Raw genomic sequence first — 119,725 nt, forward strand, 5'->3', positions numbered from 1 at the left:
ATAAGAAAAGGCTAAGATATACACTAAGATATACACCACAGGCCAAAGAAGCTGGTTCATAAAACGTCAGGAAAGAAATTCTATCTAGAAAAAGCGCTGCTGCTTCTAGCGTGTGGCTCACTGCCTCACGTGGGATTTCAGGTTCCAGCACCTGCTTGACTGACATTTTGTCCCAGCACCAAGTCTGTGTTTCTGGGAAAACCTGCTCCCATCTTTCTCACCCCCTCCTCCACCACCCACCACTGTGCACCTGGGCCAGAGTTGGGTGCTCTATGTGCCAAGCTCTGGACACTGGTTTCTTCCCTCCTCTCACGGGCTCCAGAGCATGGGGGCCTGTGTCTGAGCATCGCGCGTTATCTCCTGCTTCACATCCTAGAGCTCAGACGCTGGCCATGGGCAGCACGGGTGCTCCTCCCCAATGTGAAGGCTGCTACAGCCAAGAGCATGACCAGGAAGACCCCAGCAAGGATGGTGGTGCTGTGGTAGCTCCCCTGGGCGCTGGCCTCCTCTTCCAGGTCAACCTCTGTCCGGTCTGGGAAGGAGAGGGGAGAGAAGTAAGGATGGGGGTCCGAGGGCAGGGTGATGGCAATCAGAACTGTTTGGTGGGCGGGGAAAAGAAGGGAGAAAAGAGTGCCTTTCAGGAAACTGAGGTCAGACCCCAAGGAGCAGCTGAGTGTCAGCCCTGGCAGATTTCCCAGTGTCTTGTCAGCCAACAGGAGCAAAGGTTTGTGAACAGGAAGTCAGAGCTGGCCTTTGGCATAAGATCTGGCTGAAGGCTCCCGATGGACGGGAGGAGAGAGTTGGGGCATTTGAGTCCATTTGGGAGATGGGCACAAAGGTCCCAGCAGGAGGGACACTGGACTTAAGCTACTGCAGTGCCGGTGGGAAGAGAAGGGAAAGGAGAGACATGAGCAGAGTCCCCATCGGCCGCCTTTGCCCCTCCCCCTGCCCTGCCTTCCTTCTCTCTTGTAGCTCCAGCCCCCGTGGTGGGTACCATGCAGGTGACTTTTGGCCGCACTGTGTCCCCTCCCACTGGAATGGAAGCTCCTCCGGGCAAGGATTTTGATGTATTTAGTTCTCTGTCTCCTGGCACATAATAGGTCTTCCAAAGGTGCCTGGAATGTTGCAGATGGGAGGAAAGAGCCTGGAAGCAAGCCAGACTTCCAGGGGAGGGCCTAGATCTGGGCCCTGAGGGGAGAGAGCTGTCCAAGATCCTTGTAGGGTGAAGCCTGTGACTGCGGGAGGATTTGTGACTCTAGCGCCGCCCCACATCTGCCCCTGTCACCAAGGCCACCACATTTGTTGACCTGGCCCGGCCTGGACCAGAAATCATGGGACTCCCTCGGCAAACATTTCCTCACCCACATGCACAACGGAACAGCACAGTGGGAAATCTGCTCCCCGTTCTAGATGGGGAAAATGAAATGGCTTTTCCAGGATCAACCCCTGGGAGCCGTGAGAATGAACCAGTCCTGCCTGGACCTACACGGCCCTGCCCAGACCCTGATTGCATGCGCTACTCCAGGGCTACAGTTTGTCATCATCATTATAAGTAATAATGTGATGATTAACGTTAACATTGGTGACAATAACGATAGTAACAACATCACCGTTCTTTGCAGCCAGTGGCTTATACCAGGCAAGGGCCAGAGCAGTGCAACTAACAGTATTTTGTGTAACCCCCTCAACAGTCCTAAGAGGTAAGTATTAACGTTTTTGTTTTACAGATGAGTGTGAGGTTGGGTATTCAGAACCCAGAGGGTAAAACTGTCAGGTGTTCTGTGTCCCACATTAGAACTGTCTTGACCAAACCCTACACGCGCATCCCCCATAGACCAGAAGCTCTTGGAAGAAGGTGAGAACCAGGTCTAGCTCCACTTCATATCGCCCAGAGTAGCACAGGAGCCCTATTCGAGGGGAAACGGGACACCCACGGAAGCAACCCAAGTCCCCATGGTGCACGGGCCTGGGTTCCGGCAGATGGTGGGGTGGGGAGATGGCCACCTACCCAGGCTCCTCTTCTCAGCATGCGGGACCTGCAGCTGGATGGGTCCCAGGGCGACATCCACCTTCTCCCGGTAGGAGCCCACACCCCTCTTGGCCCTCATGATGCAGCCTCTGCTGCAGCGGGATGAGGCATCGTACGCCCTGCACACGACCATCTTGCACTTCAGGTACACGGAGGGGAAGCGGCTCAGGAAGTGGAAGGAATTGAACTTGAAGCGGAGGACGTTGGGTGAGGGCTGGTGGTAGGATCGGTAGGTTTCATCCTTCACACACCTGGAGGAGGAGAGGAGTCACCGTCAGCTCTCAACAAGGCACTGCACTCCTCATGCCACCCACCCCGTGGGCTGTGCACCCTCCTCAGAGGGTGGCGGTCAGGGGACCACCTGCTGCCTTCACAGCCTTCCTTGTGGACCACCTGCTTGGCATGCTCTTTGTGCGGCACCCCATCTCCTCCTTCTTGTTTAGTCCTTCCAACAGGCTGTGATATGGGCTCCACTACGCTCATTCGATGCCTGCAGAAACTGGCTCAGAGAGGTGCTATTGCCTGTCCAGAATGATGCAGCTGGGACGGGGCAGAGCAGGCATCCCAACCTCCATCTGCTTCAAAATCAACGTTTTCCCACTACAGGCATGTCTTCTTTCATATTAAGGCTTGCCTGGAATTTAGTCACTCAGTCTAATTTTACTTTATAGCTAACCTGCTCGATGGCCACTCAGTTCTCCAGGTGCCCAGAGGTGACAGCCTGGCTAGTTAAGCTGGAGCTACCGGGAGCCCAGTCTGCCTTCCTTGAGCTCTGGGCTGGCTGTGTGTGAGTTATCAGGTAGAGGCTGAAGTCCACCCCATGAAGACACTCCTTACCCACTCCGGATGAGATCATAAGTCAAAGATGTAAAGTCATCGCGAGATGGTGACGCCACACAGGTGTCCACAAATAAGGCCAGGGAGGCGTTAGAATGGAGGATTTCAGCCTGAAGGTACAAATCCTGGTTCAGGTCCACATAGTATGGGCTGCTGGTCACGGGATATAAGAACGAAGAGGATGTATAAAAGGAAATGTTCATGTCAAAATTGCTGTATTGTATGTTCTTGACCTCGAGGGTGTCATTAGCAATGTACATCGTGTTAACCCAGGTGTTCTGGAGCATTTTGCAGCTGACGTAAATGTTGAGGTCCTTCCTCCTCTTGATGATGCCACGCGAAACAGCTGCTTTGAGGGAGTTGGAGTAGGTGATGGTATCATTATCCACCTGGGAGAGACAGGCAGGCGAGCAGAGTCAGGCAAACGTCACCTACTAAGGGAATCTCGTTGCTGCTTTGGGTGAGAATGAGATTGAAATGATGCTGCAAGATTTCAAAACCTTCCCAGAACCACACAGAGACGGCACATGCCTATCACCATGGCTACCGTTCCCTGGGATGGATACACTTCACCAGCTAGACTCCCTCCTTTCACACATCCCCTTTCCTCTGCCACGTGATGGGGACCACAGTGTGCTGGTGCCTCCCAGGAGCTGCTGCTTATGGAAAGATGGGGGTGTCTGGATGACCCCCTACCCCTGCTGTATGACTAAGCTGAGTTCGGTCTCCATGGCTCAGGACCCTTCTGGCTTGTTCTATTTCATTCTCACTCTTGCTGGGAGAAATCAGGGGAGGCAGTCGTGGGAGGGGCTAGTAGGATTCGTTTTCACTGTGCTGTTTGGATGGGTCAGTAGTTACTGCAGTTTGGTGTCTGAAGCTGCTGGAGCCTGAAGCAACAGAGATCCAGAGTTATGGCTGCGGCAGGTCTCTGACCTCTGGGGCAGGAAATTCCCCAGAGGCTCATATGGACAACAAGGTGGTGGTGGTGTGTGTGGGGGTTGGAGTGGAGGCCATGGCAATGCTGGGGCACTTCCTGTCACGCTTTGCTTCTCCACTCCCCAAACCACAGGACCATTTCCTGCTGTGCCTTTCATGAAGCAGCAAATTCATAAGAACGTTGGTCTCTCACGCTGTTTGATGTGCCTACCGTCTCGTAAGAGTGACCTTTCCAGAGACAAGAGTCTCACACCTGGTGGTCTGTAAGCATTTCAAGGAAAGGGTGATGTCTAAGCATCTCTCTTTTCCCAGGGCTTGGTGTTAACTATAGCATCAGTAGCATCAATAAAGATCCGTGGAATGGAGGAAAGGTCCAGGGGACGGAAGTCCAGCAAAAGTACTTGTGATGAAAGAAGGATGGTGCCAGGAGCAACCAGCCCAAATGGCCAAGAGGACACAGGTGAGCAAGTGCCCCTGCAGGCCCCATGGTCATGATCATCTGGCCGCAGGGGAGGTGAGCACAAGAGCAGCATCCCCAGGTGGAGACTGGGGGTGGTGCACTCTTTCCCTCCCAAATGCTGTGATGGTCCTAAGCAAACTTGTCCTTGCCTGGTACGAGTTCCCACCAGCCGTGGGTGCCTCTGCGAGAACAGGAGCAGAAATAACACCATAGCGGCCTAAACAGAAGCCCTAAAATGTAAGACAACCTTACTCTTAAAAAAATATATAGGGGCTTCCCTGGTGGCGCAGTGGTTGAGAGTCCGCCTGCCGATGCAGGGGACACGGGTTCGTGCCCCGGTCCGGGAAGATCCCACATGCCGCGGAGCAGCTGGGCCCGTGAGCCATGGCTGCTGAGCCTGCACGTCCGGAGCCTGTGCTCCGCAACGGGAGGGGCCACAACAGTGAGAGGCCCGCGTACCGCAAAAAAAAAAAAAAAAAAAAAAAGCAAGTTTGTCACTGTCACTAAATGTCATATGACATTTAGTTATATACCCTGTCAGGAGCAAAAGTTCATTCCTGGCCATTTGGGAAATCAGACAAGTTCCCTTCTGAAGCCAGCACTTGTACAACTAAATATAATTATTCTTTAGAGCAGCATGTGTCGGAGAGGCTTTAACTTCATGTCTAAAGTTGCAAAATTCAGCTCTGAGTTTGTCCCTTCCAGAAAGACATGTGAAAAGAGACAAGTTTAACAACTATCTAAAGTGGTCTTGCCACCCTGGGACCCTTGCCTACTCTCTGACCGTGGGTTTCCCTTTTCTCCCGTCAGAGGGAGGCTCTGGCCTGCAGGGGGCGCCAGAGCCCGCACTTTGGACTCAGGTCTGGCAAAGGGCCTAGGATGGGCTCTATGCCTTCCATTCCTTCATGGGAAGTACACTGTATTTTCCGCCTTTATATTTTCTTTAAAAAAGCGGGGGGAGCTTTATATTGGAGTGCCAGTGGTTATCGCAATAAACCATATAAATGTTGCCACCTTGTTACTCCTTCAAAGACAAGCTGAGGTGCCTTCAGTTGAACTCTGTATATTCACATGACAGTGTTCTTGAATCCACATCTGCCTGTGGTTTCCGCGGTCAAGCTAGATTCTGAATGCACGCCAAATAATGAAAGTGGGGTGCCGGTGTATTTCTTGATCATCAGAAGCTGTTCTGATTTTAAATTAAAATTCATTATTAGACGTCTGCTCAGCGTACAAGGCACTTGGGATGGAGTGGGAGTCCGGCAGACACGTCAACGGCTATCCCATAGAGACCCGGCCTCTTCCGCCTGGCATCCCACTCCTGTGGTGGGGAGACCTTGCCTATTCAGACACACGAGCCAACGTTTGTCAGACACCCACTAAACGGGGCACCTGGAGGAGATGCAGAAAGTCCCAGCTACGGATCATACCGTCCTGCCTTTGAATGCCGGCTCCACAGTTCATGATCATGTGGCCTAGGGCAAGTGGCTTAACCTCTGCAAACTTCCGTTTCCTCACAATTAAATGGGAATAAAAGTTGTCTCGGGAATTTTGAAAGTCTCGTGGAACTCTTAGTTCAGTGCCTGGCACGCATACTAGTCCCTAATAATATGATTATAAAGGCTTAGGCTCCACACCAGGGGCACTCGCAGTTGCATAGATGAATGAAACATTGGCCTGCCCTGGAGGCACGGTTTACTAGGGGATACAGGTATTTAAGTAAGCAGAGGAATCAGAATGTAGCCTGTGCTGCCCATGACCAGCCAGGTTAGAAGACCAGGGCTGGCCCGTGGCTTGGGCAGCTCCTATTGGAGATGAAGGAACACAGATAGGAGGGCTCAGATGTCAGAGGCTCCAGGCTGCATATTTGGAACTGGGAGGGGTGGGTCACCTTTGGCAGACTGATTCCCACTGACTAAACTCAGGACAAACCAGAATCCAACACGATTGACTGACAGCGCGAAATGTAAAAGCCAGGTCGACTAGAACGTTTGCAGGGCGTGACCCATCTGTACCCTCCTCTGCATGTAAGCCTCCCTGACCCACTCGGCTCCTATCAGAAGGAGATCTGGTGTCTGTAGGGACTGTCCAATGGGAGCTGGGGGGCCACAGTGGCAACTGCAGACCCTCGGGCCCAGGCACCCACCTGTGGCTGACAGGCCCATCTGGTTAGCTAAACGAGTGTCCCCTCCCTCTCTCACGGTTCCTTGTGACCTTGCCAGGTAATGAACACACGCTCATAGCACCTAGCTAGGCACGCGGCAAATGTACGGTACGTCTTTGGTGACGGGCAAACCCTCTGATCGCGTGTGTCACACACATTGTACGTATTTGAGCCTTTTGTGCTGTATATTTATACTGCGGTCCTAAACCTAATAAAAGTATTTGCACTGTGTCTGTTCCCTGACAGACAAAATCTTGAAGTGATTACTTAGGTGTCAGCCAAAAATTCAGAACTTAGAGTGCAGAGTTTTAAATGAATTTACATACAATGAAATGCAACAACTCTAAGTTTACCATTCGGTGGGGTTTGACAGTAAAAGACTCAGCACTCCCATTAATTCAAACAGCTCCATCCTGCCCCTTTGCAGGCAGTCCCCTCCCACCAGGTCGGCTCACTATGTACACAGATTTCATAGAAATGACATCACAGGGTGGGTAGCGCCTGGCTTCTTTCACTCAGTGCCACATTTCTGAGATTCTCAGAGTCTGGCGTTGGCCCTACCGCTTCCTGGCTAAGTAGCTTTCAGCAACCTGCTTGACCCCTCAAAGCCCAGTCTCTCTGTTTTTCAAGCAGGATGACAATGAGGGGAGACTTGCCTCATCTTGGTGGGGATTTGGGGGAGTTTGACACAGACTAATCTCAGTGTCTGCCACTTGTAGGGGGACAGGATTAAGGAGTTTCCTGGGACATGAGATTTCTCCATGCTAAAATCTGCAAAGTCCCAGGTCAACCAAGACAACTGGTCACCCCAGGTGGTGACAGCTCAACAAACGATAGCTGCAGAGGCCGATTTACTGTGAAGCTAATGGAGGTTAAGCTTCAGGGCCCCCCGCACAGGCTTTTCCGGGGCTCAGCAATGCACTGGCTCAGCCATGTGCTTTTGTAAGATTTCTAAAACTAAGATATGCTTGCATTCTTTCCATGAACGAGGCACCTGCCTCTCTTGCCCACCCCAACACCAACCTGTATCAGCTCCAGGCCCTTCAGAACCTGGAGCTGGCCCTGGGAGCTGCTATCGCTCTTGCCGAAGTGAGAGCAGCCTGCCAGGCACCCTCTCTGGTGGACAGTGTGGGAAAACCTCCCCACTGACTTTCCTTCCTTCTATTTGGACACGGCTGCAGCTGCGTCACGGCACCAAGGGACGGATTTGTATCTTCAGCCCGATTACGTTCTGGTTATACCATAATCGTGTTTTCTGGGTCCCCAGAATTCAAAAAGCACAGCGCAGGGCACTGTAAGAAAGCTGGCTCAGCAGGAGGGAGAGGAAGAAGCTCCAGGCTTACCTGCTCGATGGTGCCACAGCCAGAGTAGGGAACTGTGAAGGTCACCTGGCTCGAAGTAATCTGGGGCCGACACCGGTAGTTCCTGTTCCAGCCGGGAATGACAAGGTCCCTGGCGGAGTAGCCCAGGGACTGGAGGTAGCCCACGCCCACACTGGCTCGCATGTGATTCTGCAGGCAAAGCAGCTCTGGGGGCCAAGGGCAGACAGTGCGGTCAGCGTCAGCGCCCCCCCAAGCCCACAGGAAGGTGCAGAGATTGAGATGGCTGGCAGATGGTCTGCCTGCGGACACAGCTCACCACCACGCCAGGTGCCCTGGGGCTCAAGTCAGTTTCACTCTCATGAGACCCCTTGAGGGCCCAGGGACTAGGATTTCTCTGATGGAGAAGTGAAGGCAGGGTGTGAAAAAAGCAAAATGTTTTGCTAAGTTGCCGCTTATCCATATAGTAAAGTAACGCTGGGGTTGAATTGAGGGGATGTCGGAAAATCAACATCCTTAGCTATGGACGTAAACATAGGTCCTTTAGCTAAGGGGCAGGTCGGTGCTTAAAGTCCTGACCTCAGGATTTTAAAGAGAGCCAGTACCTCACCTTGCCCGGCCCCTGGCCAATCTGTACATCAGTCCACTTAACAGCTCAAACCGTGGCCATCAGCCTCTGCTGGACGAGGCTGAGCGGCCAGCTCAGACCGTCTTCAGGCAGCAGCCGAATGTGCTAGGTCTCAGGACAAGGTCACAGTGTCCCACACTCTGGGAAGGCCACAAGGCCTCAAGCCAGGTGATCCCCTCTGCCCTTGACACTGACATCTCACTATCTGTTGAAAGCAACACCTTGCCCTTCTACTTCATCTCTGCTGACCACAGAAAGGCCAACGCGCCGCCCATCGGCCATGTCTGGGAGCCAGAGTCCCAAGACCCACTGCCCTTGGCCCCTTTCTGCACCGGATCGAGCCTTGGTGACCTGAAAAGGCGGCCATCACTTCTCATCTCACAGCCATGGGATGGCTGAGCAGCAGAAGTCACTCCGAGGGGCCCCACCCAGACAGACGGGGACTTACTTGTGCTCCCAGGGGAAAGGCTGGAGGAGTATTCAGCCTGGAACCCTCTCATCTTGACGCTGCCGTCGCTGATGAAGCGAATGGACATGAAGTTGGATGACGAGGTGAAGGAGCCCCTTGCCCCGTCACAAACCCGGGCGAGCAGAGGGGAGCTGTGGTAAGGGCCGTCAAACACTTCAATATAATCGTAGTTACAGCCGCCTTCAAGCCTGCGGAGACACAGCACACAGTTCTGGCTTCACTTTTTTTTTTTTTTTTTTTTTTTTTTGCGGTACGCGGGCCTCTCACTGCTGTGGCCTCTCCCGTTGCGGAGCACAGGCTCTGGACACGCAGGCTCAGCGGCCATGGCTCACGGGCCCAGCCGCTCCGTGGCATGTAGGATCTTCCCGGACCGGGGCACGAAGCCGTGTCCCCTGCATCGGCAGGTGGACTCTCAACCACTGCGCCACCAGGGATCTGGCTTCACTTTTAACCAGCATTTGATGCAGGGGGTCAGATCTCCGTGAGAGGCATCACACCTCTAAGCCAGAAACTGTGACAAAATTAATAATTGAAAGTAATGGATTTCCTTTTTTACTGAAGTATAGTTGATGTACAATATTATACAAGTTACGGGTGTACAATATAGTGATTCACAATGTTTAAAGGTTATACTCCATTTATAGTTATTATAAAATATTGGCTATATTCCCTGCACTGTATTGATACAATGTATCCTTGCAGCTTATTTTATACATAATAGTTTCTACCTCTTAATCCCCTACCCCTGTACAGTCCCTCCTCCAATCCCTCTCCTCACTGGTCACCACCAGTTTGTGAGACTTTCTTAAATCGGGCGGAGATTCATCTTCCCATGACCTCCATACATGGTTCTAGTCCTGCCTTTTGGGGTCACACGTATGAGATCTACAGCCCCTCTCCTGACAGCCTTTTGCATCACATGAGAAAGGATCACATCCTACCTTAGACTTTTTCTTTGATCCAAAAGACCCCAGTTTCCCATAGAATTTTTTAAAATCCGTGAATTCATAGTGATAGAAACAAATAATTGAACAAAAAAATACTGGGCAAGTCAAATAGCCTCTCTGCAGCTCAGGTTTCTTATTTACGAAGGTGAACTCTCCCTACCCATGTATACTGAAGAAAGCCGTCGTGAGGCTCCAACAGTGTAATATATGGAGAAGTGCTTCATAAAATGTCACAAATGGTGGTCATTGTTATTAAGACGCTGACTCAGAGCCAGTCACGGTCAACCTTCCTCCAAAGGATTTCATACAGTCCCCACAATCCAGTATGAATTGTAATGATGAAGAGATTAAAATAATATTGTACCTTTCTCAAAACCCCACACAAATTTCTAAGGCAGAGACTCCCAAGGCCACTGCAACCAAGAGAGAAAACTACTTTGTTCAGTGGTGGCTGTTAGAGGAGAAATTATGGACGCCCCTTCCCAGGACTCTAGAAACTACTGGTGACTCGCTGTGGTCACCCCTCCTTGAACCAATCATGTACCACTGTCATTCTGATGAAGCCTCCTCCACTTAAAACAAGGATTCCCACTCTTCATTGGATGAGGAACAGATAACCTAACCTCTGCTGCAGGGATTTCTCCTCCTCTGCCCGAAACTCACCCAAAAAAAGGAGGGAGTAGAGCGAAAAGGGTTCAGAAAAACTGGTGTGGTTGTTAATAGGATTCTTGTTACTATTACTCCTAACAATTATTATTATTACTATTATAATAAATATTGTAATAATAATTATTATTATTACTCCTAACAATAATCCCACTGGATAACATTGTCCAAGTATTTTCATATATTTCTCTCTTGTGACCCTCCCAGTAACCAGCAAGGGTAGGAAAGCAGTTATTTTATTCTCCTCTCTTGAGGCTAAGGTGAATTAAGTGATTTCCCGTGATCACACAGGAAATTAGTGACATAGGTGCAACTTGAAACCAGTTGCTCTGGTCCTGGTGCCACCTCTGTGCTCGGTCGAAAATGGAACCCATAAGAAAAAATGTCAACGGGGCAAACATCTCTCCTGAAGTGCTAGGTACCATTTATCCCCTTCTAAATGTCTGCAAGGTCCCTCGCACACACTTACTGGACGTCTCTGAAGACCAGAGTCACACGGTAGTCGTTCTGAACTTCGATGTCCCACACGCACTTGGCATTGTTCGGATACTTCCCAGGGTAGAATGGGCTGGAAAAGCTCCCTGAAGGTTGGGACAGGAAGCCTCCACAGGAATAATTTGCTGTTGGGATAAAATGGAAATACTGATGACCCACAATGCACACTGCACAGTCACCTGGGGGAGATTTTTTAAGCAATTCCCAAGACAGAAACCCACCAGGCAGTGCCTAGACCCCAGCTACACACTGATGGTCAGTGGGGCGCCCCTCCACAGAGACTGTCCTTAGGGAAAACATCTCCTCACCATTCTCCTCATCCCTCCCCGGTGTCCCTGTCACTGAGGAGAAGGGAAAGGGGACTTGTCAGGGAGCTCAGAACTTACTGGCTGGGCGGGTGGGGGTGGAAACAGGATCTGTTGACAAAGAGAAAACATAATGATCAGTTCCCTGGTACCCTTGACACAACTGTTGAGTCCTTGCTGGCTCTGTGCCTGGAAATGTGCCAACCCTGGGTTCACAGTGAATGCTGGATACAGGCCTTGCCCTCAGGGACCACACAGCCTGGAGGAGAGGATGGAAAAGAGCAAATCCCAGTGTCGTGGGCTGGGACTGCGATGGAGCAAAGCCCAGGAGGTGGTGGGAGCCTGGAGCTTTGGCTCCTGACCCAGACTGAGCAGGGAAAGGGGGTTGGATAATCAGGGAGGCAAGGCAGAAAGGGAGAAAGCGTGTTCCAGGCAGAGAGAACAGTGTGTGCCAAGGAACCTAGGTGTACGTGGCACATTTGGGGAACCTCAGTGTGCATGCAGCAGGGACAGGAGGGATGGCGGGAACTAGGAGAGAACTGTGCAGAGCCCTAGAGGTTGTCCTGAGCAGTGAGGATCTGTGACCAGAAGGCCCTGAGGAATCAGTCCCCGAGACTGGGACTGACCTTGGCATCTTGTGAAGATGCCCCTAGCTGCACTGCAGAGAATGGATCAGAGGGGAGGGGCAGCCTGAAGCTGCTGCGGCTTCAGGAAGCCAGGTGGGGAGGAGGGGAGGGTGGGACGGAGAGGAAAGGTCTCAGGGGTGGGGGGAGAGGGGGAGCTCAGCAGCAGCTCGAGAGCAGCCTGTCAGGAGCTCTTGCTGATCACACACCGAGCTCGGAGATGAAGCGGGCTCCAGCCAGCCAGCGCTGACCGGGGTCTAGTGTCCAAGGGGAGGGGTGGGATCTACACGGGGGAGGGGGGGCAGCCTCGCCTAGGGACTGACCAGAGATCCGAATCTTAGGCTGGCCAGGCTACTAAAGGGCAAAGAGGAGCCTAAAGAGAGGCCCAGCCCTCCTGGGGCTGGGACATCAGCTGCAGGCGTTGCCACGTGCCAGGAAAGGCAGGAGAGGCAAACGCTTTGGAGAGCGAGCACCGTGACTGCAGCTCGGGGACCAGCAGGCAAGGCTGGGGAGAAGGAACCCGTGCCCTCTCGGTCAGGTGGAGAAATATGATAGTTACTCTGAGTGGTTGCAGTTTCTAGAAAGAAAATGAAGTGATTTTAGGATATTGCTGCATCATTCTTTAATTCCATGGTCATCAGTTTGATGGAGAAAATAAATCCTTTTCCTTACTGCAGGACTTCTCAGAGCCTTGACCATTCCAATTTAACACTGTGACTGGCCAAAAAGGGTCGGAGTATATAGCACTTCCCAACATATTTAGCACCAGATCTTTTCTCTGTATCATAAAAATCATTTGAGGGATTGCTGTCAATGTGAAGAATTCTTTAACAGACAAACGTTTGTAGCAGTGTTCCTCGGCCATGTTTCCAGCATGGCCACAGTTCTCTATGGAATGACTACGAGTTATTTTCATTGGAAACAACCAGAAAACCAAACCTCTTCCCCCACAGCGTCTCTGAAGGAGCGCTGGCAGCAAGCGGTGGCAGGAGACCAGAGGGGCCCTCCAGCCAGAGATGAGTAACAGCCATAGTTTGGGGGACTCAGCTTATCACTAAAACAGATTCCAGAGTCCTCAGAGGGAAAGCACTCCATAGGAGGAGGCTGCTCTTCTCCTTCTATTTCTGGAAACCCGAGAGGGTAGAATTCCGGAGAGGAGTCTTGGGTTGCAATGCAGTGACTCACCTGTGGTAGTAGAGTAGATTTCTGGGCCTGCAAGAAAGAGGAAACACGATCAGCCTCAGCACCCAGTATGTGCTGAAACACGCCTAGCAGGTTCCTGAGAGAGAGACGCTGAGTGCCTGGCCCCTACCCTCCAGGGCGTGAGAAGAGCGGCCTGGGAGTTGTCCAGGAGAGCTGAATAGCAAACCTCAAACTCATATATCAGTCTCCACAATAAAAACGGTTTGGGGGGAATTTGTTGTTGCAACCTGTATTCACCCTTCTCTGCCCTGGTGGTCCACTAAGAAAGGTACTACACCAGACCCAAGAAATTCAGGGACCAAGGAATATGGGTGATGCATTCAGGGAAACTGCACATCTTTCAGGGAAGTTCAGGGTGAGAGGAGCCCAGCACAAAGAGCCCTTTTCTGGAGAAAACCACACTAAAATTGAAGCTCAATGACTTGGAAGCCAAGCTGAGCAGATGAAACTGGCGGCCACGTGGTGCCCACAGTTGTGGGAGTTCCAACTGCTGTGGGAACTGCTCCATAGGCACCCAGACAGAGGGGTCCAGGCAGCCCAACATCACTTATTTCCAACGTCAAAGTGATTAGCTCTGTGTCTAGATGGCCGAGTGGACCCAAACCAGTCCTCAGCCTCACAGCATTTATGGGCCCACTGAGGCAGCAAGACTGACGGGTCCAGTTCCAAGTCCAAATCCCATGTGTGACCTGTCAGGCCCGACCGTAGGTGATGACAAGGCTGTGCCCGGCAGGCCACACAGGGGTCACTGCCCTGTGCACGGCAGACCTGCTGCCCAGACAGTGCATCCCAGTTCCCTGCAGGGGCTACCGTGCAGGACTCAGGAACCAATCCCTGGGCCACCTGCATTCCTAGGCCATGACCTGCATTCAGAGACCTCGTGACAGAACTAGCCTCTCTTGCCTCTGCCTTGCACTGTGGCTGGAGAAAAAGGGCTTCAAGTCACTTTCAGTTTGGTTCTTTGTTCCAATTCACCAGCTACATGCCTGGCATCTTGTCAAAGAGCTCATACTAATTCTTAGCAGAGAGACAAGGTGATGTAAGGAAGCGAGAAGTGTAGAAAAAGCTTTGAGAGGGGATCAGAGTGAAAGAAGGAAACCACACCCCCAGAGAGGGACACCCAGCTTCTGTGAGACCAACCTGAGCAGACGACACCGGCGTCCTCGCCGTGTCCACAGTTGTGTGTGTTCCAGCCATTGTGAGGGCAGCTCCACAGGTAGCTCTCGTGCCCTGAGCAGCCCACGTCGTCCAGGACGATCGGCCCTGAGCCCTGACCGTACCGGGCACTTCCAGGGGCCGACGTGGCCCAGCCACAGCCCAGCTGCCTGCAGACCACGTTGGCGTCGTTGGTGTCCCAGCTGTCATCACACACGGTGCCCCAGGAGCCTCGGTACAGGACCTCGACCCGGCCTTCACACCTGTCACCTCCATTCACCAGCCTCAGAGCCAATCCTGATTCAGTTTCTGGAAGGACACGGGAAAATGCACTCTCCTGTGTCTTCCAGAAGAAGAGGTCCTGAGGACTGAACGCGATTCAGAATCCTTCCAGGGAAAGACTTCTGAGTTCAAGGTAATGTTTTCCTTCCGGAGGACCTGACTGAGCCCGGTCATCATCATTTATCCCCACGGGGCTGTTTGATAGAACCCTTGGCAGTGGACAGAGGAACGCATGTTCTCTGATGGGTTCCCCACAAGGCCCAGCAATTCAGTGGCTGATCCCAGGCTTGGGAAGGAGGTGGGAAGAGGGGAAGCCCACAGCCTGAATCCCCAGGGACCACTGGGATGAACTTGAGCCCCTGTGGCAGGAGCCCAGCAGAGACAGCTTCCCAGACCCCGCCAAGGAGCCACCTTCAGATGTTCACTCCCACATGGGAACCCGCTCCATCAGGCCCAAGGATATTCTGAAGACTACTTTTCTGCTGAGCACTCACTCATGTCATTTTTTAACCCCAAAATTGTGCTGACCCTTGACCAAGCCGTGCACCCACTGAAAATCATCAGAGCCCATGGACTTCATTACGGAGAAGGCATCTATAGGTAGCAGGCTGTTCAGAGTCTTTCCAGGGCTTGTCAGCTGAAGAGCTAGAAGAAAAAGACTATCTCCCCTCCTGGGATGTACACCTGAGGCTGACAACTGTCCCTTGGCAGGAAGAAAGCTGACAGTGAAGTCCGTAAACATGAGACAATAGGGGTAAGAAAAGTGCAGGGGAAAAGCTGTACTGGAACTTCTGGATCCAGCTCTACCTCAAGACCGTCCTACCACTGACCTATGGAAGCCATTGCGGCCCCCAGTCCCACCCCCAACTCAAGGCAGTGTGAGCTGGGATCCTGCCACTTGGCAACCAAAGCATTCTGAGTAATGTATGCCACAACTGGGAGGTGAAGGTTCTCCACAACTCTGGCACGCGAAAGGAACCCTCCACATTAGATGAGGTGCTGAGCTCAGAGGCTCAAACCAAGAGTCAGGAATAGCACCCAGGCCTGATGTGTGGAGTATCTACAGGATCCAAGTGATGCTTACCATTGGCAGGAGCTGTGGGCGTCCCCGAGCCTGAAGGGAAAGCACAGCAGGATTAGAGAGAAGGTGTCTACAGTCAGGGTTGCTCTAGTGACCTGTCACTCACATCAGGGAATGTGCGGTCTGAGACTCTCCACTGCCTGGGGGAGGAATAGGTCTTTTCTGAGAGCCGGCCGTGAGCCGGACCATGCCCTCCAATGTCCAAGGCATGGCGATGAGGCGCCCCGCTCCACAGGAGCAATTAGCACGCTCTCCTGACTGAGTGCTCTCTGGGGATAGTATCCCTTTTGGACTCCGCGGGGGGGCGGGGGTGGGACCCGAAACAGCCCCCGTTCTCCCTGCACACATAACTCTCGGTCTAGACAATGCTTTCAGGTAGAAATGACCCCAGAACAGGCCTCCCTGTCACCCAAAGCTCTGGGGAGACACTGTGTAGCCACAATGCCCTTAAATCGCTGAGTCAGACCCGAGGACCCTTGTGCTACGGCTCCTCTGGAAGCGTCTGCTCGCTCTAGAGTGACCAGGGCAGGTACTGAGAGGGGGCAAACGTCCACTTGCCCCGCCTGGGGCTCCTGGCTGGAGTCTGTGGAGGTGGGTGGGGACGGAGGGGACAGCCCGGAGTCAAGAGGCAAAGGACTCACCTGGCAGGAGCGTGGACTGGGGCCTGGCACCTGGGAGAGAGAGAAGGCAGATCAGACACCTTGCACAGAAGGGGCACCACAGGGGCAAAGGGGGACGGTGCTGAGCAGGTGACACGCTCAGTCCATGCCTGAGCCCTGCCACGCGGGGTGGGACCTCTGCCATCCTCACCCCCCAAAGAGGCTCCCCTGAGAGGTCCAGGCAGCCCAGCATCCCTTATTTTCTGTGTTAAGCTGATTAGCTCTGTGTCTAGATGACCGAGTGGACCCAAACCAGTCATCAGCCACACAGCATTTATGGGCCCACTGAGGCAGCAACACTGAGGAGTCTAGTTCAAAGTGCAAAACCCGTGTGAGATCTGTCAGCCTTGTCTGTAGGTGGTGACAAGGCTGTGGCTGGCAGGCCACACAGGGGCCACTGCCCTGCGCACGACAGATCTGCTGCCCAGACAGTGCATCCCAGTTCCCTGCAGGGGCTACTGTCCCGGACTCAGGAAGCAAACCCTGGGCCACCTGCATTCCTAGGCCATGACCTCCATTCAGAGACCTCGTGACAGAACTAGCCTCTCTTGCCTCTGCCTTGCACTGTGGCTGGAGAAAAAGGGCTTCAAGTCACTTTCAGTTTGGTTCTTTGTTCCAAATCACCAGCTACAAGCCTGGCATCTTGTCAAAGAGCTCATACTAATTCTTAGCAGAGAGACAAGGTGATGTAAGGAAGCAAGAAATGTAAAAATGCTGTAAAAGGGATTCAGAATGTCAGAAGGAATCGACTCCGCCAGAGAGGGACACCTAGGTTATTTGAGACCAACCTGCGCAGACGACACTGGCATCCTCACTGTGTCTACAGTTGTGTGTGTTCCAGGGGTTGTGAGGGCAGCTCCACAGGTAGTTCTCATGCCCCGAGCAGCCCACGTCATCCAGGACGATCGGCCCTGAGCCCTGACCATACTGGGCATTTCCTGGGGCCGACATGGCCCAGCCACAGCCCAGCTGCCTGCAGACCACGTTGGCGTCGTTGGTGTCCCAGCTGTCGTCACATATGGTGCCCCAGGAGCCTTGGTACAGGATCTCGACCCGGCCCTCACACCTGTCGCTTCCATTCACTAGCCTCAGGGCTAATCCTGATTCAGTTCCTGGAAGGAGACAGGAAAATGCACTCTCCTGTGTCTTCCGGACGAACAGGTCCTGAGGACCGAACGCGATTCAGAATCCTTCCAGGGAAAGACTTCTGAGTTCAAGGTAATGTTTTCCTTCCGGAGGACCTGACTGAGCCCGGTCATCATCATTTATCCCCACGGGGCTGTTTGATAGAACCCTTGGCTGTGGACAGAGGATCGCACATTTTATGATGGGTTCCCCACAAGGCCCAGCATTTCAGTGGCTGATCCCAGCCTTGGGAAGGAGGTGGGAAGAGGGGAAGCCCACAGCCTGAATTTTCAGGGACCACTGGGATGAACTTGAGCCCCTGCAGCAGGAGCACAGCAGAGACAGCTTCCCAGACCCCTTCAAGGAGCCACCTTCAGATGTTCACTCCCACATGGGAACCCGCTCCATCAGGCCCAAGGATATTCTGAAGACTACTTTTCTGCTGAGCACTCACTCATGTCATTTTTTAACCCCAAACTTATGCTGACTCTTGACCAAGCCGTGCACCCACTGAAAATCATCAGAGCCCATGGACTTCATTACGAAGAAGGAATCTATTGGTAGCAGGCTGTTCAGAGTCTTTCCAGGGCTTGTCAGCTGAAGAGCTAGAAAAAAAAGACTATCTCCCCTCCTGGGATGTACACCTGCGGCTGACAACTGTCCCTTGGCAGGAAGAAAGCTGACAGTGAAGTCCGTAAACATGAGACAATAGGGGTAAGAAAAGTGCAGGGGAAAAGCTGTACTGGAACTTCTGGATCCAGCTCTACCTAAAGACCGTCCTACCACTGACCTATGGAAGCCATTGCGGCCCCCAGTCCCACCCCCAACTAAAGAGAGTGTGAGTTGGGATCCGGTCACTTGGCAACCAAAGCATTCTGAGTAATGTATGCCACAACTGGGAGGTGAAGGTTCTCCACAACTCGGGCACACGAAAGGAACCCCCCACATTAGATGAGGCGGTGAGCTCAGAGGCTCAAACCAAGAGTCAGGAATTGCACCCAGGCCTGATGAGTGGAGTGTCTGCAGGATCCAAGTGATGCTTACCGACGGCAGGAGTTGTGGACGTCCACCAGCCTGAAGGGAAAGCACAGCAGGATTAGAGAGAAGGTGTCTACAGTCAGGGTTGCTCTAGTGACCTGTCACTCACATCAGGGAATGTGGAGTCTGAGACTCTCCACTGCCTGGGGGAGGAATAGGTGTTTTTTGAGAGCCGGCCGTGAGCCGGACCATGCCCTCCAATGTCCAAGGCATGGCGATGAGGCGCCCCGCTCCACAGGAGCAATTAGCAGGCTCTCCTGCCTGAGTGCTCTCTGGGGAAAGTATCCCTTTTGGACTCCGCGGCGGTGGGGTGGGACCCGAAACAGCCCCCGTTCTCCCTGCACACATAACTCTCGGTCTAGACAATGCTTTCAGGCAGAAATGACCCCAGAACAGGCCTCCCTGTCACCCAAAGCTCTGGGGAGACACTGTGTAGCCACAATGCCCTTAAATCGCTGAGTCAGACCCGAGGACCCTTGTGCTATGGCTCCTCTGGAAGCGTCTGCTCGCTCTAGAGTGACCAGGGCAGGTACTGAGAGGGGGCAAACGTCCACTCGCCCCGCCTGGGGCTCCTGGCTGGAGTCTGTGGAGGTGGGTGGGGAGGGAGGGGACAGCCCGGAGTCAAGAGGCAAAGGACTCACCTGGCAGGAGCGTGGACTGGGGCCTGGCACCTGGGAGAGAGAGAAGGCAGATCAGACACCTTGCACAGAAGGGGCACCACAGGGGCAAAGGGGGACGGCGCTGAGCAGGTGACACGCTCAGTCCATGCCTGAGCCCTGCCACGCGGGGTGGTACCGCTGCCATCCTCACCCCCCAAAGAGGCTCCTCCTGAGAGGTCCAGGCAGCCCAGCATCCCTTATTTCCAATGTCAAGGTGATTAGCTCTGTGTCTAGATGGCCGAGTGGACCCAAAGCAGACATCAGCCTCACAGCATTTATGGGCCCACTGAGGCAGCAACACTGAGGCGTCAAGTTCAAAGTCCAAAGTCCGAGTGAGATCTGTCAGGCTTGTCTGTAGGTGGTGACAAGGCTGTGGCTGGCAGGCCACACAGGGGCCACTGCCCTGCGCACGGCAGACCTGCTGCCCAGACAGTGCATCCCGGTTCCCTGCAGGGGCTACTGCCCCGGACTCAAGAACCAAACCCTGGGCCACCTGCATTCCTAGGCCATGACCTCCATTCAGAGACCTCGTGACAGAACTAGCCTCTCTTGCCTCTGGCTTGCACTGTGGCATATGGAGAAAAAGGGCTTCAAGTCACTTTCAGTTTGGTTCTTTGCTCCAATTCACCAGCTACATGCCTGACAGCTTGTCAAAAAGCTCATACTAATTCTTAGCAGAGAGACAAGGTGATTTAAGGAAGCAAGAAATGTAAAAATGCTGTAAAAGGGATTCAGAATGTCAGAAGGAAACGACTCCCCCAGAGATGGACACCTAGGTTATTTGAGACCAACCTGCGCAGACGACACTGGCGTCCTCACTGTGTCTACAGTTGTGTGTGTTCCAGGGGTTGTGAGGGCAGCTCCACAGGTAGCTCTCGTGCCCTGAGCAGCCCACGTCATCCAGGACGATCGGCCCTGAGCCCTGACCATACCGGGCATTTCCTGGGGCCGACATGGCCCAGCCACAGCCAAGCTGCCTGCAAACCACGTTGGCGTCGTTGGTGTCCCAGCTGTCATCACACACGGTGCCCCAGGAGCCTTGGTACAGGACCTCCAGCCGGCCCCGACACCTGTCGCTTCCATTCACTAGCCTCAGGGCCAATCCTGAACCAGTTCCTGGAAGGAGACGGGAAAATGCACTCTCCTGTGTCTTCCGGAGGAACAGGTCCGGAGGACCGAACGCGATTCAGAATCCTTCCAGGGAAAGACTTCTGAGTTCAAGGTAATGTTTTCCTTCCGGAGGACCTGACTGAGCCCGGTCATCATCATTTATCCCCACGGGGCTGTTTGATAGAACCCTTGGCAGTGGACAGAGGAACGCACATTTTCTGATGGGTTCCCCACAAGGCCCAGCATTTCAGTGGCTGATCCCAGCCTTGGGAAGGAGGTGGGAAGAGGGGAAGCCCACAGCCTGAATCCCCAGGGACCACTGGGATGAACTTGAGCCGCTGCAGCAGGAGCCCAGCAGAGACAGCTTCCCAGACCCCGCCAAGGAACCAACTTCGGATGTTCACTCCCACATGGGAACCCACTCCATCAGGCCCAAGGTTATTTTGAAGACTACTTTTCTGCTGAGCACTCACTCATGTCATTTTTTTTTTTCATGTCATTTTTTAACCCCATAATTGTGCTGACTCTTGACCAAGCCGTGCACCCACTGAAAATCATCAGAGCCCATGGACTTCATTACGAAGAAGGCATCTATAGGTAGCAGGCTGTTCAGAGTCTTTCCAGGGCTTGTCAGCTGAAGAGCTAGAAAAAAAAGACTATCTCCCCTCCCGGGATGTACACCTGAGGCTGACAACTGTCCCTTGGCAGGAAGAAAGCTGACAGTGAAGTCCGTAAACATGAGACAATAGGGGTAAGAAAAGTGCAGGGGAAAAGCTGTACTGGAACTTCTGGATCCAGCTCTACCTCAAGACCGTCCTACCTCTGACCTATGGAAGCCATTGCGGCCCCCCAGTCCCACCCCGAACTCAAGAGAGTGTGAGTTGGGATCCTGCCACTTGGCAACCAAAGCACTCTGAGTAATGTATGCCACAACTGGGAGGTGAAGGTTCTCCACAACTCTGGCACGCGAAAGGAACCCTCCACATTAGATGAGGTGCTGAGCTCAGAGGCTCAAACCAAGAGTCAGGAATAGCACCCAGGCCTGATGTGTGGAGTATCTACAGGATCCAAGTGATGCTTACCATTGGCAGGAGCTGTGGGCGTCCCCGAGCCTGAAGGGAAAGCACAGCAGGATTAGAGAGAAGGTGTCTACAGTCAGGGTTGCTCTAGTGACCTGTCACTCACATCAGGGAATGTGGGGTCTGAGACTCTCCACTGCCTGGGGGAGGAATAGGTCTTTTCTGAGAGCCGGCCGTGAGCCGGACCATGCCCTCCAATGTCCAAGGCATGGCGATGAGGCGCCCCGCTCCACAGGAGCAATTAGCACGCTCTCCTGACTGAGTGCTCTCTGGGGATAGTATCCCTTTTGGACTCCGCGGGGGGGCGGGGGTGGGACCCGAAACAGCCCCCGTTCTCCCTGCACACATAACTCTCGGTCTAGACAATGCTTTCAGGTAGAAATGACCCCAGAACAGGCCTCCCTGTCACCCAAAGCTCTGGGGAGACACTGTGTAGCCACAATGCCCTTAAATCGCTGAGTCAGACCCGAGGACCCTTGTGCTACGGCTCCTCTGGAAGCGTCTGCTCGCTCTAGAGTGACCAGGGCAGGTACTGAGAGGGGGCAAACGTCCACTCGCCCCGCCTGGGGCTCCTGGCTGGAGTCTGTGGAGGTGGGTGGGGACGGAGGGGACAGCCCGGAGTCAAGAGGCACAGGACTCACCTGGCAGGAGCGTGGACTGGGGCCTGGCACCTGGGAGAGAGAGAAGGCAGATCAGACACCTTGCACAGAAGGGGCACCACAGGGGCAAAGGGGGACGGCGCTGAGCAGGTGACACGCTCAGTCCATGCCTGAGCCCTGCCACGCAGGGTGGGACCTCTGCCATCCTCACCCCCCAAAGAGGCTCCTCCTGAGAGGTCCAGGCAGCCCAGCATCCCTTATTTCCTGTGTTAAGCTGATTAGCTCTGTGTCTAGATGACCGAGTGGACTCAAACCAGTCATCAGCCACACAGCATTTATGGGCCCACTGAGGCAGCAACACTGAGGCGTCAAGTTCAAAGTCCAAAACCCGTGTGAGATCTGTCAGGCTTGTCTGTAGGTGGTGACAAGGCTGTGGCCGGCAGGCCACAAAGGGGCCACTGCCCTGCGCACGGCAGACCTGCTGCCCAGACAGTGCATCCCAGTTCCCTGCAGGGGCTACCGTGCAGGACGCAGGAACCAATCCCTGGGCCACCTGCATTCCTAGGCCATGACCTCCATTCAGAGACCTCGTGACAGAACTAGCCTCTCTTGCCTCTGCCTTGCACTGTGGCTGGAGAAAAAGGGCTTCAAGTCACTTTCAGTTTGGTTCTTTGTTCCAAATCACCATCTACATGCCTGGTATCTGGTCAAAGAGCTCATACTAATTCTTAGCAGAGAGACAAGGTGATGTAAGGAAGCGAGAAGTATAGAAAATGCTTTGAGAGGGGATCAGAGTGAAAGAAGGAAACCACACCCCCAGAGAGGGACACCCAGCTTATGTGAGACCAACCTGAGCAGACGACACCGGCGTCCTCGCCGTGTCCACAGTTGTTTGTGTTCCAGCCATTGTGAGGGCAGCTCCACAGGTAGCTCTCATGCCCTGAGCAGCCCACGTCGTCCAGGACGATCGGCCCTGAGCCCTGACCGTACCGGGCACTTCCAGGGGCCGACGTGGCCCAGCCACAGCCCAGCTGCCTGCAGACCACGTTGGCGTCGTTGGTGTCCCAGCTGTCATCACACACTGTGCCCCAGGAGCCTCGGTACAGGACCTCGACCCGGCCTTCACACCTGTCACCTCCATTCACCAGCCTCAGGGCCAATCCTGATTCAGTTCCTGGAAGGACACGGGAAAATGCACTCTCCTGTGTCTTCCGGAGGAACAGGTCCTGAGGACCAAACGCGATTCAGAATCCTTCCAGGGAAAGACTTCTGAGTTCACGGTAATGTTTTCCTTCCGGAGGACCTCACTGAGCCCGGTCATCATCATTTATCCCCACGGGGCTGTTTGATAGAACCCTTGGCAGTGGACAGAGGAACGCATGTTCTCTGATGGGTTCCCCACAAGGCCCAGCAATTCAGTGGCTGATCCCAGCCTTGGGAAGGAGGTGGGAAGAGGGGAAGCCCACAGCCTGAATCCCCAGGGACCACTGGGATGAACTTGAGCCCCTGTAGCAGGAGCCCAGCAGAGACAGCTTCCCAGACCCCGCCAAGGAGCCACCTTCAGATGTTCACTCCCACATGGGAACCCACTCCATCAGGCCCAAGGTTATTCTAGACACTACTTTTCTGCTGAGCACTCACTCATGTCATTTTTTAACCCCAAAATTGTGCTGACCCTTGACCAAGCCGTGCACCCACTGAAAATCATCAGAGCCCATGGACTTCATTACGAAGAAGGCATCTATAGGTAGCAGGCTGTTCAGAGTCTTTCCAGGGCTTGTCAGCTGAAGAGCTAGAAAAAAAAGACTATCTCCCCTCCTGGGATGTACACCTGAGGCTGACAACTGTCCCTTGGCAGGAAGAAAGCTGACAGTGAAGTCCGTAAACATGAGACAACAGGGGTAAGAAAAGTGCAGGGGAAAAGCTGTACTGGAACTTCTGGATCCAGCTCTACCTGAAGACCATCCTACCACTGATCTATGGAAGCCATTGCGGCCCCCAGTCCCACCCCCAACTCAAGGCAGTGTGAGTTGGGATCCTGTCACTTGGCAACCAAAGCATTCTGAGTAATGTATGCCACAACTGGGAGGTGAAGGTTCTCCACAACTCGGGCACACGAAAGGAACCCCCCACATTAGATGAGGCGGTGAGCTCAGAGGCTCAAACCAAGAGTCAGGAATTGCACCCAGGCCTGATGAGTGGAGTGTCTGCAGGATCCAAGTGATGCTTACCGACGGCAGGAGTTGTGGACGTCCACCAGCCTGAAGGGAAAGCACAGCAGGATTAGAGAGAAGGTGTCTACAGTCAGGGTTGCTCTAGTGACCTGTCACTCACATCAGGGAATGTGGAGTCTGAGACTCTCCACTGCCTGGGGGAGGAATAGGTCTTTTTTGAGAGCCGGCCGTGAGCCGGACCATGCCCTCCAATGTCCAAGGCATGGCGATGAGGCGCCCCGCTCCACAGGAGCAATTAGCACGCTCTCCTGACTGAGTGCTCTCTGGGGATAGTATCCCTTTTGGACTCCGCGGGGGGGGGGGTGGGACCCGAAACAGCCCCCGTTCTCCCTGCACACATAACTCTCGGTCTAGACAATGCTTTCAGGCAGAAATGACCCCAGAACAGGCCTCCCTGTCACCCAAAGCTCTGGGGAGACACTGTGTAGCCACAATGCCCTTAAATCGCTGAGTCAGACCCGAGGACCCTTGTGCTATGGCTCCTCTGGAAGCGTCTGCTCGCTCTAGAGTGACCAGGGCAGGTACTGAGAGGGGGCAAACGTCCACTCGCCCCGCCTGGGGCTCCTGGCTGGAGTCTGTGGAGGTGGGTGGGGAGGGAGGGGACAGCCCGGAGTCAAGAGGCACGGGACTCACCTGGCAGGAGCGTGGACTGGGGCCTGGCACCTGGGAGAGAGAGAAGGCAGATCAGACACCTTGCACAGAAGGGGCACCACAGGGGCAAAGGGGGACGGCGCTGACCGGGTGACACGCTCAGTCCATGCCTGAGCCCTGCCACGCGGGGTGGTACCGCTGCCATCCTCACCCCCCAAAGAGGCTCCTCCTGAGAGGTCCAGGCAGCCCAGCATCCCTTATTTCCAATGTCAAGGTGATTAGCTCTGTGTCTAGATGGCCGAGTGGACCCAAACCAGTCATCAGCCACACAGCATTTATGGGCCCACTGAGGCAGCAACACTGAGGCGTCTAGTTCAAAGTCCAAAGTCCGAGTGAGATCTGTCAGGCTTGTCTGTAGGTGGTGACAAGGCTGTGGCTGGCAGGCCACACAGGGGCCACTGCCCTGCGCACGGCAGACCTGCTGCCCAGACAGTGCATCCCGGTTCCCTGCAGGGGCTACCGTGCAGGACGCAGGAACCAATCCCTGGGCCACCTGCATTCCTAGGCCATGACCTCCATTCAGAGACCTCGTGACAGAACTAGCCTCTCTTGCCTCTGGCTTGCACTGTGGCATATGGAGAAAAAGGGCTTCAAGTCACTTTCAGTTTGGTTCTTTGCTCCAATTCACCAGCTACATGCCTGACAGCTTGTCAAAAAGCTCATACTAATTCTTAGCAGAGAGACAAGGTGATGTAAGGAAGCAAGAAATGTAAAAATGCTGTAAAAGGGATTCAGAATGTCAGAAGGAAACGACTCCCCCAGAGATGGACACCTAGGTTATTTGAGACCAACCTGCGCAGACGACACTGGCGTCCTCACTGTGTCTACAGTTGTGTGTGTTCCAGGGGTTGTGAGGGCAGCTCCACAGGTAGCTCTCGTGTCCCGAGCAGCCGACGTCATCCAGGACGATCGGCCCTGAGCCCTGACCGTACCGGGCATTTCCTGGGGCCGACATGGCCCAGCCACAGCCCAGCTGCCTGCAGACTACGTCGGCGTCGTTGGTGTCCCAGCTGTCATCACACACGGTGCCCCAGGAGCCTCGGTACAGGACCTCGACCCGGCCTTCACACCTGTCACCTCCATTCACCAGCCTCAGGGCCAATCCTGATTCAGTTCCTGGAAGGAGACGGGAAAATGCACTCTCCTGTGTCTTCCGGAGGAACAGGTCCGGAGGACCGAACGCGATTCAGAATCCTTCCAGGGAAAGACTTCTGAGTTCACGGTAATGTTTTCCTTCCGGAGGACCTGACTGAGCCCGGTCATCATCACATATCCCCACGGGGCTCTTTGATAGAACCCTTGGCAGTGGACAGAGGAACGCATGTTCTCTGATGGGTTCCCCACAAGGCCCAGCAATTCAGTGGCTGATCCCAGCCTTGGGAAGGAGGTGGGAAGAGGGGAAGCCCACAGCCTGAATCCCCAGGGACCACTGGGATGAACTTGAGCCCCTGTAGCAGGAGCCCAGCAGAGACAGCTTCCCAGACCCCTTCAAGGAGCCACCTTCAGATCTTCACTCCCACATGGGAACCCACTCCATCAGACCCAAGGATATTCTGAAGACTACTTTTCTGCTGAGCACTCACTCATGTCATTTTTTAACCCCAAAATTGTGCTGACTCTTGACCAAGCCGTGCACCCACTGAAAATCATCAGAGCCCACGGACTTCATTACGGAGAAGGCATCTATAGGTAGCAGGCTGTTCAGAGTCTTTCCAGGGCTTGTCAGCTGAAGAGCTAGAAGAAAAAGACTATCTCCCCTCCTGGGATGTACACCTGAGGCTGACAACTGTCCCTTGGCAGGAAGAAAGCTGACAGTGAAGTCCGTAAACATGAGACAATAGGGGTAAGAAAAGTGCAGGGGAAAAGCTGTACTGGAACTTCTGGATCCAGCTCTACCTGAAGACCGTCCTACCACTGACCTATGGAAGCCATTGCGGCCCCCAGTCCCACCCCCAACTCAAGGCAGTGTGAGCTGGGATCCTGTCACTTGGCAACCAAAGCATTCTGAGTAATGTATGCCACAACTGGGAGGTGAAGGTTCTCCACAACTCTGGCACGCGAAAGGAACCCCCCACATTAGATGAGGCGGTGAGCTCACAGGCTCACACCAAGAGTCAGGAATTGCACCCAGGCCTGATGAGTGGAGTGTCTGCAGGATCCAAGTGATGCTTACCGACGGCAGGAGTTGTGGACGTCCACCAGCCTGAAGGGAAAGCACAGCAGGATTAGAGAGAAGGTGTCTACAGTCAGGGTTGCTCTAGTGACCTGTCACTCACATCAGGGAATGTGGAGTCTGAGACTCTCCACTGCCTGGGGGAGGAATAGGTCTTTTTTGAGAGCCGGCCGTGAGCCGGACCATGCCCTCCAATGTCCAAGGCATGGCGATGAGGCGCCCCGCTCCACAGGAGCAATTAGCAGGCTCTCCTGCCTGAGTGCTCTCTGGGGATAGTATCCCTTTTGGACTCCGCGGGGGTGGGTGGGACCCGAAACAGCCCCCGTTCTCCCTGCACACATAACTCTCGGTCTAGACAATGCTTTCAGGTAGAAATGACCCCAGAACAGGCCTCCCTGTCACCCAAAGCTCTGGGGAGACACTGTGTAGCCACAATGCCCTTAAATCGCTGAATCAGACCCGAGGACCCTTGTGCTATGGCTCCTCTGGAAGCGTCTGCTCGCTCTAGAGTGACCAGGGCAGGTACTGAGAGGGGGCAAACGTCCACTCGCCCCGCCTGGGGCTCCTGGCTGGAGTCTGTGGAGGTAAGTGGGGAGGGAGGGGACAGCCCGGAGTCAAGAGGCACGGGACTCACCTGGCAGGCGCGTGGACTGGGGCCTGGCAGCTGGGAGAGAGAGAAGGCAGATCAGACACCTTGCACAGAAGGGGCACCACAGGGGCAAAGGGGGACGGCGCTGAGCAGGTGACACGCTCAGTCCATGCCTGAGCCCTGCCACGCGGGGTGGGACCTCTGCCATCCTCACCCCCCAAAGAGGCTCCTCCTGAGAGGTCCAGGCAGCCCAGCATCCCTTATTTCCAATGTCAAGATGACTGATTAGCTCTGTGTCTAGATAACCGAGTGGACCCAAACCAGTCATCAGCCACACAGCATTTATGGGCCCACTGAGGCAGCAACACTGAGGCGTCTAGTTCAAAGTGCAAAATCCGTGTGAGATCTGTCAGGCTTGTCTGTAGGTGGTGACAAGGCTGTGGCCGGCAGGCCACACTGGGGCCACTGCCCTGTGCACGGCAGACCTGCTACCCAGACAGTGCATCCCAGTTCCGTGCAGGGGCTACCGTGCAGGACGCAGGAACCAATCCCTGGGCCACCTGCATTCCTAGGCCATGACCTCCATTCAGAGACCTCGTGACAGAACTAGCCTCTCTTGCCTCTGCCTTGCACTGTGGCTGGAGAAAAAGGGCTTCAAGTCACTTTCAGTTTGGTTCTTTGCTCCAATTCACCATCTACATGCCTGGCATCTTGTCAAAGAGCTCATACTAATTCTTAGCAGAGAGACAAGGTGATGTAAGGAAGCGAGAAGTATAGAAAATGCTTTGAGAGGGGATCAGAGTGTCAGAAGGAAACCACACCCCCAGAGAGGGACACCCAGCTTCTGTGAGACCAACCTGAGCAGACGACACCGGCGTCCTCGCCGTGTCCACAGTTGTGTGTGTTCCAGCCATTGTGAGGGCAGCTCCACAGGTAGCTCTCATGCCCTGAGCAGCCCACGTCGTCCAGGACGATCGGCCCTGAGCCCTGACCGTACCGGGCACTTCCAGGGGCCGACGTGGCCCAGCCACAGCCCAGCTGCCTGCAGACCACGTTGGCGTCGTTGGTGTCCCAGCTGTCATCACACACGGTGCCCCAGGAGCCTCGGTACAGGACCTCGACCCGGCCTTCACACCTGTCACCTCCATTCACCAGCCTCAGGGCCAATCCTGATTCAGTTCCTGGAAGGACACGGGAAAATGCACTCTCCTGTGTCTTCCGGAGGAACAGGTCCTGAGGACCGAACGCGATTCAGAATCCTTCCAGAGAAAGACTTCTGAGTTCACGGTAATGTTTTCCTTCCGGAGGACCTCACTGAGCCCGGTCATCATCATTTATCCCCACGGGGCTGTTTGATAGAACCCTTGGCTGTGGATAGAGGAACGCATGTTCTCTGATGGGTTCCCCACAAGGCCCAGCAATTCAGTGGCTAATTCCAGCCTTGGGAAGGAGGTGGGAAGAGGGGAAGCCCACAGCCTGAATCCCCAGGGACCACTGGGATGAACTTGAGCCCCTGTAGCAGGAGCCCAGCAGAGACAGCTTCCCAGACCCCGCCAAGGAGCCACCTTCAGATCTTCACTCCCACATGGGAACCCACTCCATCAGGCCCAAGGTTATTTTGAAGACTACTTTTCTGCTGAGCACTCACTCATGTCATTTTTTTTTTTCATGTCATTTTTTAACCCCATAATTGTGCTGACTCTTGACCAAGCCGTGCACCCACTGAAAATCATCAGAGCCCATGGACTTCATTACGAAGAAGGCATCTATAGGTAGCAGGCTGTTCAGAGTCTTTCCAGGGCTTGTCAGCTGAAGAGCTAGAAAAAAAAGACTATCTCCCCTCCCGGGATGTACACCTGAGGCTGACAACTGTCCCTTGGCAGGAAGAAAGCTGACAGTGAAGTCCGTAAACATGAGACAATAGGGGTAAGAAAAGTACAGGGGAAAAGCTGTACTGGAACTTCTGGATCCAGCTCTACCTGAAGACCGTCCTACCTCTGACCTATGGAAGCCATTGCGGCCCCCCAGTCCCACCCCGAACTCAAGAGAGTGTGAGTTGGGATCCTGCCACTTGGCAACCAAAGCACTCTGAGTAATGTATGCCACAACTGGGAGGTGAAGGTTCTCCACAACTCTGGCACGCGAAAGGAACCCTCCACATTAGATGAGGTGCTGAGCTCAGAGGCTCAAACCAAGAGTCAGGAATTGCACCCAGGCCTCATGAGTGGAGTGTTTTGCAGGATCCAAGTGAGGCTTACCTTCGGTAGGAGCTGTGGGCGTCCACCAGCCTGAAGGGAAAGCACAGCAGGATTAGAGAGAAGGTGTCTACAGTCAGGGTTGCTCTAGTGACCTGTCACTCACATCAGGGAATGTGGGGTCTGAGACTCTCCACTGCCTGGGGGAGGAATAGGTTTTTTCTGAGAGCCGGCCGTGAGCCGGACCATGCCCTCCAAAGTCCAAGGCATGGCGATGAGGCGCCCCGCTCCACAGGAGCAATTAGCACGCTCTCCTGACTGAGTGCTCTCGGGGGAAAGTATCCCTTTTGGACTCCGCGGGGGTGGGGGGTGGGACCCGAAGCAGCCCAGTTCTCCCTGCACACATAACTCTCGGTCTAGACAATGCTTTCAGGCAGAAATGACCCCAGAACAGGCCTCCCTGTCACCCAAAGCTCTGGGGAGACACTGTGTAGCCACAATGCCCTTAAATCGCTGAGTCAGACCCGAGGACCCTTGTGCTATGGCTCCTCTGGAAGCGTCTGCTCGCTCTAGAGTGACCAGGGCAGGTACTGAGAGGGGGCAAACGTCCACTCGCCCCGCCTGGGGCTCCTGGCTGGAGTCTGTGGAGGTGGGTGGGGACGGAGGGGACAGCCCGGAGTCAAGAGGCACAGGACTCACCTGGCAGGAGCGTGGACTGGGGCCTGGCACCTGGGAGAGAGAGAAGGCAGATCAGACACCTTGCGCAGAAGGGGCACCACAGGGGCAAAGGGGACGGCGCTGAGCAGGTGACACGCTCAGTCCATGCCTGAGCCCTGCCACGCGGGGTGGGACCTCTGCCATCCTCACCCCCCAAAGAGGCTCCTCCTGAGAGGTCCAGGCAGCCCAGCATCCCTTATTTCCTGTGTTAAGCTGATTAGGTCTGTGTCTAGATGACCGAGTGGACCCAAACCAGTCATCAGCCACACAGCATTTATGGGCCCACTGAGGCAGCAACACTGAGGCGTCAAGTTCAAAGTCCAAAACCCGTGTGAGATCTGTCAGGCTTGTCTGTAGGTGGTGACAAGGCTGTGGCCGGCAGGCCACACACGGGCCACTGCCCTGCGCACGGCAGACCTGCTGCCCAGACAGTGCATCCCAGTTCCCTGCAGGGGCTACCGTGCAGGACGCAGGAACCAATCCCTGGGCCACCTGCATTCCTAGGCCATGACCTCCATTCAGAGACCTCGTGACAGAACTAGTCTCTCTTGCCTCTGCCTTGCACTGTGGCTGGAGAAAAAGGGCTTCAAGTCACTTTCAGTTTGGTTCTTTGCTCCAATTCACCATCTACATGCCTGGCATCTTGTCAAAGAGCTCATACTAATTCTTAGCAGAGAGACAAGGTGATGTAAGGAAGCAAGAAATGTAGAAAAAGCTTTGAGAGGGGATCAGAGTGTCAGAAGGAAACCACACCCCCAGAGAGGGACACCCAGCTTCTGTGAGACCAACCTGAGCAGACGACACCGGCGTCCTCGCCGTGTCCACAGTTGTGTGTGTTCCAGCCATTGTGAGGGCAGCTCCACAGGTAGCTCTCATGCCCTGAGCAGCCCACGTTATCCAGGACGATCGGCCCTGAGCCCTGACCGTACCGGGCACTTCCAGGGGCCGACGTGGCCCAGCCACAGCCCAGCTGCCTGCAGACTACGTCGGCGTCGTTGGTGTCCCAGCTGTCATCACACACGGTGCCCCAGGAGCCTCGGTACAGGACCTCGACCCGGCCCTCACACCTGTCACCTCCATTCACCAGCCTCAGGGCCAATCCTGATTCAGTTCCTGGAAGGAGACGGGAAAATGCACTCTCCTGTGTCTTCCGGAGGAACAGGTCCTGAGGACCGAACGCGATTCAGAATCCTTCCAGGGAAAGACTTCTGAGTTCACGGTAATGTTTTCCTTCCGGAGGACCTGACTGAGCCCGGTCATCATCACATATCCCCACGGGGCTCTTTGATAGAACCCTTGGCTGTGGACAGAGGAACGCACATTTTCTGATGGGTTCCCCACAAGGCCCAGCAATTCAGTGGCTGATCCCAGCCTTGGGAAGGAGGTGGGAAGAGGGGAAGCCCACAGCCTGAATCCCCAGGGACCACTGGGATGAACTTGAGCCCCTGTAGAAGGAGCCCAGCAGAGACAGCTTCCCTACCCCGCCAAGGAACCAACTTCGGATGTTCACTCCCACATGGGAACCCACTCCATCAGTCCCAAGGTTATTCTGAAGACTACTTTTCTGCTGAGCACTCACTCATGTCATTTTTTAACCCCAAAATTGTGCTGACTCTTGACCAAGCCGTGCACCCACTGAAAATCATCAGAGCCCATGGACTTCATTACGAAGAAGGCATCTATAGGTAGCAGGCTGTTCAGAGTCTTTCCAGGGCTTGTCAGCTGAAGAGCTAGAAAAAAAAGACTATCTCCCCTCCCGGGATGTACACCTGAGGCTGACAACTGTCCCTTGGCAGGAAGAAAGCTGACAGTGAAGTCCGTAAACATGAGACAATAGGGGTAAGAAAAGTACAGGGGAAAAGCTGTACTGGAACTTCTGGATCCAGCTCTACCTGAAGACCGTCCTACCTCTGACCTATGGAAGCCATTGCGGCCCCCCAGTCCCACCCCGAACTCAAGAGAGTGTGAGTTGGGATCCTGCCACTTGGCAACCAAAGCACTCTGAGTAATGTATGCCACAACTGGGAGGTGAAGGTTCTCCACAACTCTGGCACGCGAAAGGAACCCTCCACATTAGATGAGGTGCTGAGCTCAGAGGCTCAAACCAAGAGTCAGGAATTGCACCCAGGCCTCATGAGTGGAGTGTTTTGCAGGATCCAAGTGAGGCTTACCTTCGGTAGGAGCTGTGGGCGTCCACCAGCCTGAAGGGAAAGCACAGCAGGATTAGAGAGAAGGTGTCTACAGTCAGGGTTGCTCTAGTGACCTGTCACTCACATCAGGGAATGTGGGGTCTGAGACTCTCCACTGCCTGGGGGAGGAATAGGTTTTTTCTGAGAGCCGGCCGTGAGCCGGACCATGCCCTCCAAAGTCCAAGGCATGGCGATGAGGCGCCCCGCTCCACAGGAGCAATTAGCACGCTCTCCTGACTGAGTGCTCTCGGGGGAAAGTATCCCTTTTGGACTCCGCGGGGGTGGGGGGTGGGACCCGAAGCAGCCCAGTTCTCCCTGCACACATAACTCTCGGTCTAGACAATGCTTTCAGGTAGAAATGACCCCAGAACAGGCCTCCCTGTCACCCAAAGCTCTGGGGAGACACTGTGTAGCCACAATGCCCTTAAATCGCTGAGTCAGACCCGAGGACCCTTGTGCTATGGCTCCTCTGGAAGCGTCTGCTCGCTCTAGAGTGACCAGGGCAGGTACTGAGAGGGGGCAAACGTCCACTCGCCCCGCCTGGGGCTCCTGGCTGGAGTCTGTGGAGGTGGGTGGGGACGGAGGGGACAGCCCGGAGTCAAGAGGCACAGGACTCACCTGGCAGGAGCGTGGACTGGGGCCTGGCACCTGGGAGAGAGAGAAGGCAGATCAGACACCTTGCGCAGAAGGGGCACCACAGGGGCAAAGGGGACGGCGCTGAGCAGGTGACACGCTCAGTCCATGCCTGAGCCCTGCCACGCGGGGTGGGACCTCTGCCATCCTCACCCCCCAAAGAGGCTCCTCCTGAGAGGTCCAGGCAGCCCAGCATCCCTTATTTCCTGTGTTAAGCTGATTAGGTCTGTGTCTAGATGACCGAGTGGACCCAAACCAGTCATCAGCCACACAGCATTTATGGGCCCACTGAGGCAGCAACACTGAGGCGTCAAGTTCAAAGTCCAAAACCCGTGTGAGATCTGTCAGGCTTGTCTGTAGGTGGTGACAAGGCTGTGGCCGGCAGGCCACACACGGGCCACTGCCCTGCGCACGGCAGACCTGCTGCCCAGACAGTGCATCCCAGTTCCCTGCAGGGGCTACCGTGCAGGACGCAGGAACCAATCCCTGGGCCACCTGCATTCCTAGGCCATGACCTCCATTCAGAGACCTCGTGACAGAACTAGTCTCTCTTGCCTCTGCCTTGCACTGTGGCTGGAGAAAAAGGGCTTCAAGTCACTTTCAGTTTGGTTCTTTGCTCCAATTCACCATCTACATGCCTGGCATCTTGTCAAAGAGCTCATACTAATTCTTAGCAGAGAGACAAGGTGATGTAAGGAAGCAAGAAATGTAGAAAAAGCTTTGAGAGGGGATCAGAGTGTCAGAAGGAAACCACACCCCCAGAGAGGGACACCCAGCTTCTGTGAGACCAACCTGAGCAGACGACACCGGCGTCCTCGCCGTGTCCACAGTTGTGTGTGTTCCAGCCATTGTGAGGGCAGCTCCACAGGTAGCTCTCATGCCCTGAGCAGCCCACGTTATCCAGGACGATCGGCCCTGAGCCCTGACCGTACCGGGCACTTCCAGGGGCCGACGTGGCCCAGCCACAGCCCAGCTGCCTGCAGACTACGTCGGCGTCGTTGGTGTCCCAGCTGTCATCACACACGGTGCCCCAGGAGCCTCGGTACAGGACCTCGACCCGGCCCTCACACCTGTCACCTCCATTCACCAGCCTCAGGGCCAATCCTGATTCAGTTCCTGGAAGGAGACGGGAAAATGCACTCTCCTGTGTCTTCCGGAGGAACAGGTCCTGAGGACCGAACGCGATTCAGAATCCTTCCAGGGAAAGACTTCTGAGTTCACGGTAATGTTTTCCTTCCGGAGGACCTGACTGAGCCCGGTCATCATCACATATCCCCACGGGGCTCTTTGATAGAACCCTTGGCTGTGGACAGAGGAACGCACATTTTCTGATGGGTTCCCCACAAGGCCCAGCAATTCAGTGGCTGATCCCAGCCTTGGGAAGGAGGTGGGAAGAGGGGAAGCCCACAGCCTGAATCCCCAGGGACCACTGGGATGAACTTGAGCCCCTGTAGAAGGAGCCCAGCAGAGACAGCTTCCCTACCCCGCCAAGGAACCAACTTCGGATGTTCACTCCCACATGGGAACCCACTCCATCAGTCCCAAGGTTATTCTGAAGACTACTTTTCTGCTGAGCACTCACTCATGTCATTTTTTAACCCCAAAATTGTGCTGACTCTTGACCAAGCCGTGCACCCACTGAAAATCATCAGAGCCCATGGACTTCATTACGAAGAAGGCATCTATAGGTAGCAGGCTGTTCAGAGTCTTTCCAGGGCTTGTCAGCTGAAGAGCTAGAAAAAAAAGACTATCTCCCCTCCCGGGATGTACACCTGAGGCTGACAACTGTCCCTTGGCAGGAAGAAAGCTGACAGTGAAGTCCGTAAACATGAGACAATAGGGGTAAGAAAAGTACAGGGGAAAAGCTGTACTGGAACTTCTGGATCCAGCTCTACCTGAAGACCGTCCTACCTCTGACCTATGGAAGCCATTGCGGCCCCCCAGTCCCACCCCGAACTCAAGAGAGTGTGAGTTGGGATCCTGCCACTTGGCAACCAAAGCACTCTGAGTAATGTATGCCACAACTGGGAGGTGAAGGTTCTCCACAACTCTGGCACGCGAAAGGAACCCTCCACATTAGATGAGGTGCTGAGCTCAGAGGCTCAAACCAAGAGTCAGGAATTGCACCCAGGCCTCATGAGTGGAGTGTTTTGCAGGATCCAAGTGAGGCTTACCTTCGGTAGGAGCTGTGGGCGTCCACCAGCCTGAAGGGAAAGCACAGCAGGATTAGAGAGAAGGTGTCTACAGTCAGGGTTGCTCTAGTGACCTGTCACTCACATCAGGGAATGTGGGGTCTGAGACTCTCCACTGCCTGGGGGAGGAATAGGTTTTTTCTGAGAGCCGGCCGTGAGCCGGACCATGCCCTCCAAAGTCCAAGGCATGGCGATGAGGCGCCCCGCTCCACAGGAGCAATTAGCACGCTCTCCTGACTGAGTGCTCTCGGGGGATAGTATCCCTTTTGGACTCCGCGGTGGGGGTGGGACCCGAAACAGCCCAGTTCTCCCTGCACACATAACTCTCGGTCTAGACAATGCTTTCAGGCAGAAATGACCCCAGAACAGGCCTCCCTGTCACCCAAAGCTCTGGGGAGACACTGTGTAGCCACAATGCCCTTAAATCGCTGAGTCAGACCCGAGGACCCTTGTGCTATGGCTCCTCTGGAAGCGTCTGCTCGCTCTAGAGTGACCAGGGCAGGTACTGAGAGGGGGCAAACGTCCACTCGCCCCGCCTGGGGCTCCTGGCTGGAGTCTGTGGAGGTGGGTGGGGACGGAGGGGACAGCCCGGAGTCAAGAGGCACAGGACTCACCTGGCAGGAGCGTGGACTGGGGCCTGGCACCTGGGAGAGAGAGAAGGCAGATCAGACACCTTGCGCAGAAGGGGCACCACAGGGGCAAAGGGGACGGCGCTGAGCAGGTGACACGCTCAGTCCATGCCTGAGCCCTGCCACGCGGGGTGGGACCTCTGCCATCCTCACCCCCCAAAGAGGCTCCTCCTGAGAGGTCCAGGCAGCCCAGCATCCCTTATTTCCTGTGTTAAGCTGATTAGGTCTGTGTCTAGATGACCGAGTGGACCCAAACCAGTCATCAGCCACACAGCATTTATGGGCCCACTGAGGCAGCAACACTGAGGCGTCAAGTTCAAAGTCCAAAACCCGTGTGAGATCTGTCAGGCTTGTCTGTAGGTGGTGACAAGGCTGTGGCCGGCAGGCCACACACGGGCCACTGCCCTGCGCACGGCAGACCTGCTGCCCAGACAGTGCATCCCAGTTCCCTGCAGGGGCTACCGTGCAGGACGCAGGAACCAATCCCTGGGCCACCTGCATTCCTAGGCCATGACCTCCATTCAGAGACCTCGTGACAGAACTAGTCTCTCTTGCCTCTGCCTTGCACTGTGGCTGGAGAAAAAGGGCTTCAAGTCACTTTCAGTTTGGTTCTTTGCTCCAATTCACCATCTACATGCCTGGCATCTTGTCAAAGAGCTCATACTAATTCTTAGCAGAGAGACAAGGTGATGTAAGGAAGCAAGAAATGTAGAAAAAGCTTTGAGAGGGGATCAGAGTGTCAGAAGGAAACCACACCCCCAGAGAGGGACACCCAGCTTCTGTGAGACCAACCTGAGCAGACGACACCGGCGTCCTCGCCGTGTCCACAGTTGTGTGTGTTCCAGCCATTGTGAGGGCAGCTCCACAGGTAGCTCTCATGCCCTGAGCAGCCCACGTTATCCAGGACGATCGGCCCTGAGCCCTGACCGTACCGGGCACTTCCAGGGGCCGACGTGGCCCAGCCACAGCCCAGCTGCCTGCAGACTACGTCGGCGTCGTTGGTGTCCCAGCTGTCATCACACACGGTGCCCCAGGAGCCTCGGTACAGGACCTCGACCCGGCCCTCACACCTGTCACCTCCATTCACCAGCCTCAGGGCCAATCCTGATTCAGTTCCTGGAAGGAGACGGGAAAATGCACTCTCCTGTGTCTTCCGGAGGAACAGGTCCTGAGGACCGAACGCGATTCAGAATCCTTCCAGGGAAAGACTTCTGAGTTCACGGTAATGTTTTCCTTCCGGAGGACCTGACTGAGCCCGGTCATCATCACATATCCCCACGGGGCTCTTTGATAGAACCCTTGGCTGTGGACAGAGGAACGCACATTTTCTGATGGGTTCCCCACAAGGCCCAGCAATTCAGTGGCTGATCCCAGCCTTGGGAAGGAGGTGGGAAGAGGGGAAGCCCACAGCCTGAATCCCCAGGGACCACTGGGATGAACTTGAGCCCCTGTAGAAGGAGCCCAGCAGAGACAGCTTCCCTACCCCGCCAAGGAACCAACTTCGGATGTTCACTCCCACATGGGAACCCACTCCATCAGTCCCAAGGTTATTCTGAAGACTACTTTTCTGCTGAGCACTCACTCATGTCATTTTTTAACCCCAAAATTGTGCTGACTCTTGACCAAGCCGTGCACCCACTGAAAATCATCAGAGCCCATGGACTTCATTACGAAGAAGGCATCTATAGGTAGCAGGCTGTTCAGAGTCTTTCCAGGGCTTGTCAGCTGAAGAGCTAGAAAAAAAAGACTATCTCCCCTCCCGGGATGTACACCTGAGGCTGACAACTGTCCCTTGGCAGGAAGAAAGCTGACAGTGAAGTCCGTAAACATGAGACAATAGGGGTAAGAAAAGTACAGGGGAAAAGCTGTACTGGAACTTCTGGATCCAGCTCTACCTGAAGACCGTCCTACCTCTGACCTATGGAAGCCATTGCGGCCCCCCAGTCCCACCCCGAACTCAAGAGAGTGTGAGTTGGGATCCTGCCACTTGGCAACCAAAGCACTCTGAGTAATGTATGCCACAACTGGGAGGTGAAGGTTCTCCACAACTCTGGCACGCGAAAGGAACCCTCCACATTAGATGAGGTGCTGAGCTCAGAGGCTCAAACCAAGAGTCAGGAATTGCACCCAGGCCTCATGAGTGGAGTGTTTTGCAGGATCCAAGTGAGGCTTACCTTCGGTAGGAGCTGTGGGCGTCCACCAGCCTGAAGGGAAAGCACAGCAGGATTAGAGAGAAGGTGTCTACAGTCAGGGTTGCTCTAGTGACCTGTCACTCACATCAGGGAATGTGGGGTCTGAGACTCTCCACTGCCTGGGGGAGGAATAGGTTTTTTCTGAGAGCCGGCCGTGAGCCGGACCATGCCCTCCAAAGTCCAAGGCATGGCGATGAGGCGCCCCGCTCCACAGGAGCAATTAGCACGCTCTCCTGACTGAGTGCTCTCGGGGGAAAGTATCCCTTTTGGACTCCGCGGGGGTGGGGGGTGGGACCCGAAGCAGCCCAGTTCTCCCTGCACACATAACTCTCGGTCTAGACAATGCTTTCAGGTAGAAATGACCCCAGAACAGGCCTCCCTGTCACCCAAAGCTCTGGGGAGACACTGTGTAGCCACAATGCCCTTAAATCGCTGAGTCAGACCCGAGGACCCTTGTGCTATGGCTCCTCTGGAAGCGTCTGCTCGCTCTAGAGTGACCAGGGCAGGTACTGAGAGGGGGCAAACGTCCACTCGCCCCGCCTGGGGCTCCTGGCTGGAGTCTGTGGAGGTGGGTGGGGACGGAGGGGACAGCCCGGAGTCAAGAGGCACAGGACTCACCTGGCAGGAGCGTGGACTGGGGCCTGGCACCTGGGAGAGAGAGAAGGCAGATCAGACACCTTGCGCAGAAGGGGCACCACAGGGGCAAAGGGGACGGCGCTGAGCAGGTGACACGCTCAGTCCATGCCTGAGCCCTGCCACGCGGGGTGGGACCTCTGCCATCCTCACCCCCCAAAGAGGCTCCTCCTGAGAGGTCCAGGCAGCCCAGCATCCCTTATTTCCTGTGTTAAGCTGATTAGGTCTGTGTCTAGATGACCGAGTGGACCCAAACCAGTCATCAGCCACACAGCATTTATGGGCCCACTGAGGCAGCAACACTGAGGCGTCAAGTTCAAAGTCCAAAACCCGTGTGAGATCTGTCAGGCTTGTCTGTAGGTGGTGACAAGGCTGTGGCCGGCAGGCCACACACGGGCCACTGCCCTGCGCACGGCAGACCTGCTGCCCAGACAGTGCATCCCAGTTCCCTGCAGGGGCTACCGTGCAGGACGCAGGAACCAATCCCTGGGCCACCTGCATTCCTAGGCCATGACCTCCATTCAGAGACCTCGTGACAGAACTAGTCTCTCTTGCCTCTGCCTTGCACTGTGGCTGGAGAAAAAGGGCTTCAAGTCACTTTCAGTTTGGTTCTTTGCTCCAATTCACCATCTACATGCCTGGCATCTTGTCAAAGAGCTCATACTAATTCTTAGCAGAGAGACAAGGTGATGTAAGGAAGCAAGAAATGTAGAAAAAGCTTTGAGAGGGGATCAGAGTGTCAGAAGGAAACCACACCCCCAGAGAGGGACACCCAGCTTCTGTGAGACCAACCTGAGCAGACGACACCGGCGTCCTCGCCGTGTCCACAGTTGTGTGTGTTCCAGCCATTGTGAGGGCAGCTCCACAGGTAGCTCTCATGCCCTGAGCAGCCCACGTTATCCAGGACGATCGGCCCTGAGCCCTGACCGTACCGGGCACTTCCAGGGGCCGACGTGGCCCAGCCACAGCCCAGCTGCCTGCAGACTACGTCGGCGTCGTTGGTGTCCCAGCTGTCATCACACACGGTGCCCCAGGAGCCTCGGTACAGGACCTCGACCCGGCCCTCACACCTGTCACCTCCATTCACCAGCCTCAGGGCCAATCCTGATTCAGTTCCTGGAAGGAGACGGGAAAATGCACTCTCCTGTGTCTTCCGGAGGAACAGGTCCTGAGGACCGAACGCGATTCAGAATCCTTCCAGGGAAAGACTTCTGAGTTCACGGTAATGTTTTCCTTCCGGAGGACCTGACTGAGCCCGGTCATCATCACATATCCCCACGGGGCTCTTTGATAGAACCCTTGGCTGTGGACAGAGGAACGCACATTTTCTGATGGGTTCCCCACAAGGCCCAGCAATTCAGTGGCTGATCCCAGCCTTGGGAAGGAGGTGGGAAGAGGGGAAGCCCACAGCCTGAATCCCCAGGGACCACTGGGATGAACTTGAGCCCCTGTAGAAGGAGCCCAGCAGAGACAGCTTCCCTACCCCGCCAAGGAACCAACTTCGGATGTTCACTCCCACATGGGAACCCACTCCATCAGTCCCAAGGTTATTCTGAAGACTACTTTTCTGCTGAGCACTCACTCATGTCATTTTTTAACCCCAAAATTGTGCTGACTCTTGACCAAGCCGTGCACCCACTGAAAATCATCAGAGCCCATGGACTTCATTACGAAGAAGGCATCTATAGGTAGCAGGCTGTTCAGAGTCTTTCCAGGGCTTGTCAGCTGAAGAGCTAGAAAAAAAAGACTATCTCCCCTCCCGGGATGTACACCTGAGGCTGACAACTGTCCCTTGGCAGGAAGAAAGCTGACAGTGAAGTCCGTAAACATGAGACAATAGGGGTAAGAAAAGTACAGGGGAAAAGCTGTACTGGAACTTCTGGATCCAGCTCTACCTGAAGACCGTCCTACCTCTGACCTATGGAAGCCATTGCGGCCCCCCAGTCCCACCCCGAACTCAAGAGAGTGTGAGTTGGGATCCTGCCACTTGGCAACCAAAGCACTCTGAGTAATGTATGCCACAACTGGGAGGTGAAGGTTCTCCACAACTCTGGCACGCGAAAGGAACCCTCCACATTAGATGAGGTGCTGAGCTCAGAGGCTCAAACCAAGAGTCAGGAATTGCACCCAGGCCTCATGAGTGGAGTGTTTTGCAGGATCCAAGTGAGGCTTACCTTCGGTAGGAGCTGTGGGCGTCCACCAGCCTGAAGGGAAAGCACAGCAGGATTAGAGAGAAGGTGTCTACAGTCAGGGTTGCTCTAGTGACCTGTCACTCACATCAGGGAATGTGGGGTCTGAGACTCTCCACTGCCTGGGGGAGGAATAGGTTTTTTCTGAGAGCCGGCCGTGAGCCGGACCATGCCCTCCAAAGTCCAAGGCATGGCGATGAGGCGCCCCGCTCCACAGGAGCAATTAGCACGCTCTCCTGACTGAGTGCTCTCGGGGGAAAGTATCCCTTTTGGACTCCGCGGGGGTGGGGGGTGGGACCCGAAGCAGCCCAGTTCTCCCTGCACACATAACTCTCGGTCTAGACAATGCTTTCAGGTAGAAATGACCCCAGAACAGGCCTCCCTGTCACCCAAAGCTCTGGGGAGACACTGTGTAGCCACAATGCCCTTAAATCGCTGAGTCAGACCCGAGGACCCTTGTGCTATGGCTCCTCTGGAAGCGTCTGCTCGCTCTAGAGTGACCAGGGCAGGTACTGAGAGGGGGCAAACGTCCACTCGCCCCGCCTGGGGCTCCTGGCTGGAGTCTGTGGAGGTGGGTGGGGACGGAGGGGACAGCCTGGAGTCAAGAGGCACAGGACTCACCTGGCAGGAGCGTGGACTGGGGCCTGGCACCTGGGAGAGAGAGAAGGCAGATCAGACACCTTGCACAGAAGGGGCACCACAGGGGCAAAGGGGGACGGCGCTGAGCAGGTGACACGCTCAGTCCATGCCTGAGCCCTGCCACGTGGGGTGGGACCTCTGCCATCCTCACCCCCCAAAGAGGCTCCTCCTGAGAGGTCCAGGCAGCCCAGCATCCCTTATTTCCTGTGTTAAGCTGATTAGCTCTGTGTCTAGATGACCGAGTGGACCCAAACCAGTCATCAGCCACACAGCATTTATGGGCCCACTGAGGCAGCAACACTGAGGCGTCAAGTTCAAAGTCCAAAACCCGTGTGAGATCTGTCAGGCTTGTCTGTAGGTGGTGACAAGGCTGTGGCCGGCAGGCCACACACGGGCCACTGCCCTGCGCACGGCAGACCTGCTGCCCAGACAGTGCATCCCAGTTCCCTGCAGGGGCTACCGTGCAGGACGCAGGAACCAATCCCTGGGCCACCTGCATTCCTAGGCCATGACCTCCATTCAGAGACCTCGTGACAGAACTAGTCTCTCTTGCCTCTGCCTTGCACTGTGGCTGGAGAAAAAGGGCTTCAAGTCACTTTCAGTTTGGTTCTTTGCTCCAATTCACCATCTACATGCCTGGCATCTTGTCAAAGAGCTCATACTAATTCTTAGCAGAGAGACAAGGTGATGTAAGGAAGCAAGAAATGTAGAAAAAGCTTTGAGAGGGGATCAGAGTGTCAGAAGGAAACCACACCCCCAGAGAGGGACACCCAGCTTCTGTGAGACCAACCTGAGCAGACGACACCGGCGTCCTCGCCGTGTCCACAGTTGTGTGTGTTCCAGCCATTGTGAGGGCAGCTCCACAGGTAGCTCTCATGCCCTGAGCAGCCCACGTTATCCAGGACGATCGGCCCTGAGCCCTGACCGTACCGGGCACTTCCAGGGGCCGACGTGGCCCAGCCACAGCCCAGCTGCCTGCAGACTACGTCGGCGTCGTTGGTGTCCCAGCTGTCATCACACACGGTGCCCCAGGAGCCTCGGTACAGGACCTCGACCCGGCCCTCACACCTGTCACCTCCATTCACCAGCCTCAGGGCCAATCCTGATTCAGTTCCTGGAAGGAGACGGGAAAATGCACTCTCCTGTGTCTTCCGGAGGAACAGGTCCTGAGGACCGAACGCGATTCAGAATCCTTCCAGGGAAAGACTTCTGAGTTCACGGTAATGTTTTCCTTCCGGAGGACCTGACTGAGCCCGGTCATCATCACATATCCCCACGGGGCTCTTTGATAGAACCCTTGGCTGTGGACAGAGGAACGCACATTTTCTGATGGGTTCCCCACAAGGCCCAGCAATTCAGTGGCTGATCCCAGCCTTGGGAAGGAGGTGGGAAGAGGGGAAGCCCACAGCCTGAATCCCCAGGGACCACTGGGATGAACTTGAGCCCCTGTAGAAGGAGCCCAGCAGAGACAGCTTCCCTACCCCGCCAAGGAACCAACTTCGGATGTTCACTCCCACATGGGAACCCACTCCATCAGTCCCAAGGTTATTCTGAAGACTACTTTTCTGCTGAGCACTCACTCATGTCATTTTTTAACCCCAAAATTGTGCTGACTCTTGACCAAGCCGTGCACCCACTGAAAATCATCAGAGCCCATGGACTTCATTACGAAGAAGGCATCTATAGGTAGCAGGCTGTTCAGAGTCTTTCCAGGGCTTGTCAGCTGAAGAGCTAGAAAAAAAAGACTATCTCCCCTCCCGGGATGTACACCTGAGGCTGACAACTGTCCCTTGGCAGGAAGAAAGCTGACAGTGAAGTCCGTAAACATGAGACAATAGGGGTAAGAAAAGTACAGGGGAAAAGCTGTACTGGAACTTCTGGATCCAGCTCTACCTGAAGACCGTCCTACCTCTGACCTATGGAAGCCATTGCAGCCCCCCAGTCCCACCCCGAACTCAAGAGAGTGTGAGTTGGGATCCTGCCACTTGGCAACCAAAGCACTCTGAGTAATGTATGCCACAACTGGGAGGTGAAGGTTCTCCACAACTCTGGCACGCGAAAGGAACCCTCCACATTAGATGAGGTGCTGAGCTCAGAGGCTCAAACCAAGAGTCAGGAATTGCACCCAGGCCTCATGAGTGGAGTGTTTTGCAGGATCCAAGTGAGGCTTACCTTCGGTAGGAGCTGTGGGCGTCCACCAGCCTGAAGGGAAAGCACAGCAGGATTAGAGAGAAGGTGTCTACAGTCAGGGTTGCTCTAGTGACCTGTCACTCACATCAGGGAATGTGGGGTCTGAGACTCTCCACTGCCTGGGGGAGGAATAGGTTTTTTCTGAGAGCCGGCCGTGAGCCGGACCATGCCCTCCAAAGTCCAAGGCATGGCGATGAGGCGCCCCGCTCCACAGGAGCAATTAGCACGCTCTCCTGACTGAGTGCTCTCGGGGGAAAGTATCCCTTTTGGACTCCGCGGGGGTGGGACCCGAAACAGCCCAGTTCTCCCTGCACACATAACTCTCGGTCTAGACAATGCTTTCAGGTAGAAATGACCCCAGAACAGGCCTCCCTGTCACCCAAAGCTCTGGGGAGACACTGTGTAGCCACAATGTTCTTAAATCGCTGAGTCAGACCCGAGGACCCTTGTGCTATGGCTCCTCTGGAAGCGTCTGCTCGCTCTAGAGTGACCAGGGCAGGTACTGAGAGGGGGCAAACGTCCACTCGCCCCGCCTGGGGCTCCTGGCTGGAGTCTGTGGAGGTGGGTGGGGACGGAGGGGACAGCCCGGAGTCAAGAGGCACAGGACTCACCTGGCAGGAGCGTGGACTGGGGCCTGGCACCTGGGAGAGAGAGAAGGCAGATCAGACACCTTGCACAGAAGGGGCACCACAGGGGCAAAGGGGGACGGCGCTGAGCAGGTGACACGCTCAGTCCATGCCTGAGCCCTGCCACGTGGGGTGGGACCTCTGCCATCCTCACCCCCCAAAGAGGCTCCTCCTGAGAGGTCCAGGCAGCCCAGCATCCCTTATTTCCTGTGTTAAGCTGATTAGCTCTGTGTCTAGATGACCGAGTGGACCCAAACCAGTCATCAGCCACACAGCATTTATGGGCCCACTGAGGCAGCAACACTGAGGCGTCAAGTTCAAAGTCCAAAACCCGTGTGAGATCTGTCAGGCTTGTCTGTAGGTGGTGACAAGGCTGTGGCCGGCAGGCCACACAGGGGCCACTGCCCTGCGCACGGCAGACCTGCTGCCCAGACAGTGCATCCCAGTTCCCTGCAGGGGCTACCGTGCAGGACGCAGGAACCAATCCCTGGGCCACCTGCATTCCTAGGCCATGACCTCCATTCAGAGACCTCGTGACAGAACTAGCCTCTCTTGCCTCTGCCTTGCACTGTGGCTGGAGAAAAAGGGCTTCAAGTCACTTTCAGTTTGGTTCTTTGCTCCAATTCACCAGCTACATGCCTGGCATCTTGTCAAAGAGCTCATACTAATTCTTAGCAGAGAGACAAGGTGATGTAAGGAAGCAAGAAATGTAGAAAATGCTTTGAGAGGGGATCAGAGTGTCAGAAGGAAACCACACCCCCAGAGAGGGACACCCAGCTTCTGTGAGACCAACCTGAGCAGACGACACCGGCGTCCTCGCCGTGTCCACAGTTGTGTGTGTTCCAGCCATTGTGAGGGCAGCTCCACAGGTAGCTCTCATGCCCTGAGCAGCCCACGTCGTCCAGGACGATCGGCCCTGAGCCCTGACCGTACCGGGCACTTCCAGGGGCCGACGTGGCCCAGCCACAGCCCAGCTGCCTGCAGACCACGTTGGCGTCATTGGTGTCCCAGCTGTCATCACACACGGTGCCCCAGGAGCCTCGGTACAGGACCTCGACCCGGCCCTCACACCTGTTACCTCCATTCACCAGCCTCAGGGCCAATCCTGATTCAGTCCCTAGAGGGCAGCACAAGGACACCTCCTCTTATCTCTCCTGAGGTCACAGGCCTAAGGCCCGTTCCAGACTCAGGGGACTTCCTATCGGTTAGTCTCCCCTGGGCAGGAATCACCTTTCTTTTATGCCCAGGAATTAATCTTCATCACAGGGAAGTCAGCAGAGATTCCTATTCTGCCCAAGTCCGAAGATGCTCAAATGCAGAGGCACAGCCCATCACTCCAAGAGGAGGCGAGCACGAAGGTAACCCTACCCACCCAAGATACACCGAGGCTAGTGCACCATGGTCGCAGGAGGAAAGTCAAGACCATCCCCCTGTTGGTAGCTTGTTGGCTTCCAGGTGGTTCTCCCTGGGCTCTGGCCGCACCCCTGACGATGACGGGACCAGGTTCAGGCATTTTACACCCAACCCTTCGGGCTGGACAGCTATCCATGGCCTGAGAGACCAGTAGAGGTACCAGCAAGACGGACAGGCATGCAGGGCCTACACTGACCGCCTGGAAGAAAATCTTTCCTGAGCATCTGGACCCGATCCCATTGGACACAGCTCACCAGCCCACTAAGATCGGACCTCAGACCTGGCCTCCAGAGACTCTTGCTTCACTCACAGGCACAAGGATATGGACGGCCACACCCTGAACCTCCTCCTGTCACATCCAAACCCCCAGTTTATCCAGAAGCGGAAACTAAGCCCCAGGGAGGTGGATAGGAACATTTACCTATGCGTGACGGAGCATGTGAGGAGACGGTCTGCCAGGAGGCTGGAAGTGGCAACAAAGGGAAAGGTCAGAGTTAGACTGCACAGGAAGGAAGCCTTGGAAAACGTTTACCCAGCATGATGACACCAGTTCCACATCTGGATCCTGCCACTTGCTACCTGCGTTTGCTGAGCAAACCTCCTGCTCTGCTAGCTCCTCTGGGACAATGGCCCTGTCTGAGGTCAGCCGGCTCCCTCCACCTCTCTAAGCCTGGCATGTTCTCCTTCCCATGAGAAAACCTTGGCCCCCTCCCTTCCATGAGCCATGTCCGCACTGGCACATCTGAGGGGTTGTCCAGAGGCAGAAGTGGACAGAAAAGTCAGGGGGTGAAGCTGGAGCCAATCATGGTCCTTGGCACCCAGAGCACTGCAGTCCCTTATGACCCACCATCTCCTGGGCACTGTCCCTGCCACTTCCGGATGCAGGTGTGGCCCTGTTGGATCTGAGGCGTGGCCCAGAGTGAGGGATGCAGGCACTCCTTCCTGTTCTCATGTCCCATCAACAGAAGGTCAGTGATTATCAACCTTCCTTCTCCCACAAAACTCTCCTCAGCTGGGATGTAACAGGGCCTAGAGTGGTGGAACACATTCCTGGTTCTCTGAACCTGCAGGTGACAATCTCTGAGACAGTATCAAGGACAGGATGTGACAACTCAGATGGATCAATGGGAAGACGGGAGTGTTGGAAACCCCAGGTCTAGTTAAGAAGAGCCAGCTGGGAGACTGAGCAGGGGAGGGGACAGAACCTCCCAGGTTCTGCAAAGTACAGCGATTCCCCCAGAGGGGAGAAGAATGGGGCATGAGCAGGGAGTAAAGGGACATCCGGGGGAAGGTCGCCCGAGCCTCACTGGGCCAGGCAGTGGACTGGGGCCGAGCAGCTGCGAGAAAGACACGGAAAGTCAGACACAAAGCACACGGGGGTCCCACTGGGATCCCAGGGGGAGGAGGCTCAGCCTTCACACATTGCTGACAATTTTCTTAGGACCTCCGCGTGGGGAGTGTGTGCCCACCATCGACGACTCAGTCCACTGGGGCCCCTCGTTCTGTCTCACTTCCTGTGCCTGACCGCCTGGACCTGAGGGCTTACTTTCCTGAATATGAAAGTCCCTGGCATGCCTGCGACCGGCCACCAGTGCGACCAGCCACCGGAGCTACCGCCTTAACTCCCTGTGGGAACAGCAAGGAGGAGCCCAGGTGGTTAGGGTAGGACCCCAAGTCCACCAGCCCAGCTGCAATGAGGGTGAGGCTCCTCCAGGCGCCCCAGAGTTTCTGCCTGGGGTCCAGCTCCTGCCCCCGTGTCCTAGCAGGCTCGTTACCAGTCTACACAGCCACCCGCTCCCGTACCCCTCCGCCTTCTCAACCGTGTTCACCACACTCACACGTGCGCCTTTTACACTGGAACTCTGTTGACTGAGTCGGCCCTGAGAGGACCCCAGTCTGTAAGCCATCAAGGGCACCTTTCCCTTTTGGTAACAGCATCCCCTAGACTCCGCCGGGGGTGTGGGACATGAAAAAGCCCTGTTCTCCCTGCACACAGAACTCTCGGTCTAGACAATGCTTTCAGGCAGAAATGACCCCAGGACAGGCCTCCCTGTCACCCAAAGCTCTGGGGAGACACTGTGTAGCCACAATGTTCTTAAATCGCTGAGTCAGACCCGAGGACCCTTGTGCTATGGCTCCTCTGGAAGCGTCTGCTCGCTCTAGAGTGACCAGGGCAGGTACTGAGAGGGGGCAAACGTCCACTCGCCCCGCCTGGGGCTCCTGGCTGGAGTCTGTGGAGGTGGGTGGGGACGGAGGGGACAGCCCGGAGTCAAGAGGCACAGGACTCACCTGGCAGGAGCGTGGACTGGGGCCTGGCACCTGGGAGAGAGAGAAGGCAGATCAGACACCTTGCACAGAAGGGGCACCACAGGGGCAAAGGGGGACGGCGCTGAGCAGGTGACACGCTCAGTCCATGCCTGAGCCCTGCCACGTGGGGTGGGACCTCTGCCATCCTCACCCCCCAAAGAGGCTCCTCCTGAGAGGTCCAGGCAGCCCAGCATCCCTTATTTCCTGTGTTAAGCTGATTAGCTCTGTGTCTAGATGACCGAGTGGACCCAAACCAGTCATCAGCCACACAGCATTTATGGGCCCACTGAGGCAGCAACACTGAGGCGTCAAGTTCAAAGTCCAAAACCCGTGTGAGATCTGTCAGGCTTGTCTGTAGGTGGTGACAAGGCTGTGGCCGGCAGGCCACACAGGGGCCACTGCCCTGCGCACGGCAGACCTGCTGCCCAGACAGTGCATCCCAGTTCCCTGCAGGGGCTACCGTGCAGGACGCAGGAACCAATCCCTGGGCCACCTGCATTCCTAGGCCATGACCTCCATTCAGAGACCTCGTGACAGAACTAGTCTCTCTTGCCTCTGCCTTGCACTGTGGCTGGAGAAAAAGGGCTTCAAGTCACTTTCAGTTTGGTTCTTTGCTCCAATTCACCATCTACATGCCTGGCATCTTGTCAAAGAGCTCATACTAATTCTTAGCAGAGAGACAAGGTGATGTAAGGAAGCAAGAAATGTAGAAAAAGCTTTGAGAGGGGATCAGAGTGTCAGAAGGAAACCACACCCCCAGAGAGGGACACCCAGCTTCTGTGAGACCAACCTGAGCAGACGACACCGGCGTCCTCGCCGTGTCCACAGTTGTGTGTGTTCCAGCCATTGTGAGGGCAGCTCCACAGGTAGCTCTCATGCCCTGAGCAGCCCACGTCGTCCAGGACGATCGGCCCTGAGCCCTGACCATACCGGGCACTTCCAGGGGCCGACGTGGCCCAGCCACAGCCCAGCTGCCTGCAGACCACGTTGGCGTCGTTGGTGTCCCAGCTGTCATCACACACGGTGCCCCAGGAGCCTCGGTACAGGACCTCGACCCGGCCTTCACACCTGTCACCTCCATTCACCAGCCTCAGGGCCAATCCTGATTCAGTTCCTGGAAGGACACGGGAAAATGCACTCTCCTGTGTCTTCCGGAGGAACAGGTCCTGAGGACCAAACGCGATTCAGAATCCTTCCAGGGAAAGACTTCTGAGTTCACGGTAATGTTTTCCTTCCGGAGGACCTCACTGAGCCCGGTCATCATCATTTATCCCCACGGGGCTGTTTGATAGAACCCTTGGCAGTGGACAGAGGAACGCATGTTCTCTGATGGGTTCCCCACAAGGCCCAGCAATTCAGTGGCTGATCCCAGCCTTGGGAAGGAGGTGGGAAGAGGGGAAGCCCACAGCCTGAATCCCCAGGGACCACTGGGATGAACTTGAGACCCTGTAGCAGGAGCCCAGCAGAGACAGCTTCCAGACCCCGCCAAGGAGCCACCTTCAGATGTTCACTCCCACATGGGAACCCGCTCCATCAGGCCCAAGGATATTCTGAAGACTACTTTTCTGCTGAGCACTCACTCATGTCATTTTTTAACCCCAAAATTGTGCTGACCCTTGACCAAGCCGTGCACCCACTGAAAATCATCAGAGCCCATGGACTTCATTACGGAGAAGGCATCTATAGGTAGCAGGCTGTTCAGAGTGTTTCCAGGGCTTGTCAGCTGAAGAGCTAGAAAAAAAGACTATCTCCCCTCCTGGGATGTACACCTGAGGCTGACAACTGTCCCTTGGCAGGAAGAAAGCCGACAGTGAAGTCCATAAACATGAGAAAATAGGGGTAAGAAAAGTGCAGGGGAAAAGCTGTACTGGAACTTCTGGATCCAGCTCTACCTGAAGACCGTCCTACCTCTGACCTATGGAAGCCATTGCGGCCCCCAGTCCCACCCCGAACTCAAGAGAGTGTGAGTTGGGATCCTGCCACTTGGCAACCAAAGCATTCTGAGTAATGTATGCCACAACTGGGAGGTGAAGGTTCTCCACAACTCTGGCACGCGAAAGGAACCCTCCACATTAGATGAGGTGCTGAGCTCAGAGGCTCAAACCAAGAGTCAGGAATTGCACCCAGGCCTGATGAGTGGAGTGTTTTGCAGGATCCAAGTGAGGCTTACCTTCGGTAGGAGTTGTGGGCGTCCACCAGCCTGAAGGGAAAGCACAGCAGGATTAGAGAGAAGGTGTCTACAGTCAGGGTTGCTCTAGTGACCTTTCACTCATATCAGGGAATGTGGGGTCTGAGACTCTCCACTGCCTGGGGGAGGAATAGGTCTTTTCTGAGAGCCGGCCGTGAGCCGGACCATGCCCTCCAATGTCCAAGGCATGGCGATGAGGCGCCCCGCTCCACAGGAGCAATTAGCACGCTCTCCTGACTGAGTGCTCTCGGGGGAAAGTATCCCTTTTGGACTCCGCGGGGGGGGTGGGACCCGAAACAGCCCAGTTCTCCCTGCACACATAACTCTCGGTCTAGACAATGCTTTCAGGCAGAAATGACCCCAGAACAGGCCTCCCTGTCACCCAAAGCTCTGGGGAGACACTGTGTAGCCACAATGCCCTTAAATCGCTGAGTCAGACCCGAGGACCCTTGTGCTATGGCTCCTCTGGAAGCGTCTGCTCGCTCTAGAGTGACCAGGGCAGGTACTGAGAGGGGGCAAACGTCCACTCGCCCCGCCTGGGGCTCCTGGCTGGAGTCTGTGGAGGTGGGTAGGGACGGAGGGGACAGCCCAGAGTGAAGAGGCAAAGGACTCACCTGGCAGGAGCGTGGACTGGGGCCTGGCATCTGGGAGAGAGAGAAGGCAGATCAGACACCTTGCACAGAAGGGGCACCACAGGGGCAAAGGGGGACGGCGCTGAGCAGGTGACACGCTCAGTCCATGCCTGAGCCCTGCCACGTGGGGTGGGACCTCTGCCATCCTCACCCCCCAAAGAGGCTCCTCCTGAGAGGTCCAGGCAGCCCAGCATCCCTCATTTCCTGTGTTAAGCTGATTAGCTCTGTGTCTAGATGACCGAGTGGACCCAAACCAGTCATCAGCCACACAGCATTTATGGGCCCACTGAGGCAGCAACACTGAGGTGTCTAGTTCATAGTCCAAAACCCGTGTGAGATCTGTCAGGCTTGTCTGTAGGTGGTGACAAGGCTGTGCCCGGCAGGCCACACAGGGGCCACTGCCCTGTGCACGGCAGACCTGCTGCCCAGACAGTGCATCCCAGTTCCCTGCAGGGGCTACCGTGCAGGACTCAGGAACCAATCCCTGGGCCACCTGCATTCCTAGGCCATGACCTCCATTCAGAGACCTCGTGACAGAACTAGCCTCTCTTGCCTCTGCCTTGCACTGTGGCTGGAGAAAAAGGGCTTCAAGTCACTTTCAGTTTGGTTCTTTGCTCCAATTCACCAGCTACATGCCTGGCATCTTGTCAAAGAGCTCATACTAATTCTTAGCAGAGAGACAAGGTGATGTAAGGAAGCGAGAAATGTAGAAAATGCTTTGAGAGGGGATCAGAGTGTCAGAAGGAAACCACACCCCCAGAGAGGGACACCCAGCTTCTGTGAGACCAACCTGAGCAGACGACACCGGCGTCCTCGCCGTGTCCACAGTTGTTTGTGTTCCAGCCATTGTGAGGGCAGCTCCACAGGTAGCTCTCATGTCCTGAGCAGCCCACGTCGTCCAGGACGATCGGCCCTGAGCCCTGACCGTACCGGGCACTTCCAGGGGCCGACGTGGCCCAGCCACAGCCCAGCTGCCTGCAGACTACGTCGGCATCGTTGGTGTCCCAGCTGTCATCACACACGGTGCCCCAGGAGCCTTGGTACAGGACCTCGACCCGGCCCTGACACCTGTCACCTCCATTCACCAGCCTCAGGGCCAATCCTGATTCAGTCCCTAGAGGGCAGCACAAGGACACCTCCTCTTATCTCTCCTGAGGTCACAGGCCTAAGGCCCGTTCCAGACTCAGGGGACTTCCTGTCGGTTAGTCTCCCCTGGGCAGGAATCACCTTTCTTTTATGCCCAGGAGTTAATCTTCATCACAGGGAAGTCAGCAGAGATTCCTATTCTGCCCAAGTCCGAAGATGCTCAAATGCAGAGGCACAGCCCATCACTCCAAGAGGAGGCGAGCACGAAGGTAACCCTACCCACCCAAGATACACCGAGGCTAGTGCACCATGGTCGCAGGAGGAAAGTCAAGACCATCCCCCTGTTGGTAGCTTGTTGGCTTCCAGGCGGTTCTCCCTGGGCTCTGGCCGCACCCCTGACGATGACGGGACCGGGTTCAGGCATTTTACACCCAACCCTTCGGGCTGGACAGCTATCCATGGCCTGAGAGACCAGTAGAGGTACCAGCAAGACGGACAGGCATGCAGGGCCTACACTGACCGCCTGGAAGAAAATCTTTCCTGAGCATCTGGACCCGATCCCACTGGACACAGCTCACCAGCCCACTAAGATCGGACCTCAGACCTGGCCTCCAGAGACTCTTGCTTCACTCACAGGCACAAGGATATGGACGGCCACACCCTGAACCTCCTCCTGTCACATCCAAACCCCCAGTTTATCCAGAAGCGGAAACTAAGCCCCAGGGAGGTGGATAGGAACATTTACCTATGCGTGACGGAGCATGTGAGGATACGGTCTGCCAGGAGGCTGGAAGTGGCAACAAAGGGAAAGGTCAGAGTTAGACGGCACAGGAAGGAAGCCTTGGAAAACGTTTACCCAGCATGATGACACCAGTTCCACATCTGGATCCTGCCACTTGCTACCTGCGTTTGCTGAGCAAACCTCCTGCTCTGCTAGCTCCTCTGGGACAATGGCCCTGTCTGAGGTCAGCCGGCTCCCTCCACCTCTCTAAGCCTGGCATGTTCTCCTTCCCATGAGAAAACCTTGGCCCCCTCCCTTCCATGAGCCATGTCCGCACTGGCACATCTGAGGGGTTGTCCAGAGGCAGAAGTGGACAGAAAAGTCAGGGGGTGAAGCTGGAGCCAATCATGGTCCTTGGCACCCAGAGCACTGCAGTCCCTTATGACCCACCATCTCCTGGGCACTGTCCCTGCCACTTTCGGATGCAGGTGTGGCCCTGTTGGATCTGAGGCGTGGCCCAGAGTGAGGGATGCAGGCACTCCTTCCTGTTCTCATGTCCCATCAACAGAAGGTCAGTGATTATCAACCTTCCTTCTCCCACAAAACTCTCCTCAGCTGGGATGTAACAGGGCCTAGAGTGGTGGAACACATTCCTGGTTCTCTGAACCTGCAGGTGACAATCTCTGAGACAGTATCAAGGACAGGATGTGACAACTCAGATGGATCAATGGGAAGACGGGAGTGTTGGAAACCCCAGGTCTAGTTAAGAAGAGCCAGCTGGGAGACTGAGCAGGGGAGGGGACAGAACCTCCCAGGTTCTGCAAAGTACAGCGATTCCCCCAGAGGGGAGAAGAATGGGGCATGAGCAGGGAGTAAAGGGACATCCGGGGGAAGGTCGCCCGAGCCTCACTGGGCCAGGCAGTGGACTGGGGCCGAGCAGCTGCGAGAAAGACACGGAAAGTCAGACACAAAGCACACGGGGGTCCCACTGGGATCCCAGGGGGAGGAGGCTCAGCCTTCACACATTGCTGACAATTTTCTTAGGACCTCCGCGTGGGGAGTGTGTGCCCACCATCGACGACTCAGTCCACTGGGGCCCCTCGTTCTGTCTCACTTCCTGTGCCTGACCGCCTGGACCTGAGGGCTTACTTTCCTGAATATGAAAGTCCCTGGCATGCCTGCGACCGGCCACCAGTGCGACCAGCCACCGGAGCTACCGCCTTAACTCCCTGTGGGAACAGCAAGGAGGAGCCCAGGTGGTTAGGGTAGGACCCCAAGTCCACCAGCCCAGCTGCAATGAGGGTGAGGCTCCTCCAGGCGCCCCAGAGTTTCTGCCTGGGGTCCAGCTCCTGCCCCCGTGTCCTAGCAGGCTCGTTACCAGTCTACACAGCCACCCGCTCCCGTACCCCTCCGCCTTCTCAACCGTGTTCACCACACTCACACGTGCGCCTTTTACACTGGAACTCTGTTGACTGAGTCGGCCCTGAGAGGACCCCAGCCTGTAAGCCATCAAGGGCACCTTTCCCTTTTGGTAACAGCATCCCCTAGACTCCGCCGGGGGTGTGGGACATGAAAAAGCCCTGTTCTCCCTGCACACAGAACTCTCGGTCTAGACAATGCTTTCAGGCAGAAATGACCCCAGGACAGGCTTCCCTGTCACCCAAAGCTCTGGGGAGACACTGTGTAGCCACAATGTCCTTAAATCGCTGAGTCAGACCCGAGGACCCTTGTGCTATGGCTCCTCTGGAAACTTCTGCTCGCTCTAGAGTGACCAGGGCAGGTACTGAGAGGGGGCAAATGTCCACTCGCCCCGCCTGGGGCTCCTGGCTGGAGTCTGTGGAGGTGGGTGGGGACGGAGGAGACAGCCCGCAGTCAAGAGGCAGCAGGACTCACCTGGCAGGAGCGTGGACTGGGGCGTGGCAGCTGGGAGAGAGAGAAGGCAGATCAGACACCTTGCACAGAAGGGGCACCACAGGGGCAAAGGGGGATGAGGACGGCACAAGGACACCGCCTCATGTCTCTCTTGAGGTCACAGGCCTAAGGCAGTTTCCAGACTCACACCATTTCTAATGGCCACAGCTTCCCGGGCAGGGGGTCACTTTGAACATGGCCATGAGTTAACCTTCATCACAGGCAAATGAACAGAGACTTTCCTTCCCCAAGCCCAGGCTACCAGAAGCTCAGGCTCTACTGGCTGACCTCCCAGCTCTCCTACTTGGGGCACCCCCATGGGGGTTTACGGGACCTCTGATGTCCACAGGCTGAAGGGTCATAGTTCCTGTATAGTGCAAAGAAATCAATGTGGCCTCATATGGGCTCAGCAAAGGGCACAGACAAGGTGGCCCCCTCAACAGGTATGCACCTGCCTCTGCAGGCTGTGCAGCCAGAGACCCAGGACCCTAGCCTGACCAGAGGTCAACATGCATTGGTGAGAACCACACGGTAGGCTCTGAGCATGGGCAATAAGACTCTCTTGGAGACAGAACACCAAGCTCCATCTTGGAGCTCCCTGGAGATATCTCTGCAGGTTGATTCCTCCCGTCTCTCAGAGTCAAGGTCCACGGAAGAGATACCTTTTCAGACCCGAGGCCTTGTTCAGAAGTCCCCACCCTTGAAAGCTGAGCACCCCCATCTCTTACAGCTTCTGCACCTCTTCTGGATCAGAGATGGACCTCTGGGTGCAGAAAGGTAATGAGCCCCCAGGGATCCCACATAACAAACGTTACCTCCTGCTGTACTTGCTGTTGAGGGTTCCTCCGTGACAAACAGAGCTGCAGAGTGGAGAGAAGGAAAGGTCATTCGATGTCGGCTCTCCTCCAGGAGGGTCGACCCTCTGCACCTTGGCTCAGAGAAGGGGCTGGATGCAAAGATCCGGAAGCTCTGCCCACTGCCCAGAGGCTGAGAACCTCTCTCTCTGTCACTCTGTCGGCCCTCATTCAATGCTGGAGGCCACCAGGGACATTCTTGGTTCTGGACATTCACCACCTCCTATGCTTCCACAATGTCCATCCCAAATACCACCCTTTGATGAACAGCCCAAATCTATCCACAAGATTAAACTTCAAATACCAACTACCTATTTCTATGGCTCAAACGTAGTCTCAAATGACAATACCTACCATCACTGAGATATGCCTGAATGTGGCCCCAGCTAGGAGGAAAGGCAGGTTCCAAAGATGCAGCCCCAAATGTCAAAATAACGTGCTCCAAAGCGACTGCTTGGACAGACATGCTCTCCTGGGGAACACATTCTCATGTGACAGCTGGGTTATCATGGTCACATCCTGTGCATAGTGACATGTATGTACACACAGCAGTCCACATGGTAAATGCCAGAGGTTGCTCTAAGGATGGATAATTTGACTAGAAACTCCCCTTTGGGGCACACAAGACGGGTGACATCCTTAGAGGCTTCTTTGTGGATTAAAGGACCCATGGGTGCTAGAAGACCCACCAGCACTCTGAGCATAAAGGAGAAATGCTGAGATTTGCTAGGTTAAGTCAGGGAGCATTCCTCTTCTTCACGGAGGCTGTACATATCCTTCATTTGTCATTTAATCACCGATAAAGAGAACATATTGGTTACTGCTTAGTTTCCTTTTGATATAGATTTAAGTTTTAAAGACCAAAACTCCCCAGTCCTTCTTCCTCGCATTTAAAAGGATGAGAAGGTAGCACTTAGAAGGTGTTTGGTCATCCGAGGCCAGGGATGGTTGTGATGCTGTTCATAGGTTCTCCTGTTTAGAAGGATCCCCGGTAGGACCTCTTCTGGCCAAGTGAGGTGGCATGGATGTGGAAGCCATTGTGCAAGATGTGTAAAAGTTCAATCTCAGCAACTCACTTATGGAAGAGTCTTTACATCAACAAGTCAGACTTAGGATGGAGCCAATAACCATTTGGCAAAATGTGAAAAACCTGCATTTACTTGACATTAAGCAAAATACAGACCTTAAGAAAAAATAAGTTTAAAAAGGTAGCCCTTAAACTATATACACGTATCTTCTGTTGCTTGCTTTGGAAATGTTTAGCCAAGTCCCATAATTACATTGTAAACATGAAAACTTCATTGAGTCCTGGGCCATGCAGCATGCTTGCTCAAAGTGTGGTCTGCAGACCATCCTTATTTTCGGTTATATAAAAATGCAGATTCCTGAGCCCCACCCCACGCCAGCCAAATCCGAGTGTCTGGAGTGGGGAGGTGAACTCTAAGGACCTGCATTCAGCCACATATCTTAGTTGATTCTGATGTGCACTGAAGTTTGAGGCAAAGGCAAATTAAAATGGAAGAAGAACCTAACTAGATAACCACATGGTCCATTTATGCTGTAGCTGAAGGAAGTTTCTATTGCCCTTGTATTTCCGTAAAGGACACAAATCACATTCTTATGCGACCCTCATACCATTCATTGAAGTCCAGTGAGGCAGTGTTTATTCTTTAAGATATAAATAACTGTATAGAAGGATAAATAAATTTTAAACCAAATACAGGATGCTGTTTTCAAAGTACTTACCACTTGTTCTGGGAAGATCTGATTCAGAAACTATAAAGGAATAAAAGAAAAATCAGACGTATGCATGCTTCACGCACAGGGAACCCTAAGCAAGAAATCCACCTTTGAGCCATTGCTTTTCTTATAGTTGACTCTGAACTAACGCTGTAACAACTGCATGTAACTCAACATCAACAAATCTGGAATCTGTGTTTGAAATTTAATCCAAATTGAAAAGATTTCTTGAGGCTCTAGTGCAATGAGAGGTCTAGGCTTGCTTCTAAAATGCCTCAAAAGTCCACCCTTGTGCCATCTCTTCTCCTCCTTCACAGGCACCCAAGGGTGCTGATTCTTAAAAGCTTAATCATGGCAGAAGATTCTGTACATTTTCTAACCTGGGGACCTGGAGTCATATTCAAGAGTTTTATGTGTCATTTTAGTTACTCCTCGTACAACCCCATAGGGAAACTGAGGCTTGGGTAGGTGACTCAAATCAACTGACTAGTAAGTGACGGGGCAGGATTTGTGCTCAGACACTTTGCTCTTAACCATTTCACTATCCCGGTTGTTGTCAGGGTAGGGGTCGGGGAAAGAGAGAGGAAAGGCCAAATGGACTATCTGTTGGGTTTTCCCAAGGTGCATTCTGGGCTCCCTTAGCCCCTCCTGCTGTCCCCTTCTGGTCACTCCTGTGAAAGGTCCCTGCAGAAGAGATCTCAGCCTCGGCCTGTGCCTTGCTGGAGGTCAATCACCAGAGAGCTGTCCCTCAAGTCCCTCCCAGGACATTTCTGGACTCTCAGGGCATGCTCTGAAAGGGCAGGGATTGGCCTCAAAACAGCTAAGACCCAATGGCAGGGTCAGCTGCCCTAAGTGAGCACATGAAGGACCCTGACGGATCAAATTTGGTGCAAAGTGTGTGTATTCTCACTGAGCAGAGGAGAAGAGATGATACAGTTAGAAAGAATCCTGGACAGAGGCAAAGCCACCTGTTCTGTGTTCAAATCTCTACCCAGCCACTGACCCACCATGTGACCTTAGACACAGAACTTGACAAGTTACCTAACAATGGCCCGGTTTCCCTATCTGCACAAGGAAGGTGATGATACTACTTCCCTCAGTGTTGTTGGAAAGATTTCATGATAATAGCACTTACTATGTGCATTAGTTGAGCACTTATTATGTGCCAGCCAGTCTTTTTTTTTTTTTTTTTTTTCGGTATGCGGGCCTCTCACTGTTGTGGCCTCTCCCGTTGCAGAGTACAGGCTCCGGACGCACAGGCTCAGCGGCCACGGCTCTCAGGCCCAGCCGCTCTGCGGCATGTGGGATCTTCTCGGACCGGGGCACGAACCCATGTCCCCTGCATCGGCAGGCGGACTCTCAACCACTGTGCCACCAGGGAAGCCCGCAGCCAGTCTTTTAAATGCTTTTTTATATAGTAAGTCATTTGGTGTATGAAAATAATTTTGTGCAGGGTACAAAGCAAATGCTTGGGACATGTTAGCTATCTTTGATAGAACTGACATTCATGGTGAGAAGAGGCACTGATTTGTCTTTCACCTCTCTCTCCTGACACCAAGCTGAAGGTAATCTCATGCAATGAATAACTGAGAGGCAGAGAGAAGAAGGAAGGAGAATGGCAGACCAACCTGGCTGAGCATGTGTCTGCGACACGCAGAGGATCTCTGAACCCTTGACCCCTCCCTCTCCATCCCTGCGTTCTAAAGGGCAGGCACTTGCTCTGTGGCCAAGACTGCACTCAGCCTCAAGTAACCCTGGCCAACCCAGCCAGCGAGCAAAACCCCAGGGAGGACAAATAAAGAAAAAATATCTTACCATCATCTGTGGTGTGGAGAACCCACGGATCTAGAAAGAAATCAAATTCATCTTAGGCGATTCTGCTGTTGGTAAATGGTCTACAGACACAGAAACTGGCTTGACGTTCACCTCACGATCATGCCACGGGGTGCTGTGGTTCAGTGTTGGGTTTCTGTGCCTGCAGCATTCTTGCTGAAAGTGTTTGGGGTTTTGCAATAGACCTTTAAAACAAGTGGGTTGGATCTGGGGTGTTCAGTAATATGAGACGTAATAAAGTACGTGTCTCCTTTCCGGGCCCTCTAACACCAGTTATAGTCCCAGGATGTGATCTATGCTCAGGAAGCACCCAGCTTATTTCATGCTCTCAGGTACTATATTTTCTGCCATACAGAATGCATCCATCTCAGTGAAGTTTAAGGATTTTGTGGATGGGAGCCTTGTCTGAGCCCTCTCCATGGACGAAGGGGAGGATGTCCGGCCTAAGGGGATGGTACGGAGGGACAGGATAGCACAAAGTGGAGACTGTGCCAGGCTGCTCACTGCTTGACGCGTCAGTTTGAGACATGACCAAGGATGAGCATCCGGGAGATACGCTCATGGGTACGTCTCTGGATTTGCCTCCATCATCTCCATGCAGATTTAGACGAGGACTTAGAAAGCAGACAAGAACCGAGTCTGACTGCAGCTGCCCACACACCTGCTCTTCACCCATTTGCCCCAAAAGACAAACGGTGTTCTACCACCAATGGCAGGTGACCCTTCCAACCTTTGTTGATCAGAAGCTTTTTTTTTCTAGAGCTTCAGAAAATGTATCAAAGGCACAGTTTGGGGAATGGGACCTAGAGATGACCTCCCATCAGCACACTATGCTGGTTAGCTACACGATAGAAGGATGGCTAAGCATGGAGAGGGGGGAGTATCTGACTGCAAGGGGAGGGTGGCTACTGTCAACCTAAGTCTGTATCTGTTCCCTCAAGTTCCTGGCAACAGTGCCAATGAGTAACAGAAAAACACCCTTCCTCCTCTGTCTGGCTAACGCCACCATCAGCCCCGGACCTCAGGTCACCTGTGCCTTCCTCGGGGCTGCTCTCTCTGATGGCTTGAGCGTGTCTCTCTCGCTCTGGACCTCTTGCTGCAGCACCCGTCACAGCTGTAGCTGTAACTGTGTGCTCAGAGCTTAATGTCTATCTTTCCACTGGACCCTGAGTCCCTGCAGGGACTTCTCCTGTTTAGAAGGATCCCTGGTAGGACCTCTTCTGGCCAAGTGAGGTGGCATGGATGTGGAAGCCATTGTGCAAGATGTGTAAAAGTTCAATCTCAGCAACTCACTTATGGAAAAGTCTTTACAGCAACAAGTCAGACTTAGGATGGAGCCAATAACCATTTGGCAAAATGTGAAAAACCTGCATTTACTTGACATTAAGCAAAATACAGACCTTAAGAAAAAATAAGTTTAAAAAGGTAGCCCTTAAACTATATACACGTATCTTCTGTTGCTTGCTTTGGAAATGTTTAGCCAAGTCCCATAATTACATTGTAAACATGAAAACTTCATTGAGTCCTGGGCCATGCAGCATGCTTGCTCAAAGTGTGGTCTGCAGACCATCCTTATTTTCGGTTATATAAAAATGCAGATTCCTGAGCCCCACCCCACGCCAGCCAAATCCGAGTGTCTGGAGTGGGGAGGTGAACTCTAAGGACCTGCATTCAGCCACATATCTTAGTTGATTCTGATGTGCACTGAAGTTTGAGGCAAAGGCAAATTAAAATGGAAGAAGAACCTAACTAGATAACCACATGGTCCATTTATGCTGTAGCTGAAGGAAGTTTCTATTGCCCTTGTATTTCCGTAAAGGACACAAATCACATTCTTATGCGACCCTCATACCATTCATTGAAGTCCAGTGAGGCAGTGTTTATTCTTTAAGATATAAATAACTGTATAGAAGGATAAATAAATTTTAAACCAAATACAGGATGCTGTTTTCAAAGTACTTACCACTTGTTCTGGGAAGATCTGATTCAGAAACTATAAAGGAATAAAAGAAAAATCAGACGTATGCATGCTTCACGCACAGGGAACCCTAAGCAAGAAATCCACCTTTGAGCCATTGCTTTTCTTATAGTTGACTCTGAACTAATGCTGTAACAACTGCATGTAACTCAACATCAACAAATCTGGAATCTGTGTTTGAAATTTAATCCAAATTGAAAAGATTTCTTGAGGCTCTAGTGCAATGAGAGGTCTAGGCTTGCTTCTAAAATGCCTCAAAAGTCCACCCTTGTGCCATCTCTTTTCCTCCTTCACAGGCACCCAAGGGTGCTGATTCTTAAAAGCTTAATCATGGCAGAAGATTCTGTACATTTTCTAACCTGGGGACCTGGAGTCATATTCAAGAGTTTTATGTGTCATTTTAGTTACTCCTCGTACAACCCCATAGGGAAACTGAGGCTTGGGTAGGTGACCCAAATCAACTGACTAGTAAGTGACGTGGCAGGATTTGTGCTCAGACACTTTGCTCTTAACCATTTCACTATCCCGGTTGTTGTCAGGGTAGGGGTCGGGGAAAGAGAGAGGAAAGGCCAAATGGACTATCTGTTGGGTTTTCCCAAGGTGCATTCTGGGCTCCCTTAGCCCCTCCTGCTGTCCCCTTCTGGTCACTCCTGTGAAAGGTCCCTGCAGAAGAGATCTCAGCCTCGGCCTGTGCCTTGCTGGAGGTCAATCACCAGAGAGCTGTCCCTCAAGTCCCTCCCAGGACATTTCTGGACTCTCAGGGCATGCTCTGAAAGGGCAGGGATTGGCCTCAAAACAGCTAAGACCCAATGGCAGGGTCAGCTGCCCTAAGTGAGCACATGAAGGACCCTGACGGATCAAATTTGGTGCAAAGTGTGTGTATTCTCACTGAGCAGAGGAGAAGAGATGATACAGTTAGAAAGAATCCTGGACAGAGGCAAAGCCACCTGTTCTGTGTTCAAATCTCTACCCAGCCACTGACCCACCATGTGACCTTAGACACAGAACTTGACAAGTTACCTAACAATGGCCCGGTTTCCCTATCTGCACAAGGAAGGTGATGATACTACTTCCCTCAGTGTTGTTGGAAAGATTTCATGATAATAGCACTTACTATGTGCATTAGTTGAGCACTTATTATGTGCCAGCCAGTCTTTTTTTTTTTTTTTTTTTTCGGTATGCGGGCCTCTCACTGTTGTGGCCTCTCCCGTTGCAGAGTACAGGCTCCGGACGCACAGGCTCAGCGGCCACGGCTCTCAGGCCCAGCCGCTCTGCGGCATGTGGGATCTTCTCGGACCGGGGCACGAACCCATGTCCCCTGCATCGGCAGGCGGACTCTCAACCACTGTGCCACCAGGGAAGCCCGCAGCCAGTCTTTTAAATGCTTTTTTATATAGTAAGTCATTTGGTGTATGAAAATAATTTTGTGCAGGGTACAAAGCAAATGCTTGGGACATGTTAGCTATCTTTGATAGAACTGACATTCATGGTGAGAAGAGGCACTGATTTGTCTTTCACCTCTCTCTCCTGACACCAAGCTGAAGGTAATCTCATGCAATGAATAACTGAGAGGCAGAGAGAAGAAGGAAGAGGAATGGCAGACGAACCTGGCTGAGCATGTGTCTGGGACACGCAGAGGATCTCTGAACCCTTGACCCCTCCCTCTCCATCCCTGCGTTCTAAAGGGCAGGCACTTGCTCTGTGGCCAAGACTGCACTCAGCCTCAAGTAACCCTGGCCAACCCAGCCAGCGAGCAAAACCCCAAGGAGGACAAATAAAGAAAAAATATCTTACCATCATCTGTGGTGTGGAGAACCCACGGATCTAGAAAGAAATCAAATTCATCTTAGGCGATTCTGCTGTTGGTAAATGGTCTACAGACACAGAAACTGGCTTGACGTTCACCTCACGATCATGCCACGGGGTGCTGTGGTTCAGTGTTGGGTTTCTGTGCCTGCAGCATTCTTGCTGAAAGTGTTTGGGGTTTTGCAATAGACTTTTAAAACAAGTGGGTTGGATCTGGGGTGTTCAGTAATATGAGATGTAATAAAGTACGTGTCTCCTTTCCGGGCCCTCTAACACCAGTTATAGTCCCAGGATGTGATCTATGCTCAGGAAGCACCCAGCTTATTTCATGCTCTCAGGTACTATATTTTCCGCCATACAGAATGCATCTATCTCAGTGAAGTTTAAGGATTTTGTGGATGGGAGCCTTGTCTGAGCCCTCTCCATGGACGAAGGGGAGGATGTCCGGCCTAAGGGGATGGTACGGAGGGACAGGATAGCACAAAGTGGAGACTGTGCCAGGCTGCTCACTGCTTGACGCGTCAGTTTGAGACATGACCAAGGATGAGCATCCGGGAGATACGCTCATGGGTACGTCTCTGGATTTGCCTCCATCATCTCCACGCAGATTTAGATGAGGACTTAGAAAGCAGACAAGAACCGAGTCTGACTGCAGCTGCCCACACACCTGCTCTTCACGCATTTGCCCCAAAAGACAAACGGTGTTCTACCACCAATGGCAGGTGACCCTTCCAACCTTTGTTGATCAGAAGCTTTTTTTTCTAGAGCTTCAGAAAATGTATCAAAGGCACAGTTTGGGGAATGGGACCTAGAGATGACCTCCCATCAGCACACTATGCTGGTTAGCTACACGATAGAAGGATGGCTAAGCATGGGGAGGGGGGAGTATCTGACTGCAGGGGGAGGGTGGCTACTGTCAACCTAAGTCTGTATCTGTTCCCTCAAGTTCCTGGCAACAGTGCCAATGAGTAACAGAAAAACACCCTTCCTCCTCTGTCTGGCTAACGCCACCATCAGCCCCGGACCTCAGGTCACCTGTGCCTTCCTCGGGGCTGCTCCCTCTGATGGCTTGAGCGTGTCTCTCTCGCTCTGGACCTCTTGCTGCAGCACCCGTCACAGCTGTAGCTGTAACTGTGTGCTCAGAGCTTAATGTCTATCTTTCCACTGGACCCTGAGTCCCTGCAGGGACTTCTCCTGTTTAGAAGGATCCCTGGTAGGACCTCTTCTGGCCAAGTGAGGTGGCATGGATGTGGAAGCCATTGTGCAAGATGTGTAAAAGTTCAATCTCAGCAATTCACTTATGGAAGAGTCTTTACATCAACAAGTCAGACTTAGGATGGAGCCAATAACCATTTGGCAAAATGTGAAAAACCTGCATTTACTTGACATTAAGTAAAATACAGACATTAAGAAAAAATAAGTTTAAAAAGGTAGCCCTTAAACTATATACACGCATCTTCCGTTGCTTGCTTTGGAAATGTTTAGCCAAGTCCCATAATTACATTGTAAACATGAAAACTTCATTGAGTCCTGGGCCATGCAGCATGCTTGCTCAAAGTGTGGTCTGCAGACCATCCTTATTTTCGGTTATATAAAAATGCAGATTCCTGAGCCCCACCCCACGCCAGCCAAATCCGAGTGTCTGGAGTGGGGAGGTGAACTCTAAGGACCTGCATTCAGCCACATATCTTAGTTGATTCTGATGTGCACTGAAGTTTGAGGCAAAGGCAAATTAAAATGGAAGAAGAACCTAACTAGATAACCACATGGTCCATTTATGCTGTAGCTGAAGGAAGTTTCTATTGCCCTTGTATTTCCGTAAAGGACACAAATCACATTCTTATGCGACCCTCATACCATTCATTGAAGTCCAGTGAGGCAGTGTTTATTCTTTAAGATATAAATAACTGTATAGAAGGATAAATAAATTTTAAACCAAATACAGGATGCTGTTTTCAAAGTACTTACCACTTGTTCTGGGAAGATCTGATTCAGAAACTATAAAGGAATAAAAGAAAAATCAGACGTATGCATGCTTCACGCACAGGGAACCCTAAGCAAGAAATCCACCTTTGAGCCATTGCTTTTCTTATAGTTGACTCTGAACTAATGCTGTAACAACTGCATGTAACTCAACATCAACAAATCTGGAATCTGTGTTTGAAATTCAATTCAAATTGAAAAGATTTCTTGAGGCTCTAGTGCAATGAGAGGTCTAGCTTGCTTCTAAAATGCCTCAAAAGTCCACCCTTGTGCCATCTCTTTTCCTCCTTCACAGGCACCCAAGGGTGCTGATTCTTAAAAGCTTAATCATGGCAGAAGATTTTGTACATTTTCTAACCTGGGGACCTGGGGTCATATTCAAGAGTTTTATGTGTCATTTTAGTTACTCCTCGTACAACCCCATGGGGAAACTGAGGCTTGGGTAGGTGACTCAAATCAACTGACTAGTAAGTGACGGGGCAGGATTTGTGCTCAGACACTTTGCTCTTAACCATTTCACTATCCCGGTTGTTGTCAGGGTAGGGGTCGGGGAAAGAGAGAGGAAAGGCCAAATGGACTATCTGTTGGGTTTTCCCAAGGTGCATTCTGGGCTCCCTTAGCCCCTCCTGCTGTCCCCTTCTGGTCACTCCTGTGAAAGGTCCCTGCAGAAGAGATCTCAGCCTCGGCCTGTGCCTTGCTGGAGGTCAATCACCAGAGAGCTGTCCCTCAAGTCCCTCCCAGGACATTTCTGGACTCTCAGGGCATGCTCTGAAAGGGCAGGGATTGGCCTCAAAACAGCTAAGACCCAATGGCAGGGTCAGCTGCCCTAAGTGAGCACATGAAGGACCCTGACGGATCAAATTTGGTGCAAAGTGTGTGTATTCTCACTGAGCAGAGGAGAAGAGATGATACAGTTAGAAAGAATCCTGGACAGAGGCAAAGCCACCTGTTCTGTGTTCAAATCGCTACCCAGCCACTGACCCACCATGTGACCTTAGATACAGAACTTGACAAGTTACCTAACAATGGCCCGGTTTCCCTATCTGCACAAGGAAGGTGATGATACTACTTCCCTCAGTGTTGTTGGAAAGATTTCATGATAATAGCACTTACTATGTGCATTAGTTGAGCACTTATTATGTGCCAGCCAATCTTTTTTTTTTTTTTTTTTCCGGTATGCGGGCCTCTCACTGTTGTGGCCTCTCCTGTTGCAGAGCACAGGCTCCGGACGCACAGGCTCAGCGGCCATGGCTCTCAGGCCCAGCCGCTCCGCGGCATGTGGGATCTTCCCGGACCGGGGCACGAACCCATGTCCCCTGCATCGGCAGGCGGACTCTCAACCACTGTGCCACCAGGGAAGCCCGCAGCCAGTCTTTTAAATGCTTTTTTATATAGTAACTCATTTGGTGTATGAAAATAATTTTGTGCAGGGTACAAAGCAAATGCTTGGGACATGTTAGCTATCTTTGATAGAACTGACATTCATGGTGAGAAGAGGCACTGATTTGTTTTTCACCTCTCTCTCCTGACACCAAGCTGAAGGTAATCTCATGCAATGAATAACTGAGAGGCAGAGAGAAGGAAGGGGAATGGCAGACGAACCTGGCTGAGCATGTGTCTGGGACACGCAGAGGACCTCTGAACCCTTGACCCCTCCCTCTCCATCCCTGCGTTCTAAAGGGCAGGCACTTGCTCTGTGGCCAAGACTGCACTCAGCCTCAAGTAACCCTGGCCAACCCAGCCAGCGAGCAAAACCCCAAGGAGGACAAATAAAGAAAAAATATCTTACCATCATCTGTGGTGTGGAGAACCCACGGATCTAGAAAGAAATCAAATTCATCTTAGGCGATTCTGCTGTTGGTAAATGGTCTACAGACACAGAAACTGGCTTGACGTTCACCTCACGATCATGCCACGGGGTGCTGTGGTTCAGTGTTGGGTTTCTGTGCCTGCAGCATTCTTGCTGAAAGTGTTTGGGGTTTTGCAATAGACCTTTAAAACAAGTGGGTTGGATCTGGGGTGTTCAGTAATATGAGATGTAATAAAGTACGTGTCTCCTTTCCGGGCCCTCTAACACCAGTTATAGTCCCAGGATGTGATCTATGCTCAGGAAGCACCCAGCTTATTTCATGCTCTCAGGTACTATATTTTCTGCCATACAGAATGCATCCATCTCAGTGAAGTTGAAGGATTTTGTGGTTGGGAGCCTTGTCGGAGCCCTCTCCGTGGACGAATGGGAGGATGTCCGGCCTAAGGGGATGGTACGGAGGGACAGGATAGCACAAAGTGGAGACTGTGCCAGGCTGCTCACTGCTTGACGCGTCAGTTTGAGACATGACCAAGGATGAGCATCCGGGAGATGTGCTCATGGGTACATCTCTGGATTTGCCTCCATCATCTCCACGCAGATTTAGACGAGGACTTAGAAAGCAGACAAGAACCGAGTCTGACTGCAGCTGCCCACACACCTGCTCTTCACGCATTTGCCCCAAAAGACAAACGGTGTTCTACCACCAATGGCAGGTGACCCTTCCAACCTTTGTTGATCAGAAGCTTTTTTTTTCTAGAGCTTCAGAAAATGTATCAAAGGCACAGTTTGGGGAATGGGACCTAGAGATGACCTCCCATCAGCACACTACGCTGGTTAGCTACACGATAGAAGGATGGCTAAGCATGGGGAGGGGGGAGTATCTGACTGCAGGGGGAGGGTGGCTACTGTCAACCTAAGTCTGTATCTGTTCCCTCAAGTTCCTGGCAACAGTGCCAATGAGTAACAGAAAAACACCCTTCTTCCTCTGTCTGGCTAACGCCACCATCAGCCCCGGACCTCAGGTCACCTGTGGCTTCCTCGGGGCTGCTCTCTCTGATGGCTTGAGCGTGTCTCTCTCGCTCTGGACCTCTTGCTGCAGCACCCGTCACAGCTGTAGTTGTAACTGTGTGCTCAGAGCTTAATGTCTATCTTTCCACTGGACCCTGAGTCCCTGCAGGGACTTCTCCTGTTTAGAAGGATCCCTGGTAGGACCTCTTCTGGCCAAGTGAGGTGGCATGGATGTGGAAGCCATTGTGCAAGATGTGTAAAAGTTCAATCTCAGCAATTCACTTATGGAAAAGTCTTTACAGCAACAAGTCAGACTTAGGATGGAGCCAATAACCATTTGGCAAAATGTGAAAAACCTGCATTTACTTGACATTAAGCAAAATACAGACATTAAGAAAAAATAAGTTTGAAAAGGTAGCCCTTAATCTATATACACGTATCTTCCGTTGCTTGCTTTGGAAATGTTTAGCCAAGTCCCATAATTACATTGTAAACATGAAAACTTCATTGAGTCCTGGGCCATGCAGCATGCTTGCTCAAAGTGTGGTCTGCAGACCATCCTTATTTTCGGTTATATAAAAATGCAGATTCCTGAGCCCCACCCCACGCCAGCCAAATCCGAGTGTCTGGAGTGGGGAGGTGAACTCTAAGGACCTGCATTCAGCCACATATCTTAGTTGATTCTGATGTGCACTGAAGTTTGAGGCAAAGGCAAATTAAAATGGAAGAAGAACCTAACTAGATAACCACATGGTCCATTTATGCTGTAGCTGAAGGAAGTTTCTATTGCCCTTGTATTTCCGTAAAGGACACAAATCACATTCTTATGCGACCCTCATACCATTCATTGAAGTCCAGTGAGGCAGTGTTTATTCTTTAAGATATAAATAACTGTATAGAAGGATAAATAAATTTTAAACCAAATACAGGATGCTGTTTTCAAAGTACTTACCACTTGTTCTGGGAAGATCTGATTCAGAAACTATAAAGGAATAAAAGAAAAATCAGACGTATGCATGCTTCACGCACAGGGAACCCTAAGCAAGAAATCCACCTTTGAGCCATTGCTTTTCTTATAGTTGACTCTGAACTAATGCTGTAACAACTGCATGTAACTCAACATCAACAAATCTGGAATCTGTTTTTGAAATTTAATCCAAATTGAAAAGATTTCTTGAGGCTCTAGTGCAATGAGAGGTCTAGGCTTGCTTCAAAAATGCCTCAAAAGTCCACCCTTGTGCCATCTCTTCTCCTCCTTCACAGGCACCCAAGGGTGCTGATTCTTAAAAGCTTAATCATGGCAGAAGATTCTGTACATTTTCTAACCTGGAGACCTGGGGTCATATTCAAGAGTTTTATGTGTCATTTCAGTTAATCCTCGTACAACCCCATAGGGAAACTGAGGCTTGGGTAGGTGACCCAAATCAACTGACTAGTAAGTGACGGGGCAGGATTTGTGCTCAGACAGTTTGCTCTTAACCATTTCACTATTCTGCCTCCCAGTATATATATATATTTTAAAGTTTGTATTATTTGGCCCAAATCATGGTCTGCAGTTTTGCACAGGCAGGTATGCTCATGGGTGTACAGGACTAGAATAAAAGAGGAATTAGGGAGCAGAAGTTAGCCTTTAAAGCATTGACTGAGGCAGGGGTATTCACTATTTCCCCAAGACCTGTTAACAGTTCTAGAAAAGAAGAGAAATGTGATTATATCCAGAGAGGCTCAGTTAGATGCTGCTGTCCCTGTCTGCCCCTGCTGCCCTGCTGTCTGTGACCCCTGCTGGACACCCAGTGGGGCAGTCTGGGGGACAGAGACCTTAGGAAAGAAGTGTGGCTGGACAGAGACTTGCACGGAAACTTGGGGTCTATCTTATGGTCAGTATGGTACCTCACAAGGAAGGAGCTAAGGGTCCAGGTGGACCCCCTCAGAGGACCTGTCCTACATCTAAAACCCAGCAGGACCCTCCGCAGCAGTCCCTCCTGAGTTCTTGGGGGTGGCCTTGGACACCACAATCGCCCGGCTCCCAAGTTTGATAGAGTTACCAGAGCTGAGTGTCTGTGTCTCCCAAAAAGCAGTGTCTCTGGTGTCACTCACTGTTGATGTTGCTGAAAATACAAGGAAAAATAGCCAAATGAGAGGTCTTCCGAAAACAAGAATTAAACCCGGACCCACCCTCCCACCATCTAATTCAAGCAGGGGAGAAAGTTGCATTACTCTTTGCTTTGGAGGCTAGCTGGACCCATCATTCATTAATTGATTCACTCAGGGAATATGGACCAGGCTCTGACCGCACAGGGGGCACAGGACAGTAGGGATCCATCAGAGAGGGTAAGGTGTAGTCCTCTGGAGCTCCGAGGCCACCTGGCAGCCAGACTTGCTAACCAGTAACTCTCCATCTTGGTCAATGAGGAACACAGTGGAAGGGGAATGGAAATCTCAAAAGAAACAATTCCTGGGCTTGGGAGAAGGGCAGGAGGAATCCAGAGAGGAGAGGATATTTCAACAAGGCTTAGAAGAAGACATAGACATACATCAGAAGAAAACAGGGTGGAAGTCGAGTTGCCAGATGAAACACAGGATGCCCAGTTAAATTTGAATTTCAGATAAACAATGAATACTGCTTTAATATAAGTATGTCTGCAATATTACATGGGATATATGTATACTTAAGAAAAAAAATGTATCTGAAATTCGAATTTAACTGGGTGCATTGTATTGTTACTTACAATATCCGGCTACTCTAGATGAAACGCATCTCATAGGTGGCAGTAGACAAGAAGTTGTCTTAACTACCCTATATGTAACCCACTAGCCAGATCCACTGAGGCTCTCCATCCTCTCTGTAAACCTACTGAACACTAGGGCTGGTAGGCTAATATCTAGTACACTTGGCATCTTTCACTCCAACCAAGCTGTGTGATCGATTAAAGGCAGATATGAGTCCTGAACCTGTTTATGCTGGTTGTACCTGGCATTAGATTAAATATTAAGTGAATTGATCAAATATGGGTACAAAAAGAAAGATGTCTTTAAAAAAAATAAGGCTGAATGCTTTGGAAATAAAATAAAATCAAGTTGCTAAAAGAAATCAGGTGGGTTAAACAGCAAAAAGTAGAAGGATATGTAAAGTAATAGAACTTCTCCCCTCATACTGCTTTGCAAATGTCTTTCATTTCATGCGCTACTTTAGAGAAACTAAAATTAGAAATTATAGATAATGCCATATGGACGTAGTTTATGTAAGAAAGACATTGCAGAATTGCAGAAGATCCCTACTGAGAGAAAAGCCTACAGCCACAAATTGGCAAATCAAAGTGTGTTTATATGTTTTAAGATAAAATGAAACATTTAAAATGTGTCTGTATCATATTTTATGATTTCCCCATTTTAAACAACATTTTTGAAAAACCAACCAACTACCGGACCCAGTCACGTTAGAAAAGTGTTCCTTTAGAACAACGGCTCTTAAAACGGTTCCCTGAATCAGCAGCACCATCCAGGATGTGGGAATCTGTACAAAATGCACATTTTTAGGCCTCCCCCAGACTTAAGAATTTACCCTGGAGGCGGTGCCCAACAATATGTGTTTTTAACAGGCATTCGAGGTGATTCTGATACACACTAAGGTTTGAAAACCGCTCGCTGTCCTGCAGCAAGAGCGTTTCGACACAGTGATAGATGGAATAATTCATTCAACAATCATTTACTGGCACCTCCTGCATGCTAGACTCCAGGAAGCCGGGGGAATGCTGAGATTACATGATGCCGCCGCTGGTAGTTGGCTCTAGTTGTCGAGGCCTGCAGGTAAGCAATGACAGGACAGGGGACTCAGGGCTCTGATTGCCGGACGTCCAGGAGTCCGGCAGAAGATCACGCGAGATTTCCCGGAACGGGACCTGGACGTCCAAGCGGATGTGCGCCAGGCAGAGGGGAAGATGTGGGTGAGAATGAGCTCCGAGGAAGTTAAGACATAATGAATAAACTTTCCTTTCGAAATAAACTCATGAGAATAAAACTACAAACTCTATGTGAAGCTTCGTGGCTCTCTCCTGGCAAATGAAGAGATGAATCGGGTTTCTGGATGGAAGGACTGAATATAGGAAAATCAGTCATTCTAAACTAATTCATAGGTTTGATATAATTTCCATCCAAAGGTTTTTCTTGGATTGATTGGTTCTTTAAAAAATGATTCTGGGGGCTTCCCTGGTGGCGCAGTGGTTGGGAGTCCGCCTGCCGATGCAGGGGACACGGGTTCGTGCCCTGGTCTGGGAAGATCCCACGTGCCGCGGAGCGGCTGGGCCCGTGAGCCATGGCCGCTGAGCCAGTGCGTCCGGAGCCTGTGCTCCGCAACGGGAGAGGCCACAACAGTGAGAGGCCTGCTTACCACGACAAAAAAAAAAAAAAAAAAAGATTCTGAAGTTTATCAGGAAAAATAAATAGGCTAAAAATTACTGGTAAGTTCTTGAAAAAGAAAAAAATACTGATGGGGCAGGGGCAGGGGTAGGGGCAGTGAGAGTGGGGCTGAGAGGTCTTGTCCACCTATGAACATGGGAGACAGGTGACTTAGGTTCAAATTCTAGCTCTGCTGCTTATTTGGTCTCTAAACTTGGGCAATTCATTAATTCTCACTCAGTCCTAGTTTCCTCATCTGCAAAAAGGTAGTTACACTAACCTACTTCACAAGGTTATTGTGAAGACAAAATCAGAAAAATATATCAAGTGCTTAATATAGTGTTTGCCATGTAGTCAGCATTCAAAAAATTATTATTAGCTCCAAAATATTCAAAATAAAGCCATAAAATTAAAACAAAGTTTAAAATTTTAAATAATTTAAAAATTATTTTAGATACCTATTTCACACCAGAAAGCAAAATAATTTTCAGAACAGAAGAACTAGATTTTTTTAAACACACCAAGACAGGAAACTAATTAAATGTTTATCCGATTTCTGTGAAATTTCTAGGTGTTAAATCAACAGGAAATCACAAAGGAAAATAGCAATAAATTTAATTTTGTAAAAATACAAAATATTTGTGTGGAAGAAAATCAAAATTAAAAGGCAAACAAACTGGGAAAATATTTGTCATCAATGTAATGGACAAAGTATTAACATCCAAATTATAGAGAGAGTTTATATAAATCAACAAAAATGATACTAGCTTTCACACACACAAAATAAATGGATAAAGGATATAAACAGACACTTCAAGGAAAAGGAATGTAAATGGCTTAAAAACATTCACCTTCACTGTAAGCAAAGAAATGCAAATTAAAATGACTGGACACCGTTTTTCACCCAACAATTCAGTCAAGATTTTTGCGGTATGCGGGCCTCTCACTGTTGTTTGACTTAGTAATTCCACTTCTAAGAACCTAGCCGAAGGAAATCATAATTTACTTAATGTGGACAAAGATGCATGAACAAACATTATCTTCACAGTATTAGCCATTATGATTACAGAAAGAACCTGAAAGGGGGTGGAAGAAATAGGAAGAGGTTAGTAAAAGGGTACAAACTTTCACTGATACCATGAATAAGTTCTCAGGATCTAATGTAAAACATAGGGACTATAGTTGATAACACTGTATTTATTGTACAGTTGGAATTTGTTAAGAGGGTAGAACTTAAATGCTGTCACCAAAATAAAAGATAAAAATGTGAGGTGATAGATATGTTCATTAACTAGGTGGGGGAGAATATTTCCATAATGCATATGCATATCGAATCACCACGAGATACTCTTTAAATATCCTATAAATTTCTTGGTCAATTGTACCTCAATAAAGCTGAAATTAAAAAAAAAAAAAGAAGGAGAAAACCTGAAAAAACGTCAGTCTCCAAAATCATGACTGCATGTTAAAATGTTCAGAATATAAACTATAGAAAGACTGTATATGAAAAGATATCACTTAGGGACTTCCCTGGTGGTCCAGTGGCTCAGACTCCGAGCTTCCACTGCAGGGGGCACAGGTTCGATCCCTGGTCAGGGAACTAAGATCCCTCATGCTGCACAGTGGCAGCCAGAAAAAATGATGTCACTACATACGCACATAATTGGAAAGAAATACATATTTTAACAAAGGCAATCTCGAGTGATAGGATGACGAGAGTTTTCACCTTTTCTCTGTTTTTCTCTAGCTCCTACATTTTCCACACTAACTATGCATTAAAAACTGTGGTTTGAGGCTGAAGGCATGAAATGAGGTGGCAGGTAAGGTAAGAGGCAGATTCTTTTAGGGAAAGAATCTTTTAGGGAAATGGGGTTGTAGCCTAAAAGAAAAGAACAAGGATGAAAAAGAAAAAGAAGATAAGGAAAAAATGATGCTAAGGACAAAGCCGAGAGGCAGGAAGAGGAGAGAAAAAGAAGGAGGGGAGAGGGGAGAGGTAGGGAGGGGAGATGCTCATACCTTTTAGCAATTAGGACATTCCGGCATTAAGCTAAGTGGTCTACCTGTAGTATCTCATTTTATCTTCACAATATCCTTTATGGTAGAATTATTACACAATCTATTCTATAGAAGAGAAATCCAAGGCTTAGGGAAGGAAAACAACTCGTCAAAGGTCACACAGCTGTGACAGAGTGAAACTGATGCTGGAAGTCGAGTGCACTGACCCCAGAGCAAGTGTGCTCACAGCTCAGCTCCACTGCTTCCCAAAATTCAAGTGAAAACACTGAGATTCCATTTCAACTTGTCAGAAAGCATCACAGTCTGACATAATACTATTTAGTAATGGAGAGGCTGTGGTCAGTATTGTTCCTGATATGGTGTCTGGCTCCCCATAAACTATACATAAGGGAAGAGAAATACTTCACGGGACCTGGCACAGGGCACAGAGGGGATGTTTCAGGGCACAAGCACCCTCTCTCCTGCCCTTCCATTACCATCAGCGGGAGCCTTTGGTAGCCTCCTGGTGATGCACTGTGTTGTACTAAGTGAGCAAGGTGTGGTCCCTGCCCTCCAGGGACTCCCGGCATAGCAGGATCTCTAGAAAAATCCACAGATGATCTAGTGTAAGAGTTAAGATGTTATGGGAGAATAAGAATGGCAACCATAGGCACACTGCGTGTGTGTGTGTGTGTGCGTGTGTGTGTGTGCATGTGTGTGTGTGTATTGAGAGTACATGTCAGGGTTCCTGGATGGGACAGTGTCCATCGTATTTAAAAAGAGTAGCTAGATTTAGCCAGAGGAGGGGAAGAATAAGACTGTGTTCCAGGTGGAGGGAACAGCGTGAGCGCAGTCACCATGGCAAGAGGCAGCATTACTCTGGGGCCTGAGGTGGGCAGGACAGGTTGCTTTGTACTGTGAGACATCCCGCTACCAAGTGTCCTGGAAAACAGGTAGAACAAAATCATGGGGTGGAAAACAGCAGGGAGCAAGTGGGAACCGAAACCCAGGTGGGGGTCTGGAAAGACACAGGAGGCTGGAGAGGATGGCCGGGCAGGAACGCAGGGTCCCGGTGCCAGGCTGTGACGCTCTGGGACTCGTTCCCGGGGCACGGCCTTGGACTTTACCTCCTTTCTGTAACATTCCGCACCTAGACTGGACTGAGTGACATAATGCCCAGGGGGGGATTTTGCACAGTAAAGACGAGCTGCAGCCAACAGAACTGGCGAGGGAGTAATTAGACGTCTGTGAGGTCTGTTTAAGTGATAACGGAAGTGCCTCCCCAGTCCAATGTCACCCGCATAAGGGCATCTCGCAGCGCCTTAAAGTCCTTCCATTCCATTTCCTCCTTTTTTTCATGGCGTTAATCATTGCCAAAACCCCTGATAAACTGTGAAAAGGGGAAGTACAGGCATTAACACTTTGCTAGGAATTAGTTTGTAAGCAACTATTACTTTCTTATTTTGCAAAACATTGACCTTGAAGAAATGGAACCAAGGGAAGTTGAGTTAAAAGAAATTCTTTCGCAATAACTTTACAGAGTTATAGAAAAGTTGCAGAAAATACAGAGAGTTCCCATATACTCTTACCCAATTTCCCCTCATGCTAACATCTCACATGACTGAGGTAACTTTGTCACAATTACCAAATCAACAATGGTACATTCCTACTAACTAAACTCCAGACTTTATTGGGATTTCACCAGTTTTTCCTTTTTCTAGGATCCAGTCCAAGATACCACTTTGCATTTAGGAAGTTATGTGAGGAAAATGCCTAGGAGAGTAACAGTGGACGGCACCCAGGCCCCCTCACACCCTCCAGGTGCCAGACACCGCGTGGGTGACCTCAGGTCTATACAACCCTGTGAAGCTGGAACACAACCCCAATTTACCAGTGAAGAAAATGACGCTTGCAGAGGCTCCAGGGCTGGTAAATGGTAGAACCAAAGACATTGCCAGGAGCAGCAGGGGTTCCACTGCCCCTAGAGCCCTGCACAAACCTGAGCTCACTGACTCCTTCTCAAGATTTTGTGCAAAGACCTGAGCTGAGAAGAGTGTCTGCTGCATGGGTTCCCCCAGCACAAAGCTCCCCCGGGGGGCTGCAGCACTCCTCAGACCTCTGCAAGGAACAGCAGGGGTTAATGTGCCAAAGCCGCTATGCGCTACCCGAATGCCAGCAGACCTCCTCCTGGTTCAAATCCCGGCCCACCGCCCGCAGCAACTGCTGACCTTGGATGGGACACAGAGCCTTTCTGAGCCTCAGTTTCGTCATCTGCAATGTGGATACCTAACTCGTTAGCAGATTTAGACAAGGGAAGATAGGTACCCTGTCTCACAGAGCACCTGGGACAGAGCCAGCGCTTTGCAGAGAGTTAATCCTTACGCCTAAAGTACAAATGCAGGCACACTTGTATGTGTGTGCACATAACATCATGTCAAACCACAAGTTCCCTCAAGCCACGCGTAGAAGCTGCCTTAAGCCCCTTTGTAGATAAGGACATGGCAATTCGCTCCCTGTCCTTTAGGGGCTGACATGAATCCCCTGTCACTTTTCAGAGCCAGTGCAAGTCCAGGGATTAACTTCGCACTCATAAAAGCTGGAGCTAAGAACACTGCCTTCCATTTTCAAATATTTTGATGCAGACGCAATCTCCAGCCCCGAGATTGTCCAGAGCCTGTACCCCCCGAGGTCCTCCTGACAAGAAGGGAAGGTGGGTGTCACCTGTCAGCGTGCTCCTGGGCAGAGACAGAGAGTGAGAGAGACAGAGAGAAAAAAAGAGAGAACTAATAGACAGACTGGCTAATTGTCCTGTTCACTTAGCATCTCGGTAAAATGACATTGAGATTCAAGGTCTCACTGATTTGCCCAGGGCTCTTTCGTGTCCATTTTATCACTTGACACTCTAAGAACACAAAGATATGCTTGACTAACTAAGCTTCAGATCATTTCTCTAGGACTTCCCTGGCGGTGCGGTGGTTAAGAATCCGCCTGCCAGTGCAGGGGACACGGGTTCGATCCCTGGTCCGGGAAGATCCCACATGCCGTGGAGCAAATAAGCCCGTGAGCCACAACTACTTAGCCTGCACTCTAGAGCCTGCGAACCACAGCTACTGAGCCCACGTGCCACAACTACTGAAGCCCATGCGCCTAGAGCCTGTGCTCCGCAACAAGAAAAGCCACCACAAGGGGAAGCCCGCGCACTGCAACGAAGAATAACCCCTGCCCGCCACAACTAGAGAAAGCCCGTGCGCAGCGACGAAGACCCAACGCAACCAAAAATAAATAAATAAATAATTTTTTAAAAAGAGAGAATTTAACCACATCTTATAAAAAAAAATCATTTCTCTAAAGTAGTGACAGACACAAACTTGTTATCTTAATGATCTTATCTGTGCTCAGCCACTTGATCTGATTTTGCTCAGTAAATATTAATTAATAAGCCAGACACACCTGCAGAAAGAAGTCACATGATGAGCATTTCCAGGGCAATCTTTTCTGCCCATTTTCATCAGTACACAAACTAAGGGCTTAACCAATGATGACAAAGTTTTAGGACCTCTTAATAGTGCACACTTTTCCTTAATTTCAGGAATTTTTCTAAGACCAGTCAATCATTTCCTTAGTTGAGTAACTCACTGTAGACACTGACATAATGATTGACTTTTTCTAACTACAACCATGGCATTTCTCAGCCAGAAACAAAATAAAAATACTTGCAATTACAATGATTAGCAAAGAATTGCCCCCACCTTTGATAGAAAACTCCCCTTGAGATGGAAAGTCTAGCACCAAGAAACAGATATAATTTGCCATGATTTGGAGTTAGAGCAGTGAAATTAACAAATGTAGTAATTAGATATAATACCTGTAGATAGAACTTGACCCAATAAAAGACATATTTCAAGGATGACTGTGGAGATCCCCATTTTTCTGGGTTCTTCTCAATCTGAATAAAAATGCCTTGCTATTTATAAGTTCCTAGCTATAAGGAGGCGTGTCTTCCGGGGTACTCTATTTCTACTGCTGCCGTAAAGATAAAGGAAGTAAGTGACTTTTCTAACAATCGATGGTTAATCTGTGGGAACAGTTTAGGTGTGTTAGATTGATTGTTATATGAACAGTCTGGCTATCGCCCAACTACAAAAGCACTGACATTAGCAATGCAATTTCCACTTCCTTCTAGGTGAACCTCTAAGTCTCTCAAGTGTTCCCTGAATATAGGATTGATTTTAATCTTGGAGAATTTGAAAGAATTTGTGGGAAGACTGCTCCAAGGTTCGGGGCAGAGCAGGATGTGGGCTGCTGAGCAAATACAGGACATGGTGCCAAAGGGGAAAATCATCTCTTGGGGATGATTTGCCCTGGCGGGGAGGTCTCCTGTTGGCCCTTTGCCTTGGAGAAATGAGGATGGCGTCAGTGCAGACATGACTGGAGAGCAGAAGACGTGAGTGATACCCATGGATTCCACAGGCTTATATTAGCTTCAGCCGTCACCTTCTGCCTCTCTCATGGATTCCATAACCCAGCAGCTGAGAACATGAGATCTCAAACTGAACCACCTCCAACCACTCACAGTCTTTGATTTCTTGCCCTTGGCATTCACATTGTCTGACCTTTGGAGCTTTGCAAACCCACCACACCTGCCCCCAACCTTGCCCGCAATCCCTCTCTTACATAGAGGGTCCCACGCTTTGGGACCCCCAGTCTTTCTTTATCACCAGACTCTGGTTTTACCCCGACAATCTACCAGGAAGGTTTCTTGTCGTTTATTTTTTATCAAAACTCTATTGGTGGTTGGTAACTCTTGGTTAGAAGCATATGGCTTTGTAGGACTTGCCTCTGTTATCGTGGCCTGAGTGAGCCATGTCCCGCCTTTCAGCTGAGATGTGGAGGCTGTGAGTGGACACCTTGGCCTCCTTGCCACGAGCTGTTAACCCCTAGTCTCCTGGTGCTTCATTCTGGAAGTATACCAGGAGCCCATGCCCTGTATTAGCCACCAAGCAGGATTTAGGGCTGGATGTCTGCGTCTGGCTTCATCCACATGCAAGTTACTTTCAACCTTGGATTTCTTTTTTAATCCTATAGCTCTTCCCATCATTCCCAAGTTCCTTCTCTCCCCTTGATGAGAATAGGCAAATTTCTGCAGGATAACCTCACTCTTTTTCATTCTCCTACTTTCAGTCCAACAGTTGATGAGAGTCAGGTGACAAGAGAACCAGGATACACACCTGCTAGGGAAGCCTAAGACCAGACAGCACCGTGGGTTCCTCTTACGGGGTTATGATTGTTTGGATCTTGAAGTGCTGGGCTGAGAATTATTATGAAGCGCTGAGTTTGGGATCATCAAAAAAAGAGTGCTGTGATTGATTTGTAATGCCTGCCCTGAGCACAGCAGAGAAAAATGGAGGTAGGAGTACGAAATATCCAGGAGGGAGGAGGGGGTACGAAGTGTCCCTCCCCCACAGAAGCACACTGTCTGGTCTTAGAGACGGACCTGCATGGTGATGATTACAAGAGGGCATGAGTATTAATACAAGTTGCTATGGGAGAATACAGGGAATAAAACGTCAATCAGATGGCAGAAGCAGTTTCTCTAAGGAAGTGAGACTTGAAATATAAGCAGGGGTCATCGGGCAAACAAGGGTGGGAAGACCAGATGAGAAACAGGAGTGACCTTTCAGGATTGTGTGACAGTGGAGTGGGTGGTGGGGATCCTGCCAGGGGACTGTGGAGGAAACTGCATCAATAGCTCAGCTCAGAGCAGAAAGAACAGCACCATTTCCTCATTTTTGTCATTGTGATGACCCTGTCCTCTCCCCCCTGTGGTTAGCATAAGGATCCTAACACAACAAGGGCTTGTGAGCTCTTTGTTCAGAAGACACCAGGAAGGAGGAAGAGGAGGGAACGTACCTGTCATTTCAAAGCCAGCTGGAGAGGTGTCCAGGTGGAAAGGTGGGCGATGTCAGTGGAGCAGGAAGGCGGTGGGGTCCTGGATGTGCAGGAAGAACACAGTGGGGGCGCAGGCCACCTGCCACCACAGTGTGCGTCCTTCATCACCAGGACCCCACCCTGTCCCAAGGCCCTTTGTGTCCCATGGCCTTTCATCAGACCCTGTTCAGAGTGGTCTTCCTCTTGTGTAGAGAAGAGGGTACTGGAGAGACCCACCCCTCTCAGAGGGCCAACCATTCTTTCCCCTGCCCACTGGTTAGAAGCATCTATGTCAACAGCATGTCTGGGTAGAAAGAGCAGAGCTACAGAACTCCATTTCCTAATGAAACCTGACATTAAGAACAGTAGGGAGAAGGAAAAACTCATTAAAGATCCAAGACTCTAGGGCTTCCCTGGTGGCACAGTGGTTGAGAGTCTGCCTGCTGATGCAGGGGCCACGGGTTCGTGCCCCAGTCTGGGAAGATCCCACATGCCGCGGAGCAGCTGGGCCCGTGAGCCATGGCCACTGAGCTTGCGTGTCCGGAGCCTGTGCTCCGCAACGGGAGAGGCCACAACAGTGAGAGGCCGGCGTACCGCAAAAAAAAAAGAAAAATCCAAGACTCTGCCCTCAGACCCCATTTCTCAAGGACCTTCCCTGGGTGATTATGGTCCCGATGACCACATGCTCTTGAAAACTCCAAAACGCAGAACCAAGCACTGGGCCTCAACGCGGGAGGCCTGGCCTTCACTGGGGAGAATCCTCTGTAGGGGTCCCTCACGGCTTTTTGTAAGAGGCAGAACACTTTCCTAAATGGAAAGTCGTGGGGAAGCTCCAAATATTAACATTAACGTCACTGGGACCGCTCTGAGTGTGGCAGGGGAGTCCCTGCCAGCTCAGCCAGTGCCACCAGCCCCTGTCCTCCTAGAGGGCAGCCTGCGGCAGAGCTGGGGGTTCCCTGATGGAGGCCAGCCCCTCCCTTTACAGACCAGGAACTGGAGGCCCAGAGAGGCTCCTGCGGTTGCCAGAGGCTCTGCCCTGATACTGAGCCAGGTCCCAGTGGACGCCGTAGAGCAGGCGCCTGCCCTCAGCTTGGGTCACCTAAACCCCTTTCCTCAGAGGTTGGCTCTACGCCCTGCCGGCCACCTGGGTCCTCCCACCCTGTGAGGTCTCTGATCTCTGAGCCCGGGAGCCCCGTGACGTGGGACAGACCTAGGTGGGGAGAATCGGGGGGCTGTGGCCTCTCAGACATCATGCGTCCAGGTACTGGGTCCCAGGAGTCTGTGTGACCGTGGCTCCCCTTTGGGTGTCAGCTTGACCCCTAAAATCTAACTTTACTGTCGCTGAGTAGCCTGACATAATTGTTAGCCATTGTTACCATTGTAACAACCCTCTGGGCACTGTGTATGTGACACCTGCAATGTTGCAACATCACTCAGCTTTGCCCTCAGAGAGCCTGTCTTCCCAACCGGGTTCCCAGGGACCCGCACCCCACCCCAGCCCCCAGCCTGAGGACCAAGCTGAGTCTCATCCTTTCCTGCTGCTCCTCTGTAATTGGGAGCTTCAAGGCGATCAGGTGTTCAGTCGGCACTGGCTGTTGAAAGTGGCTGTCAAAAGCAGCACCACCCCCTGCCCCTGCCTTCCAGGGTAACCTACAGCCTCGAGCAGGGGACACTCCAGGGAGAGGAAGTGACACGCAGAGCCAGGCCAGTGTCCAGGGCGGCAGAAACTGCCTCTCGTGAGAAGGATGGAGAGTACAGGCCTGACACAGCTCTCTGCTCACCAGGGGGCAGTCCAGCTGCAGAATCTTCCAGCAACAAACACAGCCCTCTAATGACCCTAGAAAATAGAAGGCTCACCATATTCTTCTCATCTTTCTCAGGGCAACGCAGAAAGCCCTCACCGTGGTTTACGAGGGCCCGCTCAACCAGCCCCCGTGACCTCTCTCCCCGCAGCCCACTCCGGCAATCATCCAGCCCCAGGACCTTTGCATTTGCTGTTTTCTCTGCCTGGAAGACTTTTCCCCCAGAAATCTGTGAGTTCACCCCTCCCTTCCTTCAGGACTTTTCTGACATATCATCTCCTCCGGGCAGACTTTCCTGACCCTCCCTCCCCAGCACTCCCTACCCACTCCACAGCCCTTCTCACAGTCTGGCTTCCTTATAGTTGACTTCTTTATTCTTTTGCCTGTCTGCCCACTAAAACTTAAGCTTCACGAGGCAGGAATTTGTGTCTGTTTTGTTTACTGCTGTATCCCCAGAATCTAGGACAGTACTTAGCACACAGGAGGTACTCAGGAAATATGTGCAGAATGAGTGGACTGAATGAGTGTGGGCCGATCGGAAGAGGAGGACCAGCGCTCTCTACCCAGATGGTTTGAGTGCGTTCTACCTTAACTGGGTGTCAACCACGTGCCGAGGATTATGTTATCCATACATTCGTTCAGTCAACAAATAAGTGCTGAGCACCTACGATGTTCTAGGAACTGCTCTAGGTAATAGGGCTGAAGTTTAAAGCCAGATAGACATGACCCCTGCCCTCCTGGGCTTTATAAACTAGGGCAACACAGACAATAGGCAAGAGATAAATATGTAGGGAGAAACATTTCAGATTGGGATAAGAATTTTGAAGGAAATGAGCAAGGTGATAGAATAGCAAGTACCTGTGGCAGGGAGGGCTATTTGGATAAGGTGGTCAAAATCTCACACTAGCTCAATAACTCCTTCAGAGACTCCTCATCTCAGGCTCAGAGAAGTTAAGTAACTTATGAAAGTCACACAGCTAGGAACTGGCAGAGCCAGAGCTTGAACTGAAGTCTAACTCCAAAGCCTGGTATTTTTCCACTAGACCCCAAAGCCTTCCCCTTCCCCCAAGAAGACTGTGTTTCCATTCAAATGGCAGGCCTTGTGTCTAAGTGCCCCTCACCGAAGGATGCCTTGCTATTCAGAAACATTCAAAGGAATGGGTAGAGAAGGAAAACTGGCTCTAAGGTCATCAGAACAAGCACAGAATTTTTTGGCATATGCCCCGCAAAGGATGCTAAGTGGCTTCTCCCTGAAAGAGTAAAGGGAGAATATTTAAAGGCAACACTAGATCTAGACCAACATGGTTGGAAGTGATATAGGCGAAATTACAGTGCCCAATAGGCTCACAGCAAAGTGGGAAAATAAAACATCAGAGATGTGACCATCTCCCTGGAGTTATTTACTCCTTAACACTTTCCCTTAAGGTACATGAGGTTGGTGGAGCCCAGCGCACTTCCCCAGGGAAGCCTCAAGAGTGAAGGTCTAACAGCAAAGTGAAGGGAGCGCCGGGCGGTGGGGGAGAGCGGGGATGGCTGCTTCAGGCGGGGCTGTAGACGGGGTAGCAGCATCATGGAGTGTTAGCCTTTTCAAGTTCAATTCGCCCCAGTGTGATCAGATTCTAGGAAATCCAGTTACATTAATTACACTCGCCAGACACTAATTGGTGAGCCAGGAGACAAATTCATTCATTTGCAGTCGGAGCATACTTTGACTAAAGAATTATTCTGCTTGAGAGATCAAATTATATGCCAGTAGCTTGCTTGGTGAACAAAGAATGAGAACAAGGAAACTGGACAGTGTCCAAAAGAAACTCTTATCAAGATAATGGAGCTTGTCATTACCCCATTTGGGAAGTCTCAGCATAAAGAACCGTTTGGGGTTCCTCTAAATGCTTGTCATCCTGTCTGCCCTTCCAAACCCCCGACATGGGGCCCCTGGTAAGTAAGAGACACAGGAGACTCAGCTAGACCACCTCCAACAAGAGCATGGGTGAACTTGGGCCACAGCCAAGTTGGTTCGTTTCATGATTTTCCATGTTCGATTCAGTTGCTTCAGAAGGGTGGCATTTGACAGTCTTTTTGTTAAATTAAGGGACTAGAGCTCAGCTACTTTAGGTGAAGTCTTGTGGTCCAGAGGGGCTGATGATGGGTCTACTGAAGGGTTTCCTGAGCCGCAGGTGAATCCTTCATCCCCAGGTCCTTCAACACCTTTACACATGACTGGGCAACAACATAGAGGGAGGGATGAAACAGAAACAGAAGTTACCACCCGTACGCATGACAATCTAGAAAGACTGAACCACCAGCCGAGCCAACCATGATTAAATGTACCCAAATCACACCTGTCTTTGAGTCTAAAAATCAACTGTGCCAGTCCTGGATGGTGGGGGTGGGGGGTGGGTTTTTACACATGTAAAAACCATGATAACGTTAGAATCGACCGGAAAAGGCGTCACCGAAAGTGAATGGATCTAAGGGCGTCTTAATTGCTGCTCAGGCGTGGGGTGGGCCTGAATGAGGAAGAACCCACTTCCCTCTGGATGAACCAGACCATACCTCAGGGACTAGCTCAGGTTCATCCGGCCAGTTGGTGCACTAAAGCCACTGGTGCTCATCAGCACCGGCATCATCTGGGCACCTGTTAGAACTGCAAGGTCTCAGGCTGCAGAGTGGGTCCCAGCAACCTGCGGCAGCTCCGAGGCTCACCCTGCACCACACAAACCTGCGGGGAGCGCTGCCTACGCGGCGGGCTCGCTTGCCCAGCCAGGGACATCCAGGTGAGTAGAGCAGGGCCCTGACCTGCAGGGACAAAGCAGGGCCAGTGGTGGCGGGGAAGGAGATTTTAGAGGTGATGGCAGCTGAAGTCAGGAATTAAGCTGGGGGCCGACTGGATGGCAAGGGCGTAGGGACAAAGGGGATGAGGGAGCCCAGGAAAACCAGTTCTGCTTCAAGTCTCTGGGCCTCCAGGTGAAAGAGGCACCACGTGGGACAGGGAGCCCAGGAGGAAGGGTGGGCACTGGGGACAATGAACGCTTTGTCTCTTCTCTTCCCTCCTGACGGACTCCATCTGCTCCCATGGCTTCATGGGACACGCACTCACCCCAGTCCTTTCTCCCCAGTCCTTGCGTCCCCCTCCCTCTTCGAACTTCCCGCTGGTCACCTCCACCTGCACAAAAGCTTAACCTGCACCTTCAGTTGATGCAGCCCTGGAGGGGATGGGAGAGGAGCCCCGAGACAAGATACTACACTGAAGGGCAAGCAGCAGGGGTGGCCGAGACTAAGCACAGATGACGGCAGCCCAGACCCCTGGACTGCGGTATCCTCTCCACCCAGGGCGGGGCGGGGAAAATGTTGGGAGGTTCCAAGGGTGGGGGTCTGGAAGGCGTGATGAAAAGGAGGGGTAAGGCTGGGGGTGCAGCAGATGAACCTGGGGGTCACCTGTGAAATGAGGCCTGGACTTGTCACCATCCGTGCGGAGGCACTAAGGACAGGGAGGGTGGAGGCTCGTGACCGGGAGTGGTGTCTCGCAGCAGCACATCAGGCTGAGTTCTTCAAGTTGCTAAGGTCTGGTGTGGCCATGGGATACAGGAAGGTCACCGGGCAGAAGGGGTCCAAGAACCGAGGCGCTGCTGGACTCTGCACTTCAACGTGACCCCGACCTGCTGTTCCCAGACATTTGCTTTCACAGCCCTATCAATTTTCAGATAAATGTTATTTGGGGTCATTTTTGTCCCCACAAGTCTGCCATGTTTTATTTGGTAAACGGAGACGTTTTTAAGGCCCAGTTTTCATCACCATTGTTTCATAAACTTATAGATGTTTAAACAAAAAGAATCGGGGATGACAGAAGATCAGATTCAAGGACCATCCTCCCGAGAAGAGACCTGTTTTCTCATTTTGCCACAGATCAGTCCCTCTTCATCCTAGTGGCGCTGTCCACACGTCAGCATCTGGGGGCCAGCGGTGAGGGCCAGCGGCAGATGCCAGGGCAGCATCCCTGCCTGAGAGGGACCGGGGCCGTCCAGTCTCCCTGGGACAGCCCTGCTTCTTACTTCTTATCCCAGAGCCATGATTGCTGGAGCATCCGTCCATTTACACCAGTGTCCTGGTTGGGATGCGTTGACATGGCCCCCGCACCCTCCCACATCTGGCCCCCTCCAGCCCGGCTGGCCTTCCTTCCTGCCCTCAGCCACACCACGTGCCCTTCCCCCTCAGGATCTGGAACTCTCTGCTCACATCCTTCTCTCTCCTTCAACAGGGAGTATGGGCCTTTCAAGCCAGGGAAACAACACCAAAGCAGAAGAGGAAAGCCATGTGGGCATCAAAGGAGGGGGTGACACTGGTGATACATGATCCAGATGCAAACCCAGACTGACCAGCCCCAATACTGTGGATCTTCCCACTCTCTGGGCCCCAGAATTGGAGGGGAAATATGAGGGGAGCCCAGCGCTTAGCAGGAGCCCAGCAGGACCACCATCGGACCTTTGGGGAGGGCGTCAGACCCAAGCCACCACTCTCAGTCTTGGAGATGAGGCCTGTGTCCAGCCTTTCATTCTGACTCTGAGGATAGAGGGCAGTGGTTCCAAACAGCAATCAGGGTGGGCAAAGAAGAGCATTCCGAAGGACCCTTATCACCCAAAAGGAAAGCTTTCTATTAACAAAAGGAAGATCGTCCGTTGCCCACGTTGGTTGAAGAGCCCACTGTAGCCCCAAAGTGAGCTCAGGTGGCAGGTGTGGCCCCAGGGGCCGGGAAGCTGCGGCCATGGCCGCTCGGCTCCAGAGAGCTGGTTCACACTGAGTTTGAGGCAGTGGTTCAAATCCGCTTCTTTGTGTATCAACAGCCCTCAAGTCAGTCTTTGTTGTGGCCTTGACAGGTGGTGTTGAAAACCACAACACCTACTATAAAACTCCAAGGAAATTGGAACGAGAAAAGAGTCTTAAATGGGTATAGGCAATGACAAGCACATAACACGCAGCCCAACCAAAGAAAACAGAAGTACCTTAAAAACAGCACAGCCATAATGGAGTTCTTATGCACGGCCAGCGAAGAAGGCGACGTGATTGAATGGCCTCCACAAAGCTCTCACTGGGTCTCAGCTAGTTCCTTGAGTGAGAAATGTTTCGTCCATATTTCCTTCTTCCTTGTTACAACACAAGACTCAGAGAGCCAGTGCACGTGTGTGTGTGTGTGTGTGTGTGCGCTGCACACACGCATGGGCGGTATCCCCCAGGAGACGCCTGACCAACCGTCTGGGTGGATTTAATGGCATGAACACATTTTTGCCGTAGCCTTTGATCGGGCTGAGAATTGACCACCAGGGAGTCCAGTCCAGGAGGGAGCTGACCTCAGGCCAAGAGAGCCAGCCTGGCTTTACCCAAGGCTGGGGGAGAGCTGCGTGACCTGCCCCACCTCTGGGATCACTTCCGAGCCGTTGGAGGCCTGGGCTCTGAAGAGGGGCTCTGGACTGGTAGACGAGCCGGTGCCTAACCCTTTCCTCTTGCCGAAAGTACCAGGGCATAGGGAGGGCTTTAACCCTTTCTCATTCAGCCAAAAGACTTATTCAGAATTCTCTCTCCTCCTCTGGGGTTGCCTCACACATTCTCAGAAAACCGGATTAAGCCCTCTTGCCTCTCTCCACGAAGCCTTTTCTCTCCACACTCATGGAGTCAGTGGCCCCACTCACTCCCTGTCTTCCTCTGGCACACATGCAACATTGGACGGGGCCTAATTATTCTGCGTATCACAAGCTGGGTCCTCCTTGTGAAATCAGGAACCACAGCTTCCACTCCCCCAGCACTGCATACCCAGCAAGATCTCAAACAGCACTTGAGGACAAGTTGCAAAAGCTGTCATGCTCTCAGCACCCTGTACTTGACCACAAAGGCTCACATATGCTCTTCAGGTGAGACTCAGCCCACTTCACAGATGAGGAAAACTGAGGCTTGCAGAGGTGAAGTACCTACTCCCATGATCAAGTTTAATAAGTGAGCAGAGTGGGGAGAGCTCAGGACACAAACTCACGACTGCCTGACTCAGATCCTACAAGTTCCCTGATGATACTCTCCTTGGCCGAGATTCCCTGAAGGGATGTGATATTTCTTCCATAGTTTGTGTGCACCTGCCTTGCTCCAAAACAGTTTGATGCGATTTTCGAAACCACGTATGGTGTAATAGCAAGGAGAGAAATGTTTAACAAGACCATGAAAACTAATGGTAGGTTAGAAAACAAAGCCAGGGGAAATTTTCAACACAAAATTGAGAAATACCATAAGGTCCTCCACCGAAGGACCTTAGTTGCTAGAGAGCAATTGGAATTGTGGCTGTAAGCTTCCTAGCAGCCAAAGCAAAGAAGGAAACAAGATCAGTATAAAATTTAACTCATCTATTGTTCTTAGAGGCATTAGTTTTCTTGTTCCCAAGCCCTGAAAAAATGTCTCCCAAATGGCCTCATGGACAGATTACCTCGGTGAAACATGGCAGCTTTCAAATCATATTCCCACATCCCTGGGGTGCCATGGGTGTGATGAAGAGAAGGGCGAGGAAGCCAGCTCTGCTCCTGCACCCACCTCCTCCTCACCAACCTCAGCTCCAGCAGAGCAGAGATTACACTTAGAATGCTACGGTGGCCTGTGAAGCCTAGAGAGGCAGCTCCTGCGTGTCAATTCACTGCCATCAGGAATTTTGACTTCGACTTTATTAAAATCTTCCAGCTTATCCTATTTTCTAGCACCCAAAACTCCCAGGAGGCTTTCATTTTTCTATGCAAACAGACATACAAGGATCTCAGTCCCGTGCAAGAGGCCCTGCATCTGGACCCCCTGTCCCTTTCTCCTCTCTTCCTCTCTTCACTGCTAGGAGCCCTCAGTGCCTTTCCTGAGCTGACAAACCCCCTTGGAGGTGGTTTTTCTCTTCACCTTATTATTCTCTCAAGAATTCTCCAGTAGAGCTTTTGTCCCTTCTCTCCTCGAAAGGAGGGAGAAGGGAAAAACACTCCACACTCAGCAGAGAGAGAAGGGCTGTGTCCCCCTCTTAAAATATACAGAATGCCCTTGATTATAATATGGCGTGGATCATACAGAAGTCTTGTCCTGAATTAATAACTATGTTGGAAGAGGAAGAAGGAAGAAACAGCACAGTAAAAGTGTCTCAACCGAGACAGTTCCCAATTTCAGAACTGTTAAAAACCGAACCCACAACGTGTATGTGTGAATCAACAAAATAGTTTGATTAGAAAAGATTTTTTTCTGATAGTTCCTTGCAGTACAAAAAAGAGAGCTTAGACGTCATCTACTCAATGCCCCTAAAGGTTATGTATCTTCCCTAAGTTTCCCGACCCCTCCCTGGTCAAAGTCCTTTCTGTTCCATCTGGTGACTCTTTACAGATTTCTAATAAAACTAAGAACCTACAACTCCTTGATAACCACTGCCTCTCCAGTAGCAAACTATAATGATAGCTTCGAGATAAGTGGAGATAAGAGAGCCAGAGTTTTTGAAGCTGGCTTCCTGGTTGAACCAGAAATACCTTGCCTCCCTTGTCCTGTGGCCCAAGGTGAGGAGGACCCTCCCTGGGGATGGAGAAACTTTCTCCAGGTCCTCCTGGAAGCTGTCCTCATAGAACCATAGAAACTTACACAGGGCAGGGGCTCATTAAGTTTCCCTTTTGTTTTTCAATAGGGCGACCTGCAGCGGGAAGCTGATGAGGTTGCTCCAGACTGATTCCAAAACCAGAGGCCACTGAGCTCTTCTGGTGAGGGGTTGGGGTGGAATGGGGGAAATGGAATCATCAGGGGTATCAGGGGTTCCGGTTTAAAATACAGAAGCCTGGGTACCATGCCCTCAAGATTCTGATACACTAAGTTTGGGGTTGGACCTGGAGATCTTTCTGCTTAAATTTCCCAGATGATTTTGATGTACACCAAGGTATGGGAACTGAGAGAGGCCAGCTCTGAGCAGGACCTCCTGGCTGCAAACTCGGAAGGAAATTCACACTGGGGCAGTGGCAAATTCATTTGAGAACAGCAGAAAGGAGGTTTGGGCTTCAAGGAGGTGATTTCAAACAGCTTACGGAGGACTCTGCATTTAATTCACTGGCAGGGTTTTGAGGAGGAGAGTGGTGGGATGCGTCTTTTATAAAGACAGACAATAGAACAAGAAATGACGGTGTGTCTGTATCGGGATGCATGGAGGCACACACGCATTTAAAGAGCACAGCCATACTCGTCATATTGCGCAGGAGTCTGGAAAACTACCAGGAAGAAGAAAATAATCCCTGCCTGAAGAAACAAACAATCCAGCTGGACAGAAAAATCACTGGCTCGTCAGAAAATAACAGATGGAAACTTTTCGGCCCCTCTAAGACCTTAGAGACCATAGAAGATTTTGACTTTAAGAAAAAAGCTTAGATGAACTCTAATTCCTTTACAAGTTTGAATCTGGGGAACAGATAAGAGTCAGATCTCTAATAGGGAAAGATTTGTGAGATGGTACCTAGCAGTGCCTAGGCATGTGTAAGTTCAAATCTTCATCTATATTATGTATTCACTTTTTTTATAGCTAGAAAATCACTGGGTGTTTTGAATTATTATTTGCATAAATATTTTTTATTTCAAAGGTAAAAATGAAATCACCACCAGTACCCAGGCCATCTGTGCTGTGTCTGGTGGGTGAATGCACCAGGTGGCCTGTGAGGCCAGCTTCCCTGGATTCGAGGGATGCAAGGAGACTTAGAGCAGTTTAGGGCCTCAGCTGGACCTTGTGGTTGCTGTCAAAATCCTTGACATTTCTGGGAGATGTGTCCCCAGATCTTGTAAGTGTCTGATCACAAACCGCTTTAGAAAATTCTAATGTATTGACAGAACAGCAGCCAGAGGGAGGTGAAATAAGCCGTAATTTGAGTCATGAGTTAGCATTTGTGCTTAGATTTAAAGCAGTCTCATTGACAAATTGCTGCAACAAGCTATCAAAATTTAATTTCCAGGGCTTCCCTGGTGGCACAGTGGTTGAGAGTCTGCCTGCCGATGCAGGGGACACGGGTTCGTGCCCCGGTCGGGGAAGATCCCACATGCCGCGGATCGGCTAGGCCCGTGAGCCATGGTCGCTGAACCTGCACGTCCAGAGCCTGTGCTCCGCAATGGGAGAGGCCACAACAGTAAGAGGCCCGCGTACCGGAAAAAAAAAAAAAAATTAATCTCCAGGTCATATACAATTTTGTAATGGAAGTGCAACTTTTTTTAAAAAAGGGAAAAATGTTTCATTTTATGAAGAAGGGCAAAATATGTGAAAATAAACTCTTTCACTTTACATTTGTATAAATGCATCTTCCAAATAAATGTTTTTTAAGAAGAAGAATACGTTTGTATCTTTATCACAAGCCATGGTGATAACTGCTTCACAATTTTCAGATGGAATAAACACCACATTAATTTTTCTTAATCCAATCAAATCCTGCCACAAGCCTCCCATTTACCAATTTTATTTTTGGCTGTGCCGCTCAGCTTGTTCCAGAATCTTGGTTCCCCGACCAGGGATTGAACCCGGGCCCCAGCGGTGGAAGCTTGAACTCTTAACCACTCGACCGCCAAGGAAGTACCCCATCCACCAATGCTGATGAGAAGGCCAACACCCATCATTCCTCAGGGATTCTCCTGCCTTCTAGGGTTGTACCGAGGTCCCAGGTTCTTCCTGGGTGCTCTCAAGTCCCTACCACCTCGCTCCACCTCTCATCCCCACCCTGTGGTTGACTGACACTAGGTTAATCCTGATCCTTCCCTGCCATCCATCACTATAACTTTGTAGAAGCAAGTCTTCCTTGAACTGCATCCTGCCCAGGCCAGCTGGCTTACTCAGTGGTGGGTGACCCTAGTGTCCAAGCCCCTGGGCTTAGTGCCCAGGCCCCCAGGCTGGAAGCCCCAAAGCTCTGGTTTGTGATTTAAAGCAACCACAGTGCTCTACAGCGCTTCTGAAGAACACCAGCCTAAGTTTTCTTTCTGGAACAGGGGGCGATACTAAATTTTTAAGGGACAGAAACAGAAAATAAATTTGTGTTTCGATTCCACCATGGACTGCGTTTTTTCAGTGTATCAATTACACAAGCAAATTTCTAAAGGAGAAGTACGATTTTTAAAATAAGTTACAAAATAATAAAATGAATGGCTTCCTATCATAACACAGACTCCCACCTATTCCCCTAAAGATTTATGAGTCTCGAAATGGCCCCGGAAGGATTTTAAGTATATTTTCTTTACACAAAGGAAATGTCCTTGAAACTTCATGAGTAACGTTGTGAATGGAACTTTATTTGTATGGAAAGTAGGGAAACTGGTCATTTAAAGGAATCCGTCAGGATCCTACTTGTATATTGAAAAATCATTTGCTAGTGATTTGGGGGTAAATCGGGCTTCTGAAGCATCAGCTTGCTCAAAGGTTTAGTTTACTTTACTTTTCTAGGTTAGTTAAACTGTTCTTTCCATTTTGGCTGAGAAACGGAAACTGAAAAGGCAAATCAGTTGTCCTTATAACCGGAGAGTAGGAGCGTCCAGTCTTAAACCCATAGGAAGCCATGGCTCCTTCACCTTGGCTTTTAGGACCCCTCGGCTTCCCTGTTTGAAAACCGCCCACCTGCAGTTCCAGGTCCCCTTGTGCCGGATCCCAGCACTAGCAAGGACCTCAGCGAACATTCACATCCAATTCTTCTCCTGCCCCTGTTTTAGAGATGAGAAAACAGAGTTCCAGGGAAGTCAAAGCACACATCCAATATCAAAGGAGTGGGTCCAACCCCTCCTGCTTCCCACTGGTCACCCTGCCTCTGGGAAGTCCCCCCTCGGAAGGGGCTGCTGCAGGCTGGACAGAGCTGCTTGCCCTCCAGACCGTTCAGCTGGGGGACGTGTGTGACGGGAAGGACAGGCCGCACAAGGCCACTGTGGGGCAAAGGGAAGCATCTCACCCAGCTTCCGAGCTGTGCAGGGGCCACTCAGGTAAGTGTGTTCCAGAAGGACTGAGCCGCCCGATCAGTGAGAAGCCCCCGCAGCCCCCGCCATGCCCCGGAAGCCCCAGGACGAGGGGCAGGTCATCTGAGTGCCCTTTGTGAGGCAGTGACTACGGGAAAGGTTGCACAGGAGTTGGGGACAGCTTCCTTGCCCACTGCCAGACTTCCCAGCTGCCCTCTGTCACCTCAGTCAGCATCCACGGCCTGTCCTTCCACATGGTGGGGACTCAGTCTTCTCCGACCTCTTCCTAGTCTGTCTCCCTTTCGTTTTTTTTTGTTTGTTTTTTTTTGTATTTTTTGCGGTACGCGGGCCTCTCACTGTTGTGGCCTCTCCCGTTGCAGAGCACAGGCTCCGGACGCGCAGGCTCAGTGGCCATGGCTCACAGGCCCAGCCGCTCCGCGGTATGTGGGATCTTCCCAGACCGGGGCACGAACCTGTGTCCCCTGCATCGGCAGGCGTACTCTCAACCACTGCGCCACCAGGGAAGCCCTGTCTCCCTTTCTTTTTGACCTGCTCTTCCGGAGCCAGACAACGAGTTCCCTAGCCTCACCTCTGCCTGCTGGCTTTCGGGGCCTTCACCCTCACCCTCTCACCGCCTGACTCCTTGTCTGGGTAGCCCCATCTCAGAATTCAAGCGTGGTCCTGCCAAAGAGCCAGGCCTGAGACCGCCCACCCCACTGGTACCTGCCTGTCTCCATCCTGATTATTGTCCTGTTGCCCTGTGCCTGAAACAGGCATCCCTCCCCACGTGGCTCTTTCACAGCCTTCCTATTCCTATCCCACTCTGTTTTCTTTGCCTCACGCGGTGTCCACAGTGTTGCCGCCATCTGTCATGATGAGCTCAGAAACTAACGCTTAAAGCTTCAGGCTGTGCATTTCGGGGGCCTCTGTCAGGCCACCGGGCTAGGGCTTGCCGGCCACACCGTGTTCATCACAGAACACATATGCGTAATATCTGGGGATCTTTGGACAAGAAGTGTTTCACTAAGAAGTCAACATATCCGTACCACAGCCTTCAGGTTAGAATAGCTCTTTGAATCAACCCCAGATGGCGAAACTTTCTTGCTTTGAAAACATTCAAAAAACAAGGCTCCACTACTCTCAGCCACCTTATTTTGTGGGAAATAAAACACAAGAGTCATGAGAATAGAAGTTGTTAAGCACTGTCTAAAATAAGGAAGTGTCCCTTTGTCCCAGTCCTGCTAGGGCAAGGTTCCCTCTGCCTTCCTCTGAGACCAGCAGAAACAGGAATGGGATGGAATGGCCCGTGTCAGCCGGGCTGAGAAGCACCCTTGCCCTAAGTAAGCATGTGTGCACAGGTGCACAGGCACAAACACAGGCAAAGAAGAAAAAGAGATTCAGCTGGATATTAAATTAAACCTGTCATTCAGAATTTTTTCAAAATTCATTTTGTGCATTATAGATGGCATCTTTTCTCAGGTCCACATGTTATATCAATTTCTCCTACCACCTAGAATATTTCACGGTTCCTTTCCTTGTTCTACTGGGACCACTTCTGGATTGTAGGAATAGTGCTGACAGTGCTTGTGCCATACACAAGCCATCACAGTGTCTGTGACTAGAAAGGACAGGCCTTGTTTTTTCTGTTCCAATTCAAAAAAATCAGGGGAGGACTCTGATTGGCCTAATTTAAGTTCAGTGCTCACCCCTGAACCAATCAGCAAAGGCCAGTTGCTGGAGTCTCTAAGAACATGGCAACTCCTGCTCCAGTGGATGAAGCAGTTTCCCAAAGCAAGAGGAAAGCTACCCTCAAAAGAATCAAAGACAAAACACTCAAGACAACAGACATCCACAATAAAGTATTCTAAGTCTGCAGATAGGTGTAGTGAGCTATGACAACACCACTGCCCGAAGACACATTTAAACATAATAAATACATTGAACAGAAGGTAACAAAATGCCAATAGCTATTACATTAAGATGGTAGATGGTAGAAACTGAATACGTTTATATTTTTCTAAAAAATGTTAGAATTATGTATTAAGTTGAGAAATTTAGGGGTAAGAATAAAATAAGAAATGCAGAATTTATAGCTTCCACATCAGCAAAGGAGGAAAAGGGAACATGAAAAAATTTCATCAATCTAATCGAAGGCAGGACTGCAAAAAAATGCAAACAAAAAGGATGGGAAGCACAAATCATAAAAGAAGATATTTAAAATAAGTTTAAATATATGAGAAATCAAAATAAATGTAGATTGTGCTTACTCTTTAAAAGAAACAGACTATCCATTCATATTTTTTTTAATTTTTTTTAACATCTTTATTGGGGTATAATTGCTTTACAATGGTGTGTTAGTTTCTGCTTTATAACAAAGTGAATCAGTTATACATATACATATGCTCCCATATGTCCTCCCTCTTGCGTCTCCCTCCCTCCCACCCTCCCTATCCCACCCCTCCAGGCTGTCACAAAGCACCGAGCCAATATCCCTGTGCCATGCGGCTGCTTCCCACTAGCTATCTACCTTACTACATTTGTTAGTGTGTATATGTCCATGACTCTCTCTCGCCCTGTCACAGCGTACCCTTCCCCCTCCCCATAACCTCAAGTCCGTTCTCTAGTAGGCCTGCGTCTTTATTCCTGCCCATTCATATTTTTTTTAACTAAGCTATATTCTGTCTATAAAAGTCATGCCTAAAACAAAATGACACAGAAATATTGAGGAAAGATATACTGTATAAGTACTAAACCATAGTTTGCATAGTGGTATTAATTTATAGTAAAGTATGATATAGCTTACCAAAAATCATGAATATAGATAAGGAAGAATGCTACATAGTAATAAAAGAAACATTCCACCAAAATTTGATTGCATCCACCAAAATAATCTGGAAACATATTACGCAAAAACTGAGGATCTTAGCAGGTTTTTCTCAGACACTTACAGATCAAGCAGGCATAACATTGTTAAGAATACAGGAGAGTTGTTTAAAAAAAAAACTGGGGCTATTAGTCACCAAGCCCTGATTAAAATCCAACCACTAATGCAATTCCAGGTAAATCATAAAAGGCAGAGTTTTTCACTCCGTGGTTCTCAGGTGCCCTTTCTCTTAACAGCCTGAAAGTAATTTATTAGTGAATAACATGACTGAAAAATGATGGCTCTTGGGAAATGATCCTGTAATCATTAACCTAATACAAGACACATTTATAAAACTTGCCACAGGGCTTCCCTGGTGGCACAGTGGTGGGCTTCCCTGGTGGTGCAGTGGTGGGCTTCCCTGGTGGCGCAGTGGTTGAGAGTCTGCCTGCCGATACAGGGGACACTGGTTCGTGCCCTGGTCCGGGAAGATCCCACATGCCGCTGAAAAAAACTTGCCACAGGGTAACAATTTTATAAAAACAAGAGCAAGCCAGTCCTTGACTTTTTATCCTTTCATCGCTTTGAAAAAAATGGCATCAAGCTGAAAGAACAAGAAGATCACCAACATCTCCTGTTGGTCTCTGCCATAAGACCTGCTACCTATTGACCAATGGCCTGGTCACCATTCAGGAACTCTTTCTGTGCCGGTGGTTTCCATCTAGATTTTGGCAGGAACTTGAAGAATAAAAGACTCAAAACAGCACTAAAGGTTACAACAGGATTTCCATGCCGTCTATAAAAGCATTCACAGTTAATGTGATATTCACTTGGCTGGTTTTTACGACCATATCTCTGTTTGATCAAGAATGTTTGTTGCCCTGACTGTATTCTCTTAAATACTCACGTCCACATCTGTCTCTGACTCAATTTCATGCTAAGCCTCATAACTCTTTGGGGAAAGAGCTACCTCGCTTCAAATGCCTTCTTAGTTCAACGAGCCTACGATCAATACCACCTAACAAAATAAATCTTTTATTAAAACAAAAATACATTTTAAATGTTTATCTGACTCTTAACCAAGGGTTCATAACCTGTTGAGGTTTCACTCGAGAACCACAGTTCTAGGGTCTTATTATCCTGACATCCTAGAAGTTTTCCTTTATAACATTTTGCTTTCATTTAAGTCCAGTTCCAGGAAGGGAAAAAAAAAAAAAAAGAAAAAAACTTGCATAATCCATTCAATAAGAATTTACAGAGTGCCGGCTCCATGTCAGCTCCTGGGCTAGGTGTTGGGCTTCAAAATGAGTCATACAAGGTCCCCGCTCTTAAAGTGCTTCTGAAACAATGGGGAGAACTATTAAGCAGATAGTAACCGTACAGTGTGGTAAGTTAACTAAGGAGGCTCTGGGGCACCAAGGAGAGGCCTCTTGCTTGGGGACTGGCACAGAGTGAGAGCATTAGTCACTGAGGCCATGCCTGAGCCAAGTCATGAAACAAAGTAGGTAGAAGGAAGCAGAGGAGGGAAGTGGGGGTGGGGAGGGCTTTGAGGACAAGAGGATTAGCATGTGCAAGGCCATGAAGTCTCCAGAAAGCACTGGCACGCTGGCAGAATTGCCAGGGAAGCATAGAGTGGGAGGAGGAGGCAGCTGGTGAGAGATGGGGGGCCTTGTGTGAGCCGCTGAACGAGGAGATGGGGTGCGTTCGTGGCTGCAGGAGGGGGCTTGGTTTCATCTCTACAGCAGATCTACCAGATCTCATGGATCTAGAGGCCTGATATACTCACCACTTTGCTGTATCTTCTTTGGGTTTGAATCAATTCTGTAGCCTTTTGACCTGTTTCCAGCTGCCATCAGATGCGTCTAGAAGCCTTCAATGCCCATTGTCTACAGGACAGACTTCCAAGTTTGACATTCAAGGGCCCGCACCACCTCCATCCAATCTACCTGCTTCTGCACACACTCTCTCCTCCTGACCAGCCACGTCCTAGTAACAGACCTTACCCTCCTTCAACTCTTCTCATTTGCTTACAACGGCCAGCTCTCCTTCTGCAAACTTTTTTAGCCTCAGAGCCTGAGAATAAGTCTGGCATTTCATACACACCATCTGGCATTGTCAAATTTCTTATAAGTTTATTTCTCATCTCCCGAGCGAAACTGTGAGCTCCTAGAGGCAGGCCATGTTCCCCTAAAGGCACAATGTACGTTTTAAAAAGTGGATTGGATTAACATGGGTCAGAACTTGAGCTTTGGGAAATTGTTGTTAAAAGGAAGATTCAAGGTTAGGGAATGTTAAAGCCTAGCACCAGAGACAGCGTTACTTAACAGACTGCAGGAGAACGGACAAGGACTTATGTTCTCACTATGAGAGTCAGTACATGGTTCCTGTACTGCCAAGGTTATCTCCTGACCACCAGTCATATCAGCAAACGCTGACATCCATAAGGGTCTGAATTACTAAACGGGAAGATATGGAGAATATCTAGCTCTGAAAGTGGCAATGTAAATCTATGAGGGGAATTTCCCCTTTTACTGTATAAACTTTGGCCTTGTTTGACCCTATTGTACATACATAAGATAGAGTCAAAATAAAAACAGCTATTAAAGGGTCCTTTTTTAGTGCCAAACAACCGGAAGGCTTACAAAAAATCATGTCATATTTGGATGTTGTGTTCTTGGCCAAGAAATCAACAACAAATTACTCATGGATTTAGCAAATCCTAGTAAAGAAAAGTTGATCATAATAACCGTGAAGGGGGAATTCGCTGGCGGTCCAGTGGTTAGGACTCTGCATTTCCACTGAGGGGGCACAGGTTTGATCCCCTGGTCGGGGAAATAGGATCCCAGATGCCACGCAGCACGGCCAAAACATAAAATCTTAAAGGTTTCCGTAAATTATGGGGAGTTCTCTGGTGACCTAGTGGTTAGGATTCCAGGCTTTCACTGCCAGGGCCGGGGTTCAATCCCTGGCCTGGGAACTGAGATCCCACAACCCGTGCAGCACGGCAAAAAAAAAAAAAAAAGAAAGAAAGAAGCATTTTAATTAGCATTAACTATGTCAGCCTTGTTAGATTTATAAGGACTTTGAGAAAGAGGTACTGGATGCCTCCATGCTCTATATGAACCTCCGATTTTTCCCTCAATACTTTTTCTACAGCAAGTAGAGAAGTCAAAATCATTCCGTGGACCTTAAGTCCTTCAAACAGACCCACAGAAGCACCTCTATTGGTTGATGGCAGAGTTTCTGCTCAGAACAGCAGTTTGAGAATCAGGAATCATCATTTATTCCACAAATATTTATTGCATCTACTGTGTGCCAGGCACTGTACAGTGAACAAAGAACACAGGAGCCCTGCCTTCCTGGGGCTTCCAGACTAGAGGAGGAGCCGTAAGCGATCAAACATGTAGGTAAAGAGGAACTAAAGCAACATTGTCCCCTTTATCCACGCCTATTTTATCTGAGTCCCCCAACTAATTTATTTGGATGCATTTAACGACCACCAGCGAAGAACAGTGTAGTAAAATCTGTTCTTGATTTGCCTCATCCTTTCCCATAAGGGGCTTATTGAGTCTGCTTGCTTGAACTTGACCACAGAAATACTTCTCACTTGAGTTGACTCAAAAAGGCAATTCTCTTTAGTACAAGTAGTCTAATCTGAGCATCCAGACCTTTCCCTGGGAAAGAGAGCCAAAGAGGCTCCCCTCCACTGAGGACCCAGATTCTGACTTTGGCAGAATTTGTGATTCAAGGAAGAAGGCTGGGGTCAGCCCACTGGACCCTCAGCTTCGAAAGGGTCAAGGGCTGGTGGAAAGTAGTAACTGCCAATGCCGTTTTGAATCCCGCCAGACTGCAAGCATGGTGCATTGTAAGAGCTCCATAATCCATTTATGATTAATTTCTTTTGAGCCAGGGGCTCCCAAACCCGGTCCCATGGACGTATGGGCTTGAGAGGCCTATGAACATTTAAAGTACAGGGGTGTGTGCATCCTCCTAGTTATAGAGTCCATGGCTTTCATCCAATGCTCAGAAGAGTTCTGAGCTTTAGAGGTTGATGTTCTCATCTAACGAACCATTATGAGTGGAGGTCCAAAGTGCAGGAAGAAGAGCAATGAATTCAAGTTCTGCAGTCAAGGTCGCTCATAGGAGGGCACCCAAACCACTCTGGAAGACCAGACAACGATGACAGAGAGAAGCTTTACTAAGCTCAGTGCATTGTGCTGCAGTATTTCATTTACCCGCCCATAGTTTATGAGACAAGTACCAATGCTTACTGCTCTTATCACAAATAATAAGTGACAGGGCTTGGATTCAATCCCAGTCTAGGTCTAAGTGGTTTCCAGCCTGTGTGCTTAACCACTACCTTGTATTTGCTCTTCCCAAGGTCAGAAGCACTTGCCGTCTCCTATGGGAACGTAAGAGCGCTATGATTACAAAGAGCCTCTAGCTGTCCCCTTTGCCAATAAAATCAAGTCGAAAACCTGGTACCGGAAGGCCCCAAAGGTGTCTCCAGCAAAATCCGATTTAAAAAAAAGAAAGGGAATCCAGACAGGTTCCCAAGACTTCACAATGCTCAGAGCTCTGACGCTGGTGAACGCATATTTCAAAGAGCCATTGTGCATCTTAATTACAGGCAAATAGGTGGACATAATAGTCTCTGTTGACTCTTTTCAGGTCTAGTCATTTCCTTTGGTCTGCTCAAGGGTGAAAAACTCAAGTTCCCCATCCCCTGTCAAGATCTAAAGCTTATAATTCAACTCAATTCCACCATAATCTCACCCAGCACCTATCACTTACAAGTCAACAAGCCCCAGGCAACTGTGGGCAGGAAGGTGGTCACAGAGATGAATAAGACATTTCATTTATCCCTCCTGGCAAAAAACAAGGATGCAGGATACATTTTATGTAATCTATACAGCCCTAAAAATGAGGCACAGATCTATGGAGTCGGATTGAAGAATGGTGGCAATGATGAAGATCACCACTGTCACCCCCATTTAAGGAGGACCGACATGGCGCTGGCACGTTATACGCAGTGTCCCGAAACACTGCAACAATTCTAGGAGGTAAGTTTTACTGGCCCATTTTAGAGCTGCAGTGAAGTGGACGATATTGCCCAGTGGCGCTACAATAATCGCTAACTAATTGCCTGAGTGAGAGCTCAAGCCCGGTTCTGTTTGCCTCCAGAGCCCTGCCTACTTGCAACCAGCTCGTTCTGCAAACCTTTTGCCGTAACGTGAATGCCCTCTGCTTTATCTGTTTTATGTACTTGGTCTTCCAGAAGCATATTCAAAATAGTAATTTTTAAAACACAGTGTAATTCTAGATTTCAGCACCACGCAACATAGACCCGTGACCTAGGAAGAGTTAAGAGCTTCATGCTGACCTTTCCTTTTCAACATTATTTTAAGAAGTCTTCCATTCACAGTTGCCCATTCACTGAGCAATTCACATCTTCCACCCCAAGCCCAGGGCTGGTGTTCTAGAAGCCCTTCTCCTGGGGAGCTGCCTAACACTAGGTGATCTGGTTTCCTTCCCATGAAAATGAGCTTGAGACACCTACCTAATATCCAGCATTATCCAGTGTGTTCATCTTTACACTTCAGTTAATCATTTGCAGTGTTTTGTCACAGTTTAGACCATGCAAGTAACGCACAGCACAAAAATAATCTGCCAGAAAGATTAGCTGTCATTGTTCCAGTATGTTATAAAACTACCAAATTGCTGACATAAGTTATCACTCACTTAGATTGTGAGAAAACACCATGTCCCAAGAGTGGCTTTCTTTTATGAATAACTTTGATTCCCCAAAGTTTTCCAGGCAAAAAGTCCAGCTTCCTCTATTTGTCAAACGTCGGGCTCCTAAGAGCCATATATCATACTGATAACATGAGTTAACAGGTGGAATGATAAATGCTGATTTAGGGAAACTGATGTCTGCTGGACATGCCATAAAATGCTTACTGTTGTCCCTCCTAGTAAGTGTTTTTTGGGTTTGTTTTGTTTGTTTGTTTTTCGGTCACACGGCATGTGAGTTCTTAGTTCCCTGACCAGGGACTGAACCTACACCCCCTGCACTGGAAGCACAGAATCTTAACGTCTGGACCGCCAGGGAAGTCCAGTTACTCCTAATAATTGTTAATAGAGGGCAATTAGGAGATAGCTTTTATCCAGGCTGTTCTGTACTCTATAGAAATCTTACAGGAAAATCAATCATAAGAATTAATGGGTTCAGCCCAGGTGCACTGAGGCCCCAAACTTCATGCTAATTAAGTTCATAAAACTGCCAAGACTGTTAATATTTTGAAAAACTTTTGTCCAATAAACAGAAAAGTCACACTGTTCTCAAATCATAGGTAACATCAGAATCAAGGGGTCTGGGAGGGGGTAAGGAATCTTAATATTTGCTCAGGTAATTCTGATACAGGTGATCTTTGAGATTGCACGTGAAAAGGATGTAGCTGACCATCTGGGTACAGGGCATCCCCTCCCCTGGCAGCACGCCCATCAGCAATGCCCTGGGGCTGACCCACACCCTGGTGTAAGGAACAGTAATGCTAATAGTTCCTCCTCCTTGTTTTTCCTTATTCTTTTCAGAGGCGAGGGCTTGGGTCTAAGGATAAAGGCCATTAAGGCCATTTTAACCCCTGGGAAGGTGGCTGACTTGTTTAGTTGGCAAGTGACTGTAAATCATAGAGGCAGATATGCTCAGAGCGGCTTACCAAGTCCCTGCTCTCTCTCAGAAACTCCTACCCCCTTGGCCCCAGTGCCTTCCCCTGATCCCTCCCTCCAGCCTCTCACCAGTCCTCTCCCTCCTTCACGTCCCCTGAGCTCCAGTACCTGCCCTTCTCCTGGTTCTCTGTCTTTAAGTTTAAAGAAATGTTTATCTTCACTGCTGTTCATTTAAAAATCAGAGAACTCCTATTTTAATTTCACTTACAAAAGTTGACCCAGTTTAACTGTGTTTTCTTTTGTATGCTGTTTTCTTTGTATGATGGGGCCCCTCAGTCACTAGCTAATTACTACTCATTTCTTTTGAGCTGGGACCTCTAAGAACACAAAGATTTTAGATGTGCTTTTCTTAAGGGCAGAGAGTTGTTTTCCTCATGCCTGCGTTGCTTTCCACAGAGACAATACTCTCAGAAATAGAGCAAGTGCTCAAAATATAGCTACCGCATTAAGTCAGTCCAGGCTTCGGAAACTTACATCCTGACTGGGGGTGTGGACATAAGTGCAGGGGAAAAAGTCATGACACGGACCGTATTAGTTTCTTATTGCTCGTGTAACAAATTACCACAAACTGGGTAGTTTAAAACAACGCAAATTTATTTTCTTATAGTTCTGGAGGGCAGAAGTACAAAACAAAAGGTCTTCTGGGCTAAAATCAAGGTTTTAGCTGGGCTGTGTCCCTTCCAGAGGCTCCAGGGGAGAATCATTTCCTTGTCTTTTCTAGTTTCTAGAGGTGCACGTATTCCTTGGTTCATGGTCTCTTCTTCCATCTTCAAAGCAGCTCACGGCAACCTCTGCTTTTGTGGTCACATCTGCTTCCTCTCCTTCTGACTCTCCTGCTTCCCTCTTATTAGGACCCTTGTGATGACACTGGGCCCACCCAGATAGTCCAGAGCCCAAGACCCTTTATTTAATCACACCTGCAAAGTCTCTTCTGCCATGTCAGGTGATACAGCGGCAGGTTTCAGGGATTAGGACGTGGGGGCATTATTCAGCCGACCTCAGACAAGCACAGACCTAGGGATCCAGGAAACAGTGTTGGGGGAGGGAGACCCCTTAGGTGGGATGAGTAGGGCTTGGCTTTCTATTAGAAGAGGCTTTCCAGCTGAGCCGTGAACGGTAGGTAAAGGTAAGAGCATACGTTTCCAAGTGAAGCAAACCCGAAGCCTCGGTTTCCTTATATGTAGATTAATATAATGTCCATTCCATAGGGTTATGGGAGGATTAAATAAGATAATGTATGGAAAGTGCCTGGCAACGTGGTGAGCCTGCCGCGTGACTAACAGGTAAGACGTAGAAAGAGGACTTTGGAAACAGCAGAGATGACATCCACCTCAACTGCTCATTACAGGCTATTCCCCCTCAAGGCTGGGAGGACAAGGAAAAAGAGAAATTGTCAGTGAAAAATGTAGTGTCCTAGGAGTGACCAAGAAAACATCTTACAGTGCCACTCTCCTTCCCAGAGGTTATAAGTTCCGCATCTAGCTGTCAAGATCTCTTGCCAAATGACTTGGCCATTTCCATCCAGAATAAAAAGAAGTTAGGGGTGCGGCCAAACCAAAGGAAATGCACTTGGCTCCAAGCCGTTCCCATAGTGACCCAGCCCCACCCACCAGGCAGCCGCCATCTTGGGCTGTGTCAGGTGCTGGCTCCAGTCCTTACCCACTGCCCGGGAAATGCTCCCTCCTCGGGTTTCCTTTTAAAACACTGGGTTGGTTTTATGAGAAAAATAGGTCTGGAGGGGACTGTTGGTGATGATCCCAGTGGTGGGCGGCTGACTCCATGCTGCTTGGTAATTGCCTCTTACATGTGCAGTGCTGGTGAGTTTGGGGCTTGTTGCAACCAGGAGGATGGGGGGAAGCTCGCATTCTCCTTCTCTACGTGTCAGACCTTGCTCAGGGAAGGAATAGGACCACAGGAATAGGAAAGTCACAGATGGGTACCCAGCATCCTCTGGGTGCACTATGGACGTGGCATCAGAACATGGGAGGGAAATTGGAAAGCACGGGCAACACCTTAGGAAGGGCCGAGACGCCAGATGTCGGGTGCCTGTGCATCCCCACGCCTTCAGCTTTCTCCAATATTTAAATATAAAGCGCTCACATGCCTTGTCACCTACTGAGAGCATCAGCACAGCTCCCATGGTTCTGTAACTCACACTGGAAATCACCACTGGTGCCTGCTTCCTGCACACACTGAGCTCGGCGACCGGTCTCACCAGGGTCTTACCACCTCATCCGTGTGCTCCTCTCTGCCCAGCATTGACCTAAAGTTTCATCAGCAAAACTTTACCCACGTTTGGGGACAATGAAAGGGGTTTACAGAAGAGCTAGAGCTTCACGTACAAGCGCCTCTGTCAGCTCTCCCCACCCACAGGAATTTCTCACTGGCTTCCCGTCAAGATCTGTGTCTCTTCGCCCCTCTGCCCTCAGATTTTTCTGGGCTTGCTAACTTCCCTCTGAAGGCTGCCCAGGAAAAACCCAAATTCCTCTTGTCTTCTTTGACAAAGCAGTCATCTCCTTCTGCTTTTCTCCTTCTAGATCAGGAGTTTCGCCGGAGTCGGGGCCTTCACTGTTTCAATCCCAAAGGCCTCCAAATTCTCCCCCAAAACAAAGCACCACCTGCTGTGGTGTGAGTGACGCCATTGCCCTGGGGCTGCATGGCAGCTGCAGACAGCTCTCGGTTCAAAGAGCAGTGTCCCCTCTCTCTGCCAGAGCTGTAAAGCCACACTGACTCTGAGTGACCTTAAAGCGCCGTACACACCCGGGTGAGCCAGCACGACGCTGCCTTCCAGTGTGAAGGGTGCCTCCTGGAAGAAGAGAACCGTGCCTCATGGACCCTGGAGTCAGAAAAGACCTGGAATCAACTTCCTGCTCTTATTAGCGGAGCATCTGGGACAAGCTACTTAGTGAGCAAAACCTCACTTTGCTCATCTCTGAAATCGGGCCATAACACCGATGCTGATGGGTGTTCTAAGGACCAAATATGAGAGTCAACACACTTCTTTTTTGTTTTTAATTGAAGTATAGTTGATGGATAATATTATATAAGTTACAGGAGTACAATATAGTGAGTCACAATTTTTAAAGGTTACACTCGATTTATAGTTGTTATAAAATATTGGCTATATTCCCTGTGTTGTGCGTATCCTTGTAGCTTATTTATCTTAGATGTAGTAGTTTGTACCTCTTAAACTCCTACCCCTATATTGCCCCTCCTCTCCCCTCCCCACTGGTAACCACTAATTTGTTTTCTATATCTGTAAGTCTGTTTCTTTTTTGTTATATTCACTAGTTTGTTTTCTTTTTTAGATTCCACGTATAAATTATATCATACAGTATTTGTCTTCCTCTGCCTGACTTATTTCACTTAGCACAGTGCCCTCCAAGTCCATCTGTGCAAATGACAAAATTTCATTCTTTTTTATGGCTGAGTAGTATTCCATTGTCTATATACACCACAGCTTCTTGATCCATTCATCTGTTGATAGACACTTAGGTTGTTTCCATATCTTGGCAACTGTAAATAATGCCGCTATGAACATTGAGGTGCATGCATCTTTTTGAATGAGTTTTTTGGTGCTTGTTTGTTTGTTTGTTTTTTGAATAAATATCCAAGGGTGGAATTGCTGGGTCATATGGTATTTTTATATTTTCCATTTTCTGAGAAACCTCCATACTGTTTTCAACAGTGACTGCACCAATTTACCTTCCCACCAACAGTGTATGAGAGTTCCCTTTTGTCCACATCCTCACCAACATTGAGAGTCAACACACTTCTATCTCCAGCTAATGGTAGCCATTTCTGTCATTATTATTATTGCTTGGCAAAAACTCTTTAATCCATTTTTTTTTTTTTTTTTTTTTTTTTGGTACACGGGCCTCTCACTGTTGTGACTGCCTCTCCCATTGCAGAGCACAGGCTCCGGACGCTCAGGCTCAGCGGCCATGGCTCACGGGCCCAGCCGCTCCGCGGCATGTGGGATCTTCCCGGACCGGGGCACGAACCCGTGTCTCCTGCATCGTCAGGCAGACTCTCAACCACTGCGCCACCAGGGAAGCCCTTTTAATCCATTTTTAATTAATTTTTTTTGCAGGTTTTTAATCCATTAAAAAAAATTTTATCCTCTCAAAACTCTACGAGACAGCATCCATGCGTGCGTGTGCGTGCGCGTGCACACACACACACACACACACACACACACACACACACACACAGAATTAAAGCTTCACCTGGCCGAGCTGACCTAGCTAATAGTAGCTGAGCGTGGAGCAGAACCAAGGTGCCCCACCTCCTCCCCTGCAAAGCTGCTCCTTGGCGCTGCCTAAAATCAAAAGCCTCCAAGCTGACACATGGGTGGCCAGAGGTGAGACAGGGAGGAGAGTGTTCTTCCTCCTCAAGTTACTCAATTTTTCCAGCAACTGGGTGTTGCTGATGAGCACGCTGACCCGGACCTCAGCCCAGTTCCTGAAGCCTCCGGCTGCACAATTCTCCCGGCTGCATCAACTGCAAGAATAGTTACAAGCACAGGTGTTTCCCATCTGGGAGCTGATTTTTTTTCTCTCTGGATCAGATGAAGTGGTGGAATGTGGTCCCTAACTTAGTCCAGATTGAGCCTCTTAACAGGGAGTTTCCCCTCCGCTCCTATGTTTTACTGATTCCAGGGTCGTGCCCTACTGCCTTCCAAGGCAATAGGGGTAGCTTAGGATAAAAACACAGTACAACGGTGGACATTCAAAGACTCTCGAATAAACAATAAATGCTGGAGAGGGTGTGGAGAAATGGGAATCCTCTTGCACTGCTGGTGGGAATGTGAATTGGTACAGCCACTATGGAGAACAGTGTGGAGGTTCCTTAAAAAACTACAAATAGAACTACCATATGACCCAGCAATCCCACTACTGGGCATATACCCTGAGAAAACCATAATTCAAAAAGAGTCATGTACCAAAATGTTCATTGCAGCTCTATTTACAATAGCCAGGAGGTGGAAACCTAAGTGTCCATCATCGGATGAATGGATAAAGAAGATGTGGCACGTATATACAATGGAATATTACTCAGCCATAAAAAGAAACGAAATTGAGCTATTTGTAATGAGGTGGATGGACCTAGAGTCTGTCATACAGAGTGAAGTAAGTCAGAAAGAGAAAGACAAATACCGTATGGTAACACATATATATGGAATTTAAGAAAAAAAATTGTCATGAAGACCCTTGGGGTAAGACAGGAATAAAGACACAGATCTACTAGAGAATGGACTTGAGGATATGGGGAGGGGGAAGGGTAAGATGTGACAAAGTGAGAGAGTGGCATGGACATATATACACTACCAAACGTAAGGTAGATATCTAGTGGGAAGCAGCCGCATAGCACAGGGAGATCAGCTCAGTGCTTTGTGACCACCTGGCGGGGTGGGATATGGAGGGTGGGAGGGAGGGAGACACAAGAGGGAAGAGATATGGGAACATATGTATATGTATAACTGATTCACTTTGTTGTAAAGCAGAAACTAACACACCATTGTAAAGCAATTATACTCCAATAAAGATGTAAAAAAAAAAAAGACTCTGGAATAGAGGCCACAGGGAGAGGGGACGAGGGAGCAGATGTGGTTCGACAGCAGGTCACATGGCCGCTTCTGGTAATAGAGTCAACTTGGCTTCCAATTTGCATGAATCAAGTCTCTTGCTTGCCAGAAACAGGAAGTAACTGGAAGCAGCTCACACAAAAAGGAAGATTCTTTAGGCATCCGGGGTGTCTTAATGGTCTCCAAGGTCCAGGACACAGCAGGTCCCCAGGAGGGGATGGGAAGCAGGGGCTCAGGCTGCTTGGGACTCTCTCCTTCCCTCATCACTGCTCCATCAGAGCTCTCTCACTGGCCTCTTGCTTCATTCCGTCCTCCCCCTCTCTCTCCTTGGATTTTCTCTGCTTACCGAGGAAACCTCTGGCTGCCAGCAACTCTCTAATTTGCATCTGCTCCTTTAAAGAGACCCACAAACTTAACCCAGAATCTCTTTTTCAACTTAAAAAGCCAACAAATTGGAAAGCAGGGCTTGACACTGCATTTGTATGACAATTTATAGAAGGCTGAATCAATTGCCTAAAATAAAGAACTGTGGGGCTTCCCTGGTGGCGCAGTGGTTGAGAGTCCGCCTGCCGATGCAGGGGACACGGGTTCGTGCCCCGGTCCGGGAAGATCCCACATGCCGTGGAGCCACTGGGCCCGTGAGCCATGGCCGCTGAGCCTGCGCGTCCCGAGCCTGTGCTCCGCAACGGGAGAGGCCACAACAGTGAGAGGCCCGCGTACCGCAAAAAAAAAAAACCAAGCAAACAAAAAATAGAATGGGTGTCCTCAGCAACGAACATCAGGGGACTTGGGAGGGAGGGCTGTGGAAGGCTTAACCACTTCTCAGAGCTTCCAGGGCCCTGGTCCCTTCTCTGTGCCAGAGGCCGCTTGGATGCCAATTGCACTTTCCATGTGAATTGGGTGAAGAGATAGCTCCGAGAAAAGTTGTGCATGGGGAGGGCCCTGAGCAGAAAAAACAATAGATGCTCCCTACGAAGTTGTTTATACTTAAGGCAAAAAGCATCCAGAGAGCGTACGCCATACGCGTTTCTGGCATACGCTGCAGTCCCAACCATTTCAGCAGAAACTCAGCTCACCAGGAATCTCTCATCTGAGACTGGAAAGAGGAACACATTCAGAGGATGAGCAGGATGACGAAGGGATGGAAGAATGCATCCCAGGAAGGCTGCCTCTCCTTCTTACATTCTGGGTGGTTAGCCTAGACGATGAAAGAAGCAAGGATGGGCATAGCTGCTGCCCTTCCATGTGCGATGTGCTGGGGTTCACGGAGGGGTGGGATGGCCTGTATGACCCCTGCAGGCAGAACGGGGGCAAAAAAGTAGAACTTAGCAAGACACAGATATCTGACCCGATTTAAGATAGAGCTGCCCTTTAGGGCTCGGAAGGAATGGCCAGCTCATGGTGGTAGCTTGTGAAGGAAACTGGGTTAGAGGACTCATAAAATTCTTTCTGGTCTTAGAGAGGAGCCCCCAGGGCTGACCCTGTTCACTGGGCCGCAAGCCCTCCTTTTATGAGGCCAACCAGAAAGGTTGCCTTCGCTGGACATTGGGGAAGATACTGGACACAGTGTGTCCTGCAACAGGACTCATCCTGGGGGCTGGAAAACCACTCCCTGTAGGTCTTAAGAAGATTCTGTGGCCAGGGACCACGTGAGATGCCTTCCCCTGTGTCCCCTCACATAGGCTCCACAATGTGTGAGAAAGGAATAATGATTCCCACTTTACAGATCAAGACACTGAACCTTTTCACCATAAAGGTCCGTCAATCAGGAAATAGAAAAGTTAATCCTGGCATATTCATACGATGGAGTACTACAATGGAGAAATAGATGCAGATACAGATATAGATATAGACCTATCACGACAGGATAAATCTCAAAAAACAACGTTGTATAAAAACAGTTATAGAAAAATACACACTATGATACCGTTAATGAAATTCTAAAAGCCTGTATGAAACAGTACATATTGCCCATAGATATATATGCAATATACAAATGTACGAAAAAGTGACACATCAAATTAATAACAGCTGCCCCTGGGGTGAGGAGGCAGGAAGGATGGGGTTGGGCAAAGGTGGTCAAAGGGAAGTTCCAATGTGTTTGTAAGGCATTTCTTTTTTATTTGTAAAAAAGCAAATATAGCAAAGTGGGAGCAGTTATTAAACCTGGTTCAATGGAAGATGGGTGCTTGCTATACTGAGAGGCAGAGACAGGAACAAACTGAGGCCCCAAGAGACTAAATAACGTCCAACATCGCCTGGGACATGGCCTGAAACGCACTTTCCAGGCTGTGCACCCAGCAGCGGGCGGATTCTGACCCAGTTCTGCTCAGTTCCCGCCTCTGCCTCACGTTGGGCTGGAACCATCATGCTTGACAGCCCCCCTGTCTCCCCCCTATTCACTGTCCGGAACCCCAGCAGCCTCAACATTTAACAATAGGGAAGCCTCAAAAGGTCCAGAGTGTGAATCACTCGCTCAGCACCTCTGCAAGGAGTAAGTAACTCACATCAGAGCCTGAGAAAACATGAGCGATGGGAGAGGCCTGGAGGCCTGGAGGCCCGGTGGGTGCGGGAAGAGAGGAGGGCAGAAACAGCTGTAAATAAAGGCCTCAGCCTGACAATTTGCCACCCTGGAGAAGACCAACTTACCACCTCCGTTCCCAGTATTTCTTGCTGGGAGGAAGAGGGGCCAGCATGAGGTGGAAACAGATCTGATCTCCCAGGCAGGGTTTCTCAGCTACAGGGCCTGTTAGCATGCACGTTCCCAGGCTCAGCTCTGGGTGGGTCTGGGGGTCAGGAACCCAGGGTGGAGGGGATCCTCAGACCAGGTGTGTCCCTGTGAACAGATACACAGCAGGTTACACCAGGTCACAGCCCAGTGCCACTGGGGACACTAAGTCCAGCTGATCTTCAAAAATGGGAGAGATGCTTAAAAGTAAGGAGAGCTATGACCAGAGGAGATAAATACAGCAGGAGAGGAAACCAGCTACGCAAACTGAAGATCAGAGAGGCGTTCCCAGCGGTACTCACCTGCCCCTTAGGTCTAAATGTCCCAAATTTCAAAGTACGGGAAGCCAGAGGCAGCAGGATGCTTCCCATTGGCCAGGAGGGACACAGCAAATGCCTGAGGGTGTGGCGGACATTTCTCTACTGCAGCTCATTGTTTCGTTATTCCTCAGCTGTTCCTTTCCTACTCCTGGCCCCACTGGAGAGGCTGTACGTAAGGTCCTTGCTTTCAGGGGGCTTGTATTAATATTTTAGCAGGAGAAACAAATAATAAACAAGCAGACAAGTAAATGAGATCGGTGTGTGCGCACACAGAAGAGAAGGGGGCTGCTGTGTCTGGAACACAGAAGGGAACTGGGGGCGTCAGAGCTGCCCCCCTAGGCCTGGCGATGCTGCCCAGTCATGGCTGGGGGAAGCTGCCCACTCCTGCCCCCAGGCTCGCCGTCTGGTCCTCCCAGTTGCTTCCTCCAGGCACCCTTCCCTTTCACAGCCAAGTCCTCTGACACCTCCCAGGACTTTCATGAGGTCAGTTCACCCCCTAGTGGACACACCTACCCCGTCATCCCAGCCGTGATGTTGAATGGGACCTTTTCTCCTCTCCCAGTGGAGGAATGAATAGTTTAGGGATCTGGAGCTCAGATGTGATATGCCTGCTTCATAGGTAGAGAGGAGGTTATAAAATGATCCGGGAGGCTGAGAGGAGCCCTGTGTGAGCAGGGACCAGGTGGTCCCAGACCTAGTAGCCCAACACTCCGAAAGGGGCTTGGCGGGGGCATTCATGGAGGGAAGAGAGCACAGTAGCCGGGCAGGGGCACCTGGGGCGGGTAGACAATGCAAGAGGCCATAGGCACTGCCCGAGAGCCCAGGAGGGAGGTGATGGTGGCTTCATGGAGTAGAGGCAGCCGTGGTCATCAAAAGCCTCCTCGGTCCTGATTGGGCTCTGAGGGATTTTGTCACAGGACAGGTGACTGCCACAGGAGAGGGGTGGCACCCAGGGGGTAGAAACGCACACAGAAGCGGTCTGCCTGGCGCACCTCACAGAGCTCCCAGCGCAAGGCACAGCGTCCCCCGTGCCCCCGGCCTCATTAGTCAAGAACAGACTTTCTCCCGTCAGAACATGTGTTCCTGTCGCAGACAAAGGACGCGTCGGGAAGCCCTGGCAGAGCAGGTTGCAAGGAACCGGGCTTGGAGCTACGTGGGAGCCACGTGGGGGCCAGCAGCGACACTCCCAGCACCTGCGACTGGGGTTTTCACTTTTATTTTCAGGGATAACTCAGCAGGCTTGAGCCAGCTGGGGAATCTCTTCCTTGGAAGGCTCTAAAAGGCACCCTCCTCTCACCTTTGCCCAGAACGCCTGTCTTGGATCTGCAGTCTGGGCCAAAGGAAGCAGAACGCGGGCTTTACTGGTGGCGCAGTGGTTGAGAGTCCACCTGCCGATGCAGCAGACACAGGTTCGTGCCCCGGTCCGGGAAGATCCCACGTGCCACGGAGCGGCTGGGCCCGTGAGCCATGGCCGCTGAGCCTGCGCGTCCGGAGCCTGTGCTCCGCAACGGGAGAGGCCACAACAGTGAGAGGCCCGCGTACCGCAAAAAACAAACAAACAAACAAAAAACAAAAAGGAAGCAGAACGGGGCCACTGCTGGAAGCCGGTGGGGAGGAGCAGAATCTGAAGTCACTTTCTGGGTCAGGCAGGTGCTTCGTTTAGCTCTAGGGCTTGATGGTGAGTGCATCTCGTTCAGATGTTTGTTTTTAAACTTTAATTAATAGACTATTTTTGAGAGCAGTTTTAGGTTGGCAGCAAAATCGAGGAGGAAGTGAAACTCGCCTACACCCCCTGCCCCACCCCACCCACAGGCTCCCTCCATCACCATCCCCCCGCCCCCGGGATGGTACGTTCGTTACAGCTGGTGAACCTACAAGACACATCCTTATCACCCAGAGTTCTCAGTTCGCACTAGGGTTTACTCTGTGTCGTACACTCTATGAGTTTGGACAAATGTATGTGTCCATCATTATAACATCATACAGAATAGTTTCATTGCCCTAAAAATGCTCTGTGCTTCACCCATTCATCCGTCTCCCCGCTAACTCCTGGAAGCCACTGATTTTTATTTTTACCGTCTCCATTGTTTTGCCTTTCCCAGAATGTCACATGGTTGAAATCATGCGGTAAGTAGCCTTTGCAAATGGGCTTCTTTCACTCAGTAATAAGCATTTAAAGTTCCCCCGTGTCTTTTCAGGGTCTGATAGCTCATTTCTTTTTAGCATTGGGTCATATTCCATTGCCTGGATGTTTACTTATTCATTCAACTACCGAAGGACACCTTGGTTGCTTCTAAGTCTTGGCAATTGTGAATAAAGCTGCTAAAATCTCCATGCGCCGGTTTTCATGGACGTCATTTTTTCTTTCTCGATGCTTTTGCTTTCACTCTTTGTGGCTTTTCAGCTTAAAGGAATTTGACTGGTGAGAAAGCTGTGCTGACAAATGTTTACCCCTTGTCCCACCCAAATCCAGGATAGGGACTGGGTGTGGGCCTCCAGACCACTAAGCCAGCCAGTACGGAAGATGCTCTGGGGCTGCCGCCATGGGAGCCAGCACACGGGTTCAGGAGGCAAAAAGCCTGGTTTCGACCCGCTGCTCTGACTTTAGTGTGTCATCCAGTGAGGAACGCTGCCCCTCTGAGCTTCAGTTTCCTCCTGTCAAAAGGGAGGCAGCAAGGTTGACTAGGGCGCCATCAGAATTCCCTGGGACAACGCAGGGCATAGAAACAGCACTGCATAAAAGGTCGCAGGAATGGGTGCGTGACCAAGATTAAAAGGAGAGACTGATGTGGTAAGCCCCTACCTCAGCTGCCCTGTCTTGAGAGGACACTCCCTCGAAACCCCCATTCACTTTGATCTACTTTCATTAGTACAGGAGAGCAGCTCAGACTCTTTCATACCCACTCCACCTTTCTCAATTTCAGTCATTAAATGTCAGTGCAATTAACTTATGAGGGAAAGGGCAAGGATGATAAACCAGGAAACAGCTAAAAATGTTGAGGATTCTAATGAAAAAGAATGTATATGTACGTATCACTGACTCACTTTGCTGTACCGCAGAATTTAACCCAACCTTGTAAATCAACTCTACTTCAATAAATTTTTTTTTTTTTAAATGTTGAGGATTCTTGGTTGTCAGGATTTTTGATGAAGTTTGAGGTCAGTGCAAGTGTTTTGCTGATCTTCTCTTCCCGGAGGTTTTAGGATGTGTTCTTTGGGCTCAGCGTCAGTGCCAGGCTTTCAAAGATGAAGCACACTGCTTACCCTGGGTATGGTTTCAGACTTTGTGTTCCAGATCTAATGACTCATCAGAAGACAGCACAATGGAAAAGGCATGAAGGCAGACAGGCAGCTGGGAGATGATGCCCGGATTATCTGTGAACGAACGCGAGACTGGTGTGCCTCGGGCTCTCCCTTACTGCCCACAGCATTTATGACCCTTTCTGGGGGGCGATGCCCGTGAAACCATGTGAGCTTTCCCGTTTTGCAAAGTCATTCTCACAAAACAGCCACTAACATCATTACTGCTTCAGAGATGGGTCAAGTGAAAATTATACCACCCTGGAAATATGGGTCTTCAGTTACAAATGTCACTGGGTAGCATCAGGCAAAGGGGATAACGGCCGAGTGCTTAAGGGAGGGCTTGAAGCTCACGCAGCCCAATATCAAAACAACAAACAACCGGGCTTCCCTGGTGGCGCAGTGGTTGAAAGTCCGCCTGCCGATGCAGGGGACACGGGTTTGTGACCCGGTCCGGTAGGATCCCACATGCCGCGGAGCGGCTGGGCCCGTGAGCCATGGTCGCTAAGCCTGCACGTCCGGAGCCTGTGCTCCGCAACGGGAGAGGTTACAACAGTGAGAGGCCAGCGTACCGCAAAAAAAAAAAAAAAAAAAAACACCAATCCAAAATTGGGCAGAAGACCTAAATAGACATTTCTCCAAAGAAGATATACAGATTGCCAACAAACACATGAAAGAATGCTCAACATCATTAGAGAAATGCAAATCAAAACTACAATGAGGTATCACCTCATACCAGTCAGAATGGCCATCATCAAAAAATCTACAAACAATAAATGCTGGAGAGGGTGTGGAGAAAAGGGAACCCTCCTGCACTGTTGGTGGGAATGTAAATTGATACAGCCACTATGGAGAACAGTATGGAGGTTCCTTAAAAAACTACAAATAGAACCACCATATGACCCAGCAATCCCACTACGGGGCATATACCCTGAGAAAACCATAATTCAAAAAGTGTCATGTACCAAAATGTTCATTGCAGCTCTATTTACAATAGCCAGGACATGGAAGCAACCTAAGTTGCTTCGACAGATGAATGGATAAAGAAGATGTGGCACATATATACAATGGAATATTACTCAGCCATAAAAAGAAATGAAATTGAGTTATTTGTAGTGAGGTGGATGGACCTAGAGTCTGTCATACAGAGTGAAGTAAGCCAGAAAGAGAAAAACAAATACCGTATGCTAACACATAGATATGGAATCTAAAAAAAAAAAAAAAAAAGCTCATGAAGAACCTCGGGGCAAGACGGGAATAAAGATGCAGACCTACTAGAGAATGGGAAGGAGATCAGCTCGGTGCTTTGTGACCACCTAGAGGGGTAGGATAGGGAGGGTGGGAGGGAGGGAGCCGCAAGAGGGAAGAGATATGGGGACATATGCATATGTATAACTGATTCACTTTGTTATAAAACAGAAACTAACACACCATTGTAAAGCAATTATACTCCAATAAAGATGTTAAAAAAAAAAAAAAAAGAGAGAGGGCTTGAAGCCAGGCACTTGAGTTCCAATGAAGCAGGTTTACCTTCCTTCTTGCTGTGTGACTTCAGGCTGGTTACTTAACGGCTCTGTGCCTCACTATCCTCATCAGTAAAATGGGGATCCTACAGTGGTGGTGGAGGAGGAAGAGGAGATGGGGTGAAAGAGGATCAGGCAGTGCATGTACAAAAGCTTACCTGACCCAGTGAGACACGTGTAACAGAATACTATTTTCATAAAGCATCTGAACCAGTTTTCATTTTTAGTTGTTTAACTAATAATGCATTTGTTAGGGTTTATTTCATTTGATGTTTGCTGATTCTTGGCAGGCACCGCACGGAGGCAGCTTTTAAAGTTCTAGATAAAACAGCAGCCTAACGGCAGGAAGGCTTCTGCTCTTTACATGCTCCACCCATATATATATATATATTTTTTTTGTGGTACGCGGGCCTCTCACTGCTGTGGCCTCTCCTGTTGCGGAGCACAGGCTCCGGACGCGCCGGCTCAGTGGCCATGGCTCACGGGCCCAGCCGCTCCGCGGCATGTGGGATCTTCCCAGACCGGGGCACGAACCCGCGTCCCCTGCATCGGCAGGCGGACTCTCAACCACTGCGTCACCAGGGAAGCCCCTCCACCTATATTTTGATGGAAACACCAGAGGACCATTGGCTCCGGGTGGGAGCCAGTGCGGACAGCAGCGAGTCAGCCCAGCTGGGCCCCAGAAGCAGGACACAGATGGGTTTGGAGGCCCGGGTAGCTAGGCCCAAGGTCTCCTGCAAAGACCATGGCCCTTCTGATGTGGGCTTCCAACACGTGGGCACTGTTTGATTCCAGGAACGGGCCTTGTGCTTGGCAGACCGACTCCTTCCTGTGAGCTGTGGCTCAGTGCATCCTGGGGGTGCAGGGGGACACATGCTCAGAAATGTCACCAACAATACTTGTTTCAAGACAGCGGTGGCTTTTCAAGTGAGTATCCTGATGGTCCGCTCATATCCAGGTGGCCAACAGTCACATCCCATAGGCCAATTCTGGTGACAGTTCTTCAGAACCATGTGGGGTCCCTGCAGGAGAGGTGGGCAGTGGCACGTGAACATGGCTTTTAAACACCTTTGTTTTAAAACACCTTTGCGCTGAGTCTTACAACCAGCTCAGCCCGGAGGACCCAGTAGAAACCTATTTGCCATCGTGGCACTAAGCCACCCCGGCGCTGCCATGCCCCGACCTACCCATAACCACCTTCGGAGGAGAAGGCAGCTTTCGTCATAACCCGGAACCCGCACCGGCCCACTCGCCCAGACACGGGCCCCCTTCCACACAACCTCAGCGAGCCCGGCCCTGACTTGAGTGGCATTTACCAAAATGGGCCCAGCACCCTCGCCGGCCAATCAAAGCACCACCATCGGAGGCTCGGGCCTGTCTAGAGCATTAACCAGGTGGAGACAAGCACTGAGCGGGTTCTTGTAAATACATGCTGCCCTTCACCCTGTCCACCAGACGTGGGCATTCTTCCAAATTTTCACACAGAAAAGAGCGTGACCCTGTACAGAGCTGCTGGCATGACACCCACTCAGCTGGGCCCGGAAAGCACAGCAAAGGAACTCTTGCACTCAGAGCCTCTCCTGGCCAGAGCATCTCGTAAAGCATCCTGCAGGGCTGGATGGGGACCGGCAAGTGAGGCAAATGTGCTGGCGAAATCCAGCCCCCGTGATTGGCAGCGTCGCTTGACGTTTCGCAAAAGCTGGAAGCAGAGGACTGGAGCCGGGGGGCCGAGATTGGAAGATGTGTGGGTGAGCGGAGGAAGCTTTGCAGGAGACAGAGAAGAGCGGCAGCTGCTGACCTACCAGCCAGTGGGGCTGCTGAGAGACCTGAAAGGGCCAGGATGAGTCACCAACCCAGCAGGGGGCTGAGTCCACACGTCCCCATGACCACCTTCTAGAAGTGGTGATGGACCTAGACTACACAGAGATGAAAGGACCAGAAGCCTTGGTCCTAAGAAGGTAAAGACGGGCCGGGTGGCACCGTACAAAAGCCGGGAACTCAGACCTCCTGGGCTTAAATCACAGCTCCCGCTTATTAGCTCTGTGGCTTGGTCAAGATGCCTAATTTCTGAAGAGCCATTTCTTTACCTGTCGAAGGGGATAAATGTGGCATCCACCTCAGGGCTGATCTGAGGATTGAACTACTAGCTAATAAATGTAAGATGCTCAGCATGGTGTCTGTTACACAGCAAGCATCCAACAGACGTCTGCTACTGTGAGTGTCATTAAAGACCAGCACAGTGGCAGGCTGATACCAACCAAAACACTAGCAGCTGTGTTGACCTAGCGGCACGTGCCATCATGGTTAACCCTCACAGCTCCAGTACAAGGGGGACGTTATTATTGTTCCACATTTTACACGGGGGAAACTGAGGCTCAAAGACAGTTAACATATATGTCGCTAGTATTTATTGAGTGCTTACTGTGTGCCATGTATTACTTCATTTAATCCCCACAACAGCCATAGGAAGTATTATTATTATCCCCATCTTACAGATGGGAAACAGGCACAGAGAGGTTAGGTAACTCTTCAAATGTCACACAGCCCGTACAATGTAGACAGTAGAGTGAACCCAAGTCCCTCTAACTTCGAAAGCCATGCTCTTTCAACTCAGCTCTGCCTCCCAGGTTTTAAGGCTAATTCGGGCTGCAAAAACCTCCATCACAGCCCAAAGGAAGAAAAACAATATCTGTTCTGAGAAGTCTTGTGAAAGCTGAAAGGATGAGTATGGGGTGCTAGGATGAGCAGCTCCCACAGGACACAGGGCCCCACAGGCCAGTGCAGCCTTGTGACCAAACACATCACGTGCCTACAGCGTGCCAAGCGGCCCTTTCTGCGGCCTCGTATGTAGGCCTACAGACCAAACATAAGCAGGCAAAACTCCAACCCCACCCAGAGCCCTGTGGATCTTTGGGAGATATTGCTGAGTGTTTACAGACAATTCAGGCCCATCGGTCGCCAGGCCGATTCCTTCCAGAGGAACCCTCTGTGATCTCCCGAGTGGACGACAGGCCGAAGATAGATGGGCTGGGGGCCGGGCGGGCTCTGACCTCAATGCCACCCAGCACGTCCTCCCCACCTGTGGCAGCATCTCGGCCCCGGGGACCACCAGAGGAGCAGGCCCACGGGCAAAACAGCTGAGGATGAACCCCTGAAGCCACAGGCCATCCTCTGAGTCACCACCTTTAATGAGGAGGCAGGGGAACGCAAAACCCATGCCAGGAGGGAAAGCGTTTACGGGCTCCTTCCTGACTCTACAAGGTCATCTAAGCAGAGAGCAGAGGGACGCACTGCGCTCAGCAGAGCACAGGCTGCTCGCCTGCCGAGCGTCAGTACTGACGAGGGCTTGGCTTTGCTGCGCCTCCTTTCCGCTGCCGCCTTTCACCTCCCACAGCCTCTCCAGTTACGAATTGCTCCTAGAGATCTTGTGGTCGAGGAAGGATTAAGCTCTCAGTCTACGGAACTGAACCTCCCTCCTGTCCGAGGCCCCCCTCTTGACTGCTGACACTTAGAAAGCCTTTAGGCTCTGCTCTGGGCGTAAGCAGGGTCCTCTGTGGTGGGCGCTTCCCCGCAGGCACTCAGGCCTGTGCAAAGTTCCAAGCTAAAGTCTGGCCGCCATATTCATGGGTCCAGCTTCCCAAACTCCTGGAAGCTTTCACGGAGCTAAAAGTGCCCACAGCTCCTTAAGGCCGCATCTGTTCAAGGACACATCGAGGGGAGCCCTGCTCCAAACCCCACAAGGTTTACGATCTATTTCAGAGCCGCAGACAGCTGGAATCAGCTTCAGCCTGTGCTTCTA

The 119,725-nt window shown here is 51.1% G+C and overlaps 1 protein-coding gene across 1 annotated transcript; it reads right to left on the reverse strand.

Annotated features, from left to right (window-relative positions):
* Positions 1-365: 365 nt before the first annotated feature.
* DMBT1 (deleted in malignant brain tumors 1) lies at positions 366-90,154 on the reverse strand (the record flags this gene model as incomplete). Its single annotated transcript, XM_079900028.1, is given in 33 exon segments — positions 366-532; positions 2,009-2,280; positions 2,867-3,255; positions 7,770-7,954; positions 8,822-9,030; positions 10,925-11,075; positions 11,337-11,366; positions 13,064-13,090; positions 14,222-14,545; positions 15,603-15,632; positions 16,241-16,270; positions 17,047-17,441; positions 18,428-18,457; positions 19,063-19,092; positions 19,857-20,230; positions 22,681-23,043; positions 23,045-23,094; positions 25,546-25,897; positions 28,353-28,724; positions 31,197-31,540; positions 32,599-32,628; positions 33,235-33,264; positions 34,042-34,393; positions 36,843-37,220; positions 39,668-40,011; positions 42,514-42,865; positions 45,334-45,681; positions 49,030-49,401; positions 51,850-52,193; positions 52,911-52,952; positions 54,780-54,809; positions 55,613-55,657; positions 90,148-90,154. Coding segments are annotated over 33 exon segments (6,798 nt in total).
* Between the last annotated feature and the right edge of the window lie 29,571 nt (positions 90,155-119,725).

Source organism: Stenella coeruleoalba (assembly GCF_951394435.1).
Source record: "Stenella coeruleoalba genome assembly, chromosome: 16".
Lineage (NCBI taxonomy): Eukaryota > Metazoa > Chordata > Mammalia > Artiodactyla > Delphinidae > Stenella > Stenella coeruleoalba.